The sequence below is a fragment of the Salvelinus alpinus genome, chromosome 34, assembly GCF_045679555.1.
Source record: "Salvelinus alpinus chromosome 34, SLU_Salpinus.1, whole genome shotgun sequence".
Taxonomy (NCBI): domain Eukaryota; kingdom Metazoa; phylum Chordata; class Actinopteri; order Salmoniformes; family Salmonidae; genus Salvelinus; species Salvelinus alpinus.
In genome coordinates, this window is record NC_092119.1 from 12,622,990 (window position 1) to 12,767,168 (window position 144,179).

Consider the following 144,179-nt stretch of genomic DNA (forward strand, 5'->3'; position numbering starts at 1 on the left):
TCTCTGGTAACAGTGTTCAAATTACTATATGATTATAACAATATTTTAAGTACAATGTAACAAGGACTGTCATTTCTCATTCTTACACTGTACTTAGAGCAGTAAAAACAGTCTTAAAATTATTTTGTAAAAATGACTGGGTATGTATAACGTTGCTCTTAGACAGACACACACACACACGCAGAGAAAGAGAGAAGCCTGGGCCTCTTTTTTACATTCCAGTGGATGGTTACAGTGCACCTTGAAAGGTCAGAGGTTGAGAAAAGACAAGATGACAAGTGTCCTATAAGTGTGCTGTCCTTAGCGGTTACGTAACCTATATCTGTGTCCCAAATGGCACCCTATTTCCTATATAGTGCACTACTTTTGACCAGGACTCAGTGCTCTGGTCAAAAGTAATACATTATATAGGGAACAGAGTGCCATTTGGGACACATCCAAAAGCCTTGACCCTCCTACACATTCATCTGCTGTAGTAAGGAACCTGCTCTAAGGACAGGAGGAAGATCCTGACTATGTCATGAAAGTATATGGTGTCTGGCAGCTAAGGCCAATAAACGGCTGTTGAACCCCGTAAAACCTTTATGAGTTCCTGCACCGCACGGATGGGGTGAAACAACAGGAGAATGGGAGGGAAACAACCAAGAACATGAACAAGGAGAAGGCACAGACAAACCTGAGAGGATTAGGCTTGAACAAAAAGGGATCATACATTTACTGTCAGACTGAATCGGCTGTGTCCTCAGTCTTCTCTGGGCTATTTACTGTCAGACTGAATAGGCTGTATCCTCAGTCTTCTCTGGGCTATTTACTGTCAGACTGAATAGGCTGTATCCTCAGTCTTCTCTGGGCTGTTTACTGTCAGACTGAATAGGCTGTGTCCTCAGTCTTCTCTGGGCTATTTACTGTCAGACTGAATAGGCTGTGTCCTCAGTCTTCTCTGGGCTATTTACTGTCAGACTGAATAGGCTGTGTCCTCAGTCTTCTCTGGGCTATTTACTGTCAGACTGAATAGGCTGTGTCCTCAGTCTTCTCTGGGCTATTTGGTGGATGAGTGGAGATTGAAAAGTAGGGCCCACTGACCACACAGAGAAGCTGACAGACCCAACATGGGTTTTTAGAAAGGCCTCTGACCCCTGATCTGAAAATAAGTGTTTCCATCAGTCTATATCCATGTACGCATCCCTAATGACACCCTATAACGTGCAGAAGTGCAGTAGTGCACTATATAGGGAATAGGGCTCCATTTGGTAAGCATCACGTCAAGGATCTAACCAGTTACTCTTATGAACAGTCCAAGCGAAATACTAAAACCATCGAACTTGGCAAACAACTGTCTTGGTATAAATCATGGCTTCATGAGCGTGTTAGCTGAATTAACTAATTGAAAAGAAAATGAGAAACATGCGTACAGTACAAACAAACTGAACAATCTGTCAGATTTCCAACGCTGACACCCCTGGCTTCTCCCTCCAGCCCTAATCCTGCCGTCATCCCAAATGGCATCCTATCCTCTATTATAGTGTACTACTTTTTACCAGGGCCCAAAGGGTTCCATTTGGGACGGAACCCGACTCCACACTAAATGGACGTCGGTGCCGTATGTGTATGTGAAGGGACAAGCCACAATTTAAAGCTGAGGTGTTTCTACATATTAGATTTAAAAGGTTCTGCAGTTTCCTAAAGAGCCAAGCATTAGCAAGTTATAGGCTTTGGCCCCAAAGCCAGTGGTTGCCCTGGCTTAACAGCAGAGTAATATGCTCTGTCAGGAGAATTCAGACAGGCCCCGACTTAAAGGAAGGCTCTGTTGATGCCTGTCTGTAAATGCCTGGGTCATGGCCACAGCTCCACTACAGACAACTGAGGGACTTCAAAACCTCATAAAATGAAGTATCAAGGGTATTTCTCCCACCTCTGGATTTTGTAAAAATCAAGATCTGGTTCCTACTTTTTTTTTTCTTTCTTTCCTCTCAACAGTGGTACTTTTCATGTGAGTGAGAGCAGAGCAAGGCAAGGCTCACTCAGCACGTGGTGGGGAATGACTTTGCTAAGTATTTTTTCTGCGAGGGATCCAATCAAGACCTGGCCAATGGGTCTGCTAGGGAAATGTCTTGACTAAAAGCACTACAGCCTTGGGTCTGGAAGGGAAACGTCTTGACTAAAAGCACTACAGCCTTGGGTCTGGAAGGGAAACGTCTTGACTAAAAGCACTACAGCCTTGGGTCTGGAAGGGAAACGTCTTGACTAAAAGCACTACAGCCTTGGGTCTGGAAGGGAAACGTCTTGACTAAAAGCACTACAGCCTTGAGTCTGGAAGGGAAACGTCTTGACTAAAATCACTACAGCCTTGGGTCTGGAAGGGAAACGTCTTGACTAAAAGCACTACAGCCTTGGGTCTGGAAGGGAAACGTCTTGACTAAAAGCACTACAGCCTTGGATCTGGGTCTGCCTGAGTGACTGAACTGAATGTCTTATGTAAGTGTTAATGCTAAAATGTCACACAAGTTGGCTCATTCCAGCATAGGCCACAGTATAAAATAACAGTACATAAACCTGAATGAGACTGCTCACTCTCTCACACACACACACAGAGTTTGCTTCTTCACAGATAAAAAGTACAATGTCTGTTTCAAACAGTACTTCTCATTTTACGAAAATTGAATTAGAAAAACTGTGACAAGAACTGTGGTTTCAGGGGAAAGTCGCAGGGAACAAAACTAATTTGAAAAACATGTGAAACAAGTCAAATTATTCCAGAAACCAAGAATTTCGATGAGGTATTTGGAAATAGCCATGAAGAACATGTCTACATTGATATGATTAATGCAGGAGGTTAATGATTTTCCCCTTCCAAAGCTCAGGTTCACCTAACAACAATGCATGGTTATGTCCCAAATGGCTTCCTATTCCCTATGTAGTGCACTACTTTTGACCAGAGCACCTATGGGTCAAAAGTAGTGCACTATAAAGGGAATAGGGTGTGTTTTGGGACACAGAGAGTGGGTATGATGTACTGTCCATTAGCAATAGCTTTAGCGTGTTGTAAAGCTTTACCGTTAAGAGGATAGACAAAGCCCAGAGAGAGATATCAGATATCTGTTGGGAAAACATTTATTTTTTAATGCTAAGCTTTAATTCCTGTTTTTCCATTAGGCAATGGGACTACTTTATGACTCCTGCCTTGAGTTCGCTTTATGTTCTCCTTTCTTTATTTGAGAGACAGTTTTGGTGCCAAAGGTTTTAAGTAACTTGTGATCAAGGATATAACAGAGACTGTGAAAATAAGTTGTGAGCTGAGTCAGGGTTCAATGAGATAATCCATCTAACACCTACAGTGTTGCCATTCCTACAAGTTCCCTCCATATACCTTAGGCCAGGGCTCTCCAACCCTGTTCCATCTTGTAGGTTTTTACTCCAACCCTGTTCCTGGAGAGCTACCATCCCGTAGCTTTTCACTCCAACTCTGTGCCTGGAGAGCTACCGTCCCGTAGGTTCACTCCAACTCTGTTCCATCCTGTAGGTTTTCACTCCAACCCTGTTCCTGGAGAGCTACCATCCCGTAGGTTTTCACTCCAACCCTGTTCCTGGAGAGCTACCCTCCTGTAGGTTCACTCCAACCCTGTTCCTGGAGAGCTACCCTCCTGTAGGTTCACTCCAACCCTGTTCCTGGAGAGCTACCCTCCTGTAGGTTTTCACTCCAACCCTAATCTAGCACACCAGATTCTAATTATTAGCTGGTTGATAAACTGAACCAGGTTGATTACACATATGGCAACAAAAAAAACATCTCTTTACATTACAGGACATTAATGTAGGATCCCTATTTCTGGAAGATAGAAGCTAGATAAACTATGATATACGTTAAACAGTGGTGTATTCAAGTGGAGGGTAAGGTAAGCGTACATGAACACCGGTTACCCCCTTCTTTTATTTTGGCACATGCGGTTAACCACCTATTGTGGAGAAATGCTTTGAAAATATAAAGACGGTTATTCACCACAAATGGCGATCAGCGTTTACCCAGCTATTTTTTTTAGCACTACATCACTGACTGTCATTTATTTGAGGCCGATTTTGCTAGATTATGTTTGTAATTTAACACGTCAGACACAGCAGCATCACCTTTCCAAGTGATTCTACACTAGTGGGCCTATACGTTCATCGTTCACTGTAACCACTTCCGCAGTGACACAGCCCAATCACCTGCCTGTCGACTCCAAACTTGAAACCATCCCTTTTACAAAATGGTGTTTTGTTCCTCTCAGCAGGCTGCACTGTGAAAGGACAGACACACAGGGAGACAGACACACAGGGAGATACTGTGACAGTGATGGTCAACTGAGGGGATCATTTTCAAGACTAAAATATCAAGCCCCCTGTCAGACCTGTCATCCTATACAAACACAGAAGCGAGTGCACACACACACACACACACACACACACAGAGCATGGTGGAAAGGCTCAGAGTTGCCCATGTCTCCAAGTATTCTAGAAGTTTCTGTTTTTAAATGCAGCTGTTAAAGTGGATAGGATGCTGGTCTCCTTAGCTGTTAAAGAGGATGGTGGTCTCCCTAGCTGTTAAAGGGGATAGGATGGTGGTCTCCCTAGCTGTTAAAGGGGATAGGATGGTGGTCTCCCTAGTTGTTAAAGAGGATAGGATGGTGGTCTCCTTAGCTGTTAAAGGGGATATGATGGTGGTCTCGCAAGCTGTTAAAGAGGATGGTGGTCTCCCTAGCTGTTAAAGGGGATAGGATGGTGGTCTCGCTAGCTGTTAAAGGGGATAGGATGGTGGTCTCGCTAGCTGTTAAAGGGGATAGGATGGTGGTCTCGCTAGCTGTTAAAGGGGATAGGATGGTGGTCTCCCTAGCTGTTAAAGGGGATAGGATGGTGGTCTCCCTAGCTGTTAAAGGGGATAGGATGGTGGTCTCCCTAGCTGTTAAATGGGATAGGATGGTGGTCTCCCTAGCTGTTAAAGGGGATAGGATGGTGGTCTCGCTAGCTGTTAATTGGGATATGATGGTGGTCTCCCTAGCTGTTAATTGGGATATGATGGTGGTCTCCCTAGCTTTTAAAGGGGATAGGATGTTGGTCTCAAGCGGAAAGAAAGAAAGCATTCTCTTATTCACATCTGCGACACATCAAGGAAGCAGCGGGATGCAAAGTGGACATGTCTTCACTCAGTGTCAGGTGAGGCTCGGCTGGCTGGCTGGCTGAGGGGAAGAGAGAAACGGCAGCACTTTGCTCCACTGCAAGTCATTTGGATTGCAGTTGGCACCATTTACTGACATTGATGGCGATGTGTTAAAGTCTGCATCCCAAATAGCGCCCTGTTCCCTTTTTATACAAAAGTAGTGCACTATGTAGGGAATAGGGTGTACTTTGGGATGCAAGCATTTGTGTTTGGTTAGAAAAATGTATTTGCCTCTATTTGTTTTTGCCTCTATTTCATCTTTCACTTTTTTTCTGTAAACGTGTTTGTTTTTTGGTGTCTTAACATGCTTTTGCTCAAGTCAAGAATAACCCTCTGTCACGACCATATGAAGAATATACATTTTATATACAGGGACCCAAAACATATGAATGTTACCATCAGTGGGTCATTGTAATGACTGTTAGTCTCTACCCACAACACTGAGAAGAAGCTACTGATATGTGATAACAGATTATGATTTAATGTAATACAATCAATATGGATAGGGTTGCACCAACATGGTTTATAAGAAATCAGAGATCTGTTGCACCACTTAATTTTAAACCTGAATAAATTCCTCTAAGGTTAAATCTTTAAACTAAGATTAGTGACATGTGTCATAATGAATGACCATAGCATTATCATGTGTTATAATTAATTACCAGAGCATTATCATGTATTATAATGAATTACCATAGCATTGTCATGTGTCATAATGAATTACCATAGCATTACCATGTGTCATAATGAATTACCATAGCATTATCATGTGTCATAATGAATGACCATGGCATTATCATGTGTCATAATAAATGACCGTAGCATTATCATGTGTCATAATGAATTACCATAGCATTATCGTGTGTCATAATGAATTACCATAGCATTATCGTGTGTCATAATGAATTACCATGGCATTATCGTGTGTCATACTGAATGACCGTAGCATTATCATGTGTCATAATGAATGACCATAGCATTATCATGTGTCATAATAAATAACCATAGTATTATCACGTGTCATAATGAATTACCATAGCATTTGTGTTCTAATTCTGTATACTTCTTTCTGAGGATGACCTTGGGATTTTACCAAACAAATTCACTAGTCATCCCAATAACCTATGGGCCCTGGTCAAAAGTAGTGCACTAATTGAGGAATAGAGTGCCGTTTGAAATGAGTGGCTTACTGAAAACAACACAGCTAATAATTGAATGACTTTCTCATGTGGTTTGGGTAATTCGACCATTATTAAATTTAATCAGATTACAGATTGTCTGTTTATAAAGTCACCTTCCAAAGCAGATACAGTGTGTACGCCCCAAATGGCACCCTATTCCCTAAATAGTGCACTACTTTGACCATAGAGCTCTGGTCAAAAGTAGTGCACTATAAAGGGAATATGTTGCCGTTTCGGACTATCAGTATCTGTGTACAATCCATAAAACTAGGTGTGAAGAAGGATTTAATCCAGAGTGTGTGTTGACCACAACCATATGAATCTAAGAGCAAGCTGTGATAGTTTTACAGAATACCTATTTATTTAACACGAAAAAAGGACAGATATTCATTATGAAGAAATGTTTTTTAATTTCTCATGCAAATACCAACTTTCTTTCCCCAGATGTTTTGACTGTCTCTACCAAACCGAAACAGATCTGGATTCATAATCGCTGTTGACAGACACGATGCATGCATACATTTCTACTGCTTGCAATCTTTGAGAAACATTACAGACAAACCAAAGGCCTAGTCCCAAAGTATACAGAGTAGTACTGACTGAGACTGCCTCTTATACAAGTAATGCATGCATTTCCTTATCCCTGACCTTCTCAGTCTAGTGACATATGTGTTCAGTGTGTTCAATGTTAACGCTCCCTTAAGGCTATATAGCAGTTCCACAGAGACACGCTTTATCAGGAACATATTAGTTATTCTGATTGATTTGGAGGCTTTGCTTTCCAAACATCCTCTGGTGTGACAGTGCAGGACAGCCTCATCCCAGACATGCAGACACTGTTACCCCTAAATTACATCTCCTAAGATGTCTGCAGCTGAGTTTTAGAGAGCACCATACCCTTGACTTGAATATCAATCCAACAGCTATGGAACGCAGATCCACATTGCCCCTCTTCCTCCCTCCCTCCATCCATCCGTCCGTCCATCCTTCCCTCCGTCCCCCTGCTGTTCGGCTGAAGGAATTATCCATAACCTGAGATGGGGAGATTACTTAAAATGAAAAAAATGCTGGGGCCCCCGCTCACTATATATTTACTCTGGTGCTGGGTCCCCAACTCACTATACATTTACTCTGGTGCTGGGTCCCTAACTCACTATATATTTACTCTGGTGCTGGGACCCGTACTCACTATATATTTACTCTGGTGCTGGGACCCCTACTCACTATACATTTACTCTGGTGCTGGGTACCCTACTCACTATATATTTACTCTGGTGCTGGGACCCCTACTCACTATATATTTACTCTGGTGCTGGGACCCCAACTCACTACAGTGGGGCAAAAAAGTATTTAGTCAGCCACCAATTGTGCAAGTTCTCCCACTTAAAAAGATGAGAGATGCCTGTAATTTTCATCATAGGTACACTTCAACTATGACAGACAAAATGAGAAAAAGAAATCCAGAAAATCACATTGTAGGATTTTTTATGAATTTATTTGCAAATTATGGTGGAAAATAAGTATTTGGTCAATAACAAAAGTTTATCTCAATACTTTGTTATATACCCTTTGTTGGCAATGACAGAGGTCAAACGTTTTCTGTAAGTCTTCACAAGGTTTTCACACACTGTTGCTGGTATTTTGGCCCATTCCTCCATGCAGATCTCCTCTAGAGCAGTGATGTTTTGGGGCTGTTGCTGGGCATCACGGACTTTCAACTCCCTCCAAAGATTTTCTATGGTGTTGAGATCTGGAGACTGGCTAGGGCACTCCAGGACCTTGAAATGCTTCTTACGAAGCCACTCCTTTGTTGCCCGGGTTTGGGATCATTGTCATGCTGAAAGACCCAGCCACGTTTCATCTTCAATGCCCTTGCTGATGGTAGGCTTTGTTACTTTGGTCCCAGCTCTCTGCAGGTCATTCACTAGGTCCCCCCGTGTGGTTCTGGGATTTTTGCTCACCGTTCTTGTGATCATTTTGACCCCACTGGGTGAGATCTTGCGTGGAGCCCCAGATCGAGGGAGATTATCAGTGGTCTTCTCTCACGTCACCCCGCTCCTCCGCTCTCTCCACTGGCTTCCAGTTGAAGCTCGCATCCGCTACAAGACCATGGTGCTTGCCTACGGAGCTGTGAGGGGAACGGCACCTCCGTACCTTCAGGCTCTGATCAGGCCCTACACCCAAACAAGGGCACTGCGTTCATCCACCTCTGGCCTGCTCGCCTCCCTACCTCTGAGGAAGTACAGCTCCCGCTCAGCCCAGTCAAAACTGTTCGCTGCTCTGGCACCCCAATGGTGGAACAAACTCCCCCACGACGCCAGGTCAGCGGAATCAATCACCACCTTCCGGAGACACCTGAAACCCCACCTCTTTAAGGAATACCTAGGATAGGATAAAGTAATCCTTCTAACCCCCCCCCCCCCCCCCCCCTTAGAGTTAGATGCACTATTGTAAAGTGGTTGTTCCACTGGACATCATAAGGTGAATGCACCAACTTGTAAGTCGCTCTGGATAAGAGCGTCTGCTAAATGACTTAAATGTAATGTAAATGTCTTGTATGTCTTCCATTTCCTAATAATTGCTCCCACAGTTGATTTCTTCAAACTAAGCTGCTTACCTATTGCAGATTCAGTCTTCCCAGCAAGGTGCAGGTCTACAATTTTGTTTCTGGTGTCCTTTGACAGCTCTTTGGTCTTGGCCATAGTGGAGTTTGGAGTGTGACTGTTTGAGGTTGTGGACAGGTGTCTTTTATACTGATAACAAGTTCAAACAGGTGCCATTAATACAGGTAACGAGTGGAGGACAGAAGTTACAGGTCTGTGAGAGCCAGAAATCTTGCTTGATTGTAGGTGACCAAATACTTATTTTCCACCATAATTTGCAAATAAATTCATTAAAAATCCTACAATGTGATTTTCTGTTTTTTTTTTCTCATTTTGTCTGTCATAGTTGAAGTGTACCTATGATGAAAATTACAGGCCTCTCTCATCTTTTTAAGTGGGAGAACTTGCACAATTGGTGGCTGACTAAATACTTTTTTGCCCCACTGTATATATTTACTTTGCATTTGCCCCTAATAGGGAAACACACATATCGCTGCTTCATATTTTAGGACAATTGTTACAACGGGGAGGAAATGGTGCTCGCTCCGAGCTCTTTCTCTCTTTCTCTAGACACATGAGGAGGTTGGAGCGAGGCTCCTGGGTAAAGCTTGAATAACAAATGAGTGTTGCTGTGGATTTGTCTAATCATCCCGGCGGGGCCCTGCCTGCCTAGGCTGCAGCCCCCCGCACATTTCTCGACTTATCGCAGAGCAGAGTCCGAGCACTTGAACTGCAGACCCCTGTCCCTAATTAACGACGGCCGCAAATGAAAAGCAGCTGGCTGTAATTACATAATTAAAGTGCCTTTGGGGGGGAAAGAGGCATAATTTCTGCAGCCATCGCCATAAATCTTGTGCTGTCCAAACCTATACTTTAACATGAACTTTTCCCCAGCAGGTTAATGCATTACTCATAGAAAAAAACAGTATCCCTTTGTGTTTTGGTTGGACCTGCTTAATAACAAAGAGTAGGTTGGGCAGGCTGGCGGCGGGCCGGAGAGGGAGCTCTCTTTACCCGTGAACGAATCAGAGGTTCTAACGCACGGTGCACTGACACCTTCACTTAGCTCCATGTGTGAACCTTTTTTTCTTCTGTTTTAACACAAGTCAGGTCTGCTGTCTGACTGGGTGCGCTATGTGCACCAGAGAAAACCTCACTTCTGATAATACTGAGTTGTCTGGATAAAGCATGTTCCAAAGCTGGAACATCTGAGCTTCATAAAACACACATTTTATTACATGCTAAGAAGAATTGTAGACTTTTTATATAAGAATGGAGTAATAGATAAAACATTTTAGTGTTCATTAATGTTTTTACACTTTTTATTTGATTTAGGGACAGTTCTAAATTCACTGGGGGGGGGGGGACTAGTCCAACTCGAGGTGGTATAAACCCTCCCCCAAAGTAAAAAACATTTTCACATGTTGCACACTCTCCCCCTCAGAAAATGTGCTCACAAATAATGATAACCTTGGCAACAAATAATAATAATTATAGCAGCCATGTGTTTATAAATGTGGATATCAACTTTACCACTTCAGCATGGTTTTGGTTTTGAAAATAAAGCAAAATGTACGCTCACCACGCTGCACCTTAGTCCTCATCTCTCAACAGCCGTGACACACGGACAAGCTCACTCTCCCTGCCTGTCTCATTGCACTACAATCAGAGCCGGCTGCAGACAATGATCAGCCAGGGGGAAATCAGATGTAACTATTTGGTGCTATATTTATAATTATATAAAATATGTGCAACAAATTTTCCACCAGCAGGTTTCTACACCAATACACCACACACAACCATTAAGCAACACATAACTGATAACCGATTACTGACTTCGAGCACTTATCATCATGGTTTGTGTTTGACATACTGTACTTGATGTGTTAATCTCAACAAACAGAAAATACATCCCTCCCTATTTAGTAGTGAAGGCTTGGTTTGACAATATCCGAATGTCATTAAACTTCTGAGTGTTTTGTAACAGATGTCTCTTTCCATTAATCGAATGGCGGTTGCGTAGTTTGAATGGTGGAATTACTGTATATTAGAGTGGAGAAGGTCAGCAGGTAGCCTACAGGAGACTATTGAAGGAGCCTAATCAGATTAAAACATGGTGACTAGTTGTGTTTATGCCACACATAAAAGGTAATACATTTTAAAACTTAAATGACAAATATTTAGGCTATATTGAAGCGTTAGGTTCTAGTTCGAGGAATGGCCGCTCTGATCGGAAAGGAGGCAGAATGTGTGTTAAGCTTTCCTGAATAACTGGGCCAGCTGGGAGCATAGGCCTATGTGGCCACACTACATAGGACAACTTGGGAGAATGATGATCGGCAACAGACAACGCATCAGTATCAGAAGCAAAACTACAGCCAGACTGGCCTGCTACTGTGCCTTTCTGTAATCTGTCCAGAGTACACCCACAACAGCCTAGAGTAGAATTGTAGTCAATTGTACTTACTTGAAAACGATAATGCAATTATTCATTGGATTGCTGTGTCGTAGGCTAATCTAGGTAGGATAATTGTATTGTCCCTAAAGATCCATAGGGGAGCTTTTTGAGCTGTGTGTCTTCACTGTTCTTTAATGTGTAATGACAGACCTGGACTCTCATGATTGTATGCATGATATGATTGCTAGTTAACCTATTGCAGACCTGGACAAACGATCCACCGACCACTATTGTCACTATGGATAGAGGGCAGGATAGACAGTTGACTGGTAGACTATATTGACCTGTGGTATAGTAAGTGGGTGGAAAAGCGTAGTGCATAAGGGAAGTACCAAAACACCTAGGTAGGAGAGGAGCATGCAAGCAGTTGAGGAAATGTGGCTATATGGAAGACATTATATATACTGAACAAAAATACAAAACAATTTTAAAGATTTTACCTAGTTACACTTCATAGAAGAAAATCAGTCAATTGAAATAAATCCATTAGGCCCTAATCTATTGGTTTCACATGACTTGATAGGGGTGCAGCCATGGGTGGGGGCCTTGGAGGACAGTGCATTCGGAAAGTATTCAGAGCCTTGACTTTTTCCACATTTTGTTACGTTACAGCCTTATTCTAAAGTGTATTAAAATGTTTTTTTCCCTCAATCTACACACAATACCCCATAATGAAAAACAAAAACAGTTTTTTAGAAATGTTAGCAAATTTATTAAAAACAAAAAAATATGTAATTTACATAAGTATACAGACCCTTTACTCAGTACTTTGTTGATGCACCTTTGGCAGTGATTTCAGCCTCAAGTCTTCTTGGGTATGACACTACAATCTTGGCACACCTGTATTTGGCGATTTTCTCCCATTCTTCTCTGCAGATCCTCTCAAGCTCTGTCAAGTTGGATGGGGAGCATCGCTGCACAGCTATTTTCAGGTCTCTCCGGAGATGTTTGATCGGGTTCAAGTCTGGGCTCTGGCTGGGCCACTCAAGGACATTCAGAGACTTGTCCCGAAGCAACTCCTGCGTTGTCTTGGCTGTGTGCTTATAGTTGTTGATCTGTTGGAAGGTGAACCTTCACCCCAGTCTGAGGTCCTGAGGGCTATGGAGCAGGTTTTCATCAAGGATCTCTCTGTACTTTGCTCTATTCATCTTTCCCTCGATCCTGACTAGTTTCCCAGTCCCTGCCGTTGAAAAACATCCCCGCAGCATGATGCCGCCACCACCATGCTTCACCGTAGTGATGTTGCCACCACCATGCTTCACTATAGGGATGGTGCCAGGTTTCCTCCAGACGGGACACTTGGCATTCAAGGCAAAAAGTTACATCTTGATTTCATCAGACCAGATAATCTTATTTCACATGGTCTGAGAGTCCTTTAGGTGCTTTTGGCAAACTCCAAGCAGGCGGTCATGTGTCTTTTATTGAGGAGTGGCTTCTGACTGGCCACTCTACCATAAAGGCCTGATTGGTGGAGTGCTGCAGAGATGGTTGTCCTTCTGGAAGGTTCTCCCATCTACACAGAGGAACTCTGGAGCTCTGTCAGAGTGACCATCGGGTTCTTATTCACCTCCCTGCAATTTTGAGTCTCATAGCAAAGGGTCTGAATAATCATGTAAATAAGGTATTTCTGTTTTAAATTTGTATAAATAAAAAATGTGCGCATATTTTCAAAGTGCGCATTGGAATTCAGTAAGAAGGACCACACATCGTTGCATCCTCGACTTGCATGTTCTGTTAATATGAATTACCATAATCGAAATGGGATTTCCTTCATTCTGAGCACCGATGGTGGACGCCCTAATCAGGTTACGCACCCAGTGCATATGGGTCCGGTAAATTAAAATGTCTAGTGCCACATTTTCCTAACAGAAACTCTAGTAGCTAGCTATGTTGTGCTAGCTAGCGAATATGCGTTAGCTAGCTAGCTAAACATGGTAGAATGACCGAAAGAAAAGTAAGGACCCACATTTGTAAAGAAATTGATACGACTGAAGACAGTAAGGACCCACATTTGTTATGAAATTGATACGACTGAAGGACCCAAAAATGTGCTAAAATAAAATAAAAACCTGTTTTTGTTTTGTCATTATGGGGTATTGTATGTAGATTGACGATTTAAAAAAATGTTAATCAATTTTAGAATAAGGCTGTAACGTTACAAAATATGGAAAAAGGAAAGGGGTCTGAATACTTTCCGAGTGCACTGTAAGCCCACCCACTTGGTGACCTGGCCCACCCACTGGCCCAGCCATTCAGAATGAGTTTTTGCCCACAAAAGGGCTTTATTACATACAGAAATACTCTTCAGCACCCACTCAGACAATCCCGCAGGTGAAGAAGCAGGATGTGGAGGTCTTGGGCTGGCGTGGTTACATATGGTCTGCGGTTGGAGGCCGGTTGGACGTACTGTCAAATTCTCTAAAACATTGGAGGCAGCTTATGGTAGAGAAATGAACATTCAATTCTCTGGCAACAGCTCTGGTGGACATTCCTGCATTCACCATGTCAATTGCATGCTCCCTCAAAACTTGAGACATCTGTGGCATTGTGTTGTGTGATAAAAACTGCACATTTTAAAGTGGCCTTTTATTGTCCCCAACACAAGGTGCACCTGTGTAATCACCATGCTGTTTAATAAGCTTCTTGATATGTCACACCTGTCAGGTGGATAGATTATCTTGGCAAATGAGAAATGCTCACTAACAGGGACATAAACACATTTGTGCAGAACATTTTAGAGAAGTAAACGTTTTGTGCATATGGAACATTTCGGGGATTTTCTATTTCAGCGCATGAAACAACACTTTACATGTAGCATTTTGTTCAGTGTAGTTAATCCTGCAAAATGGCAAATCAGGGAAAAAACGAACTACCCTCCCCAAAGCAAATTTGTTAGACAACTCTCCCCTATTTTGGACCATTTCTACGTTTTGGAGAAAAAAAATAAAGATTAAAAGTTTTACCTGATGACATTATCATAAGTTAACACATTTAAAAAAACAGTGATTTGAAAATTCAAAAGGCACTCGCACATCTGAGCTATCTTTTTTGCAGGTGCATGGTTACAGTTGAATAACATGAGAAAAACAGTGATTTTCAAATAATATGAGATTCACCATGACGTGGGAAGTCAAAATATCTTCCCTTGCGCTAGAAACTCGTTACATGTTTTGAAAATCACTGCTTCTCCCTGTGATGTCACGAGAGAAGCATTTTTTAAATACCTATCTTATTTTTTTTAACAACAGATCATAGAAACGCTCTGTTTTCACATACTGTATATATACACTGGTTTGGTGCTGGAAATGATGAATAAGACGTTGAAAAGTGGCGGATATTCCCTTTAAGAAATTAAGACCATTTCACAGAATACGCTATAAACCTGGAAGTGAAGTTCCGACAGCCCTAACGCACAATATTTTGTCAGCCTGTGTCCTGAATGATTAGTTACTTTTTTCTAAATTATATTTGCGACACAAATAATTTCATACAATGAGGGGCTACTATCTTGTAATGGACCCGTTACCATGATGAAAGCTTTCATTTGTTTTCGGAACACTTAAATGGTTAGAAAAGCCACTCCGCTCCCCATCATCAATCATGTGTCACTTAACAGAAGTGTTATATTATGGGCGTAATGAAAATATGCTCGACTTTAAATGGATCCAGTTGGACAGGCTTTGAATCCCTGCTTAAAGTGTTCAGTGTTAAGACAATTACAAGTAGTCCTCTGGTACATGACTTGTCCAGTCAGACATGAAGGATATTATTAGCACAACAGTTATTATGCTAGTTCTCAGACGTATGTAATTGAAAAGGACAGTGTCGTTTCAAAAAAGAAAAACTTCTGATTTATGGTGGTTCTTATAGCTTATGTTGTGATTAGCCAAGAAGTCTGAGAAGGTCCACAAATTAGACAACGCTTTTCCTCTTTTTTTATGAGTAAAAAAATCTGAAAAATCAATCTGGACAATATGTTTAAGGAGCAGAGTGGATAACATAACAAATATGCAAATATTTCTGGGAAATGGTATTCCATGGCAGAAAAATATATACAGTGGGGTGTGAAATTATTCACACCCTTTATAAAGATGAGCAAAAACGACTGTATAAAATGGTCATAATTTACACATGACAGTCATAACTTGCGGACAAGTTGTCAGAACCTGTTATAATATGGTCATAACACTGTCATGACATATATTTAGACTTGTTGTGAAATATAATTGAGTTATTTATGGCTGGTTATGACAACTACATTAGATTGTAAAACTGAAAAAAATATACCGTTTTCAATACCTCAACCTTGTCATACACGTCGATCCAGACCATCCCAAACATGCTCAATGGGTGACATGCCTGGTGAGTATGCAGGCCATCGAAGAAATGGGACATTTTCAGCTTCCAGTAATTGTGTACAGATCCTTGCGACGGGGTTGTGCATTATCATGCTGAAACATGAGGTGATGGCGGCGGATAAATGGCACGACAATGGGCCTCAGGATCTCGTCACGGTATCTCTGCGCATTCAAATTGCCATCGATAAAATGCAAGTTTGTTCGTAGCTTGTGCCTGCCCACACCATAACCCCATGGGGCACTCTGTTCACAACGTTGACATCAGCAAACCCACGTCATACACGTGGTCTGCCATCTACGACGTACAGTTGAAACCGGGATTCATCCGTGAAGAGCACACCTCCAGCATGCCAGTTAACATCGAAGGTGAGCAGAAATTATTTGGTTGTGCAAACCCAGTTTCATCAGCTGCCCGGGTGGCTCGTCTCAGACTATGTGGAGGTCCTGGGCTGGCGTGGTTAAACGTGGCCTGCGGTTGTGAGGCCGGTTGGACGCACTGCCAAATTCTGTAAAATGACATTGGAGGCGGCTTATGGTAGAGAAATTAACATTCAAACATTCCTGCAGTTAGCATGCCAATTGCATGCTCCATCAAAACTGAAAGACATCTGTGGCATTGTGTTGTGTGACAAAACTACACATTTTAGAGTGGCATTTTATTATTTTTTCCCAGCACAAGGTGTACCTGTGTAGTGATCATAATGTTTACATTTGTACATTTACATTTTAGTCATTTACAGCCACATATCACAGGCATAGGAAAGAAATTTTTCCTCAATAACGTAGCTATCAGTAGAGTCAGAATTAGATGGGGTGGAGGTCAAGTGCAAGTGCTGGTTAATTATTCTATTTTTCGGGGGGTTGAGGTGAGGAGGAAGATTATTTACTATACTGTTTGAAGGTAGGGTTTCAGATGTGTTCGGGAAAATGGGCAGGGACTCTGCTGTCCTAGCATCAGGTTGTAGCTGGTTCCACCATTGGGGTGCCAGGACAGAGAAGAGCTTGGACTGGGCTGAGCGGGAGCTTCCCTCATGTATGGGTGGGAGGGCCAAGAGACTTGAGTTGGCAGAACGGCGTGCTTGGGTTGGGGTGTAGGGTTTGAGCATAGCCTGAAGGTAGGGAGGGTCAGTTCCTCTTTATGCTCCGTAGGTAAGCACCATGGTCTTATAGAGAATATGAGCTTCGACTGGAAGCCAGTGGAGTGTGCGATGGAGCGGGGTGACATGAGAGAACTTGCGAAGTTTGAAAACCAGTCAGACTGCAGCTTTCTGGATAAGTTGCAGGGGTTTGATGGCACAAGCATGGAGCCCAGCCAACAGTGAGTTGCAGTAGTCCAGACGGGAGATGGCTTTAGCAGTCGATACAAAGGGAGAGAAGGTAGAGAGGAGGGAGTGAAAGGATGATAGGTCCTTCAGAAGTACATTTTTTTCTCCAACAGCTGCTTGCAGCCCTGTTCTGTAAGCTCGCAATGAGTCACTCAGCCACACAGCAGAAGGGGAGGGCCGAGGTGTCCGGGAGGAAAGAGGACAGTGCGAGTCATAGGATGCGGAAAGGGAGGAGAGTAGGGTCGAAGAGACATAATCAGGAGACAGGAGGGAGAAGGATTTTGCAGAAAGGAGAGATGATAGGATAGAAGAGGAGAGAGTAGTGGGAGGGTTGGAGGAAAGGGAGACAAAAAATACAAGTTGTTATCAGAGACCTGGAGGAGGGTTGCAGTTTAATCAGCTTCTTGATATGTCACGTGTCAGGTGGATCGATTATATTGGCAACGGATAAATGCTAAGTAACAGGGATTCATTATAATTCCATTTTATATTATTTCTCTCTCTACTTAAAATTTTAAGTTCTTGCAAAAACTTGCTACATGGCTCCCTTTTTAGAGGATTGTGGGTAATGTTTAGATTTTTTTTACACAATGTTGTATGCATGTTTGAAGAAAGAAAAGGTTATTTCCATACTAGTATTAAGCAGTTTGTTGTGCCAAGAGGTATAATGGATCATGATGAACGGATATCAAAATCGTCAGGCAAATTTATGTTCAATGATGATACCATCCATTCCCACCATCACCCCTGTTAATGACAGAGGCAAATGCAGCACCATGCAATACTTGCAGTTTGTCTCCAGTTACTACTGGTGGATTGAGCACTGTGCTCAACAAAGTAGGCTAAAATGGAAAATTATTAAATACATTACACAATGTCATGAAACACTAATATTTTGGCTTTAAAAAATATTTGTGTTACATCAACTCATATTTAATCATATTATCCGTAAATTCAAATAACTTATTCAAGTTTAATTTTGCTAAAAAACATAGGACATTACATCTGCTAAATAATATTGTGTGTACATTTGTTGCCTTAATTTTATTAAGTAGATTCAACACTTCCTTTTTTACAGTGTAGCGACGAACCTACCGTTTCTACTTGCAGATTCGAAATGCTTGTCAGCTGACTTTGAGCCAATCAGAGAGCATGAACCCCCAAATGGAGAGCCAACAGGAGTGACAACAAAAAAGGAACAAAGAGAGAGCATTTTCTCCGTCAATCCACGGTTAAATGTCATGTGCCAGTCACACTTCACCAACTACTTTGCAGACAGAGTTCAGTGTGTCAAATCGGAGGGCATGTTGTCCGGACCTCTGGCAGTCTCTATGGGGGTACCACAGGGTTCAATTCTCGGGCCGACTCTTTTCTCTGTATATATCAATGATGTCGCTCTTGCTGCGGGCGATTCCCTGATCCACCTCTACGCAGACGACACCATGTATACTTCTGGCCATTCCTTGGACACTGTGCTAACTAACCTCCAAACGAGCTTCAATGCCATACAACACTCCTTCCGTGGCCTCCAACTGCTCTTAAACGCTAGTTTAACCAAATGCATGCTTTTCAACCGTTCGCTGCCCGCACCCGCCCGCCCGACTAGCATCACCACCCTGGACGGTTCCGACCTAGAATATGTGGACAACTATAAATACCTAGGTGTGTGGCTAGACTGTAAACTCTCCATCCAGACTCATTAAACATCTCCAATCCAAAATCAAATCTAGAATCTGCTTTCTATTTCGCAACAAAGCCTCCTTCACTCACGCCGCCAAACTTACCCCAGTAAAACTGACTATCCTACCGATCCTCGACTTCGGCGATGTCATCTACAAAATAGCTTCCAACACTCTACTCAGCAAACTGGATGCAGTCTATCACAGTGCCATCCGTTTTGTTACCAAATCACCCACCACTGCGACCCGTATGCTCTAGTCGGCTGGCCCTCGCTACATACTCGTCGCCAGACCCACTGGCTCCAGGTCATCTATAAGTCTATGCTAGGTAAAGCTCCGCCTTATCTCAGTTCACGATAACAACACCCACCCGTAGCACACGTTCCAGCAGGTATATCTCACTGATCATCCCCAAAGCCAACACCTCATTTGGCCGCCTTTCCTTCCAGTTCTCTGCTGCCAGTGACTGGAACGAATTGCAAAAATCGCTGAAGTTGGAGACTTTTATTTCCCTCACCAACTTTAAACATCAACTATCTGAGCAGCTAACCGATCGCTGCAGCTGTACATAGTCCATCTGTAAATAGCCCACCCAATCTACCTACCTCATCCCCATACTCTTTTATTTAATTTTCTGCTCTTTTGCACAACAGTATCTCTACTTGCACATCATCATCTGCTCATTTATCACTCCAGTGTTAATCTGCTAAATTGTAATTATTTGCTCCTATGGCCTATTTATTGCCTACCTCCTCATGCCTTTTGCACACACTGTATATAGACTCTCTTTTTTCTACTGTGTCATTGACTTGTTTATTGGCTTGTTTATTGTTTACTCCATGTGTAACTCTGTGTTGTTGTCTGTGTCACACTGCTTTGCTTTATCTTGGCCAGGTCGCAGTTGCAAATGAGAACTTGTTCTCAACTAGCCTACCTGGTTAAATAAAGGTGAAAATAAAAAATAAAAACTTCATATATGCAATGATGGCTATGGGATGGTAGCTAGCTAAGTGCACAGATGCAATGATGGCCATGGGACGGTAGCTAGCTAAGTGCACAGATGCAATGATGGCCATGGGACGGTAGCTAGCTAAGTGCACAGATGCAATGATGGCCATGGGAGGGTAGCTAGCTAAGTGCACAGATGCAATGATGGCTATGGGACGGTAGCTAGCTAAGTGCACAGATGCAATGCACACAACACTAAATACTCGCTCCAAGCTAGCTAACCACTGTAGCTAGTATTGACATTATAATTAAATCACAATGGATTAGTTCCATGAAACTGCTGAATGTGTTAGATGTACTTAGCTAGCTAGCAGGGTTTCTGTTAGCCGGTAATAGCCGGCAATTGGCCGCTAATTTTTTAAAAGCCGATAAATACAATTGGCGCTGGCCAATTGTCAGAGAGAATAAGAAAAAAAATCCCATTGCGAAATAATACTTTTTAGCCTTTTCATTGACGGAAATACCAGTCGATGTAAATACATGACTGGTCAAGGTTATACATTACATTTACATTTAAGTCATTTAGCAGACGCTCTTATCCAGAGCGACTTATCAGTCTATAGGTCAATTTGCATAATTTTATGGAATTACATTTGCTCGTGTACAGTATATTCGTTATGTATCTTATTTATCACACACGTACAGCATACAGATACAGAGGCTTTGAGCGGAAAACCTGTCAGACAGCCGCTTTTCAATGAGCTGGAGGCTGTAAGCATTTTGAAAACATATACTTAATTGTTTGAAACCTGAATTTTTTACTATATATGAGATTGTCACGCCTGCTCCCGCTCTCCCTACCTGGCTCTCGAGGGTGCCAGGCTGACCTGCATTATGCACTCCTAACACCACCATTACGCACACCTGCTTCCCTCGTCACGGCATCAGCGATTCATTGCACTCACCTGGACTCAATCATCTGTCTTATTTCCTCCCCTATATCTGTATGTTCTCCAGCTCTGTTCCCGGCTTCAGCATTAATTGTCATATGTCTTTGTATTACCCAGTTCTGACGCTGTTCCATGTCTGTGTAAATTAAATGTTCACTCTCTGTACCTGCTTCTCATCTCCAGTGTCGGTTCTTACAACCATATCCTTGTGAGGCAATTATTTTATATTAACTTTCTTTCATTGTCCAGTAGCCAAAGGCACAATCCTAGCCATACTAGCAACCCATGTCCCAGAGTCTGTTTGGAATAGGCCATTTCTTTTAAAACAAGCTGACCAATAGAGTAGGTCAACTTTTCAACAATGGGGATAGTAGATTGACAAACTGTAGGGTAGTGGTTTTGTTACTCGTCTTGTTGGCTGAGAAAAAGTAAATGTGTGCAGTTATTCTAATATTTTCAAAGTGCGCATTGGAATTCGGTAAGAAGGACCACACATCGTTGCATCCTCGACTTGCATGTTCTGTTAATATGAATTACCATAATCGAAATGGGATTTCCTTCATTCTGAGCACCGTTGGTGGACGCCCTAATCAGGTTACACACCCAATGCATATGGGTCCGGTAAATTAAAATGTCTAGTGCCACATTTTTCTAACAGAAACCCTAGTAGCTAGCTATGTTGTGCTAGCTAGCGAATATGCTAACGTTAGCTAGCTAGCTAAACATGGTAGTATGACCGAAAGAAAAGTAAGGACCCACATTTGTAAAGAAATTGATACGACTGAAGAAAAGTAAGGACCCACTTGTTATGAAATTGATACGACTGAAGAAAAGTAAGGACCCACTTGTTATGAAATTGATACGACTGAAGAAAAGTAGGCTGCTTTTGAGGTGTAGTGTGGTGAGACTCCAGAATCATCCATTTCGCCATGTATTGATTTTTTCCTAATATTGAAAATGGCCCCATTAGCCATTTCTAAACACACAGATAAATAGGCTGAATATATTCAGAAGGAAAGTACATCTCTGGGAAAAGACGTGAGGTAAACGGTGTGCAGTTCAAGGGATTATGAGAATTGTAGCTGTTCAAGGTTTTAAGGTTCAAGGTTTTCATAGCTCTCATCTATGACCAAAACAAGGGCAAATGGTGGTCCCATTTTCTGCGTTCCAATTTTTTTGTAATTTAGGAGGCGATCTTATCCAGAGCGACTTACACGAGCAATTAGGGTTAAGTGCCTCGACAGATTTTTCACCTAGTCGGTTAGGGGATTCGAGCCAGCGACCTTTCAGTTACTGGGCCCAGGAATAGAGTACCTTCTGGGACAACGTCACTGATTTCCTTTGGCTCTTTGTTGAACTGTTCTCTGTGTGTTTTCTTTCCCCTCATCAGTCATACCCACAATTCTAGGTGATGTTATTTCTATTGGAAAGCAGTTCAAAAAGGTGGCTCAGTCAAGTACAATGCTATGAGGGGATCCTACATAACGATAGCCATGGTGGCAAGGGCCAAATGTGAAGCAGATTTCCACTTATTTATGTTAAGTTACTTTGTGACTTTAAACAGCGCCAGCCCAATTACAAGCCCAGTGCACGTTCTCCCGTATGGAACGGCTTGGTGCTGCGCCTGAACGCCGCCCGCTCGGGTCTCTATCTCCTGGACTGACGGCGTATTGTGAATGTGTTTTCTCTGGTTAAGGTAGAGCTGTTTTTGTAACCACGCTTGTTGACACATCAGCGTGCTGCTATGCGGAGGACCTGATTGGGACCATGAGTGTTCCATCGACGGCGGTCGTTTCAGAGGCCTGAGAGACTTCAGGGAAGATGTTCTGAATTAGATTTGAATTACAACCACTAAATGCCCCTGTCACAGCTCGTTATGGTTGACACTGCCCATGTGCATTTAGCTGACTCGGGTCTTATAGGAAGGCCCACAGCTTAAACAAATTCCTACTCCAAAGGCATAGCCCCTGAAATTGTCACTGTGTAAAAGGGGAATAGAGAGGTATTTCTCAGCTCACAATCCTAATCCTCACACAGCCTTAGTTTGGAAAATAGGCCCTACAATCCTGGTGGAACATTTTCATCGTTTTTTTTTTTAAAGATAAAAGCAAATGAAATTAGTTTGATTTTGACCAAAAAAAGTCTGTTTTGATTTTAAAGAACAGTATATAAAAAAATAATAATAATTAAACATAGAAATGTTATTTTCCATTGAATACGAGAAGGGTACTTTTCTTTTGATCTTAGTACACAAAAGAGGGGAAGAGGGGAATAACATGTCTTTAGTATAATCAAAAACATGTTAGTCGATTTAATGAAAACTACACACACAAGAAAACAAAACGGCCTTCATTTGACCGATATCAACAAAGTTAAACAATTCTTTAAATTATAGATCAAATAATAATTCAATAATAACAAAAATCAGAACCATAATTTTGCCAGACTGGGACAACTTGTCCACTTCATCTTCCTGTCCTGACGAGAAGCTACCTCTGTGACACAGAGCAACACACACAACTCTCTCAGAGCGAAGATCTTTCCAGATGGAGCTAAATCACTCTGCCTCGGCTCTACTCAGCATCTAGCTACAGATGTTTAAACTCCAGCTCCATGACAACTTCATTGACCCAGGGCTATATGCTAGGGGGGAAGAAGCAGGTATCCTTAAACAGTCAAAGTCTCCCAGAAATATGAAAGGACAAAGAAATACATTAAAATTCTAGTGTGAAATGGTGAAAATAAACAATGTGCCTGAGCAGGGATCAACAATCCCAGAGCGGACTCTGCAGAGTATCAGGCCTCTGGACTCCCAACAGAGACATAGTTTATACCCGTTCTCTCACCCTCGCACTCCTCTCTCTCTCCTCCCTCTCATACTCTCTCATATTCCCTCCATCGCTAGTGACAGCCCAGGTGTTAAAGGTTCCCCTTTGGCAAGAAGTCTTCTGCTCTCTCTCCCCCACCGCTTTTCTGTGTTGGAATGATGTGGGCGTACCCAAAGAACAGAATGGTGTGGGCGTATACTGGTCATTACAAATATTAATGTGAGTAAACCACTGATTGGCCTGCTCATCCTCCTCAGGAGGTTGACATCATCCTCTATGAGGAAATAGGAAGCATTTTTGAACTGTCAGAGTTTGAGCTGGGGTTTTTGAAGAGTTTCCCCCCCTCCAATTTATGCTTTGGCCACAAATAAGATTACAGGATGAGTCAACAACATGATTTTTATGAAGTTAACAGAATATGAACTTTTAAAAGTTAGATTTTCACTGGACAGTTACTTTAAAGTATGCCTTTTAAAGGGGGACTGCACTTCCTGATTTGGCCATGACTGATGCGAAGAGAGAGTTGTCTTGGGCTTGTGGTTTGATGTGGGTGTTACGTTCGCATATCGTACCCTGGCAGGTGCTGTTGTTTTCCCCTCTTGAGTCACCATAGCGACAACATAGCCACTTCCTCAAAATAGTAACTTCCTTAAAGTCAGAATGAATCTAAGATAAATCAAGAAATCTGTAAAAGTTTTTTGGCTGCTCGCTCAGGACTGATTTCTGAGAACAATAACGTCTACATCAGGGGTATTCAACTCCTACGCTATGAGGTCCGGAGCGTGCTGGTTTTCTGTTCTACCTGATAATTAATTGCACACACCTGGGGTCCCAGGTCTAAATCAGTCTCTGATTAGATGGGAACGATGAAAAAATGCAGGGAAACTGTCTTCAAGGTCCAGAGTTGAGTTTGAGCGGTCTATTATGTCATCATCTGCAAGCTGTCAAACTATCGTAAAACCAGCACAAGTTTATCAGTGCCCAAAATCATTTTCTAGCTAGCGGAGATCCAACTCTGTGTTTGTCAATGAAGCTAGTTAGTAGCTAGCAGGCACATTGAGCAGCCAGGGCACAATCAGCTTATCAAGTCACTGGGTGGGACACAAGATGCTTGTGAATGGGTTTTGGAATATTGACAAGTTGCAGTTGGGATACAAGTGCGCTCTGATTGACACTTTTTTAGACAAAATGAGAATTGAGACAGACTTGAGTGATTGACAGCATCAAACACACCAGTAGGTTGTCACTCCATAAAGGGCTTAGGGCCAAGGCATTGCCATAAAAAATAAAATAAATATACCGATATAGCCGCCTGAAGCGCTGGAAAAGTAGTGCACTGGGCCTTTACTACTGTCACGATCGTCAAAGGGAGAGAGAGAGGACCAAGGCGCAGCGCGTGAAAAATACATCTTCTTTAATGAAGGAAAAAACAACCACTTACAAAATGAACAAAACAAACGATCGTGAAGCTAAACTGAACTAAGTGCACACATGCAACATAGAACATACATAGACACAGGAGACAACCACCCACAAACAAACAATGTGACCCCACCTACCTTAATATGATTCTCAATCAGAGGAGATGAAAACCACCTGCCTCTAATTGAGAACCATATTAGGTACCCAAACCAACATAGAAACAGAAAACATAGACTGCCCACCCAAACTCACGTCCTGACCAGCTAACACATACAAAAACTAACAGAAAACAGGTCAGGAACATGACATAACCCCCCCCTCAAGGTGCGTACTCCGAACGCACCACCAAAAGTCTAGGGGAGGGTCTGGGTGGGCATCTGACCACGGTGGTGGCTCAGGCTCAGGGCGAGGTCCCCATAGTCAATCCCAGCTTACATCTCCCCCTTAGAATGACCACCCTCTTTTTCCACCCACCTAATATAAGGGGCAACACCAAGATAAGGGACAGCTCCGGGACAAGGTAGCTCAGGACAGCGAGGTAGGTCGAGATAGAGAGGTAGCTCAGGATAGAGAGGTAGCTCAGGATAGAGAGATAGCTCAGGATAGAGGGGCAACTCCGGACTGAAAGGCAGCTCCGGACAGAGAGACAGCTCTGGACTGAGGGGCAGTTCCGGATTACTGGCAGCTCCGGGCTGGCTGACGGCTCTGGACGCTCATGGCTGGCTGACGGCTCTGGACGCTCATGGCTGGCTGACGGCTCTGGACGCTCATGGCTGGCTGACGGCTCTGGACGCTCATGGCTCGCTGGCGGCTCTGGAAGCTCATGGCTCGCTGACGGCTCTGGACGCTCATGGCTCGCTGACGGCTCTAGACGCTCATGGCTGGCTGACGGCTCTGGCTGCTCATGGCTCACTGGCGGATCTGGCAGATCCTGTCTGGTTGGCGGCTCTGGCAGATCCTGTCTGGTTGGCGGCTCTGGCAGATCCTGTCTGGTTGGCGGCTCTGGCAGATCCTGTCTGGTTGGCGGCTCTGGCAGATCCTGTCTGGTTGGCGGCTCTGGCAGATCCTGTCTGGTTGGCGGCTCTGGCAGATCCTGTCTGGTTGGCGGCTCTGGCAGATCCTGTCTGACGAATGGCTCTAGCGGCTCCTGACTGACTATCGGCTCTGACGGCTCTGGACAGACGGGCGGCTCTAATGGCTTGGGACAGACGGATGGCTCAGACGGCGCTGGGCAGACGGATGGCTCAGACGGCGCTGGGGAGACGGATGGCTCAGATGGCGCTGGGGAGACGGATGGCTCAGATGGCGCTGGGGAGACGGATGGCTCAGATGGCGCTGGGGAGACGGATGGCTCAGATGGCGCTGGGGAGACGGATGGCTCAGATGGCGCTGGGGAGACGGATTGCTCAGATGGTGCTAGGGAGACGGATGGCTCTGGCCGGATAAGGCGCACTGTAGACCTGGTGCGTGGTGCCGGAACTGGAGGCACCGGGCTAAGGACACGCACCTTCATGCTAGTGCGGGGAGCAGGGACAGGGCACACTGGACTCTCAAAACGTACTATTTCCCTGGTGCGTGGTACCGGCACTGGTGGCACCGGGCTGAGGGCACGCACATCAGGACGAGTACGGGGAGAAGGAACAGTGTGTACAGGGCTCTGGAGACGCACAGGTGGCTTAGTGCGTGGTGCCGGAACTGGAGGCACTGGGCTGGAGACACGCACCATAGGAAGAGTGCGTGGAGGAGGAACAGGGCTCTGAAAACGCACTGGAAGCCTGGTGCGTGGTGTAGGCACTGGTGGTACTGGGCTGGGGCGGGGAGGTAGCGCCGGAAATACCGGACCGTGCAGGCGTACTGGCTCCCTTGAGCATTGAGCCTGCCCAACCTTACCTGGTTGAATGCTCCCCGTCGCCCGCCCAGTGCAGGGAGGTGGAATAACCCGCACCGGGCTATGTAGGCGAACCGGGGACACCATGCGTAAGGCAGGTGCCATGTAAGCCGGCCCGAGGAGACGCACTGGTGGCCAGATATGTAGAGCCGGCTTCATGGCACTTGGCTCAATGCCCAATCTAGCCCTACCAGTGCGGGGAGGTGGAATAACCCGCACCGGACTATGCACACGTACAGGAGACACCGTGCGCTCTACTGCGTAACACGGCGTCTGCCCGTACTCCCGCTCTCCACGGTTAGCCTGGGAAGTGGGCGCAGGTCTCCTACCTGCCCTTGGCCCACTACCTCTTAGCCCCCCCCCAAGAAATGTTTGGGGTTTCTTCACGGGCTTCCGTGCTAGCCGCGTACCTTCATAACTCCGGTCTTGCGCTTGATTCTCCGGCTTCCAGCCACGTCTCCTTGCTGCCTCCTCATATCGCTGCCTCTCTGCTTTCGCTGCCTCCAGCTCAGCTTTGGGATGGCGATATTCTCCCGGCTGTGCCCATGGACCTTTTCCGTCCAATATTTCCTCCCAACTCCAATAATCCTGTGTAGCAGGCCACTGCTCGAATTTGCGCTGCTTGGTTCTGGGAGGTGGGTAGTTCTGTCACGATTGTCAAAGGGAGAGAGAGAGGACCAAGGCGCAGCGCGTGAAAAATACATCTTCTTTAATGAAGGAAAAAACAACCACTTACAAAATGAACAAAACAAACGATCGTGAAGCTAAACTGAACTAAGTGCACACATGCAACATAGAACATACATAGACACAGGAGACAACCACCCACGACAAACAATGTGACCCCACCTACCTTAATATGATTCTCAATCAGAGGAGATGAAAACCACCTGCCTCTAATTGAGAACCATATCAGGTACCCAAACCAACATAGAAACAGAAAACATAGACTGCCCACCCAAACTCACGTCCTGACCAGCTAACACATACAAAAACTAACAGAAAACAGGTCAGGAACGTGACAACTACTCCTGTATTAGCGGACCGATACAGCCGTCAGCGAAACATTCGCAACACCCCCAAACAAGTTCCATACGGCTATGGGCCAAGGGTTATTCAACATAACACTGGCGACGTGTTGTCTTATCTAAACTAGTCTGAGGCGCTGCGTAATAGGCAGGTCTGTCTCACTGTCGGGAGGTTGTGGATACTATGATTGGATAGAGAATGTGCAGCTGATAGAACGCAATCAACACTGCTGCTTCTCTCCTGTTAGTGAGCCGGGGGAAGATCGTAATCCATACCCAACTGTCCAGTAAGTCGTGACGAACTCACTCACAAAACTCTATCAAAACTATCCCATTTACACTTTGTAGTACAATGTTTCTATCGATGCCACATAGGCTATTTAAAACCAGAGAAGTTGGTTCTAAGGAGCAGTTGACCTTTAAAGCATCTATCGTACTGGGTCACCAGCTCAGAAACAGAGGAGTTCTATACACACTAAAGGAGAGCCGATCTTACTGTAGCCAAATTACCAGTTGCGAATAAGAAGAAAAACTGCAATAACTTAATTATGTGCTTTCCTTGATTGATTGGCATTGCATGGCAAGAATACAAATAAAATGTTCCTTATCATTGCCAATAGGACAGTAAAAGTGGATATGAAATGACAGTGTATATATGCAGTTTCATAAGGCTTTATAAGAGCTATTGGGTTCCCCTAATTCAGTTTATCTGTGTTTGTAACAGCTCTCAAGAGTTCTGATGTAATTCAAGTCTAAAATACGTCTCCAACAACACCTCGTTACCTCAGGTAACCCTCCGTTTAAACTCATCTAACCCTAACCTCTAACCTCCTCTAAACCCTAACCCCCTATAACCTTAACCTCCTTTAATCCCAGCCTCCTCTTTCCCTAAACCTCACCTCCTCTAACCCTAACCTCTTCTGTCTCTAACCTCCTCTAACCTACTCTATCCCTAACCACCTCTATCCCTAACCACCTCTATCCCTAACCACCTCTATCCCTAACCTCCTCTATCACTAACCTCCTAACCATAACCTCCTCAAACCCTTACCCTAACCTCCTCTAACCCTAAACTCCTCCAACCTAACATCCTCTATCTGTAACCCTAACCTCCTCTAACCATAACCTCCTCTTACACTAACCTCTATCCCTAATCTCCTCAAACTGTAATCTCTATCCCTAAGCTCTAAATCTAACCTCCTCTATCCCTAATCTCCTCTAGACCTAACCTCCTCTAGCCCTAACCTCCTCTAGCCCTAACCTCCTCAAACCCTAACCTCCTCAAACCGTAACTTCCTCTAAACCTAACCTCCTCCTACCTTAACATTCTCTAACCCTAACCTCCTCTAACCCCAAACTCCTCTATCCCTAACCTCCTATAAAACCTAACAAGCTCTAACACTAATCTCCTCTGTCCATAACCTCCACTAACCCTATCCTCCTCTATCATTACCCTCTTCCAACCCTAACCTCCTCTAACCTTAACCTCCTTTAACCCTAATCTCCTCTAACCCTAACCTCCACTAACCCTAACCTACTCCAACCCGAATCTCCTCTAACCCTAACCTCCACTAACCCTAACCTCCTCTAACCCTAACCTGCCCTAACCCTAAACTCCTCCAACCCTAACCTCCCCTACCTGTAACACTAAACTCTTCTAACTCAAACCTCCTTTAATACGACCCTCCTCTTTACCTAAACCTAACCTCCTCTAACCCTTGCCTCCTATAATCCTAATCTCCCATATCCCTAACCTCCTCTAATCCTAACCTCCTCTAACCCTAACCTCCTATAACACTAATCTCTATCCCTAATCTCCTCAAACTGTAATCTCTATCCCTAACCTCCTCTAAATCTAACCTCCTCTATCCCTAACCTCCTCTATCCCTAACCTCCTATAACCCTAAACTCCTATAACCCTAAACTCCTATAACCCTAAACTCCTCTAAACCTAACACTAACCTCCTCTGTCCATAACTTCCTCTAACCATAATCTCCTCAAACCCTAACCTAACCTCCTATAACACGAAACTCCTCTAACACTAACCTATATGCCTAATCTCCTCAAACTGTAATCTCTATTCCTAACCTCCTCTAACCCTAACCTCTTCTAACCCTAATCTCCTCCAAACCTAACAACCTCTATCCGTAACCCTATCCTCATCTAACCCTAACCTCCTTAATCATAGCCTCCTCTATCCCAAAACCTAACCTCCTCGATCCCTATCCTCCTCTAACACTAACCTCTATCCCTAATCTCCTCAAACTGTAATCTCTATCCCAAACCTCCTCTACCCCAATCCTCCTCTACCCCTAACCTCCTCCAACCCTAACATCCTCTATTCATAACCCTATCCTCATCTAACCCTAACCTCCATAATCCTAGCCTCATCTATCCCAAAACCTAACCTCCTCTAACCCTAACCTCCTCAAACCCTTACCCTAATCTCCTCTAACACCAACCTCTATCCCTGCACTCCTCTAACAGTAACCTATATCCCTAACCTCCACTAACTCTAACCTCCTCCAAACCCAACATCCTCCAAACCTAATCTCCTCCAACCCTAACCTCCACTAACCCTTAGAGGAGGTTAGGGATAGAGGAGGTTAGATTTAGAGGAGGTTAGGGATATAAATGAGTGTTAGAGGAGGTTAGGGATAGAGGTTCGTGTTAGAGGAGGTTAGGGATAAAGGTTAGTGTTACAGGTGGTTAGGGTTAGAGGACGTTGAGGTTAGAGGAGGTTAGGGATCGAGATTACAGTTTGAGGATCTTAGGGTTATGGTTAGAGGAGGTTAGGGTTATAGAAGGTTAGGGTTAGATGAGGATAGGGTTACGGATAGAGATTGTTAGTTCTGGAGGAGTTTAGGGTTAGGGGAGGTTAGGGTTAGAGGAGGTTAGGGATAGAGATTACAGTTTGAGGAGGTTAGGGTTATGGTTTGAGGATGTTAGGGGAAGTTAGGGTTAGGGGAAGTTAGGGTTAGAGGAGGTTAGGGTTAGAGGAGGCTAGGGTTAGAGGAGGTTAGGGTTAGAGGAGGTTAGGGTTAGTGGAGGTTAGGGTTGGAGGAGATTAGGGTTGGAGGAGATTAGGGTTAGAGGAGATTAGCCTCTTCTAACTCTAACCTCCTCTAACTCTAACCTCCTCTAACCCTGACCTCCTCTAACCCTAGCCTCCTCTAACCCTAACCTCCTCTAACCCTAACTTCCCCTAACCCTAACTTCCCCTAACATCCTCAAACCATAACCCTAACCTCCTCAAACTGTAATCTCTATCCCTAACCTCCTCTAACCCTAACCTCCCCTAACCCTAAACTCCTCCAGAACTAACAATCTCTATCCGTAACCCTATCCTCATCTAACCCTAGAGACCCTAGATTAGGGTTGGAGGAGATTAGGGTTGGAGGAGATTAGGGTTAGAGGAGATTAGCCTCTTCTAACTCTAACCTCCTCTAACCCTGAGACAGCTAACTCCCTCCATTTATACGTATACATTAAATACAGCATGTGCAAATTAGATTACTCAGTAATATACACAGAGCAATGGCCTTGTTGGTTCCTCGCCAGCCCTGGTGAAACATGTTTAACCAAACAGTTACTGAATTTAACGCACAGCTGAATTATCAGGGGCAGCATTAGCCTGGGGTTGAGCCAGCCATTAATATCGCACAACTTCATTAAAACACCACAGAGGACAACACTGTACCATAACACACAGCACAAAGGACGAGACAGTCCAAGTCAAGGAAGGTGTGTGTGTGCGTGTGAAACACAGGGCTTAGTTAATGCTCTTATTCTTTATTTGGGGAGCAGTAGGTTGTAGCGAGCCATGCGCTGGTCCCAAAAAGCAGGCTATTCCCTATATTTTCATCTAATAGTGCACTATAATAAATAACAGGGTGCCATTTGGAGTGCAGGGGTGGTAGTAGGGGTGTTCAGTATGGGTGTTGTAGGGGAACCATTGAGTTTCAGGGCTGCAAAGCCATCCCATCTGAAAACACTTCATTAATGCCTCCCTGAGCCATGTCAGCTCTGCATCCCCCATTCCCCCCATGGCCGCTCCAAACAGGCATTAAACAGTTGAAGTCGTGAGCCGAGAGGCCCCAGAGTCTAGTGGGGTGAGTGAATTTGCTGAAAGTGGGTCTGATTTGGCTTGTTTGTGCCTGATCATCAACTAGTGTACTCTCAGCTTACATTGTTGTTGGTGAGCCGCGGTCGGACAAATGAGCTTTGATACAGTTTAGGAGTATTGTATCAACAACCAATTGGGAGTTTAGAGGGATTAACTGAAAAGGCCAAACGAGGCCTGCTGTTTTGAAAACTCAAAGTTGGTTTGAGCTCTGAGGATTGAAAAAACATATGATAGTTCGGGGGAAAATGCATTAAATTGGTATTATGTTTTTATTGTGGGTACAGTGTACAATATACTTTTCAAATGAATGTTTGTAAAAATGTATTTGTAAACTCGGAATAGTATCTTCTTTCATATTCAAATCCCTGCCACTGCAGGCACTTTTCAATCGCCCAAAAGCTCTATAATTATGATTATTGTACTAAACATTTCTGCTGTACTCATTCTAAGTTCTAGTAATTCTGAACTCCACCTTGATTCATCAAATTAGCAGAAATAAGGGAACAAATTCCTACCCTGAGTAATGATCTAACCTGCATAGCAACAGTCAGAGACCTCACGCAACTGCTGCACTCACCCACAGCAAATCAATCCAATATCCCAGTGTGTACGGGCCAACATGGAACACTCTACAGTAGGGAAAATGTAACTTTAATAATACTGTCATTTTATACATGGAAATATTTTTCTTTCAAATAATGCATCTGTGGTGTTAGGCTTCCCCAGTGAGGGTACTTGAATGTGTATCTGTGTCTGGCTGACACACAGACACTCCTAAATCTATCCCAGGTTGGGTTGCTCTACTCTCTCCCACAAAAATGCATGGTTGTTAAAGAGAAAAATACATAGACGAGAGGCTTGGATATCAGATTAACATCAAGTAGCACCAGATCCCCTGGTATTTTGTTATTATTGAGATTTTGGTATTAAATCGCCGCTTCAAAGTAGCTAATTACACTAAGTCCTGATTTCATGGTCACAGCTGTGTTGCATTACCAATCACAACAACTATACTTAGACAGCGGTGGTTTTCTCCCTCTGCTTGCCAGGGAGGAGATGTTGTGGCTTATCACTGTGGTATCCATGTCACTGCAGCCCAGGCTCCATCCCAAATGGTACCCTATTCCATACATAGCGTACTACTTTTCCTAAAGTAGTGCCATATTTAGGGAATAAGGTGTCATTTGGAATACAGTCCAGAAATCCAGACTAACTGATCACCCTCCCAAATGATGGACTGCCAGCTCCAGTCAAAGTCAAATAAAACAGACAAGGCAGTGCCACGTTGTTTTGTTTCATCCCTGCATGGATTGGTTTCAGAACAGGAGGATGACAATTGAAAACTGCCTTCTGGCAATTGCTTTCTATACCTCTCGAAATATTCGGAATATTATAGAGTTCCTAGGAGCGGTCGAGTGGTTGATCATACCACCCCTGCCCTTCCCTTCACACCCAGGTACCCCTCCCCCCTCTCAGATCCAGTCACAATGACTTGGGCTGTATACCAAATTGCACCCTATACACTATTTTTGACCAGAGCACTGTGTAGGGAACAGGATAACATTTGGGATGCATCCAAGATGTGTTATGAACCTCTCTTAACCACAGAGGCTTGATGTTAGGCATTAATGCTGATCCATTCCAGTGACAGTCAAGGACACAGGTTGGTAGTTCTGTGTGTGTGTGAGTGTGTGTGTATATTCTCTCAACACTGGACACTATGAGAGAGAAGGGATGGAGGACATGAAAGGATAACATCTTCAAGAAAAAAACTCCTTTCCATTCATTATTAATCTCAATTGGACTTCCTGGATTTAATAAAGGTTTAATTGTTCAGCTCTGTTCAGAACGTTGCATCTCTCTATAGACAATCTTAGCCTTCTGTGCAGTCAGTTAGATTTTCTGGCATTGGATTTTCAACTGTGGGCTGTTCAGTGTCACAAATTATCAGACTACAAGCATTAAAAAGTCTGCACTGGTTTCAAACAGTTCATTTCTCCTACACACACAAACACCTTACAAACTATTCATGTACCCAAGTGTTAGGTGTAGCCTTGTCCTTGGAGTTTCACAATATAGCATACACAGTAAGATATGTCTGAAGGGAATGCACGGTTCAAAACACACACACACACACACACACACACACACCAGTGAATATGCATGCAAATCTCCATCTCCATCAGCCAAACGGATTTCATCTTTTTAAACTGTGTTATTCACTAGCCAGTCAAATGAGAGAGACATGTCTGTGTACCTAAACACCCGTCATTACAGACTAGTCATCTGGGGGACCGAGAGCAGTGGGGGCAATTTACGGTCCGCTCAACTCAGGCCATCTAAAAACACTAACTGCAAATTAAAATAAGGCAACCAGGGGCAAAATGTGTTTATTTATTATTTTGTGCCTCTCTCTCCTTCATCTCCACTTTTCAAAAAGCCCCTTGTGTCCAAAACTTAATTTCAATATTTCTCAGATTGCATTTGTGCTTCATCAGAGATGGAATGAAAGGGGTGATGTGGAAGGATGGAAGGGGAGCGAGGAAGGGGAGCGAGGGAAGGGAAGAGGGGAGCGAGGAGGGGGGGGAAGAGGGGAGCGAGGGACGGGAACAGGGCAGCGAGGGAAGAGAAGGGGGGGAGCGAGGAGGGGGGGAAGAGGGGAGCGAGGAGGGGGGGGAAGAGGGGAGCGAGGGAAGGGAACAGGGCAGCGAGGGAAGGGAAGGGGGGGGAGCGAGGGAAGGGAAGAGGGGAGCGAGGCAAGGGAACGGGGCAGCGAGGGAAGGGAAGAGGGGATGAATGAGGGAAAGATATAAGGGGTATTGGTTGTCTTCAAACAAACCAACTGTGATACTAAACAAATCACCAGCAGCTGAGGCCTCACTAACAGACTACATTATCTCCTAAACACAGTCAGCAACCTCATTCTCTCATTTACTAACTACAGTAACAACTGCATTCTCTCATATACTAGTTACAGTAACAACCTCATTCTCTCATTTACTAGCTACAGTAACACTAATTAAGGCTTCTGTTACATTGTTTATTCTCATACCTCAGCGTTTTCTTTTCTTAGTTGATTATTATTACTGTACGCAAGTACGTACAGTCGATTAGGGATGGTTAACTCCAGTTCTCGGGGACGTGGTTTGGTATCACACTATTTCCCCATCCCTATAGCGAACACACCTGACTAAACAAATTGCATTCTAAACTGAAGGCCATGATTAGTTGATCATTTAGGTGTGTTAGCAGAGGCTGGGGCAAAAGTGTCACCGGAGTTCCAGTGACCATCCCTGACGTAGACATCCCTCCCATCCAGTCACAATCTAAAGCCACAATGATGCCCAATCTTCAAACACATTGTCTGTGTTCCAAACGACACCCTAGTGCACTGTAAAATAGGGTGCCGTTTGGAACACAACCATTGAAATGAAGACAATTCTATTTGCTGGCTTCAAGATTTTCTACAGATTGTAACTCCCCCTCCCCCAAACACAGTACACACAGCTGCCCCTGACCCCTGAACTGATTGGCCAACTAATGACATCTCATGGGCATCTTTTTAATTGAGGTTCTAACCAGTTATAAGAGCACAGTATGAAGCTGCTAAACACTCAGTTCTCCAATCCCGTGTATATCTTTACGTGTCACTCAACATGAGGTTGTCTAATGATAGATCATGCTGTTATTATAGGACAACAAACAGTGTGTTTGTTGATTGATAGGCTGATTGGATCAAAAACAAACTAAACCAATCACAGAACAGATGTTGGGATGACAGTACTGTTGAGAGGCTGATCTCTGCCTGCCCCCTGGACTGTGTGTACATGGTGTGCACCCACCCACCCACCCACCCACACACAGAGAGAGAAACACACACGTCTGGATGTGGTTAGCAGTGAGGAAGGCCAGACCTACTATAACTGAAGGGCCATCAGTAAACCTAGGAATTAACAACCCATTGCTGGTATGTGCATTGTATTTGTCAGACTGCGATTTACTGTATTCCTCCAAAGAGAGGGAAACAAAGACAGAAAAATGAGCAAGGCTGTCCTGTCTGTGTTTATTTGTATCTATTTAATGTATATGTGTACAGTGTGTATGTTGGAGCCGTTCTTGCATGCAGAACGCCTGCTACTCTCAATTTGGGTTGTCGCAGCACAACCCCAGCCTTTGACGAGTAGAGAAAAACAAGATGCCGGGGTCGGGAGGGCAAGTTGTGCAAGCGCGTGCTCGCTGAGTGACAGACAGTTCAGCACTAGCAAGGGGCCCGCGTTGCAGAGGTCAGAGCAAGGTTTTGGCAAAGGAACGAGCGTAGAAACAATGCACCCCCAAAACCCCCCCTGCATATTTATTTCTCATCTCTGTTTTTACAGCGTAAAGTATAAAAATGGGTCAGATGACACGGCGAGAGCCTGCACATTGTCAACACAGGTAATAAGTCACTATAACCCTCTCATTCCCACACACAGCCCCTTCAACAAATCACACTGCTCTCGGATAACACCACAGAGTAGACTGCAGCATAGAGGCGTAGCCTATTGTGAGTCTTAAATGACACCCATAGGGCTCTGGTCAAATGTAGTGCACTATATAGGGAATAGGGTGCAATTTGGGACTTATTCCTGACACAGAAAATTAACAACATATACACTCCAAAAGGACAAGTATGGATGTTAAATCCACAGCAGTATTTCAGACATTTAAAAAATCTGTGCTCCAATTCCCCTTCCAACGAACCAGGACACCCAAACGTACCTGACGAGTCTCCTCGCGCATTCCATCAACAGAGGCATATTATTCGTTCTTCCTTTCCTTTCCTCTGCCTGGTACTTCGTTCTGCAATACACTCCCTTCAGGCTTCTGCAGAGATCAGTGAATGAGTCTCAAATGGCACCCTATTCCCTATGAGCCCTGGTTAAAAGTAGAGCACTATACAGGGAGTAAGGTGCAATTTGAGACTCATTCAGTACCTTGTGGCCTCTGCCTTCCACCTCTGCTCCAAGGTTTAGGGCTGTAGTAAATAGTGTCAGCAGGCACCTCAGCTAGGCCTCACGGCCCAGGGAGGGTAGACTGTACAATATACAGGGTGCTAGTGACGAGCCTCAGGCCGGTGTGAGAGAGTGACGTCAGCACATCAAGCACGCCGGAGGGAAGGAGAGGGAAGGGTAGAGGAGGGAGGACAGGATAAAGAGGGCCCTTTAAAACGAGGCAATCTGGGATTGGTACATACATTTTTAGCAGTTAGAATGCTTTTTTGTTTGAAAAACCAGATTGTCCCTTTAATCTGCTGTAAACGTAGAGCATCAAGGTTAGGTGAACGAGGTCTGGATTCTGTCCTGCATAATTGCATCATGCCTCAAATAGAAGACCCTCAATAGGGAGACACAGGAAATGGTGTGCTTAGAAAAGTATCTAGTTCCTTCAGAAAGTATTCATACCCCTTGATTTATTCCACATCTTGTTTTGTTACAGCCTGAATGCAAAATTGGTTATCTACACACAATACCACATAATGACAAAGTCAAAAAAATGTTTGACATTTTTGCAAATGTATTGAAAATGAAATACAGAAATCTGATTTACATAAGTATTCACACCCGAGTCAACACTTTGTAGAAGCACCTTTAGTGGTGATTATAGCTGTGTCTACACCTGGATTGTACAATATTTGCACATTATTCTTTTAAAAATGATTCAAGCTCTATCAAGTTGATTATTGATAATTGCTAGACAGACATTTACAAGTCTTGCCGTAGATTTTCAAGCCAATTTAAGTCAAAACTGTAGGCCTCTAAGGAACATTCAATGTCATCTCGGTAAGCAACTCCAATGTAAATTTGGCCTTGTGTTTAGAATATTGTCATGCTGAAAGCTGAGTCTCCCAGTGTGTTAGAAAGCAGACAACCAGGTTTTTCTCCAGGATTTTGCCCGTGCCTATAGCTGTATTCTGTTTCTTTTTATCCCTCCCCCCAAAAATAAAACTCTAGTCCTTGCCAATGACAAGCATACCCATAACATGATGCAGCCACCACTGTGCTTTAAAATATTTTGAGTGGTACTCAGTGAAGTGTTGGATTTGCCCTAAACATAACGATTTGTATTCAGGACAAAAAGTAAATGACACATTTTTGCAATATTGCTTAATTAACTGCCTTGTTGCAAATAAGATACATGTTTTGGAATATTTTTTTTTTGTACAGGTTTCCTTCTTTTCACTGTCATTTAGGTCAGTATTGTGGCGTAACTACAATGTTGTTGATCCATCCTCAGTTTTTTCCTACCACAGCCATTAAACTCTAACTGTTTTAAAGTCACCATTGGCCTCATGGTGAAATCCCTGAGCACTTTCATTCCTCTCCGGCAAATGAGTTAGGAAGGATGCCTGTATCTTTGTAGTGACTGGGTGTATTGACACACTATCCAAAGCCTAATTAATAACTTTGCCATGCTCAAAGCGATATTGAGCGCCTTTTTTAAAAACACATCTACCAATTGGTGCCCTTCTTCGCGGGGCATTGAAAAACATCCCTGGACTTTGTGGTTGAATCTGTGCTTGAAATTCACTACTCGATTGAGGAACCTTAGAAATAATTGTATGTGTTGGGTACAGAGATTGGGTAGTCATTCAAAAATTATGTTAACCACTATTACTCAACACGGAATGACTCCATGCAACTTATGTGATTTATTAAGCACATTTTTACTCCTGAACTTATTTAGGTTTGCCATAGCAAAATGGTATAATATTGACAAGACATTTCAGCCTTTCATTTATTATTCATTTCTAATATCTTCTACAAACAAAATTCCACTTTGACTTTATGGGGTATTGTGTGTAGATCAGTGACACTTACATTTTAAATTCAGGCTGTAACACAATAAAATGTGGAAAACATCAAGGAGTGTGAATATTTTCTAAAGGCACTGCCTTGAAATGGGAGATCTGGCTCCTCTATGCATCTGATGTGACGTTAGGCATCTGATGTGACGTTAGGCATCTGATGTGACGTTAAGCATCTGATGTGACGTTAAGCATCTGATGTGACGTTAGGCATCTGATGTGACGTTAAGCATCTGATGTGACGTTAAGCATCTGATGTGACGTTAAGCATCTGATGTGACGTTAAGCATCTGATGTGACGTTAAGCATCTGATGTGACGTTAAGCATCTGATGTGACGTTAAGCATCTGATGTGACGTTAGGCATCTGATGTGACGTTAAGCATCTGATGTGACGTTAAGCATTTGATGTGACGTTAAGCATTTGATGTGACGTTAAGCATCTGATGTGACGTTAGGCATCTGATGTGATGTTAGGCATCTGATGTGACGTTACGCATCTGATGTGACGTTAGGCATCTGATGTGACGTTAAGCATCTGATGTGACGTTAGGCATCTGATGTTACGTTAAGCATCTGATGTGACGTTAAGCATCTGATGTGACGTTAAGCATCTGATGTGACGTTAGGCATCTGATGTGACGTTAGGCATCTGATGTGACGTTAAGCATCTGATGTGACGTTAAGCATCTGATGTGACGTTAAGCATCTGATGTGACGTTAAGCATCTGATGTGACGTTAAGCATCTGATGTTACGTTAAGCATCTGATGTGACGTTAAGCATCTGATGTGACGTTAAGCATCTGATGTGACGTTAAGCATCTGATGTTACGTTAAGCATCTGATGTGACGTTAAGCATCTGATGTTACGTTAAGCATCTGATGTGACGTTAAGCATCTGATGTGACGTTAGGCATCTGATGTGACGTTAAGCATCTGATGTGACGTTAGGCATCTGATGTGACGTTAGGCATCTGATGTGACGTTAAGCATCTGATGTGACGTTAGGCATCTGATGTGACGTTAGGCATCTGATGTGACGTTAAGCATCTGATGTGACGTTAAGCATCTGATGTGACGTTAAGCATCTGATGTGACGTTAAGCATCTGATGTGACGTTAGGCATCTGATGTTACGTTAAGCATCTGATGTGACGTTAAGCATCTGATGTGACGTTAGGCATCTGATGTGACGTTAAGCATCTGATGTGACGTTAAGCATCTGATGTGACGTTAGGCATCTGATGTGACGTTAAGCATCTGATGTGACGTTAAGCATCTGATGTGACGTTAAGCATCTGATGTGACGTTAAGCATCTGATGTGACGTTAAGCATCTGATGTTACGTTAAGCATCTGATGTGACGTTAAGCATCTGATGTGACGTTAAGCATCTGATGTGACGTTAAGCATCTGATGTGACGTTAAGCATCTGATGTTACGTTAAGCATCTGATGTGACGTTAAGCATCTGATGTGACGTTAGGCATCTGATGTGACGTTAAGCATCTGATGTGACGTTAGGCATCTGATGTGACGTTAGGCATCTGATGTGACGTTAAGCATCTGATGTGACGTTAGGCATCTGATGTGACGTTAGGCATCTGATGTGACGTTAAGCATCTGATGTGACGTTAAGCATCTGATGTGACGTTAAGCATCTGATGTGACGTTAAGCATCTGATGTGACGTTAAGCATCTGATGTGACGTTAAGCATCTGATGTGACGTTAGGCATCTGATGTTACGTTAAGCATCTGATGTGACGTTAAGCATCTGATGTGACGTTAGGCATCTGATGTTACGTTAAGCATCTGATGTGACGTTAAGCATCTGATGTGACGTTAAGCATCTGATGTGACGTTAAGCATCTGATGTGACGTTAAGCAAAAAGTGCATTGAGAAAGTAACTCCAAAGCTATAACCGCTCAGTTAAAAATAATACAAATACAATTCTGAGAGTAAACGTAAGATGCACATCTTGGATTAACACTGTGCAGGTGCAATAAAGTGTTTATCAAAATGTCTGGTGAGATGTCTGTACATGAGGTCATTTCTCTCCTCACCAAGCAGGAAAAACACTTTTTTCCCGAGCTTGGCAAGCAGGATCACATTGTAAGCACAAACTGAACACACAACCCCATAAAGAGGCCAGAGAAAGTGTAAAAGTAAACAGAGACTCACTAGCCTGTTTATTAGGTACACCACCCCATTCACGAAAATGGATCGCTCCTACAGTGAGTCACATGGCCGTGGCTTGCTACATAAAGCAGGGAGAGGTGTTCGATTGAACGTTAGAAAGGGCAAAACGAGTGACCTGAGCAACTTTGAGGGTGGTATGATCGTCGGTGACAGGCGCGCCAGATCCAGTATCACAGAAACAGCCGCCATCCTGGGCTTTTTACACACAAGTGTCTAAGGTTTACCGATAATGACGCAACAAATAAAAAACATCCAATCAGTGGCAGTCCTGTGGTTGAAAACAGCTTGTTGAAGGAGAATGACAAGAATCGTGCAAGCTAACAGGCGGGCTGCAGACAGACAAATAACAGTGCAGTACAACAGTGGTGTGCAGAACGGGCAATTGCAGCAGACGACCACACCGGGTTCCACTCCTATCAGCTAAAAACAAGACGACGAGGCTTCAGTGGGCACACGGTCACCAACACTAGACAACTGAGGAGTGGAAAAACATTGCCTGGAACATGACAGTGAACTCAGTTGACTTGACCGGCCTGGTCAGTCCCCAGACCTGGTCAGTCCCCAGACCTGGTCAGTCTCCAGACCTGGTCAGTCCCCAGACCTGGTCAGTCCCCAGACCTCAACCCAATAGAGCATGTTTGGGATGAGATGGAACAGGCTGTTCACAGCATGAATGTACCGCCGTCCAATCTGCAACAACTGCGTGATGCCATCGCGTCAGCATGGACCAACATCCCTGTGGAACGTTTCCGACTCCTTATAGAACGCCTTGAATAATGCAGGCTGTTCTGGAGGTAAAGGGGGGTCCAACCCAGTGCGAGATGGGTGTACCCAATCAACTGTCCGGTGAGTGTATAGTTAATAGCTACTTAATCTATTCCATAGGCCCTGATGTGATAAACTGGGGAAGGTGGGGGGTTTGGGAGCGGGCCTGACTGAAGCCTTACAGCATCCATAAAGAGTGGACAGAACAGTTCCCAGAGCCAGGTTGTAGTACTGAGGTCAGCTGCACACACTAACACACAAACACAGAGCAACACGCACACATACAGTCACCTGGAATGCATTTCAATTAACAGGCGCGCCTTGTTAAAAGTTAACTTGTGGAATTTCTTTCCTTCTTAATGCGTTTGAGCCAATCAGTTATGTTGAGCCAATCAGGTATGCAGAAGATAGCCCAACTTGGTAAAAGACCAAGTCCATATTATGGCAAGAACAGCTCAAATAAGCAAAGAGAAATGACAGTCCATCATTACTTTAAGACATGAAGGTCAGTCAATCTGGAAAATGTCAAGAACTTTGAAAGTTTCTTAAAGTGCAGTTGCAAAAACATTAAGCGCTATGATGAAACTGGCTCTCATGAGGACCGCCACAGGAAAGGAAGACCCAGAGTTACCTCTGCTGCAGAGTATACGTTGTTTAGTTACCAGCCTCAGAAATTGCAGCCCAAATAAATGCTTCATGTGTCTGTTGATGTGTTGATAACTGTTCACTACGTGAATCAGGCCTACATGGTTGAATTTCTGCAAAGAAACCACTACTAAAGGACACCAACAAGAACAAGAGACTTGCTTGGGCCAAGAAACAAGAGGAATAGACATTAGACCGGTGGAAATGTATCCTTTGATCTAATGAGTCCATATGTGAGATTTTTAGTTCCAACCGCTGTGTCTTTGTGAGATTCAGAGTAGGTGAAGAGATGATTCCCGGCTGTGTGGTTCCCACCGTAACGCATGGAGGGTGTGTGACGGTGCTTTGCTGGTGACACTGTCTGATTTATTTAGAATTCAAGGCACACTTAACCAGCATGGCTACCACAGCATTCTGCAGCGATACGCCATCCCATCTGGTTTGCGCTTAGTTGGACTATCATTTATTTTCTAAAAGGACAATAACCTAACACACCTCCAGGCTATGTAAGGCCTATTTGATCAAGATGGAGAGTGATGGAGTGCTGCATCAGATGATCTGGCCTCCACAATCACCTAACCTCAACCCAATTGAGATGGTTTGGGATGAGTTGGGCCACAGAGTTAAGGAAAAGCAGCCAACATGTGCTCAGCATTTGTGGGAACTCCTTCAAGACTGTTGGAAAAGCATTCCAGGTGAAGCTGGTTGAGAGAATGCCAAGAGTGTGCAAAGCTGTCATCAAGACAAAGGGTGGCTACTTTGAAGAATCTAAAATATATTTTGATTTGTTTAACACTTTTTGGTTACTACATGATTCCATGTGTTATTCGATGTCTTCACAATTTTTGTAAAATGTAGAAAATAGTTAAAATTAAAATAAAAACTTATAGGTGTGGCCAAACTTGACTGGTACTGTACATATATATTTATTTACATTTCGGACTCTGACATTGCGTGTTCTTATGTCTTAATTTCTTGTTATTTTTCAAAAAACTTTTGGATTAGGTGTGTGTTATTGTATTGCTGCATTGTTGGAGCTAGAAACAAGCATTTCGCTGCACCGACGATAACATCTGCAAAACTGTGTACGCAACCAAGAAACTTATTTCATCTGAATCATGAAACTGACTTGACTTAAAGGGAAACGCCACAACTTTTTCATTAGTCCAGTGTTGATAAAATCCACAAATATTTTGCATGTCAGCAGTTAACTTTTCAAGATATTGGACTTTCAAGAAGCAAAGTGTCACCGGCAACATCATCATGATGCAAAATAAACGGGACAAAATATATCATGCAAAATACACGGGACAAAATACATCATGCAAAATACAACAAATATTTAAAGCATCAGAGGGAAACTCACTAATAACAAAAATAAAAACTGAATTAACGACCATACCATAACTTTATTGTAGATAAACTCAGCTACAATTATTACAAAAGAGAACCAAAACAAAAAATGAATATTAAAGGTAATTGTGATCCATAAGGTGCAGACCTCAAACCACTGCAGCATGATATTACAGCATGAGTGAGAAGTTTTTATTCTTTTCGATGTCCCTTAAAATTCCGCTGCAGTTCGTAATGGCCCATATTTCCCCATACTGAAATCAGTGCATCAACAATGTTCCACTCCATTCCGTTCCATTCTGCTGGTGTTCCGCTGTTTGGTGACAATGACATTCTCACAAGTTCATTCCTAAAAGTCCCTGTCGGTCCAGACTACCCACCAGCTTCGCTACCCACCAGCAAACAACTTGCGGCTATAAAGAGTGCATTTGATTTATTTCATTTAATGTACATTTTGTTATCCAAGAAGTTAAATCATTTTTTCATTTACAAAAAACAACAACACTTTACTCCTTGTCCAATATACCAGCCCTTGTTAAAAATGTATAGGGTCTGGAAAATGTTAGTTTTTTTTATTTTTGAGATTGAAATCATAATAGTACATTAAGCAAAATAACAAATGTGGAGTAGGGGTACCTCTCTATTGGACATGCACTACTCCAGGTGGATCTAGTCAAACATAATCTAGCTAAAGGGGGTGGGGATAGTGGACTAAACATAATTCAAGTCAGGCTTATCAGAGGACATGGTAGTTTATGGGTTACATTACAATTCAATATTCAAATAATTACATTTAAGGTATACACAACACATACATTTTAGCCCCTGATCTATTGCAGATATCTTTTACTACAGTGCTTTCATCAGATGGTATCCTGCTGTAGGCACATTGTATATTTCTCATCCATTGCCTCTTAAATACAATGTAAAATACCAGCAATTGAAACAACAGCAAAGCCTAAACCACATGTTATCCCTCCTCGTCACACAACCATGATATATAACTTACACTTTTCATTTTTTCAACTCTTTCTCTGACATGAGGTAAAGTATGGCGCCCAAGTGCAATGCTCAATTGTGCTACATGTACAAAAAGAAAAAGAAAACAAAAAATGATTATCCGTTGCCAGTTCGCAATTGATTGAGGCCTATTTTATAACTACACTTCCATAAAACACCTTTACATAAAACACCTTTACTAAGACTCAGGTTGGAGGCAATGCATCATGCTGCAACATTTAGCTTGAATTAGCACTTCTTAAGGGTCTAAATTCATCATTGACAAAAACAAAGCGGTGTGGTTGTGGCATCATATGAGTGATTTCACATTCTTGTTAAGTAATCTCCCCCACATGAAACATTGTGTGCGCGCTTTGAAATTCCACATTTTGGGAACACATTTTTATAAACTAAAAATATACATAAAATAATAATAATTAAAAAAAAGATATATTAAAAAAAAGATATATATGTTACATTTGCTGTTGTAGTTCGGGGTCACACAACTGTTGCTTGAGAGCGTGAATCCAGATTGCACTCTATACGATGTCAAACTATATGATATAAAACAAAAACTGTCAGAATATCTACCACTGTAGTTTTAGTAAAGCCTCCCCCTTTTAGTCACACATGAGTGGAATGATGTTGTCAATAAAGTATACATTTAGCAAGTATAGTATATTTTCACATATTTACAAGGCTACACCAAAGTTCAGAAACCAAATGATGTATGGCACCAGGTTAATAGTGATGCATACATACACATACCCACTAAGAACAAACAGTGCTTGGCTCGTTGCAGCTACTGTAGGCAAGTTTTCTGAACCTTCGAGAGAATAGTTGCAGTATTCGCTTGATTAGGATACGATAAGTTGAAAGGCACCGTTTTAGTTTGCGTTATTTGTCTGTCAAAAATATACGTCATCAAATAGATACAAGTAACTCTGAGGGAATGTTGTATATCAGTGCAAATAATTACGATCGATATATATATATATATATATCGAACACACACACTATGTTCAAATGTTTGGGGTTGTTTTTTAAAGAAAAGCACATTTTCTGTCCTTTCAAATAACATCAAATTGATCAGAAATACAGTGTAGACATTGTTATTAATGTTGTAAATGACTATTGTAGCTGTAAACATTTTATGGAATATCTACATCGGCGTACAGAGGCCCATTATCAGCAACCATCACTCCTGTGTACCAATGGCACGTTGTGTTAGTTAATCCAAGTTTATAATTTTATGTTAGCACAGCTGAAAACTGTTGTGCTAATTAAAGAAGCAATAAAACTAGCCTTCTTTAGACTAGTTGAGTGAAGAGATGACTCCGGGATGATGGCCTTCTAGGTAGAGTTTCTCTGTCCAATGTCTGTGGTCTTTTGCCCATCTTAATCTTTTCTTTTTATTGGCCAGTCTGAGACATGGCATTTTCTTTGCAACTCTGCCTAGAAGGCCAGCATCCCGGAGTCGCATCTTCACTGTTGACGTTGAGACTGGTGTTTTGCGGGTACTATTTATTGAAGCTGCCAGTTGAGGACATATGAAGCATCTGTTTCTCAAACTAGACACTCTAATGTACTTGTCCTCTTGCTCAGTTGCGCACTGGGGCCTCCCACTCCTCTTTCTATTTTAGTTAGAGCCAGTTTGCGCTGTTCTGTGAAGGGAGTAGTACACAGCGTTGTACGAGATCTTCAGTTTCTTGGCAATTTCTCACATGGAATAGCCTTCATTTCTCAGAACAAGAATAGCTTGATGAGTTTCAGCTGAAAGGTCTTTGTTTCTGGCCATTTTGAGCCTGTAATTGAACCCACAAATGCTGATGCTCCAGATACTCAACTAGTCTAAAGAAGGCCAGTTGTATTGTTTCTTTAATCAATACAACAGTTTTCAGCTGTGCTAACATAATTGCAAAAACGGTTTTCTAATGATCAATTAGTCTTTTAAAATGACAAACTTGGATTAGCTAACACAAAGTGCCATTGGAACACAGGAGTGAAGGTTGCTGAAAATGGACCTCTGTACGCCGATGTAGATATTCCATTACAAATCTGCTGTTTCCAGCTACAATAGTCATTTACAACATTAACTATGTCTACACTGTAGACACTGATCAATTTGATGTTATTTGAAAGGGCAAAAAAAAAAACGCTTTTCTTTCAAAACGAGGACATTTCTAAGTGATCCCAAATTTTTGAACGCTAGTGTATATCAGATTGTTCAAAGTACAGATGTCACAGTAAAACGACTTCAGCATATATGTCACTGCCATAGATATTTGTCAAATTGCAGTCTTGTCCAGTCTACACCGAAAAATTGTTTATTTGTACTGATATATATTTAAATAAGACATAGGGCCTGGCAATGAGCAGAGTGCAGTGTCTTCTGAGGTAGTTTACCTATGGTAGGATTTTATGAGTTGCCATACTGACGGAAAGCCTCAGAGGCATACATGAGATGTACAGTTAAAGTCGGAAGTTCACATATACCCTGTCTAAGGTCAGTTAGTGTCACCACTTTATTTTAAGAATGTGAAATGTCATAATAATAGTCGAGAGAATGATTCATTTCAGCTTTATTTATTTCATCACATTCTCAGTGGGTCAGAAGTTTACATACACTCAATTAGTTTTTGGTAGCATTGTCTTTAAATTGTTAAACTTGGGTCAAAACATTTCGGTTAGCCTTCCCACAATAAGTTGGGCGAATTTTGGCCCATTCCTCTTGACAGAGCTGGTGTAACTGAGTCAGGTTTGTAGGCCTCCTTGCTCACACACGCTTTTTCAGTTCTGCCCACACATTTTTCTATCGGATTGAAGTCAGGGCTTTGTGATGGCCACTGCAATACCTTGACTTTGTTGTCCTTAAGCCATTTTGCCACAACTTTGGAAGTATGCTTGGGGTCATTGTCCATTTGGAAGACCCATTTGCGACCAAGCTTTAACTTCCTGACTGATGTCTTGAGATGTTGCTTCAATATATTCACATAATTTTCCATCCTCATGATGCCATCCATTTTGTGAAGTGCACCAGTCCCTCCTGCAGCAAAGCACCCCCACAACATGATGATGCCACCCCCGTGCTTCACGGTTGGGATGGTGTTCTTCGGCTTGCAAGCATCCCCCTTTTTCCTAACAATGGTCATTATGGCCAAACAGTCCAATTTTGGTTCATCAGACCGGAGGACATTTCTCCAAAAAGCACAATCTTTGTCCCCATGTGCAGTTGCAAACCGTAGTCTGCTTGTTTATGGCGGTTTTGGAGCAGTGGCTTCTTCCTTGCTGAGCGGCGTTTCAGGTTATGTCGATATAGGACTCGTTTTACTGTGGATATAGATACTTTTGTACCCGTTTCCTCAAGCATCTTCACAACGTCCTTTGCTGTTCTTCTGGGATTGATTTGCACTTTTCGCACCAATGTACGTTCATCTCTAGGAGACAGAACGCGTCTCCTTCCTGAGTGGTATGACGGCTGCATGGTCCCATGGTGTTTATACTTGCGTACTATTGTTTGTACAGATGAACGTGGTACCTTCAGGCGTTTGGAAATTGCTCCCTAGGATGAACCAGACATGTGGAGGTCTCCCAATTTTTTTTTGTGTCATGCACAAAGTAGATGTCCTAACCGACTTGCCAAAACTATAGTTTGTTAAAAATAAATTTGTGGAGTGGTTGAAAAACGAGTTTTAATGACTCCAACCTAAGTGTATGTAAACTTCTGACTTCAACTGTATATCTATTAAATATAACACCATACAATCCTCTTCAAACCTCCTAATTCATTCATCAACTTTGGGAACCATTAATTATTTAATTACATTTCTTGCACACCCACTGTTTTAGGACAACACAGGTTTACAGGTTAAATAATGAAACATCTGTGAGGAACGCCATTTTCGAGTGAGAAATAATCTTAGAATCTGGAATCTTAAGCCACCCCACAGACTGTACAAATTCAGCCATTTTATGCCACAATTTTGCTGTTCCAGACATTTTCACATCGCGGGCAAATTTGCAGGTCGTAAACGATTGTCCGACGGCTTGGCTCGTTCAGTGTGACAGGTCTGCCGATTAAGTACCGCCACGTGCTGTCGGTCGTAGGCTCCGTGTAGAGTGGCTGGTGTTACGAGGTGATCCCGGTGACTGACCAATAGGAACACGGCCGGCACTGAGTATGCACACAATAATACGATTATTGTAAATAGTCAGATTACTATAACAGTTCCATTTAAACATTTACATGCTGTGCAAGAAGAATGATTTCCTTAATATTCTTGTTTACATGACACAGCTGAAATCGGGCTACCTGATGGGATTTTGATAAATGCACCAAATCGCCAATCAAAATAAACGTTCTACCACAGCGACCACGCTATTTTGGGGAAGCAGATTTGATTGAGTGGAAACATATAAAGGTTGCTTGTGAAAACTATGCATACTTTCAGTTTTTACACTGCTGTAGTTGACGTAGCCTATATCGGCTGACGTAGCCTCAAGCCAAATCGCAGAATGTGACGAGAGAACTGAATAAAATCTTACAATCTGACAAGGTTGATATCAAGATTTTAATTTGGTAACATCGCACAGTGTGACATGTGACAATCGTAAAAGGCTGAATCTGACGTAGTCTTGCAAAGGCCTTCGACATACACTAAGACTGCGCTGGCCACACACGGTGAGAGATATAGAGTGCAATCGGTTTACTTCAACAAGCTACAGTACAGGAGGCCCCCTCCATCTGATCATGGCCAATTCATGTCTTCTTCCTTTGAAGAGGACTGATGCTCAACAGAGACTGAAGACATTAGTTTAGGCTTATGTATGTGCAGAATGAGAATACCCTCTGGTTTTACCCGACCAAATCATCAAGCATTAAATCAATTGGGCAGGGAGAGAAGAAGAACAAAGAAAACACCGATGCAACTGAACCGCTACAGCTTGAAGGCTGCTAGAACAGGACAACCAACCCAACTGACAGATTTCATAAAGGTCAAAGAAAGAGGTATTATAGTTACAGTGCAAAAAGGATGAGAAATTCAAGCTTAATACAACAAAAAACATAGCACCAAAAACAAATGCATGCAATCAACTGAGGTATTCAAGTGAAGAGGGCTTATTGATACTATTGAGAGAAAATAAAAGACATTTAGTCTAAGAGGCTATGTAGTCACATAACGTGGACGCTATGTCACAATGTGTTTGTAGTAAATAATGAAACAAAAAGGCTGGTATGCATATCCCTAGGAACTGACTTCACATGTGCAACCCTGTAGCGTCACAACTCTATTAGCTTTGGTAAAGTGAAGGGATGTGTGAACCACGATTCTGTTGAAAAAGAAGAACAACCTGTGTCCTAAAGACTGTACTCAAAAGGTGCTCTGAGTCTTACAAAATGACCAACAAAATAAAGATGATCAATCTTGGTATCAAAAGACATTACTTGAGACTAAAGTTGTCGACTTATGTCATAATAATAAACATTTAATATCTCTTTCCCTCTAGATATATTGATAGATTTATAAATGTTTATATAAGCCATCCAGTTGCCATGGTTATTAATACATAAGCTACACAAACATGCATCCTCGAGTGCTGTTTAAAAACTATTTTTAAATTTACAGTAAGCGGGAATGTTGAATTCCTATTCTTTTTTTCAGGATACGAGGGAGGGCCTTAGTATGTAAGGCAAATAATATTTATATTTCATCATAAATGTATATATATATTTTTGTTACATATAGGATTTTGTTGTCCAATCCGACCACACAATTCTGAACATAACAGACCCTAATGGAATAAGTGCAATAATGATTGAGGGTACGTCCCAAATGGCACCCTATTCCCTATATAGTCCACTACTTTTGACCAGAGCCATAGGGTTCCTATATAGGGGATAGGGTGCCATTTTAGACCCATCCTAAGAATACCATCTCAAGACAGAGTTCAGAGAGAGGTGGGCCACACTGGTCGTCTTCACTGGTGGTCTGGCCTCTGCTTGCCATTTCCTTAGCAATAGCATTTTAAAAACCGCTTTAAAACTGGCACTAGTGCACAGACTGAGGAGTATAGCGTTTTTAGATTTACACCTTTGATTTGAACTATGTACAAATCTAATACTACTCATAATACGCATACGCCTAACATCTCACTGACACAAAGCAAAGGTTAAACAAACAAAAAAAACTAAAAAAGAAAGTGAGAAATTAACAAAGCAACACCTGACCTTTTTTTTCTCTTTTTAACACTTTGCTATACGTTAATAAAGCACTCTTGTGATTACACAAAGCAGAGAACAGAAGAAAAGTAAAGATTGTGTTTGCAAAAAAATTCAAATAAAATGTGAAATCCGTTACAACTAGATCAGCTCTCGTTGTGACTTCCCCATGTCTCCACAGAACGTTCCCTGGCTGCCTTGGTTGTGCCATTGAGGGCTGAAGATACAGGACTAATGCTGCACTGTGTTGGTAGCTAGCATCAGTTGCTAGCACTGGTAGCTACTGGTTAGCGTCAGTAGTTAGCATCAGTGGCGACTAGCTAACATCAGTAGCAAGCTAGCATCAGTGGCTACTGGCTAGCGACAGTTGTAGGTAGATAGCGTCAGTGGCTAGCATCAGTAGCTAGCTAGTTAGCGTGTGAAGCTCAGTTGTTTGGGACCTGAGGTTGGTTGGCTTTGAGGCTGCGCAGGGCCCGGCGCGCGGCGGCAGACTTGGCGATCCGGTAGCTGCGGCCCACGCCTTTGAACTTGCCCTTGCCCACGACCTCCACTGTCACACGGACCTTCCCGTCGTACGTCCGCTCCGCAGGGCTGAGGAAGGGGGTATTGAAATACATATAGGACAACAGTACATTGGCATCCTAGCAACATGGTCAGGAAAGCTTTCATTCTAGAAACTAATTAAATATTGTACAAGGCATATAGATTCTATAATATGTGAATTATAGAATCTATATGGGGTAGGGGGTGAGTTAATGGAAAATAGAATATAAAAATTGCAATCAAGTAAGTAAGCAAGCAAGCTAAAACTGTTAAAAATATACACAGTAACAGTCAAAAGTTTGGACACCTACTCATTCAATGATTTTTCTTTATTTTTTACAAATTTTCCACATTGTAGAATAATAGTGAAGACATCAAAACTATGAAATAAAACATAAGGAATCATGTAGTAACCAAAAATAGCAACCCTTTGCCTTGATGACAGCTTTGCACACTCTTGGCATTCTCTTAACCAGCTTCATGTGGTAGTCACATGGAATGCATTTCAAATAACAGGTGTGCCTTGTTAAAAGTTAATTTGTGGAATTTCTTTCCTTCTTAATGTGTTTGAGCCAATCAGTTGTGTTGTGACAAGGTAGAGGTGGTATACAGAAGATAGCCCTATTTGGTAAAAGACCAAGTCCATATTATGGCAAGAACAGCTCAAATACCCAAAGAGAAACGACAGTCCATCATTACCTTAGGTCATGAAGGTCAGTCAATGCGGAAAATGTCAAGAATTTGAAAGTTTCTTCAAGTGTTGTTGCAAAAACCATCAAGCGCTAAGGTGAAACTGGCTCTCATGGGGACCGCCACAGGAAAGGAAGACCCAGAGTTACCTCTGCTGCAGGATACTATGAGGAGACTATGTGGAGACTATGTGAATTAGGCCTTCATGGTCAAATTTCTGCAAAGACACCACTACTAAAGGACACCAATAAGAAGTAGACTTGCTTGGGCCAAGAAACACGAGCAATGGGCATTAGACCGGTGGAAATCTGTCCTTTGTTCTGATGAGTCCAAATATGAGATTTTTCGTTCCAACCGTGTGTTTTTGAGGAGCAGAGTAGGTGAACGGATGATCTTCGCATGTGTGGTTCCCACCGTGAAGCATGGGGGAGGTGGTGTGATGGTGCTTTGCTGGTGACACTGTCAGTCATTTAATTAGAATTCAAGGCACACTTAACCAGCATGGCTACCACAGTATTCTGCAGCAATACACCATCCAATCTGGTTTGCGCTTAGCAGGATTATCATTTGTTTTTCAACAGGACAATGACCCAACACACCTCCAGGCTGTGTAAGGGTTATTTGACCAAGAAGGAGAGCGATGGAGTGTTGCATCAGATGACTTGGTCTCAACAATAACCCGACCTTGACCCAAATGAGATGGTTTGGGATGAGTTGGACCGCAGAGTGAAGGAAGCAGCCAACAAGTACTCAGCATATGTGGGAACTCCTTCAAAACGTTTGGAAAAACATTCCAGGTGAAGCTGGTTGAGAGAATGCCAAGAGTGTACAAAGCTGTCATCAAGGCAAAGGGTGGCTACTTTGAAGAATATAAAATATATTAGGATTTGTTTAACACTTTTTTGGTTACTACATGATCCCATATGTGTTATTTCATAATTTTGATGTCTTTACTATTATTCTACAATGTAGAAAATAGTAAAAATAAAGAAAAACCATTGAATGAGTATGTGTGAAATCTTTTGACTGGTACTACGCACGCACGCACGCACGCACGCACGCACGCACGCACGCACGCACACACACACACACTGCATTCGGAAAGTATTCAGATCCTTCCACATTTTGATACTTTATAGCCTTATTCATTTGGAATCACCAAGACTCTTCCTAGAGCTGAGCAATCTGGGGAGAAGGGCCTTGTTCAAGGAGATGATCAAGAACCCAATGGTCACTCTGACAGAGCTCCAAAGTTCCTCTGTGGAGACGGGAGAACCTTCCAGAAGGACAACCATCTCTGTAGCACTCCACCAATCAGGCCTTTACGGTAGAGTGCCAGACAGAAGCCACTCCTCAGTAAAATGCATATGACAAACCACTTGGAGTTTGCCAAAAGGCACCTTAAAGGACTCTCAGACCATGAGAAACAAGATACTCTGGTCTGAAGAAACCAAGATTCAACTCTTTGGCCTGAATGCCAAGCGTCACGTCTGGAGGAAACATGGCACCATCTCTACGGTGAAGCATGGTGGTGGCAGGATCATGCTGTGAGGATGTTTTTCAGCGACAGGGACTGGGAGGTTAGACAGGATCGAGGGAAAGATGAACAAAGCAAAGTACAGAGAGATCCTTGATGAAAACCTCCTCTAGAGCACTCAGGACCTCAGACTGGGACGAAGGTTCACCTTCCAACAAGACAACGACCCTAAGCACACAGCTAAGACAGCGCAGGGAGAATGGGAGAAGCTCCCCAAATACAGGTGACAAGCTTGTAGCCTCATACCCAAGAAGACTCGAGGCTGTAATCGCTGCCTAAAGTGCTTCAACAAAGTACTGAGTAAAGGGTCAGAATACTTATTTAAATATTTTATCAGTTTTTTATTTTATTTTGATCAATTTGCAAAAAATTCTAAAAACCTGTTTTGCATTGTCATTATGGGTATTGTGTGTAGAAAATTAACAATTTAATCAATTTTAGACTAAGGCTGTAACGTAACAAAATGTGGAAAAAGCCAAGGGGTCTGAATACTTCCCAAATGCACTGTATACACACACAACACACATAAACAGAAATCCTCCTACCTGAACTTGGCTGTCTCAGGCTCCATCTCCAACAGCTCCCGCACCGGAGAGCGAGGGACATTAGCCGAGAATTTCTCTGCGGGGGAAAAGAAAAACGTTATAACATGAACCCCCATCTTTTTAACTCCTCAATATGATGATCACTGGGACAGACATAGGAGAACATTCATATTTAGTAAATCATTGAAACTAAAAGCCTCCCTGCATGAACTGCCAACCAATCAGAAAAGAGAAAATCTAAATGTGGAAGAAGTAGTTTCTCGCTCTCCTCCTTACCTATAAGTGGCCTCATCATTGGATAATACACTTGCCACACTGTCTCCAGTGACATTCTGCTATCCATGTAAATTGCTCCGGCTAGTGACTCAAATATGTCTCCCATTGCCTTGGGGACCTCAATGTCCTCCTCTTTCGCCTCGTCTTCCTCTGAGCGCCGAAGCTGAAGGAAAGGGGGAATAACAGAGATGCTGTAAAAGTAGTTTTTGTTAAGGTGAGAAAAAAAAATGTTATCACGAGTGGATTGAATGTTGTTTTTTTTGGTCTGTGCTCTAGTACGGCATCTTTCTAATAACTCGGACTGAACATTGTCTCCCATGTGATATATTCATATCTACTAACAAATGTGCTAAGAAAAAAGTAAATGTTTACTATAGAGTGAATTGAGCATTTTCCTTTGGAAAATGAATATCTGAGAACTTTTCGAGATATCCAATTGGTAGTTACAGTCCCCCGAAGAAGCCACACTGCTTCTTGACACACTGCTCGCTTAACCAGACGCACCAATGTGTCGGAGGAGAAACAGTCCAACTGACGACCGTGTCAGTGTGCATGCGCCCGGCCCGCCACAGGATGTATATTACACACAGGCAAATCACATTTTTTACTGCACTGTGCCTTTAAAGTTATTACTGTATTAAGTTTAATAGCAAATACAAAGTCAGCTGTACCCTCACACACACTGGAGACCCAGAGACCCCGCCGTACAGTTGAGCTATTAAGGGGAAATATTTACACATTATCCAAAATTAGTTTTTCTTCTTTAAAATGTTTTAATGTTATCCCTTTGGCATAAAACAAGCTCTGCTCAAATGAGATCCGATTCACTGCCAAGATAGGCACTTAAAAATAAATTAAATCCAACTGGATTTAATTTAAATATAATTTTATACTGAAAATTCCAAAATCTAAATCTAAAACAGATTCATATGAACTGACAGCCTATGTTTTCGGACTTTTATGTTAGGGGCAGAAAAAACATGAGTATGTCCCACAAAACATGTTTAAATGTTAGTAATTATCAACAAGGCCAAAAGCTATCATTAGGTCTCTGCAAAGATTTATTGGTGGAAATATACACTGGGGTATGCTGGGAAAATTTGGAACAATAGAACAAGAGCACAACAGATGTACGCCCACAACAACAACAAACACCCCAGAACACACGTAACTTTTGTTCCACATCCATAAAGTACAAGTAAATACACTACCACAACAAAACACCACACTTCTTCACCAAGGATGCATTCCAAATGGCACCCTGTTCCCTATATAGTGCACCACTTACAGGGAGCCATTCGAGATGCAATCAAACTTTACAATCGTGGGGATGGGACCACCCTAAACCCACCTCAGAGTCCATGCCTTGCATTTCGTTCTTCTCCAGCTGGAATTGCACAAAGTCGTCGATGACATAAAACAGCTCCGGCGACACAGCCTTGAAGTACTTGTGGAAGTCGTACTGGACGGCCAGGGAGGCGAAGATGGTGTTGTTGACCAACGCCGAGCGCAGGTCTGTGAGCACGCCGGGAGAGTGTTGGCGCGGGTCTTCATAAAGGTGCTTCGTTATGAGGTAGTCTAAAATTGCATCGCCAAGAAACTCTAGTCGCTGGTAACAATCTGGGAAAGAGAGAAAATGAGGGAGGGAGGATGGAGAGGAAGTATGAGGGAGAAGAAGTGTCAATCATTCTATAATGGAACAAAATTATATTAAAGGCACACTACAGAACGTGCTGGAATTATTACAAAGTTTTAGAAACAATGCAATCTTAGGCAATATGTGCGTTCCTTCATTAGGATTCATCCATTTTGAAATAGATTCCGTAGGAAACTCATGCTTACCTGTAATGGTGTTGTAATGGTAGGAGGCGTGTGTGAAAGCTTGCAGCAGATAGGCCTTGTTCTGGAAGGTGTAGCTGATCTTCCTCTCAAAGTTCTCAAAGCCAGAGATGAGGTGGTTGAGGGTGAGCTCGGCGTCCGGGTGGTCAAAGATGCAGCGGGGTGGGATCTTCAGCCAGCCATACTGGAGGTCAAGGTTCACGACCTCTATGACCCCGCCCTTCTCCTTCAGCCTCCTCCTCTCAACCGGTAACACCTGTTTCATGATAGTGATAGGTTGTATTATTAAGTCATGCTTTATGTGATGGCTCAGGGATGTAACTTGTACATTTGATTTCCCCATAGGTCACATAGTTGCTTTGGATAAAAGCATCTGCTATTTATAATAATAAACATTATCACAGGCATCAATTACCTTGAGGAACATTATAACTAGAGTGACATTAACACAATAGTAGAGGTAGTTTGATATATTAGAGTCTACATTAACACAACAGCAGAGGTAGTTTAATATATTAGAGTCTACATTAACACAACAGTAACAGCAGAGGTAGACGAAACAGAGAGGTGGTGTATCTAAGGCCATACCTTGAGTCCCAGTGAGCAGAGGAACATCTGAGCAGCCCTCTCCCCACAGCTGGTGAGGTAGCAGCCCAGCAATGCCTCCACACAGTCAGCGATGCTCTTGTCAGCGATGCATTGCTCTGTGTGCAGGTCATAGGAGATAGACTGTTTCCCCAACTCCGCCCCACAGTTCTCCTCTGACGGGTTCCAGAAACCCACCACGAAATCATCCTCGTCCCCTGCCTTGCTAGGGTCCAGGTAACACATGGCATCCCACGAGCTGGAATAATTCACAATCATTTGATATGTCTACTTATTAAGTGGTATGCCAAATCAGTCATTAATGCACTGTCCATACATTTAGGTAGAATGTACAGTACCAGTCAAAAGTTTGAACACACCTACTCATTCAAGGTTTTTTATTTATTTCTACTATTTTATACAGTGTAGAATAATTGTGAAAACAACAAAACTATGAAATAACACATATGGAATCATGTAGTAATCAACAGTGTTAAATAAAGATTCTTCAAAGTAGCCACCCCTGTGGAATTTCTTTCCTTCTTAATGCGTTTGAGTCAATCAGTTGTGATGTGACAAGGTAGGGGTGGTATACAGAAGATAGCCCTATTTGGTAAAAGACCAAGTCCATAGCATGGCAAGAACAGCTCAAATAAGCAAAGAGAAACGACAGTCCATCATTACTTTAAGACATGAAGGTCAGTCAATCTGGAAAATTTGTGCGGTCTCAAAAAATATCAAGCGCTATGATGAAACTGGCTCTCATGAGGACCGCCACAGGAAAGGAAGACCCAGAGTTACCTCTGCTGCCATCCCATCGGGTTTGCGCTTAGTGGGGCTATAATTTGTTTTTCAACAGGACAATGACCCAACACACACCTCCAGGCTGTGTAAGGGATATTTGACCAAGAAGGAGAGTGATGGAGTGCTGCATCAGATGACCTGGCCTCCACAATCAACCGACCTCAACCCAATTGAGATGGTTTGGGATGAGTTGGACCGCAGTGAAGGAAAAGCAGCCAACAAGTGCTCAGCAAACGTGGGAACTCCTTCAAGACTGTTGGAAAAGCATTCCTCATGAAGCTGGTTGAGAGAATGCCAAGAGTGTGAAAAGTTGTCATCAAGGCAAAGAGTGGCTACTTTGAAGAATCTCAAATATATTTGGATTTGTTTAACACCTTTTTGGTTACTACATGATTCCATGTGTTATTTCATAGCGTTGATGTCTTCACAATTATTGTAAAATGTAGAAAATAGTTAAAATAAAGAAAAAACGTTGAAAGTGTAGATGTGTCCAAACTTGACTGGTACTGTATATTTTTTCCTCTGTTTTATATATTGTATGACATATCATTTTATGTATGATTCTGCATATGTAGAGTTGATCAAGTTGATCAAATAAACAATCGATTGTATTATAATAGTTCGAGCCCTGAATGCTGATTTGCTGAAAGCCGTGGTATATCAGACCGTATACCACGGGTATGACAAAACATTTATTTTTACTGCTATAATTGCGGTGGTAATCTATGCATAGTCACCTTACATCTAGCTACATGTACAAATGACCTCGACTAACCTGTTTCCCCGCACACTGACTCGGTACCAGTACCCCCTGAATAGAGCCTTGTTATTTAGAGTTAGAGTCAACGTGCGGTGGCACCGGTTAGTTGAGGTAATATGTACATGTAGGTAGAGTTATTAAAGTGACAATGTATAGATGATAACAACAGAGAGTAGAAGCGGTGTAAAAGGGGGGGTGGGGCAATGCAAATAGTCTGGCTAGCCATTTGATTAGATGTTCAGGACTATTATGGCTTGGGGGTAGAAGCTGTTTAGAAGCGTCTTGGACCTAGACTTGGCGCTCCGGTACCGCTTGCCGTGCGGTAGCAAAGAGAACAGTCTATGACGAGGGTGGCTGGAGTCTTTGACCATTTGTAGGGCCTTCCTCTGACACCGCCTGGTATAGAGGTCCTGGATGGCAAGAAGCTTGCCATCAATGATGTACTGGGCCGTTCGAACTACCCTCTGTAGTGCCTTGCGGTCGGAGGCCGAGCAGCTGCCATACCAGGCAGTGAGGCAACCAGTCAGGATGTTCTCGATGGTGCAGCTGTAGAACCTTTTGAGGATCTGAGGACCCATGCAAAAGGTTAGGTTTTGTCGTGCCCTCTTCACGACTGTCTTGGTGTGCTTGGACCATGTAAGTTTGTTGGTGATGTGGACAAGGAACTTCAAGCTCTCAACCTGCTCCACTACAGCCTCGTCGATGCTCGGTCCTCTTTTTCCTGTAGTCCACAATCATATCCTTTATCTTGATCACGTTAAGGGAGAGGTTGTTGTCCTGGCACCACACGGCCAGGTCTCTGACCTCCTCCCTATAGGCTGTCTCGTCGTTGTCGGTGATCAGGCCTACCACTATTGTGTCATCGGCAAACTTAATGGTGTTGGAGTCGTGCCTGGCCGTGCAGTCATGAGTGAACAGGGAGTACAGTAGGGGACTGAGCACACACACGAGTACAGGAGGAGACTAAGTACACACCCCTGAGGGGCCCCTGTGTTGAGGATCAGCGTGGCGGATGTGTTGTTACCTACCCTTACCACCTGGGGGCAGCCCATCAGGAAGTCCAGGATCCAGCTGCAGAGGGAGGTGTTTAGTCCCAGGGTCCTTAGCTCATTGATGAGCTTTGAGGACACTATGGTGTTGAACGCTGATCTGTAGTCAATGGATAACATTCTCACATAGGTGTTCCTTTTGTCCAGGTGGGAAAGGGCAGTGTAGAGTGCAATAGAGATTGCATCATCTGTGGATCTGTTGGGGGCGGTATGCAAATTGGAGTGGGTCTAGGGTTTCTGGGATAATGGTGTTGATGTGAGCCATGACCAGCCTTTCAAAGAACTTCATGGCTACAGATGTGAGTGCTACGGGTCGGTAGTCATTTAGGCAGGTTACCTTAGTGTTCTTGGGCACAGGCACTATGGTGGTCTGCTTAAAACATGTTGGTATTACAGACTCGGACAGGGAGAAGTTGAAATGTCAGTAAAGACACATGCCAGTTGGTCAGCGCATGCTCGCAGTACATATCCTGGTAATCCATCTGGCCCTGCTGCCTTGTGAATGTTGACCTGTTTAAAGGTCTTACTCACATCGGCTGCGGAGAGCATGATCACACAGTCGTCCAGAACAGCTGGTGCTCTCATGCATGTTTCAGTGTTATTTGCCTCGAAGCGAGCATAAAAGTAGTTCAGCTCGTCTTCTAGGCTCGTGTCACTGGGCAGCTCTTGGCTGTGCTTCCCTTTGTAGTCTGTAATGGTTTGCAAGCCCTGCCACATCCGACGAGGGTCAGAGCCGGTGTAGTACGATTTGATCTTAGTCCTGTATTGACACTTTGCCTGTTTGATGGTTCGTCGGAGGTCATAGCGGGATTTCTTATAAACTTCCGGGTTGAAAGCGGCAGCTCTAGCCTTTAGCTCAGTGTGGATGCTGCCTGTAATCCATGGTTTCTGGTTGGGATATGTACGTACAGTCACTGTGGGGATGACGTCATCGATGCACTTATTGATGAAGCCCATGACTGATGTGGTGTACTCCTCAATGCCATCGGAGGAATCCCAGAACATATTCCAGTCTGTGCTAGCAAAACAGTTCTGTAGCTTAGCATCTGCTTCATCTAACCAATTTTTTTTATTGATCTAGTCACTGGTGCTTCCTGCTTTCATTTTTGCTTCTAAGCAGGAATCAGGAGGATAGAATTATGGTCAGATTTGCCAAATGGAGGGCGAGGGAGATTTTTGTATGCGTCTCGGTGTGTTGAGTAAAGGTGGTCCAGAGTTTTTTTCCCCTCTGGTTGCACATTTAACATACGGATAGAAATTTGGTAAAACGAATTTAAGTTTCCCTGCATTAAAGTCCCCGGCTACTAGGAGCACCCCCTCTGGGTGAGCGTTTTCTTGTTTGCTTATGGGGGAATAAACCTCATTCAGTGCTGCCTTAGTGCCAGCATCAGTCTGTGGTGGTATGTAAACAGCTACGAAAAATACAGATGAAAACTCTCTGGGTAGATAGTGGGGTCTACAGCTTATCATGAGATACTCTACCTCAGGCGAGCAATAGCTGGAGACTTCCTTAGATATCGTGCACCAGCTGTTATTTACAAAAATACATAGACCGCCGCCCCTTGTCTTACCAGACGCCGCTGTTCTATCCTGCCGGTACAACGTATAACCAGCCAGCTGTATGTTGATAGTGTTGTTATTCAGGCACAACTCCGTTAAGCATAAGACATTACAGTTTTGAATGTCCCGTTGGTAGTTTAATCTTCCACGTAGGTTATCGATTTTATTTTCCAATGATTACACGTTTGCTAGCAGAATGGAAGGAAGTGGGGGTTTATTCGATCGCCTACGAATTCTCAGAAGGCAGCCGGTGGGGCCCCTTTTTCTCCTCTTCACGCAAATCAAGGGAATCTGGGCCTCCCGAGAAAGCAGTATATCATTTGCGTCGGACTCGTCAGACTCGTTAAAGGAGAAAATGGAGTCTGCCAGTCTGTGGTGAGTAATCACAGTCCTGATGTCCAGAAGTTATTTTTGGTCATAAGAGACGGTAGTGGCAACATTATGTACAAAATAAGTTAAAAAATAAGTTACAAAATAAGTTACAAACAACGCAAAAAAACTATCGGTTGGGGACACGTAGAACGTCAGCCTTCTTCTCCGGCGCCATTTTACTACTAAAACAGCCCTTAGCCATGGTATATTGGCTAAGGGCTCGTTTGGCCGGGGTAGGCTGTCATTGTAAATAAGAATTTGTTCTTAACTGACTTGCCTAGTTAAATAAAGGTTAAATAAAAAAAAAAAAAAATACCACACCCCGTCGGGCCTTATTGCTCAAATATAGCGCTTTGCCTCCTAGGTGCTCAGGTACAACTTCACATGGGATTGGGGGAAACTCACCTGTAGTCAAACTCATCTGCTGAGCCGCCACCACTAGGCTCTGAGGGGTAGTGGGGGGTGGGGACCGGGCCAGGTTTCTTGGGGGGTTTCCACTCCCCGCAGCTGGGCTCGGCTGCAGGGGAGGAGGAGCGGGCGGAGGGGCTGGGACTTGGGCCAGGGGTGGCGGGGGCAGGGGGGAAGGTACCGAGGGAAATCTTCTTGCCGAAGGCACCGGAGCCAATGAGCATGTTGTCGATGAACTTGATGTGCTCCTGGTAGTAGGAGTGAGTTAATCAATTAGTCGATCGAGGACATTCTTATCGATTAGAAATTAACACATTTAAATACATTTTCCATAGCTGAAAATAAAAATGTGTTTAAATAAACTACATTGTGTTTTGATACAGCTTTTCCCACTGTAATTGATAAGTAAGCATGTGTCTGGTATGCAAGCATTCATACCTCTTACTATATAGAGTGCCTTCGGAAAGTATTCAGACCCCTCGACTTTTTCCACATTTTGTTATGTTACAGCCTTATTCTAAAATGGATTAAATAAAACAATTTCCTCAGCAATCTACACACAATACCCCATAATGACAAAGCGAAAACAGGTTGAGACATTTTTGCAAATTTATTAAAAAGAAAAAACAAGGATACCTTATTTACATAAGTATTCATACCCTTTATTATGAGACGCGAAATTGAGCTCAGGTGTATCTCGTTTCCATTGATCATCCTTGAGATGTTTCTACAACTTGATTGGAGTCCACCTGCGGTAAATTCAAATGAGTGGACATGATTTGGAAAGGCACACACCTGTCTCACAGTTAACAGTGCATGTCAGAGCAAAAACCAAGCCATGAGGTTGAAGGAATTGTCCGTAGAGCTCCAAGACAGGATTGTGTTGAGGCACAGATCTGGGGAAGGGTACCAAAACATTTCTGCAGCATTTAAGGTCCTCTTCCTAGAGCTGGCCGCCCGACCAAACTGAGCAATCGGGGGAGAAGGGCCTTGGTCAGGGAGGTGACCAAGAACCCGATGGTCACTCTGACAGAGCTCTAGAGTTCCTCTGTGGAGATAGGAGAACCTTCCAGAAGGACAACCATCTCTGCAGCACTCCACCAATTAGGCCTTTATGGTAGAGTGGCCAGGCGGAAGCCACTCCTCAGTAAAAGGCACATGACAGCCCGCTTGGAGTAAAAGGCACCCAAAGTCTCTGAGAAACAAGATTCTCTGGTCTGATGAAACCAAGATTGAACTCTTTGGCCTGAATGCCAAGGGTCACGTCTGGAGGAAACCTGGCAACATCCCTAAGGTGAAGCATGGTGGTGGCAGCATCATGCTGAGGGGATGTATTTCAGCGGCAGGGACTTTGAGACTAGTCAGGATCAAGGCAAAGATGAACAGAGCAAAGTAAAGAGAGATCCTTGATGAAAACCTGCTCTAGAGGGCTCAGGACCTCAGACTGCGGCGAAGGTTCACCTTTCCAACAGGACAACGACACTAAGCACACAGGCTTCAGCACAAGTCTCTGAATGTCCTTGAGTGGCCCAGCCAGAGCCCGTACTCCATCTAACATGTTTGGAGAGACCTGAAAATAGCTGTGCAGCGACGCTTCTCATCCAACCTGACAAAGCTTGAGAGGATCTGCAGAGAAGAATGGGAAATCTCCAGAAATACAGGTGTGCCAACCCTGTAGCGTCATTCATACCCAAGAAGACTCAAGGCTGTAATCGCTGCCAAAGGTTCTCAAACAAAGTACTGCGTAATGGGTCTGAATACTTATGTAAATGTGATATTTTTCAAATATAAATTAGCAAAAGAAAAATTGTCATTATGGGGTATTGTGTATAGATTGATAGTGAAAATAACTATTTTATAAAATTTAGAATAAGGCTGTAACCTAACAGAATGTGGAAAAATCCCAATCCCAGCGCTCTACGAGCCCAGGTCAAAAGTAGTGCACTATATAGGAAATAGGGTGCTATTTGTGATCGTCTTGAACTCCTCCCTACCTGGTAGTACTCCAGGTCGTCCTCCACGTTGACCTCGTCTTTAGGCTCCTTCCACATCAGATCTTCATCCTCCTCCAGAACCTCCTCCCCTAGTTCCTCAACACACAACTCCTCTCCAGCACTACCGTTGGCCAGGAGCTCCTCTTTGGCCTGAGAGAGAGCAAGCGAGAGGATGACAAGAGAAAGAAAGCCAAGGGAGAGGTTAGGAGGAGAGACAAAGAGGGAAAGGAGAAAAAGTGGATGGATTACTATGTGAATTGTTTTAATGTCTTATTATCCAATGTCTCTTTAATCCAGTAGTGCCTCCAGGCCTGTAGTTGACACATGGAGCTGTGGTTAAATCCCACAATGGGATTAATACAGATTATAGTCTCAAAGTTTTACTCTCAACGCAGCATTAGATCAGCTTTGGATGTGAGACGGGAGGCAGCCCTGTCCAACTCAATGACTTACAGACCAGCTTCGTCCTGAATAGTACATTTATAAATCATTAATAACCCATGAAGTTTACCATGTGGGAAGTTCTCTGATGCATATTCATTAAATGCTAATTGTCTGACATGTAACATTGTAATAATAGTCAGACCATGATGCTGAAAATGGCCCTGAGCACACACCACTCACTCTCTTATGCACACACCACTCACTCTCTGTTGCACGCACGCACACACACAGCAAATGCAGACTTGACAAACTTAGAAAACCCAACAATGGTTGACTTCAGACACACAACTCACTGACTCCAGTCTCTGGCTAACTGGCCAGTCTCCAACTATACCCACATCACCCTGCACCGTTTCCTACCCTGTTGTTGGTGTTATACTTAGCCTAACTCATGCTGCATTTGATTCATGCTGCATTTGTACAGCACTTCGAGATATTAGCTGATGTACGAAGGGCTATATAAAAAAAATAAAAAAAAATAAAATAAATTGAATTGAATTCATGACAAACTTAGAAAACCCAACAATGGTTGACTTCAGACACACAACTCACTGACTCCAGTCTCTGGCTAACTGGCCAGTCTCCAACTATACCCACATCACCCTGCACCGTTTCCTACCCTGTTGTTGGTGTTATACTTAGCCTAACTCATGCTGCATTTGATTCATGAATACAACTCATTTTTAGCTACAGTCACTTTCGGCTACAGTCCCCTTCAGCTACAGTCCCCTTCAGCTACAGTCCCCTTCAGCTACAGTCCCCTTCAGCTACAGTCCCCTTCAGCTACAGTCCCCTTCAGCTACAGTCCCCTTCAGCTACAGTCCCCTTCAGCTACAGTCCCCTTCAGCTACAGTCAGCTACAGTCCCCTTCAGCTACAGTCCCCTTCAGCTACAGTCCCCTTCAGCTACAGTCCCCTTCAGCTACAGTCCCCTTCCGCTACCTTCAGCTACAGTCACCTTCAGCTACAGTCCCCTTCAGCTACAGTCCCCTTCAGCTACAGTCCCCTTCAGCTACAGTCCCCTTCAGCTACAGTCCCCTTCAACTAGAGTCACCTTGAGCTACAGTCCCCTTCAGCTACAGTCCCCTTCAGCTACAGTCCCCTTCAGCTACAGTCCCCTTCAACTAGAGTCCCCTTCAGCTACAGTCCCCTTCAGCTACAGTCCCCTTCAGCTACAGTCCCCTTCAGCTACAGTCCTCTTCAACTAGAGTCCCCTTCAGCTACAGTCCCCTTCAGCTACAGTCCCCTTCAACTAGAGTCCCCTTCAACTAGAGTCCCCTTCAGCTACAGTCCCCTTCAGCTACAGTCCCCTTCAGCTACAGTCCCCTTCAGCTACAGTCCCCTTCAGCTACAGTCCCCTTCAGCTACAGTCCCCTTCAGCTACAGTCCCCTTCAGCTACAGTCCCCTTCAGCTACAGTCCCCTTCAACTAGAGTCCCCTTCAACTAGAGTCCCCTTCAGCTACAGTCCCCTTCAGCTACAGTCCCCTTCAACTAGAGTCCCCTTCAGCTACAGTCCCCTTCAGCTACAGTCCCCTTCAGCTACAGTCCCCTTCAGCTACAGTCCCCTTCAGCTACAGTCCCCTTCAGCTACAGTCCCCTTCAGCTACAGTCCCCTTCAGCAACAGTCCCCTTCAGCAACAGTCCCCTTCAGCTACAGTCCCCTTCAGCTACAGTCCCCTTCAACTAGAGTCCACTTCAACTAGAGTCCCCTTCAGCTACAGTCACCTTGAGCTACAGTCCCCTTCAGCTACAGTCCCCTTCAGCTACAGTCCCCTTCAACTAGAGTCCCCTTCAGCTACAGTCCCCTTCAGCTACAGTCCCCTTCAGCTACAGTCCCCTTCAGCTACAGTCCCCTTCAACTAGAGTCCCCTTCAGCTACAGTCCCCTTCAGCTACAGTCCCCTTCAGCTACAGTCCCCTTCAGCTACAGTCCCCTTCAACTAGAGTCCCCTTCAGCTACAGTCCCCTTCAGCTACAGTCCCCTTCAGCTACAGTCCCCTTCAGCTACAGTCCCCTTCAGCTACAGTCCCCTTCAGCTACAGTCCCCTTCAACTAGAGTCCCCTTCAGCTACAGTCCCCTTCAGCTACAGTCCCCTTCAGCTACAGTCCCCTTCAGCTACAGTCCCCTTCAGCTACAGTCCCCTTCAGCTACAGTCCCCTTCAGCTACAGTCCCCTTCAGCTACAGTCCCCTTCAGCTACAGTCCCCTTCAGCTACAGTCAGCTACAGTCCCCTTCAGCTACAGTCAGCTACAGTCCCCTTCAGCTACAGTCCCCTTCAGCTACAGTCCCCTTCAGCTACAGTCCCCTTCAGCTACAGTCCCCTTCAGCTACAGTCCCCTTCAGCTACAGTCCCCTTCAACTAGAGTCCCCTTCAGCTACAGTCCCCTTCAGCTACAGTCCCCTTCAGCTACAGTCCCCTTCAGCTACAGTCCCCTTCAGCTACAGTCCCCTTCCGCTACAGTCCCCTTCCGCTACCTTCAGCTACAGTCACCTTCAGCTACAGTCACCTTCAGCTACAGTCACCTTCAGCGGTCATTCGGAGAATCTATAAGAATGTGTACATGTTCACTAAGAGAGAGCAAGCTGCCATAAGAGATTAGATGAGTAATTAATGTACTGTTTATCTAGCATACCCACATGCATTTATTGACAATCTCCTTCAGTATCATATCGAGGAAATGCTGCCTACCAGTTGATGTCTACCAGTAATGTATACCAGTAATGTATAGGTCTACCAGTAATGTATAGGTCTACCAGTAATGTATAGGTCTACCAGTAATGTATACCAGTAATGTATAGGTCTACCAGTAATGTATAGGTCTTCCAGTAATGTATACCAGTAATGTATAGGTCTACCAGTAATGTATACCAGTAATGTATACCAGTAATGTATAGGTCTACCAGTAATGTATACCAGTAATGTATAGGTCTACCAGTAATGTATACCAGTAATGTATAGGTCTACCAGTAATGTATACCAGAAATGTATAGGTCTACCAGTAATGTATACCAGCAATGTATACCTGTAATGTATTGGCCTACCAGTTGATAGGCCTACCAGTAATGTATAGGTCTACCAGTAATGTATAGGTCTACCAGTAAGGTATAGGCCTACCAGTTGATGTAAACCAGTAATGTATAGGCCTACCAGTAATGTATAGGTCTACCAGTAATGTATAGGCCTACCAGTAATGTATAGGTCTACCAGTTGATGTAAACCAGTAATGTATAGGCCTACCAGTTGATGTAAACCAGTAATGTATAGGCCTACCAGTTGATGTAAACCAGTAATGTATAGGTCTACCAGTTGATGTAAACCAGTAATGTATAGGCCTACCAGTTGATGTAAACCAGTAATGTATAGGCCTACCAGTTGATGTAAACCAGTAATGTATAGGCCTACCAGTTGATGTAAACCAGTAATGTATAGGCCTACCAGTAATGTACAGGCCTACCAGTAATGTATAGGTCTACCAGTAATGTATAGGTCTACCAGTAATGTATAGGTCTACCAGTAATGTATAGGTCTACCAGTAATGTATAGGTCTACCAGTAATGTATAGGCCTACCAGTTGATGTAAACCAGTAATGTATAGGCCTACCAGTAATGCATAGGCCTACCAGTAATGTATAGGTCTACCAGTAATGTATAGGCCTACCAGTTGATGTAAACCAGTAATGTATAGGCCTACCAGTAATGTATAGGCCTACCAGTAATGTATAGGTCTACCAGTAATGTATAGGCCTACCAGTTGATGTAAACCAGTAATGTATAGGCCTACCAGTAATGTATAGGCCTACCAGTAATGTATAGGTCTACCAGTAATGTATAGGCCTACCAGTTGATGTAAACCAGTAATGTATAGGCCTACCAGTAATGTATAGGCCTACCAGTAATGTATAGGTCTACCAGTAATGTATAGGCCTACCAGTAATGTATAGGTCTACCAGTAATGTATAGGCCTACCAGTTGATGTAAACCAGTAATGTATAGGTCTACCAGTAATGTATAGGCCTACCAGTAATGTATAGGTCTACCAGTAATGTATAGGCCTACCAGTTGATGTAAACCAGTAATGTATAGGCCTACCAGTTGATGTAAACCAGTAATGTATAGGTCTACCAGTTGATGTAAACCAGTAATGTATAGGCCTACCAGTTGATGTAAACCAGTAATGTATAGGCCTACCAGTTGATGTAAACCAGTAATGTATAGGCCTACCAGTTGATGTAAACCAGTAATGTATAGGCCTACCAGTAATGTACAGGCCTACCAGTAATGTATAGGTCTACCAGTAATGTATAGGTCTACCAGTAATGTATAGGTCTACCAGTAATGTATAGGTCTACCAGTAATGTATAGGCCTACCAGTTGATGTAAACCAGTAATGTATAGGCCTACCAGTAATGTATAGGCCTACCAGTAATGTATAGGTCTACCAGTAATGTATAGGCCTACCAGTTGATGTAAACCAGTAATGTATAGGCCTACCAGTAATGTATAGGCCTACCAGTAATGTATAGGTCTACCAGTAATGTATAGGCCTACCAGTTGATGTAAACCAGTAATGTATAGGCCTACCAGTAATGTATAGGCCTACCAGTAATGTATAGGTCTACCAGTAATGTATAGGCCTACCAGTTGATGTAAACCAGTAATGTATAGGCCTACCAGTAATGTATAGGCCTACCAGTAATGTATAGGTCTACCAGTAATGTATAGGCCTACCAGTAATGTATAGGTCTACCAGTAATGTATAGGCCTACCAGTTGATGTAAACCAGTAATGTATAGGTCTACCAGTAATGTATAGGCCTACCAGTAATGTATAGGTCTACCAGTAATGTATAGGCCTACCAGTTGATGTATACCAGTAATGTATAGGTCTACTAGTAATGTATAGGCCTACCAGTTGATGTAAACCAGTAATGTATAGGTCTACCAGTAATGTATAGGCCTACCAGTAATGTATAGGTCTACCAGTAATGTATAGGCCTACCAGTTGATTTATACCAGTAATGTATAGGTCTACCAGTAATGTATAGGCCTACCAGTAATGTATAGGTCTACCAGTAATGTATAGGCCTACCAGTTGATGTATACCAGTAATGTATAGGTCTACCAGTAATGTATAGGTCTACCAGTAATGTATAGGCCTACCAGTTGATGTATACCAGTAATGTATAGGTCTACCAGTAATGTATAGGTCTACCAGTAATGTATAGGCCTACCAGTTGATGTATACCAGTAATGTATAGGTATACCAGTAATGTATAGGCCTACCAGTTGATGTATACCAGTAATGTATAGGTCTACCAGTAATGTATAGGCCTACCAGTAATGTATAGGTCTACCAGTTGATGTATACCAGTAAGGCAGGTATTCCCAAAAACGGGTACGCCAAATAAAAATGTGATTCAATTTTTTTTTCAAACAGTACATTTATATTTTCCAACGGGGCTTTGCATATGGGTGAGGTTTTTTCTCACGTGAGTAGCCTCGTTTCACTGCCAAAAATACAATTAAACCATCTAGTATTCAGCGAAATAACAACACAATGTCAAATACAGGTAGCCTCGACAAATAATTAATATCCAATCACATTAACTGTTACTGTCTCGCGGGATTTCCACTAACGGTCAGTATGTAGCCAAACGTAGCTGCTGCTCATTGCGTTTGCTCGAAAATTGATAAATGGTTAAAAAAAAGGCCCGGGTCCATCGACAAATACCAGCTACTACCAGCAGTACTACACCTGTCAAAGACAAGTTGTTCTGCTTCCACGAACACATCCAATGCTAGCATCAGTAATTCTACATTTGTTGTTAGCCCAGCTAGCATAGAAACTGACAGTAGTGAATCTGATGCAGCCGAAGAGCTACTGCCCCCTTACCTGGGAAAGCAACGAACAACAGACAGGGAAGTTAGATCATCGAAGAAGCGCAAATATGGTGACATTGATTTGGGGTTCACTTATATTGGGAGTAGTCCCTTTCCTCAGCAACAGTATGTTATATGTGCAAAAGTACTCACTTTGGCACAAAGTATCTCACAACTCGATGAATTAAAACGTGCCAATTTGAAAAATAAGCCACGGGAGTTTGAGCAAGAATTAAGATGACTTTAGTATAAGACATGTATAAAAGCAACATATACCATTAATAAGAAGGGGCTAGAAGTCTTATATGGTGAGCTACCGAGTGGCTAGGACAGGCAAGCCCCATACTATTGTGGAGAACTTAATACCTCCTGCTGCGGCGGATATGGCTGGGACAATGCTGGGGGAAAAGGCCCAAAAAACCTTTCCCGACAATGCCTTCATCAAACAACACTGTTTCACGACGCATCAGTGACATGGCAGGAGATGTTTTGAAACAATTACTGCTTCGCATAAAAGCCAGTGAATTATATGCGTTACAGCTGGATGAGTCAACAGACGTGGCGGGCCTGGCACAGCTCCTGGTGTGTGACATAGTGGAGTGGTAACGCGTGCAAGCAGTTTCTCCCGACGCCACTTGGGTAGACTGCAGCATCCACCGAGGCTCTTGTTGCCAAAATAATGCCTGACAGCTTGAAAGACATTTTGGACACTACAGTGAAAATGGTTAACTTTGTTAAAGCAAGGCCCCTGAACTCTCGTGTATTTTCTGCACTATGCAATGATATGGGCAGCGACCATGTAACGATTTTACAACATACAGAAGAGCGCTGGATATCAAGGGGCAAAATATTGACACGTTTTCAAAAAATTGAGAAACGAGCTTAAAGTTTTTACTGACCATAGTTTTCACTTGTCTGACCGCTTGCATGAGGACGAGTTTCTCACACGACTGGCCTATCTGGGTGATGTTTTTTTTCGCCTGAATGATCTGAATCTAGGATTACAGGGACTCTCCACAACTATATTCAATGTGAGGGACAAAATTGAGGCTATGATTAAGAAGTTGGAGCTCTTTTCTGTCTGCATTAACAAGGACAACACACAGGTCTTTCCATCATTGTATGACTTTTTGTGTGCAAATGAACTCAAGCTTACAGACAATGTCAAATGTGATATAGCGAAGCACCTGAGTGAGTTGGGTGCGCAATTACGCAGGTACTTTCCCGAAATGGATGACAACTGGATTCGTTAGACGGGCTGGGAGAATGCAGATGCTCTGGACATGATGACTGTGTACAGTGTTATACCTCAGGACGACGTGGCAAGAAGAGCGTCTGGAATTTCTGGATGAGAAGGAACTTCTGCAGCAGCTCCTCCAACATTTCATGCCCTGCCTCCAGTCCACTTACCAATATCTGAACAAGAGAGCCTCATCGAAATTGCAACAAGCGGTTCTGTGAAAACGTCATTTAATTTAATCAGAAGCCACTGCCAGATTTCTGGATTGGGCTGAGCTCAGAGTATCCTGGCTTGGCAAATCGCGCTGTTAAGACACTGATGCCCTTTGCAACCACGTACCTATGTGAGAATGGATTCTCGGCCCTCACTAGCACGAAAACTAAATACAGGCACAGACTGTGTGTGGAAAATTATTTAAGACTGAGACTCTCTCCAATACAACCCAACATTGCAGAGTTATGTGTTTTTACCCCCAAGCCATAAGACTATTGAACAGGTAATCAAATGGCTACCCGGACTATTTACATTGTGTGTGTTAAGTTCATGTTTTAAGTATCCCTATATTTCTGTTATTACGGGGCTATCACTCAGTCAAGAGTGCGCATGCGCAGGAAGCCTTGAGTGTAATGGCTACTTGTAGTGTGTTCATATAGTATAGTAAACTTTGTTAAAGTGGAACCTTGTCGTTGTGTCATTTCGAGTTAACATTGGTAGCAGAGGATGGTTTCTAACTACAATGTGCCACCTCGCTTCGACGAGAAGAGGTCGTACGAAAGTTGGAAAAATGAACTTGGAATCTGGACACGCGTTACTAATCTGGACGCGAAAAAGCAAGCACTTGCGGTGGTATTATCGCTCGAGGGAAGAGCGAGAGATACAGCACTGGAAATATCCGTTGAGGATTTGAACAAGGATGACGGTATGGGAACTTTGATCACAGCACTGGATTCTGTATTTCTTAAAGAAGAGAAAGGCCGTGCCTACGAGGCATATTCAAACTTTGACAGTGTTACGAGAGATATTTCGGTTGCAATGACGGACTACATCATTGATTTCGAACAGAGGTACAATAGAATGCGCAAGTACGACATGGTTCTCCCGGATGCAGTGTTAGCGTTCAAGTTGCTAGACACTGCCTGTCTAGATGGTAGGGAGAAACAGTTGGCTTTGACTGCTTGTACTGTGCTGACTTTTGCATCTATGAAGTCGGCACTAAAAATAATATTTGGTGAAAAGACGTCTGTCGCGCCAATAACAGATGGAATGCAAGTGAGTGACGCAGCATATTACACGGAGCAGCAGAGAAAAGGCACCAACAAGTCACGTTCTCAAGACAACCAGAAGAGGGTGCCATTTCCCGGCACAAATCCTTTGGACAAATATGGAAGGAGATCGAAATGTGCTATTTGTCAAAGCACTTACCATTGGGTTAAAGACTGTCCTCATGAAAATGAACAAGTTAAACTAACAGAGGAAAATGTACAGAGATAGAGCAGTGTAACATTACACTGTTTTCAAATGAATCTGATACTGAGATTTTTATAGTTGAATCCTTAGGATCTGCTGTGATTGATACTGCATGTACACGGACAGTGTGTGGTGCAAAATGGCTTGATAGCTATGTCAGTGAACTAAATATGAAAGAAGTACAAAATATGATTGACACACCAAGCAACAGAGCTTTCAAATTTGGAGATGGGAGAATTGTCCATTCTACCAAGAGAGTTAAGATACCAGCAAAAATTGGTCAGACTAAGTGTCACATTGAAACAGAGGTGGTCCCTACAGATATCCCCTTACTATTAAGCAAAGCTTCCCTCAAGAAGGCAGAGGCTGTACTAGACATAAAAAATGACACGGCAGTGATGTTTAAACAACCAGTGACTCTTGAACTTACTACCTCAGGCCACTATTGTGTAAACATTTTAGACAAAGACATCTCACAGAGTCCATGCAAAAGTGAGATTCTGACTGACACAGAGCACATGGAGATTCTGACAGTCACAGAGAACATGAGCACTAAAGAAAAACACAAAGTATTGCAAAAGCTTTACAAACAGTTTGGACATGATACAGTTGACAGACTTCAGAAGTTACTCAGCAGTTCAGGGAATAATGATGATGAGAAGCACGAAACTGGAAACAAAGTGTACTACAAACGAGTTGACTGTCAGGAGTGGAAAGGACCGGGAGTAGTCATTGGTCAAGATGGTGTGGTGATATTTGTGAGGCACGAAGGCATGATTGTCAGGGTGCATCACTCAAGATTGCGGAAAGTAAATGATCAACAAGATAGAGGGGCTGTAGCTGAGAATCAGTCTCCTAATGAAAATGACAAAAAGGACACAGTAACAGACACAAACCTACCAGATGTCACATCCAATGATATGGACACTGAAACTGACACAGGAAATTGAGCAGAGACCTTTAACCATGCCACAGGTAATACTATTGAGCGTTCAAATGAGGAAAACATTCAACAACAGCCATATGTGTTAAGAGAACATGGTTGTTCCAATCTGAAAACAGGACAAACTGTTAAATACATGGACAGAGAAAGTGGTATTCCACATACAGCAACCGTCATTGGACGAGCAGGAAAAGTAAAACACAAGAACTGGTACAACTTGCAGTACTCTGAACCAGCTACACTTTCTGGTACAACAGGGTCAGCTGACCTGTCACTTGTAGATAATATCAGAAATGAACCAATGGAAAATCGAGAAAAACAGAATGACATTCAAAATGATGATGTACTTGAAACAAAGGATGTGTCATTTGACTCAGCTAAGCTAGATGAGCTCAGTAATTGGAGAAAAAAATTGAGTGTTTGAGGAAGTCAAAGACATTGGCCAAAAGTGCGTCTCAACAAGGTGGGTGTGTACCCTTAAAGAATCCTTAACTGGAATAGTGCCCAAAGCACATCTAGTGGCTAGAGGTTTTGAGGAGCTGGCTGCTAAAGAACTCCCAAAAGACTCACCGACATGCGCCTCAGAGTCACTCAGATTGCTGATGTCAGTGATCTGCCAGAAAAAATGGAAACTTAATTCCATAGACATCAAATCTGGATTTTTGCAGGGAACAGAGCTGTCAAGGGACATTCACATCCGACCTCCGCCCGAAGCTAAAAGCGAAGGAACACTGTGGAAACTAAAAAAGTGTGTGTATGGACTGGCAGAAGGATCACTCTACTGGTACAACAAAGTCAAGGCAACAATGCTGAATACAGGTGGAAAAATGTCACAAGTGGATCCGGCAGTCTTCTATTGGCTTGATCAAGACTGCAATGTGACTGGAGTACTTGCCTGTCATGTTGATGACTTTATCTGGGGTGGCTCACAGACCTTTGCTACAACTGTGATTCCACACCTCAAAGCTGTTTTCTAGGTTGGCCGTGAGGAGCATGATCATTTTTGTTATGTTGGCATAGAGTTTATTACAGTTGATGGAAAAATACTGATGCAACAGGAGAGCTATATCAAGAATCTTCAACCCATCCACATGGATTCTTCAAGAGCCAGACAAAGGAATTCCCCTCTATGTGGAATTGAAGCTGGTCAATTGAGGTCAAAGATAGGACAAATTTTATGGGCTGCGAGACAGAGTAGACCTGGTGTGTAGGTTGCAACTTGGCATCTAACACAAAACACGCCACTGTACAAACCATTCATGAGGCAAACAAAGTTGTTCGTAAACTGAAATCACAACAAGTGACTTTAAAGTTTCAGCATGTTGGAAAAGATGACTCTTTGAAACTAGTTGTCTTCAGTGATGCTTCGCTAGGTTATCACTGGTGGGACAAAACCGCACTTCCTACCTGTAGTTTGTGTCACTGACAACTACTCATTAGTTGATGCTGTGAAGTCAACCAAGTCTGTCACAGAGAAAAGACTTTGAGATTAGCAGCATCAAGGAACTTATTCAAGCACAGAGAATCCAGTGGATTCTGTGGTCAACCACAAAGGAACAGCTTGCTGACTGTCTGACTAAAAAAGGAGCATCCGGTCTTGTGCTCCTACAGGCTCTCGCTCCTACTCAGTAATGGAAAGTGGCAGCTTGAGTAATACAAATAAAAACTGTCACACAACCCATTTGTAATGGGGATCTTGAATAATACTTGGACATTTAATTATGTTGTTGATGTTTTATTTGTCTTTAAAGAAAAGGGGGAGATTGTTAAGTTCATGTTTTAAGTATCCCTATATTTATGTTATTACGGGGCTATCACTCAGTCAAGAGTGCGCATGCGCAGGAAGTCTAGTCGTTGTTGGACCTAGCCTTGAGTGTAATGGCTACTTGTAGTGTGTTCATATAGTATAGTAAACTTTGTTAAATTGGAACCTTGTCGTTGTGTCATTTCGAGTTAACAGTGTGCCCCCCCCAAACCCCTCTTTTTACGCTGCTGCTACTCTCTGTTTATCATAAAATGCATAGTCACTTTAACTATACATTCATGTACATAGTACCTCAATTGGGTAGACCAAACAGTGCTCCCGCACATCGGTTAACCGGGCAATCTGCATTGTGTCCCACCCACTATCCGCCACTATCCGCCAACCCCTCTTTTACGCTACTGCTTCTCTCTGTTCATGATATATATATATATATATATATATATATATATATATATATATATATATATATAGTCACTTTAACCATATCTACATGTACATACTACCTCAATCAGCCTGACTAACCGGTGTCTGTATGTAGCCTCGTGTTACGTTCCCCAGTTTCTGTGTTCTGGTTTGTATTTGAGTGTGTGTGTTTCAGGAGATGGCTTCCAGAAGTACTCCCCAACCAGCTGATTGGTCGACTCAATGGCTAATTGATGATTGGAGAGCTGACCCCGCCCCCTCGTCAAGAAGCAGCTGACTCTAATCAGCTAATAGCCACCTGAAGATATAAAAGCCAGTGTTCTGTTTAAGAGAAAGGGGAAATTATTAGAGATTAGAGAGAGATCATTGTAGGCTAGAGATTGAATATTTTGGAGAGATCATGAGAAGAGATTAGAGGGAGAATGAATGTTTTGGAGAAAGATTAGAGAGAGAATTGAATATTTTAGAGAAGAGATTAGAGGGAGAATTGAATATTTTGGAGAGATCATTAGTGATTAGAGAGAGATCATTGTAGGTTGACATTGAATGTTATATAGAGCATTGCTGAGGGTTAAAGCATATTGGTCGTGAGTATGTACTATGTTAGTTGTTGTTGGTAGCAGCTTTGCTATGTCCTGTGTTTCTGAGTGTGTGTGAAATTGTTAATAATTATTCTGTTTCATTTGTTCCCAGGGGGGAAGGGGAAGGCACTTTGGGAGTGCTTAGGCAAGAGGCCCGCGGGCATACATATACCTGTAGTATATTCACTGTCTAGGCACACTAGGTAAGACCTGGGCGGACCACCCCCTGTATTTTGGTTAGGGCACCAGGTGGTGCTTAGTTAGGTAAGTTAAGTGGGTAGGCAGGTTAGATAGGAGAGGGGGAGCTTTGATATTTACTTTCTTTCCTTTGGTTCCGTCCAGCCCCTTTTCCCCATATTACCGTGTAGGAAATAAATCCTAGTAAACGGTAAATTCTGCCTTTGTCGTCCTTTCTCGCACCTACAGTCCATACCTCTTGCACTTCACAGAGAGTTGAGTTGTAGCAGGGAGTTGCGTTCCCTCTTCTCAGAGGCGTGCGTAACACCTCGCTACTTTTATAGCCTCGCTACTGTATATAGCCTGTCTTATTTACTGTTGTTTTTATTTCTTATCTTACCTATTGTTCACCTAATACCTTTTTTTGCACTATTGGTTAGAGCCTGTAAGTAAGCATTTCACTGTAAGGTCTACACTTGTTGTATTCAGCGCACGTGACAAATAAACGTTGATTTGATGCGCATCCTTTCAAGCTCACCATTAACCTGTGGTGAGTTATTCACAATTTTTGATGAACAAATAAAGTTTTATATGTAAGATGGCTAAATAAAGAGCAAAATTATAGATTCTTTTTATATTATTATTTGTGCCCTGGTCCTATAAGAGCTCTTTGTCACTTCCCACGAGCCAGGTTGTGACAAAAACTCACACTCATTCTTATGTTTAATAAATATATCGTATAGTGTGTGTGTGGCAGGCTTACAATGATGGCAAAAAACAACATTTGAGAGTGCGCTTACCCTGGTGCTAGAGGGGGAATGTTTGAAGGGGTACAGGACTATAAAAAGTTTGGGAACCACTGCAGTAAGGTATAGGCCTGCCCTCTAGTGGCCAAGTCAGGAGAGGAGCAGAGAAAATTATACAAGTGAGTGATGAACAGGCTAAGAAGGCTCATGTAAGACAAACTTCACAAGGCAAATTAACAAACACGAGCACGTGCACAAACACACACAGCATCACGTACCTCATCCTCGTCCCATTTGTCTTCGCTGCTCTTGTCCTGGTTGACCACGTAGCCAGGAGGCAGCCAGTTGACTGGTGGGTCAAAGATGGACACCACCATCCTGCAAGGAAGACCTTTCTTCTTTCCCAGACGATACAGGTTACAGTTGCTCACCTGTTAAACACAAAATAACTATTAAATTTACACCATTCCACACATACATCATATGTATACTTTCTAAGAATACATTAGGTGAAATGTAGGCCTATGTGACAAAATGTACAGTAAAACAAAGAACCAAAAACAAACTCTCATACAAATAGGCAAACAAAGCATTCAACTGACAAACATTCAACCCCAACCCCCGGGATGCATACCAAATGGCACCCTATTCCCTATATAGTGCACCACTTTCAACCAGAGCCCTAATGTAGGCCCTGATCAAAAGTAGTGCACTATAAAGGCTATAGGGTACAGTTTGGGACGTAAACAAAAAGTCAGTCGCTCCCCTCACCCCTCCCCTAGGCTCACCTTCTTGCTCCTCATGTAGGAGAGTCGTCCCTCGTGTGCATCGGGGTAGGTACAGAACAGGTAGGTGGTGATGGCGTGCTTCAGGAAGGAGTCTCCCAGCATCTCCAGACGCTCCAGGTTGAAGCCGTCACTGGCGTTGGACAGGGTCAGGGCCTGCAGAAACAAACATTTTTGACTGAATCACTTTTTGTTGAGGGCTTGAAGGTAGGAATCAAACATTGAAAACACATGTAAGTGATATTTTTAATTGCTGAACAGAGATTTAAGTTAAATAAACAAGATTATGTGTTGATTCTAAATATTTGTGGCTTTTCTCCCCCACAACAGACAAGTAAGTATATGTCTAGTATGCATGTGAATATCTAAGTATATTTTGATAGGAAATCTGATATTTATTAGTTAAAACAATCAAAACTTCAATTAATCGACACAAGCAACCATCAACTAACTCTGAAAACCTTGTTGAACCATACCTGAAGGATGAGCCCAGGGTTGGGCCCCAGGGTCTTGGGGCAGGGGCCAAGGGTATCCCCCACTACAGAGCTGCTGGTGGTGATCTCCTGGCTCTCTAGGGCCTCTGAGGGGTCAGGTAAAGGTGTTGTGGTGATGGGAGCTGTGCCGGCGGGCCCCGTCATCGTTGCTGGGCTGCAGCAGTCTGAGGTAGCTTGATTCACGTGGTGTCCGTCGCCCTCACGGAGCTCTGAGGTCCTCCCTGGTCTACATTCATCGCTAGGCTGGGGCTGAGGGGGTGGAGGCTGGGTCCCTGGCTGGGGCTGAGGGGGTGGAGGCTGGATCCCTGGCTGGGGCTGAGGGGGTGGAGGCTGGGTCCCTGGCTGGGGGTGAGGGGGTGGAGGCTGGGTCTGAGGGGATGGAGGCTGGGTCCCTGGCTGGGGCTGAGGGGATGGAGGCTGGGTCCCTGGTTGGGGCTGAGGGGATGGAGGCTGGGTCCCTGGCTGAGGCTGAGGGGGTGGAGGCTGGGTCCCTGGCTGGGGGTGAGGGGGTAGAGGCTGGGTCTGAGGGGATGGAGGCTGGGTCTGAGGGGATGGAGGCTGGGTCCCTGGCTGGGGCTGAGGGGATAGAGGCTGGGTCCCTGGCTGGGGCTGAGGGGGTGGAGGCTGGGTCCCTGGCTGGGGCTGAGGGGGTGGAGGCTGGGTCCCTGGCTGGGGGTGAGGGGGTGAAGGCTGGGTCCCTGGCTGGGGGTGAGGGGGTAGAGGCTGGGTCTGAGGGGATGGAGGCTGGGTCTGAGGGGATGGAGGCTGGGTCCCTGGCTGGGGCTGAGGGGATAGAGGCTGGGTCCCTGGCTGGGGCTGAGGGGGTGGAGGCTGGGTCCCTGGCTGGGGCTGAGGGGGTGGAGGCTGGGTCCCTGGCTGGGTCCCTGGCTGGGGGTGAGGGGGTGGAGGCTGGGTCCCTGGCTGGGGGTGAGGGGGTGGAGGCTGGGTCTGAGGGGATGGAGGCTGGGTCCCTGGCTGGGGCTGCGGGGGTGGAGGCTGGGTCCCTGGCTGGGGCTGAGGGGGTGTTGGGGTTAGATTCTGGTTCTCGATGCTAAGAGAGGGCTGCACAGGAAGAACTGAGGTAGTGGTTTGTGTTGTTGATAGTTCTTTTTCCTTCTCTAGTGGCAAACCAGAACCAGCCGGGAGACATTGGCAGTTGTCACGTCCGTCGTGAAGGTGTGCGTGGTCACCGTTGTCATTGGCAATGAGGGCAGTGCCGTTAGCGAGGATGCTAGTGCGGGAGGCCGAGTCTGGCTGCTGGGGCTCCTCGTCCTCTGGTCTGTCATCTTCGGGGCGTTGGCCGATGTCGCACCCCTCAGGCAGCGAAGAGACATGACAGTCACTACAGGGATGCTGGGAAACAGCAGCAGCAAGTCCAGGGTCGGGGGCTACAGTCTGGCCCTGCTGTTTACAGTTATCGTCACCGCTGTCCTCTTCCTCCTCCTCCTCCTCATCCTCATCACGCAGACAGATGAATGACTTGCTGTCGATGGACTTCTTCCATCCAAAGTCCAGGTTTGGATACCTATAAAGACCGATACCGTGTGAGATTTAGGGGCATTATGTAGTGTTCCAGATAAACGAGGGTATAGGAGCAAGCACTGCGTGAGTATAATGCGTGCCAAACAGTTGCTGTTAGATTACAATATTATTATTTTTACTGACCATTTGGAACAGTGAACACTACATAAATTTTGCCGTTATGCACATACAGTTGAAGTCAAAAGTTTACATACACCTTAGCCAAATACATTAAAACTCAGTTTTTCACAATTCCTGACATGCCAGCAGGTATATCTCAATGGTCACCCCCAAAGCCAATTCCTCCTTTGGTCACCTTTCCTTCCAGTTCTCCGCTGCCAATGACTGGAACGAACTGCAAAAATCACTGAAGCTGGAGACTCATATCTCCCTCACTAGCTTTAAGCACCAGCTGTCAGAGCAGCTCACAGATCACTGCATCTGTACATAGCCCATTTGTAAATAGCCCATCTATCTACCTCATTCCCATACTGTATTTATTTATTTTTCTTAGTCCTTTGAACCCCAATATCTCTACTTGAACATTCATCTTCTGCATATCTACCATTCTCGTGTTTAATTGCAATATTGTAATTACTTCACCACCATGGCCTATTGATTGCCTTAACTCCCTTATCTTACCTCATTTGCACTCACTGTATATTGACTTTTTGTTTTCTTTATTCTACTGTATTATTGACTGTATGTTTTGTTTATTCCATGTGTAACTCTGTGTTGTTGTATGTGTCGAATTGCTATGCTTTTGGGGTAGCCTTCCACAAGCTTCCCACAATAAGTTGGGTGAATTTTGGTCCATTCCTCCTGACAGAGCTGGTGTAACTGAGTCAGGTTTGTAGGCCTCCTTGCTCGCACACGCTTTTCCATTCTGCCCACAAATCTTCTATAGGATTGAGGTCAGGCCTTCGTGATGGCCACTCCAATACCTTGACTTTGTTGTCTGTAAGCCGTTTTCCCACAACTTTGGAAGTATGCTTGGGGTCATTGTCCATTTGGAAGACCCATTTGCGACCAAGCTTTAACGTCCTTCCTGCACCAGTCCCTCCTGCAGGGAGGGACTGGTGCAAAGCACCCCCACAACATGATGCTGCCACCCCCGTGCTTCATGGTTACGATGGTGTTCTTCGGCTTGCAAGCCTCCCCCTTTTTCCTCCAAACATAACGATGGTCATTATGGCCAAACAGTTCTATTTTTGTTTCATCAGACCAGAGGACATTTCTCCAAAAAGTACGATCTTTGTCCCCATGTGCAGTTGCAATCCGTAGTCTGGCTATTTTATGGTGGTTTTGGAGCAGTGGCTTCTTCCTTGCTGAGCGGCCTTTCAGGTTATGTCGATATAGGACTCGTTTTACTGTGGATATAGATACTTTTATACCTGTTTCCTCCAGCATCTTCACAAGGTCCTTTGCTGTTCTTCTGGGATTGATTTGCACTTTTCACACCAAAGTACGTTCATCTCTAGGAGACAGAAAGCGTCTCCTTCCTGAGTGGTATGACGGCTGCGTGGTCCCATGGTGTTTATACTTGCGTACTATTGTTTGTACAGATGAATGTGGTACCTTCAGGCGTTTGGAAATTGCTCCCAAGGATGAACCAGACTTGTGGAGGTCTACAATTTCAGAGTTCTTGGCTGATTTCTTTTGATTTTCCCATGATGTCAAGCAAAGAGGCACTGAGTTTGAAGGTAGGCCTTGAAATACATCCACAGGTACACCTCCAATTGACTCAAATTATGTCAATTATCCTATCAGAAGCTTCTAAAGCCATGACATAATTTCATGGAATTTTCCAAGCTGTTTAAAGGGACAGTCAACTTAGGGTATGTAAACTTCTGACCCACTGGAATTGTGATACAGTGAATTATAAGTGAAATAATCTGTCTGTAACAATTGTTGGAAAAATTACTTGTCATGCACAAAGTAGATGTCCTAACCGACTTTCCAAAACCTATAGTTTGTTAAGAAGAAATTTGTGGAGTGGTTGAAAAAATAGTTTTAATGACTCCAACCTAAGTGTATTTAAACTTCTGACTTCAACTGTATATCTATTACATATATCACCATACAATCCTCTTCAAACCTCCTAATTCATTCATCAACTTTGGGAACCATTAATTATTTAATTACGTTTCTTGCACACCCACTGTTTTAGGACAACACAGGTGTACAGGTTAAATAATGAAACATCTGTGAGGAATGCCATTTTTGAGTGAGAAAATCTTTGAATCTAGAATCTTAACTTAACTGGATGAAAAGTGTGCCAAGAGTAAACTGCCTCCTACTCAATCCCAGATGCTAATATATGCATATTATTATTAGTATTGGATAGAAAACACTCTGAAGTTTCTAAAACTGTTTGAATCATGTCTGTGACTATAACATAACTTATTTGGCAGGGAAAACCCTGAGGACAAACCATTCGGGTTTTTTGTTGTTGTTGAGGTCACTCTCTTTTCAATGGGGTTTCATTGGGAATCCAGATTTCTAAGGGACCTTTCTGCAGTTCCTATCGCTTCCACTGGATGTCAACAAGTCTTTAGAAATTGGTTGAGGGTTTTCCTTTGAGAAATGAAGAAGTAGCCATGTTCAGAATGAGGCTCCATTGAAGTGTACTGTTTGTTAGAGGCGCGTAACCAGAAAGCATGCTACATATTGTTTTCCTCCGGTATTGAACACAGATCATCCCGTCTTCAATTTTATCGATTATTTACATAAAAAAATACCTAAAGTTGTATTACAAAAGTAGTTTGAAATGTTTGGACAAAGCTTACAGGTAACTTTTGAGATATTTTGTAGTCACGTTGTGCAAGTTGGAACCGGTGTTTTTCTGGATCAAACGCGCCAAATAAATGGACATTTTGGATATATATCGACGGAATTAATCGAACAAAAGGACCATTTGTGATGTTTATGGGACATATTGGAGTGCCAACAGAAGAAGCTCGTCAAAGGTAAGGCATGAATTATATCTTTATTTCTGCGTTTTGTGTCGCGCCGGGAGGGTTGAAATATGATGGTCTGTGATTGTTAGCTGGGGTGCTATCCTCAGATAATAGCATTGTTTTAAATCTGACACGTTGGCTGGATTCACAACAAGTGTAGCTTTAATTTGGTATATTGAATGTGTGATTTCATGAAAGTTAAATTTTTATAGTAATTTATTTGAATTTGGCGCTCTGCATTTTCACTGGATGTTGGCCAGGTGGGACGCCACCGTCCCACATATCCCAGAGAGGTTTTAAGCCCCCGACAACTGAAGCAACACAGGGAAAGGTGCCAATTCTACGGCACACTGAAGATTATGTTTCAGGACAGCGACCATATCCAACGAGGGAGAAAGCGCACTTATTATAAAATATTAGATTACTCATTATTTTTTAAATAATATAATCATATACAATGTCAGTATCACATGTCTTAGAGTGATGGACTGTGCCATTCCTGGCCTCCACAATGGATCAGTACACTGAGACAGGCACCAATCAGACAGGTGTCTTATGCACCATGAACCCCAAAAATGTTTTGGTGACTGATCGACAACATCTGACCAGCCTATCGACTAAATGGGGTCAGCCCTAGATAGTTCATCCAAGTCCAGTCAGGTTTATTTCACACGGGGAGCCACCACACACTTTATTTAGACCATTTTTAAAAAAGGAGTGAAATATAGGAAAATGGAGATGAGACATACCTGAAGTCAGAGGGCAGGGTCTGGGCTCCTACCCCAGCGTCGCTGGCTGTCTGGGCCCTCAGCTCCTCGGCTGTGAGCAGGCAGTGAAGGCGATACAGTATGCTGGGGAGACACACAGCCTTCCTCCACAGAGAGGCTGGGATGGGGTGGATGGCACATAGCTCTGGGACCAGGATCTGGAGGGGAGGAGAGTGAGGAAAGTTAGACATTGGTTAAGTCCCAAATGAGACCCTTTCCCCCATACAGTGCACTATGTTTGACCAGGGCCCTAGGAGTACAGCTGTTCTCCAACATATTCTAATCTAGTTCATTTTCAGAGCTCATCTTCAGCCATAAACCGGTATAGAGCCATGGCTCTGTGTGTACACTAGATCACCTGTTTGTTCTGTAGACTCTCCCACTTGGCCTTCCTCTTCTCTGCACTGCTGAGCGGCAGGGCTTTCCCCTTCTGGTTCAGGTGGCGAGGGGTTAACAGGTTCAGGCTACAGGGAGATGTCAGAGGTCAAACACTGGATGAGTTGAACAGACAAAGGGTTCTCCCCATATCTTTACTCATGTTGATGTTGGTCATGCTCCCCACACTAGCCATGGAGAGACAGAGGTCATCCTTATGATGACAGAGTTGATTAAGATACATTTTCTTCTCCCTCCCTCTCGTCCTCTCCCCCTCTCATCCTCGCTACCCCTCTCATCCTCGCTACCCCTCTCCCTCTCGTCCTCTCTCCCTCCCTCTCCCCCTCTCATCCTCGCTACCCCTCTCCCTCTCGTCCTCTCCCCCCTCACTCTCCCTCTCTCTCTCGTCCTCCCCCCTCTCTTGTCCTCTCCCCCCAACTCTCCCTCTCGTCCTCCCCCCTCTCTTGTCCTCTCGTCCTCTCCCCCTTCTCTCGCCCTCTAAGTCCTCTCGTCCTTTCTCGTCCACTCCCCCTCTCTCTCGTACTCTTCCTCTCTCCCGTACTCTCCCCCCTCTCTCGTCCTCTCTCTCTCGCGCCCTCTCTCTTGTCCTCTCCCTCGTCCTCTCCCTCTCTAGTCATCTCTCCGCTCTCTCTCTCGTCCGCTCCCTCTCCCTTTTCCCGTCCTCTCCTGCCCTCTCCCCATCTCCTGTCCTCTCTCCCTCTCGCCCTCTCTCTCTTCTGCGTCCTCTCCCTCTCTCGTCCTCGCTCCACTCTCGTCCTCTCCTTCATGTGCTCCCTCTCTCATCCTCCTCCTCTCGTCCTCTCCCTTTCTTGTCCTCTCTCGTCCTCTATCTCTCTCCCATCCTCCCTCTCGTCATCCCTGTCTCTCCCTCTCTCGTCCTCTCCCTCTCTCGTCCTCTCCCTCTCTCGTCCTCTCCCTCTCTCGTCCTCTCCCGCTCTCGTCCTCTCCCTCTCTCGTCCTCTCCCTCTCTCGTCCCTCTCTCGTCCTCTCCTTCTCTCGTCCTCTCCCTCTCGTCCTCTCCCTCTCGTCCTCTCCCTCTCGTCCTCTCCCTCTCTCGTCCTCTCTCTCTCATCCTCTCTCTCTCGTCCTCTCTCTCTCGTCCTCTCTCTCTCGTCCTCTCTCTCTCGTCCTCTCTCTCTCGTCCTCTCTCTCTCGTCCTCTCACCGTGAGGAGGTATGGTCTACATCCAGTAGTGGCTGGTTTACGTTGGACAGGTCCAGGTTGTACTTGGTTTTGTAGTACTCAGCAAACGTCTGGTACTCAGGTGACGGGAACCTGCTGAGAGGTGTGAGGTCTGTGTAAACGTCAGCCACGTAGAAACGGTGAGGCTGATCAAAGTTACGATACCTGAGAGAGAGAGAGAGAGAGAGAGAGAGGGTTTAGAGGTCAAGGTTTGGCATAATGGAACAGTGAAGATGTACTTTAAATCCGGCACTCAAAAATTGCGAGATGTTTACATCCAAATCTGCACCATTGTAGTTTCAGTTTTTGAAATAATCTTATTATCGTGTGGGTCATGTGAAGATGTGTCTCAAATGGCATCCTAGTCAAAAGAAGTGCACTATATAGGGAATAGGGTGTTATTTGGAACTTAACCTAAAACTCCATTGGCTCCTCCGTCAGAGAGGGGTATGTAGTGAAGTGAGCAGCGTACCGTGGAATGATGACAGCGTCCTGGTAGTCTTCCAGTTTGAAAGTGAAGGGATTCTGCTTGGTGTACTGGGTGGTAGGAATGCCAACACGAGCCTCGGACTTCTCTATGTCCTCCATGAATTTAAAATCCAAATCTAGAGTGTTGGAATCCTCAACTGAAAGAGGAGACAGTGTGTTAGTGATCTTATATGACGAGGGAATCATTAGTTACGGCATGAAGGACAAAACACGCCATGCCGACGAAAGGTAAAGAACAGTGGGTAGCAGTACTATCGACTGACAACATGGGCTGACAATTTTTGTTCATTTCCCAACAAATCTACATATTGAATCACCACCGTTGCAGTGTGTTTTGTCCTTAAAAAACAGGGCCTACAGTATTATGTGTAATGTTGGGGTCTCACTGACCCACCTTGAGAGGTAGAATGCAGTAGGCTAACTCACCAACATTGAGAGGTAGACCGCAGTAGGCTAACCCACCAACATTGAGAGGTAGACCGCAGTAGGCTAACTCACCAACATTGAGAGGTAGACCGCAGTAGGCTAACTCACCAACATTGAGAGGTAGACCGTAGTAGGCTAACTCACCAACATTGAGAGGTAGACCGCAGTAGGCTAACTCACCAACATTGAGAGGTAGAACGCAGTAGGCTAACCAACTCACCAACATGGAGAGTTAGGGAGCCTACTGCGTTCTAACTCACCAACATTGCAGTATAGCACAGTAGGCAAACTAACTCACCAACATTGAGAGTTAGAGCGCAGTAGGTTAACTAACTCACCAACATTGAGAGGTAGAACGCAGTAGGTTAACTAACTCACCAACATTGAGAGGTAGAACGCAGTAGACTACCTAACTAACTCACCAACATTGAGAGGTAGAACGCAGTAGACTACCTAACTAACTCACCAACATTGAGAGGTAGAACGCAGTAGGTTAACTAACTAACTCACCAACATTGAGAGGTAGAACGCAGTAGACTACCTAACTAACTCACCAACATTGAGAGGTAGAACGCAGTAGGTTAACTAACTCACCAACATTGAGAGGTAGAACGCAGTAGACTACCTAACTAACTCACCAACATTGAGAGGTAGAACGCAGTAGGTTAACTAACTCACCAACATTGAGAGGTAGAATGCTGTAGGCTAACTCACCCAACAACATTAAGGTAGAGCACAGTAGGCTAACTCACCAACATTGAGAGGTAGAACGCAGTAGGTTAACTAACTCACCAACATTGAGAGGTAGAACGCAGTAGGCCGAGTCGGCCTGCGTGGGATTGAACTCCAAAGCAGGTTTCTCCAGGCGGAGGATGTGAGAGAAAATGTACTGGTGTAGTCTGGTGATCAGGTCCAGCTGGACAGCACTCAGAGTGAACCCAGCCTTCTGGAGCTCCATGGAGATGGTCACCTCACCAGACCGCGTGTACACAGGAAAGTGGGGGATCTGGGGAGAGGGAGGAGGACGGGGTTAGGTGAGTATCACAGTAAACTTAAATAAAAGGGCATACTAACTGTGGAGAAGCAAGGTGGGCCCTGCTGTCTAGCTGTTGCCTCCTAGAAAAAAATATGTTCTCTATCAGTTTCAATTGAAATGGAATTGCTTGTTTGCATCCCTAAATATTTGATTTGTTTCCTGGCAGGTCCTCAATGGGAAACTGAAATAGGTGTGTTCCTTACCCGAGGTATAGGTTTGGCAGTCAGAATGCCGAAGCACCTGGTAGTGTCCTCTGGAGGGTAGAGCTTCCTGCGGCGGAAGTTGAGCTCATCAGGCAGAGGGGTGGTGAGGACCATGCCAATCACATACAGGTAGTAAGACTGCTCCGGTACAGGGTAACTGTCCCGAAGACACTCTGGTATCTGGACAGGAGAGAGAGACAGAGATCATCTAGCTGTTGGATGCTCCAGAAGGAACAGTCAGATCTGACGGCCCATAGGGCTCTGGTCAAAGTAGTCCACTGTTGTATCAAAGTAATCGGGTGCCATTAGGGAAGCATCCAGTGTAGAGATATCTCACGGCTTTAGGGTAGCATCCAGTTTAGAGATATCTCACAGCTTTAGGGAAGCATCCAGTGTAGAGCTATCTCACAGCTTTAGGGTAGCATCCAGTGTAGAGATATCTCACGGCTTTAGGGTAGCATCCAGTGTAGAGATATCTCACGGCTTTAGGGTAGCATCCAGTTTAGAGATATCTCACAGCTTTAGGGTAGCATCCAGTGTAGAGATATCTCACAGCTTTAGGGTAGCATCCAGTGTAGAGATATCTCACAGCTTTAGGGAAGCATCCAGTGTAGAGATATCTCACAGCTTTAGGGTAGCATCCAGTGTAGAGATATCTCACAGCTTTAGGGTAGCATCCAGTGTAGAGATATCTCACAGCTTTAGGGTAGCATCCAGTGTGGAGATATCTCACAGCTTTAGGGTAGCATCCAGTGTGGAGATATCTCACAGCTTTAGGGAAGCATCCAGTGTGGAGATATCTCACAGCTTTAGGGTAGCATCCAGTGTAGAGATATCTCACAGCTTTAGGGTAGCATCCAGTGTAGAGATATCTCACAGCTTTAGGGTAGCATCCAGTGTGGAGATATCTCACAGCTTTAGGGTAGCATCCAGTGTGGAGATATCTCACAGCTTTAGGGAAGCATCCAGTGTGGTGACAACTCACAGCTTTAGGGTAGCATCCAGTGTGGTGACAACTCACAGCTTTAGGGTAGCATCCAGTGTGGTGACAACTCACAGCTTTAGGGTAGCATCCAGTGTGGTGACAACTCACAGCTTTAGGGTAGCACTGCCTCCTCTTGGTGGATCCTGGTCTGCCTGGAACACTGGTCTCCTCCTCGTCATGGAGATCCAGCTCCTCCTCGTACTTCACTGTCTCTTTCCCCACAGGCATCAAGTGGTCATCCAACTCACCTGGAGAAGAGAACGGCAGAACCATTTAACTACCGTAGAAGTATAGCAAAATAGAATGCCCAAAAAGTTAAATATGTCACTGCACAGCAGTTAATACCAGGTCCCCCTCCTCTCCCAGGACAAACTGAACCCCCCCTCACACCCCAGCAAATTCAGTTACATTCCCACAAGCTTGAAGAGAGAGAGAGGGAGATTTGAGGGAGGGTGACAGAAAGAGAAATGGGGAGGGAGAGATACAATCAGGGACTAGCTGCAGAGAGTACTGCATGATGAAGGATATTCTAACAAATAGTTGAATTTTATTGACCTTTTTTGTGAAGATTTTCACAACAAAGTAGCGCCACTGCCTTCTCTGCCAGTCGTGCACAGTTCATGATTGGCCCCTGCAATGACAAAGAAAGTTTACATTGGTCTCAAAGACATCCAGAAAACACACTGAATCTTGACGTCTCAAATGGAAAAAGTGGATGCTACACATTGGTGGTGGATGAGTTGAGTTTCGCCCCCATGTAGCCTACTACAGCCATCTGTGCACCTGGAAGCACTGTATAAGTGTCCCAAAAGTCACCCTTTTCCCTATATTAGTGCACTACTTTTGACCAGAGCTGGAATATATAGGCAATACGGCCATTTGTGAATCAGACCTACAAATCAAATCAATCAGACCAACACATCAAATCAATGAGGAAAGCCTGAGACTCACAGCGACGGGCACCCGTAGAGGGGAATTGATGGGCAAGTAGAGGGTTGACTGGTAGCGCCCATCCTTCAGCTCCTTGGTCTTACACTTAGGTGCCAGGTGGGTAAACGGGTCACTGGGCAGACGGGCACAGTATCTAGAGAGAGGGTCATTAGCACACCAGACCATCCACAGCCAAATTAAAACAAAATCAAACATATTTTGTTCTCAGTCCATTTAGAGCCTTGTTTCCAAGAACCCTTTAAAAACGGTATAAATCTTTCACAGATTCAAAGCAGCGCTGGCGGTTCTCCCTTTACCTGTTGATGTGTCCGATAGCTGTGTTGATGGTGACGCGGGGCCCTCCTTCCTCAGAGCGGAGCACGTAGGGAGGCAGGATGTTGTCATCATCCTGCACCGGTTCCACCTCAAAGTCACCGACCCCCGCTGCCTTGGAACACTTGTTTCTCAGGATCTGAAGACGTCAAGAAAAGACCTCCAGTCATCAGTATTAGGGTTGTCACAATACTAGCAGAGAAACACCAAGGACCTCTCATATCATCCAAGGACGGGCCTTGTGGACACACACAAATCAATTAAACAGACAGATAGTTCCCTATACAGTACAGTGCACTACGCTATAGGGGGCCACTTGGGATGCATCCTTAACCAAATCTCTGAGAATCCCTGTGTTCCTCAGACAGACACAATGGGGCCTTGAGGACAGGCTCTGAAAAGCACACCTTCTCTATGGCCTTGTAGGTCTTCAGGTCTTCCTCGAAGGTCTTGGTCCTCTCACTTTCAGCCAGCATGACGTAGTTGGAGACAGGGGCTCTGGCTCTGCCTTTAGACTGAACGTAGGACCTACAGTCAAGTCAAAGTTTATTGAAAGGTCATTTTCCAGGGGTCACAACACACTTTATATGCTTAAGAGGAACATGTAGAACGGGAACAATATCAACAGTATAAAACAGAACAAAAACAGAAGCCAATAGTCCATTGAGCAAGAAGCAACAAGGTAGTGGATGGACAAGCAGTGCTGTACCTGTACTCAGTGGGCAGGTCAAACCTCACCACCAGGTTACACTTGGGAATATCTACCCCTTCCTCCACGATGCTGGTCGCTATGAGCAGGTTGGTCTCGTGGGCACGGAACTTACGCAGAACCTGAGAGATAATGAGGAAATATGGTTAGGTCTGAATGGAAGGAGGGGAGAGAGAGGCAGAAAGAGAGAGAGAGGCAGAGAGAGAGAGAGAGGCAGAGAGAGAGAGAGAGAGGCAGAGAGAGAGAGAGAGAGGCAGAGAAAGAGAGAGAGAGGCAGAGAAAGAGAGAGAAGCAGAGAGCGAGAGAGAGAAGCAGAGAGCGAGAGAGAGAAGCAGAGAGCGAGAAGCAGAGAGCGAGAAAGAGGCAGAGAGCGAGAAAGAGGCAGAGAGCGAGAAAGAGGCAGAGAGCGAGAAAGAGGCAGAGAGCGAGAGAGGCAGAGAGCGAGAGAGGCAGAGAGCGAGAGAGGCAGAGAGCGAGAGAGGCAGAGAGCGAGAGAAAGGCAGAGAGCGAGAGAAAGGCAGAGAGCGAGAGAGAGGCAGAGAGCGAGAGAGAGGCAGAGAGCGAGAGAGAGGCAGAGAGCGAGAGAGAGGCAGAGAGCGAGAGAGAGGCAGAGAGCGAGAGAGAGACAGACAAACAGACAGACAGAGAGGGAGAGGCAGAGAGAGCGATAGAGAAGCAGAGAGGGAGAGAGAGAGAGACAGAGAGAGAAAGATAGGCAGAGACACACTAATGTAGGGGTAGGTCAATTTCAATGTAAACAGATGGGATAATGTCACAATCCAAGATGTTGTGTTCCCACCTCTTCCTGTTTCCTGAACTCCACCTCCATCTGCTTGTTGCGTGGCTGGTTCTTTCCGATGCTGTGTCCTGTGATGAAGTTACTGCTGATGTAGGCCAGCTCCGGGTCCTGTTTCCCTGCCTCCTTTATTAACCTGACACAGAGGGACAGTAATCATGGAAATGGTATTAAGACAAACAAAATCCTCCCCCCAAAATATACTGCTAAATCACAAAGTTAACTCAATACAATTCCTTCCATTCTTCTAGTCTTTTGAGCAGTGTACAAGAAACAATCCAAGGAGACAGTGTAGCAGAGGTATCACACATTTGAGCCAAAATGGCATTGAACGCCAGATGCGTACCGGTTGAGGACGACGGCCGTGTAGCGCCTCTCAACGAAGATGATCCCACACAGGATGTTGGTGAACGGCGAGGGGAAGTTAGCCTCGGGTTTCTCCTTCACCTCCACCTCCTCATCCTCGTCTTCGTCTTCCGAGTCACTCCACGACACGTAGTTGTCCTCGTTGCGGTTGTTGTACCACTCCACACTCTCAAACTGTTGCCTCTCAAAGGGCTTGTACTCATGGAGGATCTCCAGGAGACGGATGACCTTCGGGGTCACAAACTTCAGGTCCAGAGAGGCCGGGGAGAAGAGTTCCTCACACAGGGCGTGGACCTAGGACACCAGGAAGAAATAACTTCATAATAAACCCTGTGGACCTATCCTGTACCAAGAGGGGAAACTCACTTGCCCTTGTGTACACACACACACACACACACACACACACACACACACACACACACACACACACACACACACACACACACACACACACACACACACACACACACACACACACACACACACACACACACACACACGATTGTACAGCAACACAAAATACTAAAAGCAATCAATACCATGTATGTCATGTAGCCAAATCAAATCAAACTTTGTCACATGCGCCGGTATACAACAAGTGTAGACCTTACCGTGAAATGCTTCCTTACAAGCCCTTAACCAACAGTGCATTTCGAGTTACGAAAATATTTACTAAATAAACTAAAGTCAAAAATATTCAAAAGTAACACAATAATGAGGCTACCGGTATATACAGGGGGTACCGGTACCGAGTCAGTGTGCGGGGGTACAGGTTAGTCAAGGTAATTTGTACATGTAGGTAGGGGTAAAGGGACTATGCATAGATAATAAACAGCGAGTAGCATCAGTGTACAAAACAAATGGAGGGGGGGGTCAATCTAAATAGTCCGGTGGCCATTTGATTAATTGTCTTATGGCTTGGGGGTAGAAGCTGTTAAGGAGCCTTTTGGTCCTAGACTTGGCACTCCCGGTACCGCTTGCCGTGCGGTAGCACAGAAAACAGTCTATGACTTGGGTGACTGGAGTCTCTGACAATTTTATGGGCTTTCCTCTGACACCGTCTGGTATAGAGGTCCTGGATGGCAGGAAGCTTGGCCCCAGTGATGTACTGGGCCGTACGCACTACCCTCTGTAGCGCCTTATGGTCAGATGCCGAGCAGTTGCCATACCAGGCAGTGATGCAACCGGTCAGGATGCTCTCGATGGTGCAGCTGTAGAACTTTTTGAGGATCTGGGGACCCATGCCAAATATTTTCAGTCTCCAGAGGGGGGGAAGTTTTTGTCATGCCCTCTTCACGACTGTCGTGGTGTGTTTAGACCATGATAGTTTGTTGGTGATGTGGACACCAAGGAACTTGAAACGCTCGACCCGCTACACTACAGCCCCGTAGATGTGAATGGGTTCCTGTTCGGTCCGCCTTTTCCTGTAGTCCACGATCAGCTCCTTTGTCTTGATCACGTTGAGGGAGAGGTTGTTGTCCTGGCACCACACTGTCAGGTCTCTGACCTCCTCCCTATAGGCTGTCTCATCGTTGTCGGTGATCAAGCCTACCACTGTCGTCAGCAAACTTAATGATGGTGTTGGAGTCGTGGGTGAACAGGGAGTACAGGAGGAGACTAAGTACACACCCCTGAGGGGCCCCAGTGTTGAGGATCAGCGTGCCGGATGTGTTGTTGCCTACCCTTACCACCTGGGGGCGGCCCGTCAGGAAGTCCAGGATCCAGTTGCAGAGGGAGGTGTTTAGTTCCAGGGACCTTAGCTTAGTGATGAGCTTTGAGGGCACTATGGTGTTGAACACTGAGCTGTAGTCAATGAAAAGCATTCTGACATAGGTGTTCCTTTTGTCCAGGTGGGAAAGGGCAGTTTGGAGTGCGATTGAGACATCTGTGGATCTGTTGGGGCAGTATGCGAATTGGAGTGGGTCTAGGGTGTCTGGGAGGATGCTGTTGATGTGAGCCATGACCAGCCTTTCAAAGCACTTCATGGCTACAGACGTGAGTGCTACGGGGTGGTAATCATTTAGGCAGGTTACCTTCGCTTCCTTGAGCACAGGGACTATGGTGGTCTGCTTATAACATGTAGGTACAACAATGGATGTCACGCAAGCGCTTTACAGAACTCAGCTAGGCCTACATAGCAACACAGGATACCAAACGCAACGGGAATCACACAAAGAACATACACAAGAGTAAGTCGTTACACACATACCTTCCTCAGGATGGTGTCGGTGAAGAGAAGGAACTTCCTGTTGATCTCTTCCTGTTCGTGTTTGATGTACTTCTGCAGCTCCCTCACCATGATGCCAGCCACCTTGTCGGCACACCACGGCCCCAGCACCAGCAGCACCGCCCGGCAGTCACTCAGCACCTGGGGAAGGAGATCAATGAGGATCTTTGAGAAAGTTTTAATCCTAGAAAGCATGTGTGTAGTAGCCTACATGTTGTTTGAGGTACAGTAGGCCAACATAGCTCCTTTAATAGGTCAAAGCTGTATGCCAGAAAACATTTGTAGTGCATGGGTGAAGTTAGGCCTTGTGGTGCTCATGTGAATTTCCTTTCTTTTTTTAAGCTTCAGACCAGACTCACTTCTCCCTTAAAACATACTTTTGCTATTCAATACTCTCTTTTGTAGATTAGGACTATGCACACATTCTCATTAGCAGACCTGTTTGGATATGAAGGTGGGGTCAGACCTGTTTGGATATGAAGGTGGGGTCAGACCTGTTTGGATATGAAGGTGGGGTCAGACCTATGAAGGTGGGGTCAGACCTGTTTGGATATGAAGGTGGGGTCAGACCTGTTTGGATATGAAGGTGGGGTCAGACCTGTTTGGATATGAAGGTGGGGTCAGACCTGTTTGGATATGAAGGTGGGGTCAGACCTATGAAGGTGGGGTCAGACCTGTTTGGATATGAAGGTGGGGTCAGACCTATGAAGGTGGGGTCAGACCTGTTTGGATATGAAGGTGGGGTCAGACCTGTTTGGATATGAAGGTGGGGTCAGACCTGTTTGGATATGAAGGTGGGGTCAGACCTGTTTGGATATGAAGGTGGGGTCAGACCTGTTTGGATATGAAGGTGGGGTCTCTGTCCTCTCGAGGCACAGGTATGTTGCAGTCGTTGAGGAAGTGGAGAGCCCCGTCCAGCTCGCTCAGTAGATGCTCTGAAAGGCCGCTCTTGTCCAGGTAGGGTCCACAGTCCAGTACCACCTCTCTGGGCTGGGAGGCATATCTGAGACACACACAACACACAGTTAAATGTTCCATTTTCGATCATAATAAGTAAGGGCTCGACTCAATCGGGACCCAGAAGTTCAGTGCGATTTAAATGTAAAGGCAATGTTCCCGCGTTAGCCAAGATTGCTTTCATGGTAAACGCTGCATATGTCGGCTCAATCGGAAATTACCTTAACATTTCAATCGTGCTATACAACTGAACTTACACGATACGGATTGAATCGAGCCCTTAGATTATGTGCACAGGAGGTACCTGATCCTAGATCAGCAGTCCCACTCTGAGACGCTTTCTGAATACAGGCCATGATGTGTAGAATTACCTGTCAAGGACAACGAGGTCAGTAGCTGTCTCTGCATTGCTCCGTAGGATCCGCTCCAAGTTCTGGATCTTCTGTTCCAGTTCAGACGGGTCACATTTACCATTCAAAATGGATGCAGTGAGGCCCAGGATCCGAGGGCTGCACGGACAGCCCTCACATAGCTGAAACAGGAGATAGACACAGCAAACACATTACTGAAACAGAGGAGAGATAGACGAAACAGAGATGAAGAGACAGCAATCACATCGCTGGAAACAAAGAAATGGGAGACAGGAAGACTGAGCCAGCCTAACACAAGGAAACTCCAAAAACATTGACCAGCCTCCAATGGGGTCCAATAATGAAGGCTGACTGACCACACTTCTCTCATCTACAAAATGGGGAACAATATAATGAATAATCTCCAATCTCCATAAGGCCTTGGCTTTCGCCATACAGGGAAGAAAGAGTATGTGCTTGGCTTTCAGGCGACAGTTGAATGCATAGCTACGTAGAACAGATAGTAAATGTACCTTCATTATATCCCGGTAGGGATGGTCCGTGATTGCCAGGTGACACTCATCAAACACCACCAGGTTGAGTTTCCATAGTGGCAACACTCCACTCTTCAGCACATGCAGGAAGATATGGCACGTCATAACGAGCACCTAGAACAGAAATGATGGATAGAGTGAGTGGAGGATGGCATATTGCCTCGAAGAATAGATAACAGTTGTGTGACAGTATTCTGTGATGGACACAATCAATAACTTCTCCCCTTATGGACAAAACATTGAAGGTAATCAGTGTTCTTTTTCAAAGTTGTTGAAATTGAGGGGAGAAAACTTTGGTAATGTTTTATTTTGTAGAATTACCGTTGGTATTTATCATGAAAGAACTCTAACAATTGGTAGTTTATTCTGGCAATTGCTTAGAATTATATGAAAATTGATAACAATTGTTCAATGAACGGCACCTGATTCTCAATCATTTCTTGGCTCCACTTTTCCCTGGACCATGATGAGGTCTTCTCCACACACATGTATTCTCCAACCTGGAGATCAGAGTGGGTCCTAACACTAGCTGCTTGCTGAATCACAGACGATGCTTTATTTACCATGGAATAGAAGAGGGGAAAACAGAAGAAGCATGGTCTCAATCATATTGATGTCCACTTATTAGAAGTTCATATTTATAAAAAGGCTGCATTGTGACTCTCCACCCTTCTCAATCCTTCCCCTGAAAGTGTGCACTTCCACTCTGCCTGAAATGTATTTAACAATGTTGAAACTCCATCCAACCAATGCTTACACCAATCTAATGCTTTTAAATCCATGACAGGAAGTGCACGTACACACTTTGGGAAAAGTGTGAAGAAATGGGATGCACCAAATAGTACATTTATCTGCGTCTTTAAATGTAGCTACCTGCATTCACCAGGAAAACTGTCCTCTTCCCCTGTTCGACTAAGTCTCCCCGGATTTGGTGGGAGAGCTCTTTAGTTAGGAGTACTGCAATAAAGGTCTTCCCTGAGCCAGTATTTAAGCAGACAATAGTATTGTGTTCAAGAGCTGCTTCAAGAAGTTCAACCTGGCAGGGCAGATGAGGTCACAGTCATTAGTTTCAAACGTTATGCACTATAACTGGTTACAAATAAATAAACTCGTGAAATAAAAGATAGATGCTGCACACTGACGAATGTTCGCAGTTTATTGAGCGAAAGATCAATGGTGATGAAAGTACCAATGTCTACATACAACGCAATGCACTCTCCTAGTGTATAGTCAACTGTCAGTTTAAACCGTCAGTTCAGCTCAAATGTCAACTGTTAGTTGGACTACTTGCTCATTCCTCACCTGATATTTCCTAGGCGTGTAGATGTTGTCGTGGATGGCCTCCTGTTGCCACGGGAGACCAAAGAAAGGGCCCATGGGATTGGAGGCGGGGGTGACCAGCTGGAGTCCTGCCATGCTGCTTTTGGGGGATGCTGGGGGGTGCGGTCCTCCACTCTTCCACTTTATTTTTTATCTAATTTCATCATTCCCCTCTAAAGCTTACTGGTTCAGACATAAACGGACAGCATGCAGACATGATGTTACTAATAATACAAGATTTGCTAATATTATTGAATGACATGATCAATAATAATTATTTGAATCAATCTCCTCCTCTAAAGCTAACTGGTTCAGGAAGAAACAGACAGCATGCAGGCATGATGTTGCTAATTATGGGCAATTCCACAGTAACAGAGTGATGCAGACTCAGTGCAGATGCAAACTTCATTAACAGAATGACGGTTGGTGCTGTTTGTGACATCATTCTGTTAGCAAACTTTGCATCTGCACTGTTCTTCAAGTAAACGTGTTTTTGTAAAAATGTCAGTGGAAATGGTTAAAAGTAGTCTTTGTGCATAGAGTTGTATAGTTTGTTAAACTTTGAAATAAATGTTTTTTGTTTGACATACATGAGTCTCAGCATCACTGTCACCGTGGAATTGCCCTAATACAATAATTGCTAATATTATTGAATGACATGACCAATAATAAATCATTGAATCTTTCTCCTCCTCTAAAGCTAACTGGTTCAGGAAGCAACAGACAGCATGATGTTACCAGTAATACAATATTTACTAATATTGACAAGACATGATCAATAATAAACATGATATTCACACAAGTGAAATGTATACTTACAGGTAGCGGCATAGACTCTGTGATGGGCCAGGCAGGACTTCTTCTAGGCTTCATCTCAACTAGAGGAGCTGTACTGAGAAACACACAACCCGCTTAACATTAAAACCATTGACAGACCTATCGCACAAAAGCAAATGAAACTGTTGTTTCCTAGATTAAGGCTAACTATCATATGTCAGGCTTATGGTAAAATGTATTTTACCTCTATGCAGTTGACTGGCTGTAATGGCAGGGCTTGAGAAGCTGAAGATTCTTCCTTCCTAAACAGAAATGACAGACAGAAAGGGAAAATACATGAGAGCACAGACATCTTGGGAGGAAATGGGAGAGTTCTGGTGTGGGCCGGAGGGGAGTGGAGGAGGGAGGGCGGTGGAATGGGGGGGGGTCATCTAAATTCTGGATGGTCACTAGCTTTTCAACACATTGTTGCCGCCCTAAAATCAAGACCCCACGTCTGCCCTGACTACCGCTGCTCAACACAGCTGCAACCAATACCAGCAGTCATTTCAGCTCAGCCAGCACAAGCCCTCATTTTTATTGAGTGATCACATTTGCTGCTGGTTAAAAGGCGGTTGGCTCCCTCTCGCTGGCTGCATCCCAAATGGCACTCTATTCCATATATAGTGCACTACTTTTGACCAGAGCCCCCATGGGCCCTGGTCAAAGGTAGTACACTACTTAGGGAATGGTGTGCCAGTCTCTCTGACGCCATGCGAGAGAGAACATACAAGCATATATAAATAAAATACAAACGATTATTTTAGGCCTAACCACAATTAGTCTACTGGTCGATTGTTTGGTAGATTGGCTGTTGGTCGATCAAGATCTTTTTAGTCGAGCAGTAGCATATTTATATATATATATTTGCACCCATCTCAGTGAATTAATCTGAAAAGGGTTATGGTAATTTATGTTAATGCTTTCAATATATTATTATTCCAGTCTTATTCTCGAAATTGACACATTGTTCGCAGAGCGCACAACCTATGCTAAACCTGTGAGAAACAAGTTTTTGTTTATTTCAGTCCATTTCTGAGTTTTGTCAATTCAATTCAATTTAGTCATTGTCTTTTGTTTGGAGCGCTCCTGTCAATGTTGAGTAAGGACACGCACCTGATTACGCATAAGTACACTACCGGTCAAAAGTTTTAGAACACCTACTCATTCAAGAGTTTTTCTTTATTTTTACTATTTTATACATTGTAGAATAGTGAAGACATCAAAAACTATGAAATAACACATATGGAATCATGTAGTAACCAAAAAAAGTGTTAAACAAATCAAAATATATTTTATATTTGAGATTCATCAAAGTAGCCACCCTTTGCCTTGGATGAGACCTTTGTCAATTTGGGTATCTGATAGTATTTTGGATTGGCCAGTGGAAACGTAATAAAACAGGCCTACCTGATTCCTTCTTATCAGTGCTTGACTTGGGTGCTGGTACTGTTTATATATAGGTACAGGAGCTCCACAATACTTGTGTGATAATATTCTATAAAAAGAACAGGAGCTCAAACGGTAGAACATTTGAGATGCTCCACTCTGCTGAGCTCTTGCCAAAGTCAAGCTCTGCTTCTTATCCCTTGCGCAAATAGCCTACAGCTGTGTCTGTCCCGAGCTCACTGGAGCAGGAAACTCTGAGGGCCCAGGAAACTTTATATGATGTTGCAAGTTTGCTAGTGCAAGCATGAGGCAGACTGAAATTAATAGTTGATACAATGTTTCAAGTTCCTTGCAGACAGGCCATGTGTAGCCAATGTGATTTATAGGATTTTTAAAAAGTAATAACTATCAGGATATTTTCTACAATGTTTTTATTTGTTGCCTTTTTGTAGGCTATTTTTACATATTTACTTTTTAGGTTGATCATTTTCATTTAGATTTGGAGAGAAATTTGATTAAGCACGTGACATTGATTTTGAGATAAGACGTTATTATAAATGAAATGAAACTGTTCCACGAAAATGTGCATATGAAAACCAGAACTGGCACGCAGATCGGTAGAAATGTTCATATAAATTGGCATTCCACATGACAAAGGTTGCCGACTCCCCGTATAGACTTTTACCGGCAACTTCAGGAGAGTAATGGCAGAATCTGCGAAAGCCAGCAGGAGAATGGTTGGGTCAGGGTACGTTATTTTTTCTTTCTTCTGGTTATCTCGATCTCTGGCTCCCTCGAGTCATGTATGTTATTTCATCAAACAGTAAGCTGATAGAACCAGGCATCCTGTGCCGTACTGCATCAGCATCGATTAGCCCCCGCGATATACAACTTTCAGGGATGTCAGGAACCAATATACGCAGTTAGTTAGGAAAGCCAAGGCTAGCTTTTTCAAACAGAAATGTGCATCCTGCAGCACTGATTCCAAAAGGTTTTGGGACACTGTAAAGTCCATGGAGAATAAGAGCACCTCCTCCCAGCTGCCCACTGCACTGAGGCTAGGAAACACTGTCACCACCGATAAATCTAAGATAATCGAGAATTTCAAAAAGCATTTTTCTACGGCCGGCCATGCTTTCCACCTGGCTACCCCTATCCCGGCCAACAGCTTTGCACCCCCCACAGCAACCTGCCCAAGCCCCCCCCCCGCTTCTCCATCACCCAAATCCAGATAGCTGATGTTCTGAAAGAGCTGCAAAATCTGGACCCCTACAAATCAGCTATGAGGCTTTATTAGGCCTACTTACAATTGGTCAAAAATGTAGCATCCTACATAAAAATATTTTCAAGAAAAAATAGCCTGCACATCCGACCTAAACAATGTAACTAATAATTAAAATCACTCTAGTGTTTAATTAGTATATTGCAATTACTTCGCCACCATGGCCTATATATAGCCATACCTCCCTTACCTCATTTGCACACACTGTATATAGATTTTTTTCTACAGTATTATTGACTGTATGTCAGTTTATTCCATGTGTAACTCTGTGTTGTTGTATGTGTCGAACTGCTTTGCTTTATTCTTGGCCAGGTCGCAGTTGTAAATGAGAACATGTTCTCAACTAGACTACCTGGTTAAATAAAGGTGAAATAAAAAAATAAAAAAGCGCACATTTGTAAATGCCAAACTCTAAAAGTAATTGGAAAGGTAGATACAAATTATGTGACACACAATAAAGAATGTAAACAAGATGTTTTTATTTACAGTAGTGATGGACAACCGGAGGCATTTGGAAAACAGGTTAGCAAACACTTGTTTTCACAACTGTAGCAGGTGTAGCCCATCATGCAAATGTTTCCTATTAGCAGGACATTAGACTTTTTGTATAATCCGGCTACTGTTGTGAAAATCCCTCAACTAGCAATGTATGATGCTTAAGTCCTCTACAGTGTTACATTTCTAACTCATAACAGCAGTACAGAATTTATTCAGCAACATCTTTATGCTTTAGTTAATAAAATAAACAAGAAAAGGACATTGAAATGCAGATGTTTATATAAACTACATTTTAGTTGCACTTCCACCCAGCTCCACGACCACAGGTAAAACCTTGCTGAGATGATCAATGTATTTGTTGCATTGTTGTATCGTCAATTTCTCTAGCCAAAACATCTTGATGGCCTTGACCAGTTCATCTTTGCTTGTCGGCTTGGCAGAGTTACGGATGAATGTTTTCAGTTGATGCCAAACAAGTTTGATCGGGTTTAAAAATCAGGAGACCTACATGTAGAGATTAAAAATATATTTTTTAGATATACTGTAGGCCTACCGAAGGTGTTGTAGGTCTTATTTTAAATGTTTTATTTAACCATTATTTTACTACATAAAGGTCTACTTACTCTGCTGGCGTCTTGACCCAGTTTATGCCCTTATTTAAAATGCAAACCCAAGCGGCAGTGTGTTTTGGGTCGTCTGCATTTGGAGAAGAAAAAAAGACAGGCCTAACAGCCCAAATTAGGTACAATAATATAAATATACATGTAAATAGGCCTAAATGTAAATAAATATTGCTATAATCCTACCTTGAAAGAAACGATGTCGTCCCAGAAAAACCTCTCCGACATAGGGTCCAGCATATCTCCTAAGGATGTCTTCCTCAAAGAAATCTCAAGCCATGATACCTGAAAAAGGAGGCAAGGTGAATTATTGTGGAACACTTAAAATATTGTAGGCTTCAACTCAGACTGTTATGTACCTTTTGCTTTGTCAATAGCCAAACTCACCATTAAAAACCGAATATGGGCCTGGTCCCCGGAGAGAAATTGCCCCCCACACATGGAGCAGATGCTTGATCTTCCTTTTTTTGTAGCAATTTCTTTTAAAACATTTTTTCAAATTATCATAACATTAACCATGTGTGTTCGCTTGTTTTGTACTGTTCTGTAGTTTCGACCCAATGATTCGTCTGACAAAGAACTTCGCGTTCTGCAGGCCCAGGCATGGATCAAAGCTGGCGAGACGTTCAATAATGTCATCTTCACAGACTAATCAACTGTGGCCCTTCAGCAATTTGCTCAAAATTGCTACAAAAAAAAAGGAAGATCAAGCAACCGAGTCCCAAGCATCCGCTCAAACTCCATGTGTGGGGGGCAATTTCTCGCCAGGGACCAGGCACATATTTGATTTTTAAATGGTGAGTTTGGCTATTTACAAAGCAAAAGGTACATCAAATATTGTAGGCTACAACTCACAGACTGTGAGTCTGTGTAAATATATATATAATTTCTTACCAAGCCTTTCCGTAAGTCCACCCAAGTTTCTTCAACTGTCTTCTTACTGTAATTAGAGCGATGTTGATGTCGTGCCGTGATGCCAGCAGATTACAGATTGCCGATTGCGCATTCATCAGTGAGTCGATGGCTTGAATAGTCTCGCTGGAAATTAAATTCAATGTGAAAATGTGCAGCATATAGTAAAGACCAGCAGTCGATTTATTTAAGCATTATTTTTAGCATTATTAGGCCTACATTAAAAGTATGGTAGTCTACTGTAGCTGTTAATTTTCCGGGGATTTCGAGATCGGCGTAAAACAGGCATCTGATGAGTGTTTGCGAATAGCATTGTCCGTGACCAAAATCCCCAAGTCTACCAGTATTTTTGAAATGTCTCCAGTAGATTTTCCGTTCCTGCTGAAAGCCCTGACAACAGAACTTGACCAACTGCTCACCAGGCACAGCAAGGGCCGCCCGGACCGTTATGCTGTTCTGCTATTCCAAGGATGTGTAACCGAAGAGTGATACCACGACTGGGATACAAACGGATGGATCCCGAGACAAATGTGGCTTACCAGCGAACCTCCGGGTGATCATCATTAATATTGTGTCTCAGAAGTTTCCGTCCATGACTGATGCAACCCGAAAAAGCATTAAAAGACAGAGTTAATGAGTACTTGAGGTCACCGAGAAAGTCTGGACATGGCCTGCTCTCCCTTATGTAAGGAATTAGGCACTTTCCCATGTTTACTACAGTATGTACTGTATTCTATGTATATTTGTCAGACTGCACAGTAGCCTAAAAAAGAAATGCAGGTGGCTTATATCTTCAAAATGCTTTATTATCCATATGTTAAAGCATATACTGTACAGTATTGTATTTCTTCATCAGCAACTTTATGCTTTCGTAAATAAAATGATAAAAATACTCTTTCAAAATGCTGATGTTTATTTAATTACTTGTTCAAATATGCCATATTCTTGAGATATGTGACTGAATAGATGCCTTTTTCTTGCTCACTCTTGGTTAAATGAAAACGAACTCTCCAAAATATCGTTACCTTTTAAACAAAGTGATTATTATAAATTAATTTAGAATGATATAAAAGACACTTAGATATTGTCAGATATTCTCACAGATCCTAAGGGAAAATTCCCCTTAGATATTAATATAGAGTCCTCCAATCCTCTAAATGTAATTATTGGTGGAGAGTCGCGGCATTGAATTCTTTTTTTTCAATATACTGTAGGCCTACCATAGGCGTAATGAGTCTCACTAGTGTTGATTAATGTCTAATGTATAATTCTGTAGTTGACATCACAACTATGTTGTGAAGACATCACAACAATGAAATAACACATATAGAATCATATTGTACAGCGCCATATTTTCCGTTCCATTCTAACAGAAACCCAGAGGGTTTTTGTTTATTCATGGACTATAAACACCATAATATTAATCTAATTAATTAAGCAAGTACCAGTCAAAAGTTCGGACTCACCTACACATTCCAGGATTTTTCTTTATTTTTACTATTTTCTACATTGCAGAATAATAGTGAAGACATCACAACTATGAAATAGGCCTGCTCTCCCTTATGTAAGGAATTAGGCACTTTCCCATGTTAACTACAGAATTTATTGTCGACTGCACAGTAGCCTAATAAACAAAAACACATTTCGTTAATAAAATAATGATTCAAAAAATACTCTCAAAATGCAGATGTTGATTTAGTTATGGATCCATTCCATAACGAATTACTATGGGAATAAATATCACTGATTTACAAAAATATTGAAACAAAGTTGGCTAATGAAGGCAAACAATGTAGAATCCTCCGATCATGTAGCCTACTCCTGACGTCACGTTGTACAGCGCCATAGAAACCGCGAGGGTTTCGTTTTTCCTTTATCTCTGAATAGAAACATTATAATATTAATCAAATGAATTAAGCCAAATTTCTTAAAATCAATCCCATATACTATGTTATTACAAAAAAGGTTTAAAATTCTCTGGTAATGCCAATAGGGAATACTATCAAATGCTTCTCAAAAATGCCCTCTGGTGGTCAAACTAGCAATAACAGAAAAAAATGGCTGAGAATTAAACGACGTGCCACAGAATGCCAAGGCAGCACGCAAGGTGAGCCACAGTATGACAACTTTTAAAAGGAGGAACCACTGTAACTAGGTGTCTGGATGGACTGTAAACTCTCCTTTCAGACTCACATTAAGCATCTCCAATCCAAAATTAAATCTAGAACCGGCTTCCTATTTCGCAACAAAGCCTCCTTCACTTATGCTGCCAAACATACCCTCGTAAAACTGATTATCCTACCAATCCTTGACTTCGGCGATGTCATTTACAAAATAGCCTCCAACACCCTACTCAGAAAATTGTATGTAGTCTATCATAGTGCCATCCGTCTTGTCACTAAAGCACCATATACTACCCACCACTGCGACCTGTATGCTCTCGTTGGCTGGCCCTCGCTACATATCCGTCGCCAAACCCACTGGCTCCAGGTCATCTATAAGTCTTTGCTAGGTAAAGCCCTGCCTTATCTCAGCTCACTGGTCACCATAGCAACACCCACCCGTAGCACACACTCCTGGTATATTTCACTGGTCATCCCAAAGCCAACACCTCCTTCGGCCGCCTTTCCTTCCAGTTCTCTGCTGCCAATGACTGAAACGAATTGCAAAAGTCACTGAAGCTGGAGACATATCTCCCTCACTAACTATAAGCATCAGCTGTCAGAGCAGCTTACCGATCACTGCACCTGTACACAGCCCACCTGTAAATAGCCCACCCAACTATTTCATCCCAATATTGTTCTTTTTTTTATACCCCAGTACCTTTACTTGCACATCATGCTTAGGGTCATTGTCCTGCTGGAAGGAAAACCTCCGTCCCAGTCTCAAATCTCTGGAAGACTGAAAGAGGTTTCCCTCAAGAATTTCCCTGTATTTAGCGCCATCCATCATTCCTTCAATTCTGACCAGTTTCCCAGTCCCTGCCGAAGAAAAATATCCCCACAGCATGGTGGTGGCAGCATGGATGGTGTTCTCGGGATGATGGAGGTGTTGGGTTTGCGCCATACATAACATTTTCCTTGATGGCCAAAAAGCTAAATTTTAGTCTCATCTGACCAAAGAGAGAGAAGCATATTTCAACCCTGCAGGAACGACACAAAACGCAGAAATAAAAAAATTATTAATGCCTTAAGTTTGACGAGCTTCTGTTGGCACTCCAATATGTCGCATAAACATCACAAATGGTCCTTTTGTTCGATTAATTCCGTCGATATATATCCAAAATGTCAATTTATTTAGCGCGTTTGATCCAGAAAAACACCGGTTCCAACTTGTGAAACGTGACTACAAAATCTCAAATGTTACCTGTAAACTTTGCCAAAACATTTCAAACTACTTTTGTAATACAACTTTAGGTATTTTTTTACGTAAATAAATCAATAAAATTGAAGACGGAATGATCTGTGTTCAATACAGGATTAAAACAAACTGTAGCTAGCTTTCTGGTCACACGCCTCTAACAAACAGGACACTTCGAGTGACCCTCGTTCAAGATGGCCATACTTCTTCATTACACAAAGGAATAACCTCAACCAATTTCAAAAACTGTTGACATCCAATGGAGCAGGTAGGAACTGCAAGAAGGTCCCTTAGAAATCTGGATTCCCAATGAAACTCCATTGAAAAGAGAGTGACCTCACAAAAAAAAAAATATGGTTTGTCCTCGGGGTTTCGCCTGCTAAATAAGTTATGTTATACTCAGACATGATTCAAACAGTTTTAGAAACTTCAGAGTGTTTTCTATCCAAATCGACTAATAATATGCATATATTATCTTCTGAGGATGAGTAGCTGGCAGTTTAATTTGGGCATGCTTTTCATCCAAAATTCCGAATGCTGCCCCCTACCCTAGAGAAGTTAATGCCCTCCTTGCCTGGTCCGTGAGTTTTGGTGGGTGGCCCTCTCTTGGCAGGCTTATTGTGGTGCCATATTCTTAACATTTTTTTATAATGGATTTAATGGTGCTCCGTGGGATGTTCAAAGTTTCAGACATTTTTTTTTATAACCCAACACTGATCTGTACTTCTCCACAACTTTGTCCCTGACCTGTTTGGAGAGCTCCTAGGTCTTCATGGTACTGCTTGCTTGGCGGTGCCCCTTGCTTAGTGGTGTTGCAGACTCTGGGGCCTTTCAGAACTGGTGTATATATATACTGAGATAATGTGACAGATTGCACACAGGTGGACTTTATTAAACTAATTATGTAACTTCTGAAGGTAATTGGTTGCACCAGATCTTATTTAGGGCCTTCATAGCAAAGGGGGCGAGAACATATCTCTGGTAGGGAAGAGTGGGGGGAATTGTTTGAAAGTTGCGCGCTTACTATTAGTAAGGGGAGACGGGGTGGAATTGTTTGAAAGTTGCGCGCTCACTATTAGTAAGGGGAGACGGGGGGGTTGTTTGAAAGTTGCGCGCTCACTATTAGTAAGGGGAGACGGGGGGGTTGTTTGAAAGTTGCGCGCTTACTATTAGTAAGGGGAGACGGGGTGGAATTGTTTGAAAGTTGCGCGCTCACTATTAGTAAGGGGAGACGGGGGGGTTGTTTGAAAGTTGCGCGCTCACTATTAGTAAGGGGAGACGGGAGGGTTGTTTGAAAGTTGCGCACTCACTATTAGTAAGGGGAGACGGGGGGTTGTTTGAAAGTTGCGCGCTCACTATTAGTAAGGGGAGACAGGGGGGTTGTTTGAAAGTTGCGCGCTCACTATTAGTAAGGGGAGACGGGGGGGTTGGTAAGGTAAGGGGGGATTGGTAAGGGGGGACGGGGACGGGATTATAACAGTCTTTATATCTATTATAGACATGTTTGCTCAGTGGTGAACCGTGGCCTTCAGTGGGCGGAAAACATCTTCCAACACGTTGTACCAAACTCAAAAATAACAAATATAAAGGGCTCGACATCAGTGCTTGTCCACTTGACCAGGGAAATTTTGTATTAATTCTCGGACAACAAAAATATAAATATAAGTTGTTAGAATCACGCAAAAATCCCAATATCAAACAATTAGGCTACTCCGATCCGAATTGGATCAGTGTCCTCCGGATGTAATGTGTTGCACACGGTCCTCCCAATCTCTGCAGAGCGCATGGAGTAGAATTATTGTAGGCCTGCATTGACCGGCACAAGCGATCTTCCAATCATGCAGTTGCTAGACACGTTTTTGAGATCAAAGCCTCATTTGTTGATATTCATTACTAACAGATCCACAGATGATGCAATCTCTATTGCACTCCACACTGCCCTTTTCCACCTGGACAAAAGGAACACCTATGTGAGAATGCTATTCATTGACTACAACTCAGCGTTCAACACCATAGTACCTTCAAAGCTCATCACTAAGCTAAGGAACCTGGGACTAAACACCCCCCTCTGCAACTGGATCCTGGACTTCCTGACGGGTCGCCCCCAGGTGGTGAGGGTAGGTAGCAACACATCTGCAACACTGATCCTTAACACTGGAGCTCCCCAGGGGTGCGTGCTCAGTCCCCTCCTGTACTCCCTGTTCACCCACGACCGCATGGCCAGGCACGAGTCCAACACCATCATTAAGTTTGCAGACGACACAACAGTGGTAGGCCTGATCACCGACAACGACGAGACAGCCTATAGGGAGGAGGTCAGAGACCTGGCCGGGTGGTGCAACAATAACAACCTATCCCTCAACATAACCAAAACTAAGGAGATGATTGTGGACTACAGGAAATGGAGCACCGAGCACATCCCCATTCTCATCGACGGGGCTGTAGTGGAGCAGGTTGAGAACTTCAAATTCCTTGGTGTCCACATCAACAACAAACTAGAATGGTCCAAACACACCAAGACAGTCGTGAAGATGGCACGACAAAAAGATTTGGCATGGGTCCTGATATCTTCAAAAGGTTCTACAGCTGCAACATCGAGAGCATCCTGACCGGTTGCATCACTGTCTGGTACGGCAATTGCTCGGACTCTGACCGCAAGGCACTACAGAGGGTAGTGCGTACGGCCCAATACATCACTGGGGCAAAGCTGCCTTCCATCCAGGACCTCTACACCAGGCGGTGTCAGAGGAAGGCCCTAAAAATTGTCAAAGACCCCAGCCACCCCAGTCATTGACTGTTCTCTCTACTACCGCATGGCAAACGGTACCGGAGTGCAAAGTCTAGGACAAAAAGGCTTCTCAACAGTTTTTACCCCCAAGCCATAAGACTTCTGAACAGGTAACCAATGGTTACCCGGACTATTTACATTGTGTGCCCCCCCCAACCCCTCTTTTACGCTGCTGCTACTCTCTGTTTATCTTATATGCATAGTCACTTTAACCATATATCCATGTACATACTACCTCAATTGGCCTGACCAACCGGTGTCTGTATATAGCCTTGCTACTCATATTTTCAAATGTATTTTTACTGTTGTTTTATTTCTTTACTTACCTACACACACACCTTTTTTTCCGCACTATTGGTTAGAGCCTGTAAGTAAGCATTTCACTGTAAGGTCTACCTGTTGTATTCGGCGCACGTGACAAATAAACTTTGATTTGATTCATAGCTTGTTCTCCATCTTTTTAAATGGGTTTGATTCTTTACTTTGATCATGAGTAAATTCATGAAGTGTATTATGTTTTCTTGCAGTTTTGAAACAAACTTGACAATTGTCCAATGGTGTGACTGTCTGAGGTAAAGGTGTGGAACTTTGAACTTAAGTAAATTAATGACAAAATGAATAACACTTCCCTTCATCTATGCTTTTAGTTAATACACAGAAGTTTATTTCAAGAAACAATAGTCCCCAAGTCTATTCATGACATTTCCAAATAGTTTTGATTGATTACATTTTGTCCCTAAAGCAAAGTCCACTTGGTGTGACAATTATGGGATTAGATAACGACCCAGCATTTGGAAACCATTGCGCTGGGGAGGGTTCTCTTGCAATGAGGAAGTACAGAAGACATGGCTGGAGCACATGGTCTGAACAGATTATATCTGAAACATGTATCAAAATATTGCACTTTTCTGCCATTGCCATAAAAGGTGTCAATTTCTTAGTCCTTTGGTGTGATGCTTTTTGAATGTATATATGAAAACAATATTTGTTGACAATTCAAGTATAAAAAGCAACAAAAACATGTGGTGAAATCATACTGAAGGCCTACTGTTAACAATAAGGCCCAAACTGGATCATACACCCTGAGATTTCCAACAGTGTGACAGCTTTATTTCCCTTGGTGTGACATGAAGACCGTGTCACACCAGAGGAAATACAAGACACCTGTCCGATTCTTGCCTGTCTGAGTGGACTCTGTCCAATGTGGAGGCCGTGGGGATGACACTGTCCATCACTCTAAAACATGTGCTTCTGAAATTGCATATGGTTATATTACATAACAATGGTGCAACACTAATAAAAATAATATAACAAACGCACTTTCTCCGACGTTGGTTAGTGGTCGCTGTCCGAGGTTCTGAAACACATCAGTGCGCTGTTGAATTGACGCCTTTTCCTAGACCATGTCGCTATGTGCATAATAGCAAAGTTAACCAGCATATTGATGAGAACAATGCGGCGGAGGCAGCAACAGAATGAGGAGACCTTGTGTTATTGTCTAAGAAATGTGGGGAGAGATTTTTTTTTTTAAATATATATACTGTATATATATATAGTTGAAGTCTGAAGTTTACATACACTTAGGTTGGAGTCATTAAAAATCGTTTTTCAACCACTCCACAAATTTCTTGTTAACAAACTATAGTTTTGGCAAGTCGGTTAGGACATCTACTTTGTGCATGACAAATCATTTTTCCAACAATTGTTTACAGACAGATTATTTAACTTATAATTCACTGTATCACAATTCCAGTGGGTCAGAAGTTTACATACACTAAGTTGACTGTGGCTTTAAACAGCTTAGAAAATTCCAGAAAATGATGTCATGGCTTTAGAAGCTTCTGATAGGCTAATTGACATCATTTGAGTCAGTTGGAGGTGTACCTGTGGATGTATTTCAAGGCCTACCTTCAAACTCAGTGTCTCTTTGCTTGACATCAGGTGGAAATCAAAAGAAATCAGCCAAGACCGCAGAAAATAAATTGTTGACCTCCACAAGTCTGGTTCATCCTTGGGAGCAATTTCCATACGCCTGAAGGTACCACATTCATCTGTACAAACAATAGTACGCAAGTATAAACACCATGGGACCACGCAGCCAGCATACCGCTCAGGAAGGAGACGTGTTCTGTCTCCTAGAAATGAACGTACATTGGTGCGAAAAGTGCAAATCAATCCCAGAACAGCAAAGGACCTTGTGAAGATGATGGAGGAAACAGGTACAAAAGTATCTATATCCAGGGTACAACAAGTCCTATCTCGGCATAACCTGAAAGGCCGCTCAGCAAGGAAGAAGCTACTGCTCCAAAACCACCATAAAAAAAGCCAGACTACGGTTTGCAACTGCACATGGGGACAAAGACTGTGCTTTTTGGAGAAATGTCCTCTGGTCTGATGAAACAAAAATAGAACTGTTTGGCCATAATGACCCACCGTTATGTTTGGAGGAAAAAGGGGGATGCTTGCAAGCCGAAGAACACCATCCCACCCGTGAAGCACGGGGGTGGCAGCATCATGTTGTGGGGGTGCTTTGCTGCAGGAGGGACTGGTGCACTTCACAAAGTAGATGGCATCATGAGGGAGGAAAATTATGTTGCTAAATTGAAGCAACATCTCAAGACATCGGTCAGGAAGTTAAAGCTTGGTCGCAAATGGGTCTTCCAAATGGATAATGACCCCTAGCATACTTCCAAAGTTGTGGCAAAATGGCTTAAGGACAACAAAGTCAAGGTATTGCAGTGGCCATCACAAAGCCCTGACCTCAATCCTATAGAAAAATGTGTGGGCAGAACTGAAAAAGCGTGTGCGAGCAAGGAGGCCTACAAACCTGACTCAGTTACACCAGCTCTGTCAGGAGGAATGTGTCACAATTCACCCAACTTATTCTGGGAAGCTTGTGGAAGGCTAACCGAAACATTTGACCCAAGTTAAACAATTTAAAGGCAATGCTACCAAATACTGATTGAGTGTATGTAAACTTCTGACCCACTGAGAATGTGATTAAAGAAATAAAAGCTGAAATGAATCACTATCTCTACTATTATTCTGACATTTCACATTCTTAAAATAAAGTGGTGATCCTACCTGACCTAAAACAGGGAATTTTTACTTGGATTAAATGTCAGGAATTGTGAAAAACTGAGTTTAAATGTATTTGGCTGAGGTGTATGTAAACTTCCGACTTAAACTGTATATACACACAGACATAAGACAGATCCCGCTTCTGTGGCCTGTTTGAGTGTGTGTTTAATAGCCTACTGATTCAGTGTAATTTAAACTGTTCAAAATGGTCTGAAATTATATTTATAATAATAACCCTCCTTTTTATTGCTCTACTTACTGTTATTATTACACAAATTATTTTGTTCATTATAATAATACATGTCATTAATCGGCTTAGTATAGCAGCCTAGTATAACCACCATTGAGCTATAGGCCTAAGAGTGCATCCTGCTAAGTCTTAATACTGTAACTTAGGTCTATATTTCAATACTTATATAGGCTACTGTATCAATCATTCGTTTATGTAATCACACAGCCTAATAGTCATTCATGATTTGAAATGCAATCAAGCATTTTATGTTTTAAAATAAAATAAAGCGAGCCTTGAATAATTAGCTTACACAATAAATAAACCGTTCCATTACGTAATTCCATTCACGAATGAATGCGACTGTTTTTAGTCTTTGTTGTAATGTTTTTTTGTTAAGCCTTTATTACAACAGACTCTCTGGTACGCTTATAATTGATTTAGTGTTACTTACATTGTCCCAAACGGTCAGAAAAATTATATTGTAATCTAACAGCACCTGTTTCGATTGGTCGAAAGAATAGAAGAGCTGAATATTTTTTTTTTCTGGGCCATGCCTAAATTGGAATGAGTACACTTCAAATGATTTAATGAGGATCCATTACTGATGTTTAGAACTGATGGTTAGAAGCATTTTTACAGTGGTCAGAAACTTCTGAAAGTGTCATGAATTATTGTTAAGCATGAGGCAGGTAACATAATACACAAGTATGATAATTGCTTTTTATCTAGGTTAGTTTAATGCCTGTGAATCTTAGCCAGAATGTAATTGTGAGACACTTGGTTATCATCATTAATAGCCAAAGAAATGTGTTTTTCATTTTAAATGCAAGAATATGATTAATGATATAAAAGACATAACTAAATAATGTGTAAAAATATTTCTCTCATCTATTTGGGAATCATTAAAACTTGATATTAACAATTGTAGTGATCTAGGCTCTAATGCATGAAATGGTTCATTAAAATTGATATAAATTCTAAATTGAAGGTGGCCATGTAACATTTTGAATTGTTTAGACAGTTTGTGACTAAATGTAGTTTTATTTATTTTTTACTTTAATTTTAGAGGAAATTATTTTTTCACTTTTGTTTTGGCCATATGGCAACTACCAACATATGGTATTGGTACCTAAGTACCCTGGGAAAGCTCATCCCTACCCAATGGGGCCTGGTCAAAAGTTGTGCACTACATAGTAGGGAATAAAGTGCCATTCGGGATGACAAAATAAAAATAGATCAAAATAATGTATTAATGCTTACTTTGCCGAAACTCACATTTGGGGTTAGTGACAGAGAGAACAGTTTTGTGTGAAGAAATATTTGCTAAGCACATGTGGGGAAATGGTGACATGACAACCCCCTCCACCTCAAAACCCATGCTTTCACATTCGGGAACATGGGCTAATATTGAAACTGAGCAGGGGTGGGTATAGGCCTGTGGTATATAAAATTGATTTTAAAAAACAAGTCAAATTGACATGAGCAACTGAACTCTTTGATCAGACACTGAAACCAAATATACTGGTAACTAGCTCCTATCTGTGGTGAAACGACTTGATTCGGTGTTACTCAATGCCACAACCGGCAATATGACTGGGGACATTTTTTTCAATGAATGAGCCATCATAACCAGTTCGCTGATTTTCCAAAAGTTAACTGATCAACATAAGTAAGTGTACATAGCACATCGTTAATTGTGCATAAATGTAGCTAACTATCTCAACAGTCTCATCACCAGCAACTGACAACTTTCGTTAAGAATCATCAACCAACACATTCTAAACTACGACTAGAAATTAGGGAAATAATTTTGGAAAACACTAGCGAACTAGCTATTCTAAATTAGGCCTCAAGGCGACCTTGGCCTTTCATTGAAAGGAAATAGCTAACTGGCGAGTGAATGATAACATAACTGTCTGTTGCAGTAGCATTTAGCAAGTTAGCTAAACACAGGTGGCTACTGGCTAACTAGCTATCTACAACAAGCTGGTGGCAAACAACCACGTCCACGAGAACACGTGTATACCTTGGGAAATGTCTAAATACATGACAAATCATACAATAGGTTTATTATTTGATCGTTTGATAACGAGTAAACGAGTTGATAGCTGATGCAATGGCGTTCTAGTCAAACAAAACGTAAAAATCCCACGCGTGCAGCTAGCTAACTTAGCTACCGAACTTGACACAGGCTAGCGAAGTAGCTAGTGACTGGCTGATTGACTAGATAGAATCAATATAAATACAGTACAGATAAATGTGTATACAATTGTTTTGTTTGAGACGTCTATTGGAGATGGCTACATGCAAAGCTACAATAATCATGTGGAAACAAAGTTAGCCATGCTAACTAGCTAGTTTGCTAACATTATTGACTAGCTTAGCTTGCTAGTTAACATAGTTATATTATGGATGTGACAAGGCATGCACATAGCCACCAGTAAGGAATAGCATGCATTCAGGGTGTTTCGGTTAAACTTCCTCACCTATAAAATATTTTTTATTGGGCCGTCTTGATAGGAAATTGTCCTGTTATTTCGTCTGATACCCCTTTCCACCATTCCCTCCTGCTGCTGCTGTCAGGAACTAATCCACCACGGTCAAGACTTCCTTCCACCTGGGCCTTCGAAATGCAACACTTTTGCGTAAAGTAGCTAGCTACGTAAAAAGTGTATTTTTCATAGCCTGGATGAAATGCTAGTGGTGGTCGAGAATACAAATCCCCTCAAAACCAAAGAGTAACTACGCAAATAAAACGATCCCACCCACTCCCAACATTGGCCTCTAATGTTAAAGTAAGAAAATGTCAAATTCTGAATTGTGCATAACAAAGAAACAGGGAAAATAGCTATAATATTGACTCAAACTGTAAGAGCTGTCCAACTTTATTCGTGTTATTTTGTTTCCACAACTTTGTAGCCTGCTTGAAAAAAATGTTTTTAAGCGAAAGGGCAACAGCAGTGTTCCACCTAGGGACATTCGGAGATTCAGTGTTTAATAGTCACATGTACAGGGTTGCAGTTGTGATTGCAGGGTACAGTGAAAATCATGCAGGACTAAGTGAAATAAAATCATGAAAATTGTAATAAAAAAATAACAATATACATATAAATAGCACTATATACATTATAACTGTATCAGTGGTTTGACAAGATGAGATGTGTGTGACCATCAAGGCCTGAAGAGGAACTGACTTATTTCTTAAACAATTTAAATATTACCTCCATCAACTGAGTATCACATAAATCCTAACTTATTTTTGCATGCTTTTTTTTTTTTTACACATATACTGTATGAGTATGCCAGTCCCTGAAATAGGTAGTGTAACAGGGTAAAGGTGCCTCTATTAATTGAATTATATTATGGTAACCATGCGGTTGTACAATGTGAGCTGATTGGTCCATTTGAATTAATAGTTTTTCTTCTCTGATTGGTTCCAGGTGTCACTCTGGAGAATGCACCACACATCTACCTGTTTCCACTGCCATGGTGGTCAATTTTCCAGCCAGGAGATGGAGAGACAGGACAGAGCTCCTCCTGTCTCCATAGTCCCACACCAATAGCAGTGTGCTTTCACAGTTATCTATCAAGTCTGTGTTGTGTTAAGGTGTTGATTGTAGGCAGGAGTGCAACTTTGGTATTAGAAGCAGAGGGGGCTTTTCCCTTTTTTCCCCGGACAAACACTCCAAACAGCCTACCCGAACGCTCGGAGGCATCCACATGATCCTAAAGCACACCGTTGCCTCTTTTTGTATCACATTCCAAGTATAAAACTGACAAACATCTCATTTCAGAATGTGGGGTTTCCCCACCCACCCACAGTGAAAGTTGCACCACTGATTGTAGGTATCCTGAGTACAACCACAGCCTCCTGTGTGGTCCACCTCTCAAAAGCAGAAGGTCCAATGCACATTTAATACATTTTCATTGAGTGGTGGGATTGATAAATCTGGTCTTCTTGTCCCATTACTCAGCATACTGCGACTGGCGTATTGAAACACAGACAGGTGCTTGATTTTTAAAATGTAATTATTTAAAATATTTAGTTTTTGTTCACCAAGTATTCACCAGGTTGTTGTTTTCACTTACAGAAACTCACAATAATTACCATTTAGTAACTGTTCTTACCTGATTAATATGCTCATTGTTATTTTACCATTTACTGTGTATCACAGGAGATAGGTGGCATCTTAATGGTGGAAGACGGGCTTGTGATAATGGGTGGAGCGGAATGGTATCAAATACGTCAAACATACGGTTTCCATGTGTTTGCAATTCCATTCGCTCCAGCCATTATTATGAGCTGTCCTCCCCTCAAAAGCCTCTACTGCTGTGTTTCTGTATGCACACTGCATGTTGAAGGTGACTCTGTTGCTGATGGCCCGTAAATCCCAACATGGCAAACAGTATGCCCAGGTAACTCAGACCCTTACATGTCCTGATAATAAAAAAGTTAAGATGGAAACAGTATTAAGATCAGTGGTGGGTAATGTAGGTGCTTCTCCTGATGACACCACCTGTCTTAGTCTGAGGAAACCCACTTTAGGACTATGTTAGGAACAAAACATTTGAACACTCTGGTTTCTTTATTGCGTCTATAACACTAGTTGGGTTTTGGTGGGCAACTGTAGGTCTACTTACCACCTGCATACCAAATGGCACCCTATTGTAACATGTATGCTAAGAATCGGGAAGCAAGTACAGGGAGTGAATTTAATAAATAAGGGAACATTAAAGAAAATAACACGAGTAGCGTACAGACATGAAGCACAGAAACAGACTAACACCTGGGGGAAGAATCGAAGAGACTGACAGATTTAGGGGATGTAATCAGGAAGGGGATGGAGTCCAGGTGAGTCATGACGCACAGGTGCAAGTAACGACGATGGCAGGTGTGCATAATAATGAATAAACTGATAACGGCGAGCGCCGGGGAGGGGGAGTAGACCTGACACCTAAGGCAATACTTTTGACTAGAACCCTATGAGTCCTGGTCAAAAGTTGTGCACTAAATGGGGAATATGGTGCCATTTGGGAGATAAAGTAGGAACTTTACTACTAGGTTATGATCCAGTAGAGAGCCCCAGCAGGATGGTCTGGGAGTACGACATGCGTTCCATCGACCAACAACCTGGAGGAAGCACCCTGAGAATAAACCATCTTGACATGGTATGTCCTGTAACCATGGTTATGGTAACTTATTTTCTTTGTCATGCTCTACGTTTGACCGGAGCCTTAGTCAAAAGTAGGGCACTAAATAGGATACCATTTGTGATGCAATTTACAGTACCAGTTAAGTTAACAGCTACTCATTCCAGGGTTTCTTTAATGTACAATAGTGAAGACATCAAAGCTATGAAATATCACATATGGAATCATGTAGTAAGTGTTAACTTATTATGGCTGCAGGGGCAGTATTGAGTAGCTTGGATGAAAGGTGCCCATAGTAAACTGCCTGCTCCTCAGTCGCTAATATATGCATATTATTATTCGTATTGAATAGAAAACACTGAAGTTTCTAAAACTGTTTGAATTATGTCTGAGTATAACAGAACTCATATGGCAGGCAAAAACCTGAGAAGTTCCACTTCCTGTTTGAATTTTTTCTGAGGTGGCAGATTTTCAACCAAGCTCTCATTGAAATTACAGTGAGATATTGATGAGTTTTCACTTCCTACGGCTTCCACTAGATGTCAAGTCAATAGAACTTTGTCTGACTAATGTGAAGGGGGGGGGGGCCGAAGGAGACAGGAATGAGTAATCACTGCCACGAGCTGACCATGCGCCTTACATGAGGACCTCCGTTCCACCGCTCATCTGAAGTCAATCTAATTCTCCGGTTGGAACGTTATTCAAGATGTATGTTAACAACATTCTAACGTTTGACTGTTACGGAACTTTTGGACATTTCGCCACGTTATAGTGGACGCGCTTTGTGACTTCGGAATTGTTTACCAAAGGCGCTAACCAAAGTAGCTAATTGGACAAATATAACAGACATTATCGAACAAATCAAGCATTTATTGTGGACCTAGGATTCCTAGGACTCCATTCTGATGAAATTCAAAGGTAAGGAAACATTTGTCATGTATTTTCTGGTTTCTGTTGACCCCAACATGGCGGCAAATTTGGCTATTGTGCTGAGCTCCGTCTCAGATTATTGCATGATTTGCTTTTTCCGTAAAGCGTTTTTGAAATCTGACAGCGGTTGCATTAAGGAGAGGTATATTTTTAATTCCATGTGTAGAACTTGTATTATCTACATTTATGATGAGTATTTCTGTTGAAACGATGTGGCTATGCAAAAATCACTTGATGTTTTTGGAACTAGTGAATGTAACGCGCCAATGTAAACTCAGATGTTATAAATATGAACTTATCAAACAAAACATGCATGTATTGTGTAACATGAAGTCCTATGAGTGTCATCTGATGAACATAATCAAAGGTTAGTGATTAATTTTATCCATGTCTGCTTTTTGTGAAAGCTATCTTTCGCTGTGCTTGTCGTTTGGTGGTGACCTAACATAGTTTGTAGTGCTTTCGCTGAAAAGCATATTTGAAATTGGACACTTTGGTGGGATTAACAACAAGATTACCTTTAAAATGATATAAAACACATGTATGTTTAAGGAGATTTCTGTTTGAATTTGGCGCCCTGCACTTTCACTGGCTGTTGTCATATCGATCCCGGTAGCGGGATGCAGCCATAAGTTAACCAAATAAATTAGATTCTTCAAAGTTGCCACCTTTTGCCTTGACATGCTTTCAACCAGCTTCATGAGGTAGTCACCTGGAATGCATTTCAATTAACAGGTGTGCCTTGAAGGAAAGAAATTCAACAAATTATCCATTTAACCAATCAGTTATGACAAGGTAGGGGTGGTAGAGAAAATAGCCCTATTTAGTAAAAGACCAAGTCCATATTAAATGGCAAGAACAGCTCAAAAGCAAAGAGAAACAGCATTCCATCACTACTTTAAGACATGAAGGTCAGTCAATTTGGAAAATTAAGAAATTTGAAAGTTTCTTCAAGTGCAGTCACAGAAACCAAGTGCTATGATGAAACTGGCTCTCATGAGGAGCTCTACAAGAAAGGAAGACCCAGAGTTACCTCTGCAGAGGATAAATTAGAGTTACCAACATCAAATTGCAGCCCAAATAAATGCCTCAGTACTACTTACCTATTACTACCTGGCGCGCCAACCAAAATACAGGGGGTGGTCCGCCCAGGTCTTACCTAGTGTGCATAGACAGAGTACGTACTACGGGTATATGTATGCCCGCATGCCTCTTACCTAAGCACTCCCAAGGTGCCTTCCCCCCTGGGAACAAAAACAGAATAATTACTAACATAAAATGAACAATCTCAATAATCAAAAACAGTCATTTTGAAATAAACATACCTCTGCAGGACCGGCTACAAAATACTTTACAACAAATTATACAAACCAACACACAAAGAAGCTCTCTCCTAACAAAGGAACACTGGCTTTTCAAGCTGCAGAAGGAGTCGGTAATTGCAGACAGCTGTATCCCCTGACGAGAGGGCGGGGTCAGAGCTCCAATCTGCAATGAGACAAACCAATGAGCTGTTTAGAATCCAAGAAGCCATTTCCTGAAATGCACACATACAAACCCAAAACAACACAGAAACTGGGGAACGTAACATCAAGTAACAGACACATCTCAACATCAACTGTTCAGAGGAGACTGCGTGAATCCGGCCCTCATGGTCGAATTGCTGCTAAAAAAAACACTATTAAAAGACACCTATAAGAAGAAAAGACTTGCTTGGGCCAAAAAACACGAAAAATTGACATTAGACTGGTGGAAATCTGTCTAAGTCTAAATTTGAGATTTTTGGTTCCAACTGCCGTGTCATTGAGAGACACAGAGTAGGTGAACGGATGATCTTCCCACCGTGAAGCATGGAGGAGGAGGTGTGATGGTGTGGGGGAGCCTTGCTGGTGACACTGTCTGTGATTTTAGTTAGATTTCAAGGCACACTTAACCAGCATGGCTACCACAGCATTCTGCAGCGATACTAAAATCCAATCTGATTTGCGCTTAGTGGGACTATCATTTTGTTTTTCAACAGGACAATGGCCTAACACACCTCCAGGCTGTGTAAGGGCTATTTGACCAAGAAGGAGAGTGATGGAGTGCTGCATCAGATGACCTGTCCTCCACAATCACCCGACCTCAACCCAATTGAGATGGTTTGGGATGAGTTGGACCGCAGTGAAGGAAAAGCAGCCAACAAGTGCTAAGCATTTTTGGGATCTCCTTCAAGACTGTTGGAAAAGCATTCCAGGTGAATCTGGTTAAGAGAATGCTAAGAGTGTGCAAAGCTGTCATCAAGGCAAAGGGTGGCAACTGAAGACTTTTTTGGTTACTACATGATTTCATAGTTTTGATGTCTTCACTATTATTCTACAATGTAGAAAATAGTAAAAATAAAGAAAAACCCTTGAATGAGTAGGTGTGTCCAAACTTGACTGGTACTGTATGTACCTAGGTTGTTACACTGTAAGTACTGCATTGATTACCATGTAAATACTCAGATATGACATGTATTAGTGCCACAATTTAGAGTTGGACTTATTTGAAATTATTACATAATTGGAAGCGATATTACAAACAGGCTCCTGCAAAAAAAGCATTGAAAAGATGTGTGATTGGATAATTGTATAGTTATTCTTTGATAGTACTTTGTTTTCTCTCCCACACATTTAGACACACAGAGTACAATGCCATGCTGCCTGTTGTGGCTGAGGATCAGTGCGGCTTTGAGGAGATCCCCCTCTGAGTGGAACACGACTGCCAAAGTCACATCATCATGAGACTGGCGTACACACAGATATGTGACAAACATGAAGAACTAGGTTAGAAGAACACATATTTTCTTCATCTCATCTTCACGGACTCACAATACTTCCTTTATATATCTTATAAAGGTAACCTTCCAAGACTCCATCCCCTTTATTTGCTCGAGCTTTAAAGATGAGAGGGAATCGAAGATTGACACATGCACTACAAAATGTGGTCATCCACTGTGTGTGCCTCAACCCCCCCCCACGCTTGTTCACGTGTATGCGGGTGCATCAAACTATTGTTTAATTGCTTAGTGAGATTTCAATTCTTTATCCTGTGCTTTAAGGAAAGCGTGGCTCCACTAATACATTTGCTGCCATTGGGCCCCTGAGGGACAAGTGTTCAGCAAGACCGGCAAGCTGAGGTCCCTGAGTACAAAGAACCTGTAGAACTGTACCAAGCCGCTGGGTTTCACTGTATTCCTGGACCATTTGAGTCATTTAGCAATTACGGGAAAAGTTGTTCAAGGGCACATTGGCAGATTTTTCTGCTCGGGAGTCGAACCAGCAACTTCTTGGTTACTGGCCCAACGCTCCTAACCGCTAGGCTACCTGCTGCCCAATTTTAGTGACACTTGTTCTTCACTATCATGTCGGAGACAGGATATCCTTACTCCCCCAAGGTAAGGTGTCAGACAAGCTACACAGTGGGTCATTGTGTCGTAGTCCATTATCACAGGAACTTCCTTGACGAACTTTACTCTTTTATTTTTTTTTAGGAGGAGAGATGCAGATACAAAAACATGATCTTCAATTTCCGCGTCAAAGGGTACCGGAGATTTACTGTTGACAACGAAAGAGGGTCTAGTCGCCATGTACGAGAAATTCAAGCTCTAGGACCTTCCAGTTGGCTCATTCTCAATTCATCTTTCTTTTATTCCTCTCATCCTCCTCAAAACGTATTTGAGAAGGTCTGAGGGGAAGGACCTTGCTGGACTGTCTCAATGTTATTGAGTAGGAGGCGAGGAATCATGAGATACGAATTGATATAGACCCTGAGTGTCATTATTCCTGTACCAATTATTTGCAGCCCTAACAGTTCAGCATTATATGCATACAGACAATGTTGATATAGTTTGTTGGTTTTACATTTCAATGCATTGCAGAATTATGACACAAGTGTATTAAAACATCATGATCAGTCATCTTAGGAATTCTCTATGACCCAGCGTACATTAAAATAAATGTATAGTCATAAGGTGTTGGGTATGGCAGACGCAACATGGACGGACCACTGCATTGTGAAGAACACGGCAGTCACCAAAATGTCATAAAACATTTCATGCAAATTATATACACGTTTTGTCATGTTGTCAGTGTGAAGTTTGTTGTCATGACATTAGTATCAGAGACAGGTATAGCATAATGGAAATGTTATGTTAAATATGTGTTTTATTTTTTTACAAGAAATTCCATGAAATATAATCAGTGACAAACAAATACTATTCAGCTGATTATCGGGTAGCTTCATTGTGTTGTAATTGAAGTCTGTTTTGTTATCTCCTCATTGCTAGAGGGTACACCCAGTGTGGAATCGCAGGTCGTTCCATCTACCCTCTCATGTGAAAAACTTTCCTCTGCAGAGTTGGTGTCAATCCCATTTCTATTCCAAACAGTTGGAGGCAAGGTTTTTCACCATAAAAATACAATTACATGTCTGAAAAAAATGGAAATGAACCTGGCACCAACTCTTTTAAGGTGTTCATTAGTAAAACCTATTCAACTGGTTGCATATTGACTACTTCAAAGATAGCCTACCATTGCTAATTCCTGTGGTGTTGCTGATAATGGAAGGTTGTCACCAATACAATACAAAAGGCTCTGGAGCAACGAACCGCCCTTGCTGTCTCTGCGTGGCCGGTTCCCCTCTCTCCACTGGGATTCTCTACCTCTAACCCTATTACAGGGGCTGAGTCACTGGCTTACTGGTGCTCTTTCATGCCGTCCCTAGGAGGGGTGCGTTACTTGAGTGGGTAGAGTCACTGACGTGATCTTCCTGTCTGGGTTGGAGCCCCCCCTTGGGTTGTGCCGTGGCGGAGATCTTTGTGGGCTATACTCGGCCTTGTCTCAGGATGGTAAGTTGGTGGTTGACGATATCCCTCTAGTGGTGTGGGGGCTGTGCTTTGGCAAAGTGGGTGGGGTTATATCCTTCCTGTTTGGCCCTGTCCGGGGGTATCATTGGATGGGGCCACAGTGTCTCCTGACCCCTCCTGTCTCAGCCTCCAGTATTTATGCTGCAGTAGTTTATCTGTCGGGGGGCTAGGGTCAGTTTGTTATATCTGGAGTACTTCTGTCTTATCCGGTGTCCTGTGTGAATTTAAGTATGCTCTCTCTAATTCTCTCTTTCTCTCTCTCGGAGGACCTGAGCCCTAGGACCATGCCTCAGAACGACCTGGCATGATGACTCCTTGCTGTCCCCAGTCCACTTGGCCGTGCTGCTGCTCCAGTTTCAACTGTTCTGCCTGCGGCTATGGAACCCTGACCTGTTCACCGGACGTGCTACCTGTCCCAGACCTGCTGTTTTCAACTCTCTAGAGACCGCAGGAGCGGTAGAGATACTCTTAATGATCGGCTATGAAAAGCCAACTGACATTTACTCCTGAGGTGCTGACCTGTTGCACCCTCTACAACCACTGTGATTATTATTATTTGACCGTGCTGGTCATTTATGAACATTTGAACATCTTGGCCATGTTCTGTTATAATCTCCACCCGGCACAGCCAGAAGAGGACTGGCCACCCCTCATAGCCTGGTTCCTCTCTAGGTTTTGGCCTTTCTAGGGAGTTTTTCCTAGCCACCGTGCTTCTACACCTGCATTGCTTGCTGTTTGGGGTTTTAGGCTGGGTTTCTGTATAGCACTTTGAGATATCAGCTGATGTACGAAGGGATATATAAATAAATTTGATTTGGATTAAATAGGACTTAGAAGACAAAAAATAGACAAAGCATTTGATTGAAACTTTGATTATTATAATATACTTTATAATTTAGAAAATATGTCCCCCTTTCACTAAGATTGTGACCAGTGGACCACCCTGTTTTTTCTCTTGTGACAGTGTGGATTGACAATATGTTATCTGTTTAGCCTGAGAGAGTTCATTTTGACATTGACTATGCCACCATCCACTGGGCACAATGTGTGAAGTGTTAGTCTGTCATCAGAGACATTGAATTCCTTGCATTCTTCTTTATATTTCAATAAAGCATCATTCAAAGACTTTTGTGTGGACCCCAGGAAGACTAGCTGCGGCTTTCGTAACAGCTAATGGAGATCCTAATAAAATACCACATTTGTGACTCCTGTCCTGTCTACCTTTCTGATGGTTTCAGAACGTACATTCTGATGCATCTATGCAATACAAATTTATATTTTCTGTACCATCATCTTTGAAATGCAAGAGAAAGGCCATAATGTATTATTCCAGCATAGGAGCAAATTCGATTTTGGCCACTAGATGGCAGCAGTGTATGCAACGTTTTAGGCTGATCCAATGAACCATTGCATTTCTGTTCAAAATGTTGTATCAAGACTACTCAAATGTGCCTAATTGGTTTATTAATAACTTTTTCAAGTTCATAACTATGCACTCTCCTCATACAATAGCATGGTATTCATTCACTGTAATAGCTACTGTAAATTGGACAGTGTAGTTAGATTAACAAGAATTTAAGCTTTCTGCCAATATCAGATATGTCTATGTCCTGGGAAATGTTCTTGTTACTTACAACCTCATGCTAATCGCATTAGCCTACGTTAGGTCAACCGTCCCATGGGGGAACCCACCGATCCTGTCAGTCTGTCTTTCCATGACGTAGACTGACCAGGTGAAAGCTATGATCCCTTATTGATGTCACTTGTTAAATCCACTTCAATCACTGTAGACAATTGAGACATGGATTGTGTATGTGTGGCATTCAGAGGGTGCATGGTCAAGACAAAATATTTAAGTGCCTTTGAACAGGGTATGGTAGTAAGTTCTGGGCGCACCGGTTTGTGTCAAGAACTACAATGCTGCCCGGTTTTTGAAGAATGGTCCACCACCCAAAGGACATCCATCCAACATGACACAACTGTGGGAAGCATTGCAGTCAACATGGGCCAGCATCCCTGTGGACACCTTGTACGGGTGCAAGGTGTTCCTAATGTTTGGTACACTCAGTGTATATTCTATTCTTATTTACAATAATAGTGACTCCAAAATGACACAATACATTATTTACTATTCATTTCTATTAGGCAGAAAATAATCTGAAACACAACCAAAACAAACTGCAAATGCATCCAACAAGTTTGTAGAGTCACAAGCTTGATGTAGTTATTTTGTGCTAGGAATATAGGACCAAATACTAAACTTTTGACTACTTTAGTACACATATAAGTGAAATTGTCCAAATACTTTTGGTTCCCTAAAATGAGGGGACTATATATAAAAAGTTATGTAATTTCTAAACGGTTCACCCGAAATGGATGAAAATACCCTCAAATTAAACCACCAATCCAAAGTGCTGGAACACAGAACCAAAACAACAAAAAATGTGTCAGTGTGAAATTACTTTTGGATCTCACTGTACATGTACACCAAAAATAATACTGTAGAAAAATGTAGGATTAGTGAAATGCGTTCTGTTTGTGTCAAGTCATCTGATTATGCTGTCCTCTAGATGGCAGAATACACAAGGTTACTGAGGCCAGGGGCCGTATGAATCAAGCATCTCAGAGTAGGAGTACTGATCTGGGATAATCCTATTCATTGTGATCTAAAAGGCTAAACTGATCATAAATCAGCAGTCCTACTATGAGACATGTGATACACACGGCCCAAGATAAATTGCCATCGGTTGCAGGAAATTGTTATTACATTAGTATAAACCGAAAATTATTGACACCTCATCCTAGATTTACTCTGATTATATTGAATTACAAAAAGGACTTATCTGACAGCAGGACATTTCCAATCGGCTTCAAGGGAAGGCAAAAGGCACTGTAGGGCTTTTTAAGTTCAGGAGCAGTGACTATAATGTTCCCAAACATACTTCCAGAGTATATCTGAACATGGGAATACATGCCATAAGCTACAATGAAATACTGTGAGCTGTGACTTGTACTCATGCGTTACGCATTAAAAACATCTTGATCAAATAAATCACACAACAGACGTCCTTTAAGGGCAAGACGTCCTTTATTGCACTTGACAGATGTTTTTGAACACACTGGGATCCGATACAAAAGCACGATGCCCTCTCTGAGGCCTTCCCAGGTCACTTCATTCACAAGGAAGTATGTATTGTGTCTCTTGATCATGCAGACCTCCACACAACCCATCTAGATCTCACTAAGACATGCAATGTCTGTATAGGCAACCTATTTAATCAAAATTCACATGGACGGCTGTTAAAATTCCCTTTTGTACAGGAAGTCATATATGTACTGTATGGCTTTTACACATAGCCTACACACATTTTATAAATTCACCCTTCTGTTGGTGAAAGTGTTCCTACACACTCACACAACTACACTGACACTCCAACACACACACACACACACACACACACACACACACACACACACACACACACACACACACACACACACACACACACACACACACACACACACACACACACACACACACACACACACACACACACACACACACACACATTTTGACACTGCACACACACACACACACTCACACATACACACTTTCACACTCTTTGCATACGTTGCTGCTACTCTGTTTATTATCTCTCCTGATTGCCTTGTCACTTTTACCCTTACTTACATGTGCATAATTACCTCAACTACCTCGTATCCCTGCATATTGAATCGGTACCAGTAGTCCTTGTTTATAGTCTCGTTATTGTTATTTTATTGTGTTACTATTTCCTTTTTTTATTTAGCACATTTATTGTACTTTTTAACTGCATTGTTGAGAAAGGGCTCGTAAGTAAGCATTTCATGGTATAGTCTACACCTGTTGTATTCGGCGCATGTGACAAATACAATCTTATTTCATAGGAATTTTGTTGGAGGAATTATTTTGAAGATTCAGGTGGCTGTAAAATCAAAAGCAGATTTAAATAAAATGTTTATCATTACTTATCATTACTTAATTACAGACATTGTTAAAAAAAGAATCTAAAGAAACATTTCATCATAAAGCATTCTCTTTTTATTATACAAGCTCAAGCACAGTTGAATCAATCACAGCAGTTTAAAAAAACAACCCACAGGCATACAAACATAACTATTTAACGGAATTAATCATTAAACTTAAAAAATGCCATAATATACTGTACTTCCAACGTATCCTTAGACATTACAAAGATTGATATGCTTCAGCATTCTTAAAATCCTTAAAATATAAGACCAACATATTATTAGTAAACCAATATTGTCACTTCATAACTACTTCCTCTGTGTGTTAACTTATAGTGGTGAGTTGATTATTTTATATTGAGCATTCCAAACACTGTATCTTTGGCAGTTCACACACTGTGTTTCAAAAAGTTCAACTGGCACACTCCACGCCTCACAACTGACATCCTCCAAGCCTCACAACTGACACCCTCCAAGCCTCACAACTGACACCCTCCAAGCCTCACAACTGACACCTTCCAAGTGTAACAGTATAACTTTAGTACGTCCCCTCGCCCCGACACGTGCGCGAACCAGGGACCCTCTGCACACATCAACAACTGACACCCACGAAGCGTCGTTACCCATCGCTCCACAAAAGCCGCGGCCCTTGCAGAGCAAGGGGAAACCCTACTTAAGTCTCAGAGCAAGTGACGTAACTGATTGAAACGCTACTAGCGCGTACCCGCTAACTAGCTAGCCATTTCACATCCGTTACACTCACCCCCCTTTCAACCTCCTCCTTTTCCGCAGCAACCAGTGATCCGGGTCAACAGCATCAATGTAACAGTATAACTTTAAACCGTCCCCTCGCCCCGAAACGGGCGCGAACCAGGGACCCTCTGCACACATCAACAACGGTCGCCCACGAAGCATCGTTACCCATCGCTCCACAAAGGCCACGGCCCTTGCAGAGCAAGGGGAAACCCTACTTAAGTCTCAGAGCAAGTGACGTAACTGATTGAAACGCTACTAGCGCGTACCCGCTAACTAGCTAGCCATTTCACATCCGTTACACAAGCCTCACAACTGACATCCTCCAAGCCTCACAACGGACACCCTCCAAGCCTCACAACTGACATCCTCCAAGCCTCACAACTGACACCCTCCAAGCCTCACAACTGACATCCTCCAAGCCTCACAACTGACACCCTCCAAGCCTCACAACTGACATCCTCCAAGCCTCACAACTGACACCTTCCAAGCCTCACAACTGACACCCTCCCAAGCCTCACAACGGACACCTTCCCAAGCCTCTCAAATGACACCCTCCAAACCTCTCAACTGACACCCTCCCAAGTTCATCACCCAATGAAATTTGTGCATTATCTCAAATGTGTAAATACAGTGAGCTCCAAAAGTATTGGGACACTGACATTTTGTGTTGTTGTTTTGGCTCTGTACTACAGCACTTTGGATTTGAAATGATACAATGACTATGAGATTAAGGTGCAGACTGTCAGCTTTAATTTGAGCATTTTTATCCATACTGGGTGAACGTTTAGAAATTACAGCACTTTTTTTTTTACATAGTACCCCCATTTTAGGGGACCAAAAGTATTGGGACAAATTTACTTATATGTGTATTAAAGTAGTCAAAAGTTTAGTATTTGGTCCCATATTCCTAGCACACAGTGATTACATCAAGCATTTTCTGTTTGTTTTGGTTGTGTTTCAGATTACTTTGCGCCCAATAGAAATGAATGGTAAATAATGTGTTGTGTCATTTGGAGTCACTTTTATTGTAAATAATTACAGAATATGTTTCTAAACACTTCCACATTAATGTGGATGCTACCATGATTACAGATAGTCCTGAATGAATTGTGAATAATGATGAGTGAGAAAGTTACAGACGCACAAATATCATACCCCCCAGAAAATGCTAACTTACCTTGCTATTGTAATGGTGAGAGGTTAGCATGTCTTGGAGGTGATATTTGTGCATCTGTGAAATACCACACATTTTCTTACTTTTTCTTATCAAACGGTGTGTAAATTCTAAAACGACATAAAGGGATGAATCTGAAACATACATGTTTTTTCACAACATTTACATAAATGGGCCCACTGCAAAGCTTCATAAACTGTATTCATAAACTCTTTGCAGAAAACAAAACATTGAAAATAATGTGTTCTGTACAATCCTACAGACGCTTACAAGACTTCTCTCTTTGTGCATCAATAAACTCAGAGAAACATACAGAGTTATAGCTTAGTCTTTACAATGTAAGCATATCAATTCAAGCCAAATTAAAAGCCAAAGAGCAGAATCTTTAAAAACCTTTAAATTAGTCTGGAATAAAAAAAAGTCTCCATTTGCTGTCGATATGAAATGTGTTGAAAGGAAAAGGGTAAGGGCCAATATGAATGAGGGACAATGTTGACTGGAGAAGATAGCAAAGAGTATGTGTGTGTGTGTGTGTGTGTGTGTGTGTGCATGCCTGTGAGAATGAGTGTGTGTATGTGTGTACGTGCATGCGTATGTGTCGTGTGTGTGACATGTACATGACGTGTGTATCAGTATGTACGTGTATGGCAGTGTGTGTGTGTGTGTGTGTGTGTGTGTGTGTGTGTGTGTGTGTGTGTGTGTGTGTGTGTGTGTGTGTGTGTGTGTGTGTGTGTGTGTGTGTGTGTGTGTGTGTGTGTGTGTGTGTGTGTTCATTCGTCCAGGTTGAGCAGAAGACGTGGCAGGTCTCTGTAGTGGATCTGTGGCAAAACCAACAGACAGTAGAGGACCAGCCACAGCAGCAGGAGAACGTAGTACTCTGTCAATGATGTTGGAATCCGTATCTCCCTCCAGCTACACACACACACACACACACACACACACACACAGAACAGGGTTTAGCAGGAGGTCAACAGAACTAAACAGACTTGAGAGATTATCTCTTTATGTCAACATCAACAGCAGAGCTACTATTCATGGTAGTAAAAGGGGTCAGAGGTTAAATAAAAAGGATTTAAAATATAAAAAGCTGTTCGGCTTCTTTAATGATACCAAAACAAAAGCCCAGGATGGATTTAATTTATCCAGCCCATAGAACAGCCGTCCGTAACATTTTCCTTGAAGTGTTGTTCATGTTACCCAGCTATCTGATATTAATAATATAAATTTGTCCGGATGTTTTGATATGACTAGGAAAAAGTATGGGGCCTAGTTATAAACTACATAGCTATAACTAGGACCTGATGGTTTCTATAGTCAGGTCACATATTAAGGAAAAACTCCTGGGTCCTCCTAATAACAACTAAGATAACACCTTTGTTCCTGAACACCAGATACCAGATACCTCTATAGCTGAATCCTAAATGGAACCCTATTCCCTATGCTGAGGCCTATGGGCCTTGTTCAAAAGTAGAGCACTACAAAAGGAATAGGGTGCCATTTGGGATGCAACCTGTCTGGCATCTCCCTCCCCAGAGGACTGTAGATGATTTCATTATGTAAACGTTTCACACTATTACAACAGGAGGGATGATATCAGTCGAATATCACAGTGTTTTCACACCTTTTTTTTGTGCAGTGTGAACACTCCAAAGGAACTCAGACCCCTCAAAAGTGCCCCTAAAGTGAACCGCTGAGACCATCTCGAGAGGAGATCTGAGCTAGGTTCGCTTGAATTCTGCGGTCTGGTTCCATTTTTAGGGCAATGTGAACACAAAGCTCCCCAGGATCCCTTGTCAATTTTCCTGCACCTCACACTAGACTACTGCAACACCGTTTCCCCTGCTATAACCCCTCACACTAGACAACTGCAACACCGTTTCCCCTGCCATAAACCCTCACACTAGACAACTGCAACACCGTTTCCCCTGCCATAAACCCTCACACTAGACTACTGCAACACCGTTTCCCCTGCCATAAACCCTCACACTAGACTACTGCAACACCATTTCCCCTGTCATAAACCCTCACACTAGACTACTGCAACACCGTTTCCCCTGCTATAACCCCTCACACTAGACTACTGCAACACCATTTCCCCTGTCATAAACCCTCACACTAGACTACTGCAACACCGTTTCCCCTGCCATAAACCCTCACATTAGACTACTGCAACACCGTTTCCCCTGCCATAAACCCTCACACTAGACTACTGCAACACTGTTTCCCCTGCTATAACCCCTCACACTAGACTACTGCAACACCGTTTCCCCTGCCATAAACCCTCACACTAGACTACTGCAACACCGTTTCCCCTGCTATAACCACTCACACTAGACTACTGCAACACCGTTTCCCCTACCATAAACCCTCACACTAGACTACTGCAACACCGTTTCCCCTGCCATAAACCCTCACACTAGACTACTGCAACACCATTTCCCCTGCCATAAACCCTCACACTAGACTACTGCAACACCGTTTCCCCTGCCATAAACCCTCATACTAGACTACTGCAACACCGTTTCCCCTGCCATAAACTCTCACACTAGACTACTGCAACACCGTTTCCCTTGCCATAACCCCTCACACTAGACTACTGCAACACCGTTTCCCCTGCCATAAACCCTCATACTAGACTACTGCAACACCGTTTCCCCTGCCATAAACTCTCACACTAGACTACTGCAACACCGTTTCCCTTGCCATAACCCCTCACACTAGACTACTGCAACACCATTTCCCCTGCCATAAACCCTCACACTAGACTACTGCAACACCGTTTCCCCTGCCATAAACCCTCACACTAGACTACTGCAACACCGTTTCCCCTGTCATAAACCCTCACACTAGACTACTGCAACACCGTTTCCCCTGCCATAAACCCTCACACTAGACTACTGCAACACCGTTTCCCCTGCCATAAACCCTCACACTAGACTACTGCAACACCGTTTCCCCTGTCATAAACCCTCACACTAGACTACTGCAACACCGTTTCCCCTGCCATAAACCCTCACACTAGACAACTGCAACACCGTTTCCCCTGTCATAAACCCTCACACTAGACTACTGCAACACCGTTTCCCCTGCCATAAACCCTCACATTAGACTACTGCAACACCGTTTCCCCTGCCATAAACCCTCACACTAGACTACTGCTACACCGTTTCCCCTGTCATAAACCCTCATACTAGACTACTGCAACACCGTTTCCCCTGCCATAAACCCTCACACTAGACTACTGCAACACCGTTTCCCCTGCCATAAACCCTCACACTAGACTACTGCTACACCGTTTCCCCTGCCATAAACCCTCACACTAGACTACTGCAACACTGTTTCCCCTGCTATAACCCCTCACACTAGACTACTGCAACACCGTTTCCCCTGCCATAAACCCTCACACTAGACTACTGCAACACCGTTTCCCCTGCCATAAACCCTCACACTAGACTACTGCAACACCGTTTCCCCTGTCATAAACCCTCACACTAGACTACTGCAACACCGTTTCCCCTGCCATAAACCCTCACACTAGACTACTGCAACACCGTTTCCCCTGCCATAAACCCTCACACTAGACTACTGCAACACCGTTTCCCCTGCCATAAACCCTCACACTAGACTACTGCAACACCGTTTCCCCTGTCATAAACCCTCACACTAGACTACTGCAACACCGTTTCCCCTGTCATAAACCCTCACACTAGACTACTGCAACACCGTTTCCCCTGCCATAAACCCTCACACTAGACTACTGCAACACTGTTTCCCCTGCTATAACCCCTCACACTAGACTACTGCAACACCGTTTCCCCTGCCATAAACCCTCACACTAGACTACTGCAACACCGTTTCCCCTGCTATAACCCCTCACACTAGACTACTGCAACACCGTTTCCCCTGCCATAAACCCTCATACTAGACTACTGCAACACCGTTTCCCCTGCCATAAACCCTCATACTAGACTACTGCAACACCGTTTCCCCTGCCATAAACCCTCACACTAGACTACTGCAACACCGTTTCCCCTGCCATAAACCCTCACACTAGACTACTGCAACACCGTTTCCCCTGTCATAAACCCTCACACTAGACTACTGCAACACCGTTTCCCCTGCCATAAACCTTCACACTAGACTACTGCAACACCGTTTCCCCTGCCATAAACCCTCACACTAGACTACTGCAACACCGTTTCCCCTGCCATAAACCCTCACATTAGACTACTGCAACACCGTTTCCCCTGCCATAAACCCTCACACTAGACTACTGCAACACCATTTCCCCTGCCATAAACCCTCACACTAGACTACTGCAACACCGTTTCCCCTGCCATAAACCCTCATACTAGACTACTGCAACACCGTTTCCCCTGCCATACACTCTCACACTAGACTACTGCAACACCGTTTCCCCTGCCATAAACCCTCACACTAGACTACTGCAACACCGTTTCCCCTGTCATAAACCCTCACACTAGACTACTGCAACACCGTTTCCCCTGCCATAAACCCTCACACTAGACTACTGCAACACCGTTTCCCCTGTCATAAACCCTCACACTAGACTACTGCAACACCGTTTCCCCTGCCATAAACCCTCACACTAGACTACTGCAACACCGTTTCCCCTGTCATAAACCCTCACACTAGACTACTGCAACACCGTTTCCCCTGTCATAAACCCTCACACTAGACTACTGCAACACCGTTTCCCCTGCCATAAACCCTCACACTAGACTACTGCAACACCGTTTCCCCTGCTATAAACCCTCACACTAGACTACTGCAACACCGTTTCCCCTGCCATAAACCCTCACACTAGACTACTGCAACACCGTTTCCCCTGTCATAAACCCTCACACTAGACTACTGCAACACCGTTTCCCCTGCTATAAACCCTCACACTAGACTACTGCTACACAATATATCTAGTGAGAACCACAACATAGGGTACAACATCTATTCTAGCTCTTAAAGAGCCAGTAGCCTAAATTGGGTGTACAATTGTCAATTACAGAATTATTTAATCTGCAGTTAATTCTTCTTATTTATTCTGTAACCAATAATATTTACATGTTAATAGTATCTTCTGATTACAATTATTGTCTCCTATTTTAACTAAACATAATCTATCAGCTTCCAAAATGTAAGTAGGTACACTACATGACCAAAAGTATGTGGACACCCAGCCGCCGCTTGGCATTGCGCATGTGATCTTAGGCTTGTGTGCGGCTGCTCGGCCATGGAAACCCATTTCATGAAGCTCCCGACAAACAGTTATTGTGCTGACCTTGCTTCCAGAGGCAGTTTGGAAGTCGATAGTAAGTGTTGCAACCGAGGACAGACGATTTTTATACTCTTCAGCCCTCGGCAGTCCCGTTCTGTGAGCTTGTGTGGCTTTACACTTTGCGACTGAGCCGTTGTTGCTCTTAGACGTTTCCACGTCAGAATAACAGCCCTTACAGTTGACTGGGGCAGCTGGTGTGGCTGAAATAGCCAAATCCACTAATATGAAGGGATGTCCACATACATTTGTATATATAGTGTATATCTAGCTGTCTGATAACACATTCTGATGGAATGGCTTGTCCTGCACATGGTAAAAATCCAGAGTGCACTGAGTGAATGTTGGGAAAAGATCTTGTTTCCTTTCTAAACATAGCAATGTGATTGCAAAGAGGACTCGGATCACAAAGGGGACTCGGATCACAAAGAGGACTCGGATCACAAAATAGGTGAAGTGAACTGGCAAAAGAGTTGAGTCCTCAAGGGCAGTGTGAATACAAAGAGAACTGAGTTCTTTCTTTTTTTTTACCCCAGAGTTCACTTTAAAGAGGACTATATGTGAAAACACCCCCAGACTCCTGTGATGCCTCAACACTCACACAAGAGGGTTGTCATGGCAACAACTAGATGATGAGCCACACCCCACCCAGTGACAAATGAGGAAGAGAGCAACGGTTCGTGCAACAAACCGCTGTTTTGCAGTGAAGAGCCTATAACTGCCATGCACCACCCAGCCCTTCAGGGCAGGAGACCTACTGACTTATTCATACCTGGTGTCAAACTTGGTACAGTGAGTTCGGCTGGATGCCAAACCTTTCTGATTGTCCTTCTATGGAACAGAGGGTTGAGTATTACAATCCATAACACATGAGTAATGATGATAAAATATGGTAAAATAACTCCTCATATGGTAAAAATATGGTAAAATAATTATACAGGTAAGAATTCTATTTCCTTACAAAATATCTGAGATGTTTTGCAACAAACCTCATTAGAGCCATTGTTCTTCCTCTTGTGGAGAGGAGTAAAACACATAGAACACTGATCATCTAGGGTTCCATCACTGTCAGTGTTCCTTCTGTTCAGAAAGAGTGAAAGAGAGAGAGAGTGACAGAGAGAGAGAGTGAAAGAGAGAGAGAGTGACAGAGAGAGTGTGACAGAGAGTTTATTCTATGTTTATGTTTCTTCTAGATTAAAAATGTATGAACGCTCTCATTCAGAACAAAGACAACATCATGTTTCTACAGCTATTGTTTGCGCAATGACATGCAGTAAGTAACATACAGTACATTTCCCTCATTAAAGCCAAGAGGAAAAAGACCCTTGAGTATTATTATAAAACATTTCAGAATCAGTCATTGCTTGAATTGCTTGGAGCCTCTACTAATTTCTATGACCAGCCAGAGTACTTTTAAGGCAATTTGCTCTAACAGTCATGTCCTTCACTGCTGTAATTTTGTTGAGTTTCTCAGGCTGTGTCCCAAATGAAACCTACTGTATTTTTATCATAGTGCACTAATTTTGTGCAGAGCCTTGGTCAAAAGTAGTGCACTATAAGAGGGAATAGGGTGCCATTTGGGACAAAGCCTCTTCTGAACCAGGGGGGCTAAGAATAGCCTCCTACCTCACGGTCTCGTTGCTTTCTCTGGCAGCAGCAGCAGCAGAGCCAGGCCTCTCCTTGTCAGTCATGGTGAGATCACTGCTCTCAGCAGGCCCATGGTGGGTCTCCACCTCCACCACAGCACCGTCTCCCGCTGGATGGTGTTGGGATAAAGGAGCCTTGTAGAGTAGCATAAACATTTCACTAATTCTCTAACACCTAACTACTCTATAAGTCGTTAACTCATTGATCACGTTCTAATGATTGATTCACTGGCCCAAGCGTACAAAATGACTGATAAATATATGAGCTTGGTATGCAGACGGTGTGATCTAGATTCAGAGGGTTTATCACGGCGCAGCGCTCTCTAAATACACCATCTATCTTCCTCTGCTCCTCTGGCCTATCAATCATTCATGGTGGTTGACATCTGGGTCAGAACATACAGCAACAAACACTACATACATTATCAAACTCCCAGAAAAACTAGATGATGTGGTAATAACGATAATAAGTGCAGACACAGGGATGCATCCCAAATGGCATCCAGTTCCTTTTATAGTGGACTACTTTTGACCCGGGCCCCATACGTCATAATCTTTCTGCGTCTCAGATGGAAGTAGTTCACCATATAGGGAATCTGAGACAGATTATCACAATGGAATTACATGGAGACAGTGACCTGACCTTCTGTGTATGTGAGAAATGTCACGTCGTTTTGATGTTGCTTGGATCACCATGTACACACACAAGGTCAGGTCACTACACACACACACACACACACACACACACACACACACACACACACACACACACACACACACACACACACACACACACACACACACACACACACACACACACACACACACACACACACACACACACACACGCATGCCCAGACACACACACACAGATCTGTCCTTGCCTTCCATAAACACTGGATTACCTTATCCTGCTCCTGTGTGGTTGACACCTCACAGAGTTCCTCTTGATACAGCGTGTTGTGTGTGTGTGTCTCTGGCAGTGGTTCTGGTTCTGAGGACGGTGCTGGTTTTAGAGCTGCCACACTGAAGGTTGAGGGCCAGGTCTCTACTGACTTGCTGAAGGAGGAGGACCACGGCGAGGTCTCCACGTCGTTCTCTGGTTCCTCTACAGGGCCACAATCATCTGTATCCGGGTAGAACAGATCCATTGGCTCCAGAGTGTCGCTCACTGTCATTGGCTCCTCAACGGCCGATCTAGAACTCTCGTCAGCATCACTGTCTGTATAGAACAAGTCCATTGGTTCACTTTCAGACTCCAAAGCACTCCTCCTCTCAGTGTCTGTGTGGGTCATATTCACAGGCTTGGTTTCACTCTGTTCTGTGTCGGCCATTTTGTCCCTTGTCTCTTCAACAGCAGAGGTCTCTGTCTCACTATGACCGCCATCAGTATGATCCCCTGTGTCCTTCTCTGAGTCTCTCTCCTCCTGGCTATGCAGTATAGCCTGGCTCTGGGTGTTTGTGTCAAAGAGAGGAGCCTGAGGAACCAGCCCAGTGAGGACCGATCCAGGGTTAGGCGCAACATAGTGGGGGTAGTACACCATGTCAAGGGGTATAATGGAAACTGGCTTGTACTGATGGGGCACCTCCACTACTGTCTCTGTGTTGTCTGTGGTCCCAGACCCATCCACCCAGTCATGTTCCTTTTCTGTGACTCTCTTCTCCTCAGGAGCTACTACATTCACGTCAGCATCTCCAACACAAGAGGCTCTCTCACACTTTCCAGCCCTCTCAACCAAGCCACCTCCAGGGGGCCCACACAGGTCTTCATCCCCAGCCTCCGCTTCTATCTCTGGGCTCAGGGTCCATTCCTTACCGGCCTCTGTTAGGAGTGTGGAACTCTGCCCACCATCTGTGCAGGCAGGAGTTGTCCCAGTATGGCTCTGCTCCACCGGGTCCAGACATTGTTCTGAGGTGCCCCCCAGGATGGTCCGACTCTGGTCCATCTCCATATACGGTTGTGGATGCGTCGACTCTGTGACATCATCAACCTGTGTCGTAGTGTTCTCCTGTGACTCTACATGGCCGCTCTGAAAATCTGTTATCTTCTCTTGTGTTTCAGACTCTTCTGTGACCTGCTTGTGCCTTTCCTCTGACCCCTCCAGGGACCACTTCCCATCTCTGTCCCTCTCTGACAGAGAAGTAGTCTGTCTGTGTTCCGTCTCCACTCTGTCAGTCACATCACTTTGACCCTCTGCTTTATCAGAACGTTCCTTAGCTAACTCTTCCTCAGGGTTTCCAGCCTTCCTGGAATCTCTAGATGGTTCCGCTGTTTCCTTCTTGGCACATTCTGTTGTCCTGTCTGTTGTCTCCGGGACACTGTCCCGTTGATTGGGCTCTTCATGCAGGTCGGGGGTCACCTGATGTGTGATGTCAGAGCCCTGCTTTGATTGGCTGATTTTCTCACGTTGTGGAGAAAACACAGCTCCTCCTCTCTCACCCTCACACACACTCTCAACCTCACACACACTCTCACCCTCACACACACTCTCCCCCTTCTGGTCAGAGTCAGTTTCCTGAGGCTCGTCAGAGAGCTCTAAAGATGGCCATCCCTGCTCCTTGTTAACGCTGTTACTCTGACCTGTACTTGACCTGTACTTATTATTATTTCCTTCTCTTTGATCAGGCTCCTGCTTGGCTGCCTTGTCCTCACTCAGGTCCAGAATGTAGTTATACTCCTCCTCCTCTTTCTCCCCCCCGTCCTCCTCTTTCTCCCCCCCGTCCTCCTCTTTCTCTGGGTGTGTTCTGGATCTGTCCTGTGTGCTCACCAACGAGTTTAGAGAGTAGTTTCCCTCGTCAACAAACAGCTCCAGAATCACTTCCTGTACCTCATCCTGGGGTTTCCCTGTCAGCCCCGTAACTGAGGGCAACGGCTCCTCCAGGTCGGGCGTGACCCCGTGGGGGGTAGAGGGAGGGATGCTCATGTCCCAGGATAGCCCGCTGTCGCATAGCGACCCATCGCTACGGCTCTCCACGAACCTGTCTGGAGTCACTGCCTCGTTTGGATGGCCCTCCCAACAGGAGTCTGGTGAACCGATGACAGAGTCATTGATTGGTGAGTCGCAAGACACAGAGCCGATGACCGAGTCGAGGAAGGAGGGCTGCGGGGAGCTGGAGGTGGAGACAGTGAAGACAGGGCTGGGGGTGGACCCAACCGACGAGCCCTCGTTGACCCAGGAGCGCTCCACCGCGACCGGGGAAGTGGGAGACTTGAGCTCCTCGGAGACGGAGGAGATTAAGATTTTGGGCGGGGGCCGGACCCAGTCTCTCCGGACCACGTAGGGCCTCTCTCTGTCCCGGCTCCGGTGGACGCCGTTCCTCAGGTCGTGGGAGGAATCGTTGACACGACAGCTGAGTCTGCCTGACGACACACTCCTCTGTATCACATCAGATGCATTTTCCTGGGGCTGAGAGAGCGAGAGAGAACGAGCGAGAGAGGGACAGAGAGGGGGAGAGAGAGAGAGAGAGAGAGAGAGAGAGAGAGAGAGAGAGAGAGAGAGAGAGAGAGAGAGAGAGAGAGAGAGAGAGAGAGAGAGAGAGAGAGAGAGAGAGAGAGCAAGAGAGGGAGAGACAGAGAGAGGGAGAGAGAGGGAGAGAGACAGAGAGAGAGTCATCTGTAGTTTGTTTATACTACATATCCCTATATGGTGCACTACTTTTGGCCAGACCCCTAGGCACTCTATGCAGCCTCTCTCACCTCCTCCATCCCAGGAAAGTGCTCGAGGAACTGGGACACATAGGTCATGATGGACTGCTCGTCTGGAGGATTGATGGTCACGTCTATGCAAATATTAAAGTGAGAATTATAACAGAAGGACAACAGACTAGTGGAAAATGTACACTGCTTGTCCAGCATAATTGTAGCCCGGATCCAGATCTGCTTGTGCTGTCTTGTCAACTGCTATCTATGACCACTGTCATGTCAAACAGTTTGGCATGACAACAGCCATAGGAGTTGGCTATACAGCACAAACTGATCTGAGACCAGGCTAGTATATTTGCCTGGTCTCAGATCAGGCAATGAATAAATGAATAACGTCTTATTTAATTGAACTGAGTTGGAATTGAATTGAATAGTTTACCCTCTGGATCCAGTAGTCTGGGTATGCCCAGGCTGTAGTGGGCTGTCCTGAAGGCCTCCTCTAGGTTCTCCCTGGCTGTCCTCAGCAGAGCTCTCCTCATGTCCACCAGGCTGGGGTCTATAGACTTAATGACAGCCAGGAAGGCCAGCCCACTGGTCCAGCTCTTCCCAAAGTCCTGCACCGCCACACCGTACCTGACACACGCACGCACGCACGCACGCACGCACGCACGTACGCAGACAGACAGACAGACAGACAGACAGACAGACAGACAGACAGACAGACAGACAGACAGACAGACAGACAGACAGACAGACAGACAGACAGACAGACAGACAGACAGACAGACAGACAGGACTCTGCAAGTCAGCAACAACTGACAACACTTAAACGATGTCTGGCAAAACTGCATTGCAATCAAACTTTCAAACTTGTGTGTATGTATATTACTGTATTTACTGTTGCCTGTACTGGTTTTTCAGGCTAATCCAATTTGTGAGATCATCTTATGAATTTGATATATGATTGCTGTCCAATCACCACTCACTTCCTGGTTCGTCTCTGGACCCACTGCAGGAGCGTCTTGATGGGCTTCCCATGATCCCTCATGGCGATGGAGCGCGGTCTCTCGAAGGAGGGCGTGCTGGAGTGGGAGGTGTCGGAGTCTGAGCTGGTGGGGAGCGAGGAGAGGCTAGAGGACGAGGGGAACTGACTCTTAATGTTCCCTGTCAGCTCCTTGATCTGAGAGACAGAGGAGGAGGAGGCCCTTATTTTATGATTTGAATATCTTCTAGAGTGAGAGCGAGAGAGCGAGCAGTGGAAAGACAGAGGTAAGACGAGCAAGAGAAAGAGAAGGAAAGAGAGAGTGAGAGTTTACCTGGAAAAACAGGATGATATTCCAGATGAGTCCAAGAACGATGGAAGAGTTGCCATCGGCAACATCTGCAGCGTCAATACTGACCAGCTTCACCTGTGCAGGTAAACACACCCAGGTAAACAATCCAACCAATCAACAGGAGGTTTAGACAGTTGTGGTATGCTAGTCAGTCCTTTCAGGATTTCGCAATTCTGCGATTGCACATTTTTGGGGAAAATCAACAATTCCCGCATATTATGCGAGGGCCGGCAAATTTTACCTATCACCGCACTGTTTCTGCATAAAAAAGTAAAATCATCACAATATTATCGCATAGAATTAACCCATCACCGCCGAAACCTTTTAACTCGTCAGCGCATTTTCGCGACAAATTGGACAAAACCATTTCATATTGCCATGCAAAATGTCAGAATTGCCGCAGCAATATCAAGCATTATTGCCCACAAATATCACAAAAAATCTCTGTGAAATCCTGGTGGGACTGGCTAGTGCCTTAAGCAAGATTTCAAAAATTTACTTGTGATATTCATAGGTGATTGGCTGCGATATTCATAGGTGATTGGCTGTGATACTCACATTTCTCTCCTCCAGGAAGGTAAGGACCTTAGCGATGTTGTTCAGTCTGAAGATACGATGTGAGGACTGCTTCCATCCATGAAGCTGGTGGAGGACATTAACCATACAATGATCAACAGGTGTGTTCTTAGTTAGCTACGGATAACAAACTCAAACACAATCTTTAACACATGACTTCTCCACATCTAGCATATCCATGGCTTGCCTCACAAATGGCACCCTATTCCCTATATAGTGCACTACTTTTAACCAGGGCCCATAGGGCTTTGGTCAAAAGTAGTGTACTACATAGGTAATAGGGTGCCATTTGTGACACAACCCCAGTCATTAATCAGCACTACCTCCCTACATAGTGCCCATAGGGAATAGGGTGCAATTTGGAACGCATACACATGAATCAACAAACCACCACTAACATTTGAATACACTGTGGATGGTGTAATATTGTTTAAAAGGGAAATCTCACCAGCTTGCATCCAGACAGTTCCTCAAGCAGAGCCATGAGTATCCTTCCATCCTGGATATCTCTGAACAGGTCATTCACCTCCATCGGAGGAGTGCACTGAGGAGAGGAGAGGAGAGTTCATCTTTCAACAGCCCTGATGATGTAAAAATGTAAACACATTTCAGTCTTCCTTTGATGATGCACCACAGCTAAAGTGAGTTTGTCTGATGTCTGATGTCTGATGGCTGATGTCTAATATATGATGACTGATGTCTGATGGCTGATGTCTAATATATGATGACTGATGTCTGATGTCTGATGTCTGATGGCTGATGTCGAATATATGATGACTGATGTCTGATGGCTGATGTCTGATGGCTGATGTCTAATATATGATGACTGATGTCTGATGGCTGATGTCTGATGGCTGATGTCTGATGGCTGATGTCTGATGACTGATGTCTGATGACTGATGTATGATGACTGATGTCTGATGACTGATGACTAATGTCTGACGTCTGATTTATGATGACTGATGTCTGATGACTGATGTCTGATGACTGATGACTAATGTCTGACGTCTGATTTATGATGACTGATGTCTGATGACTGATGTCTGATGAGTGATGACTAATGTCTGACGTCTGATTTATGATGACTGATGTCTGATGACTGATGTCTGATGAGTGATGACTAATGTCTGACGTCTGATTTATGATGACTGATGTCTGACGTCTGATGTATGATGAGTGATGTCTGATGTATGATGACTGATGTATGATGACTGATGTATGATGACTGATGTCTGACGTCTGATGTATGATGACTGATGTCTGATGACTGATGTATGATGACTGATGTATGATGACTGATGTCTGATGACTGATGTATGATGACTGATGTATGATGACTGATGTCTGATGTGTGATGTCTGATGACTGATGTCTGACGTCTGATGTATGATGAGTGATGTCTGATGACTGATGTCTGATGACTGATGTATGATGACTGATGTCTGATGTATGATGTCTGATGTATGATGTCTGATGACTGATGTCTGACGTCTGATGTATGATGACTGATGTCTGATGACTGATGACTGATGTATGATGACTGATGTATGATGACTGATGACTGATGTCTGATGACTGATGTATGATGACTGATGTATGATGACTGATGTCTGATGACTGATGTCTGATGACTGATGTATGATGACTGATGTCTGATGACTGATGTATGATGACTGATGTATGATGACTGATGTCTGATGACTGATGTCTGATGACTGATGTATGATGACTGATGTCTGATGACTGATGTATGATGACTGATGTCTGACGTCTGATGTATGATGACTGATGTCTGATGACTGATGTATGATGACTGATGTCTGATGACTGATGTATGATGACTGATGTATGATGACTGATGTCTGATGTATGATGTCTGATGACTGATGTCTGTGGCACCCTATTCCCTTTATATTGCCCTACTTTTGACCAGAGCCCTATGGGGCCCTACATAAGGAAAAGGCTGCCATTTTGAGATGCAGCCACAGTACCACCTGTACAGCATTAGGGGGAAGTAAATCCACTCTATTACAGACAGATAGCATCTACACGTTCTATCAGATTAGCATTTACTGACTAATTAATTTGTTATGTTGTCTCTCTCTGCACTATCAGTTCCTCTGCATCCATCTATCATTTATACGGCAGAGGGAGAGGCAACAACTATTTGTTTGTGTGAGGGATAGACTCAAAGTGTTGTCAGAGAGAAGGCAGGAAAATACAAATGAGCTGCTTCTGACACCTTAAATAACCCTAGGTTCAGGAAATAGTCTGCGTACTCCAGTTTGTGGTGAGATATACTTCATTCTAGGGATTTTGTTGTTGTTGAAAGAGAAATCCCTAAAATGAAGCTGATCTCACCACAAACCGGAGTACGCAGA

General features: G+C 43.5%; 2 protein-coding genes across 5 annotated transcripts in view; both read right to left on the reverse strand.

Annotated features, from left to right (window-relative positions):
* Window positions 1-43,827: 43,827 nt before the first annotated feature.
* On the reverse strand, window positions 43,828-115,028 carry LOC139563834 (endoribonuclease Dicer-like). Of its 3 annotated transcripts, none has more exons than XM_071382764.1 (35): window positions 114,889-115,028; window positions 98,446-98,503; window positions 98,244-98,311; window positions 97,407-97,607; window positions 96,978-97,140; window positions 96,527-96,657; window positions 96,084-96,218; window positions 95,572-95,732; window positions 95,078-95,246; window positions 94,226-94,384; window positions 91,997-92,310; window positions 91,654-91,786; window positions 90,855-90,976; window positions 90,553-90,673; window positions 90,130-90,284; window positions 89,834-89,966; window positions 89,438-89,513; window positions 88,991-89,130; window positions 87,898-88,077; window positions 87,451-87,664; window positions 86,216-86,369; window positions 85,726-85,908; window positions 84,524-84,629; window positions 84,148-84,323; window positions 78,900-80,442; window positions 78,427-78,579; window positions 77,917-78,069; window positions 63,973-64,122; window positions 61,976-62,226; window positions 57,029-57,284; window positions 56,444-56,696; window positions 55,953-56,221; window positions 54,602-54,764; window positions 54,326-54,401; window positions 43,828-51,601 (listed from the first exon to the last, which is right to left on the reverse strand). In XM_071382764.1, the coding sequence occupies exons 4-35, from the start codon at window positions 97,518-97,520 to the stop codon at window positions 51,436-51,438; spliced, it is 6,672 nt and encodes a 2,223-aa protein (XP_071238865.1). In that variant the 5' UTR covers window positions 97,521-97,607; window positions 98,244-98,311; window positions 98,446-98,503; window positions 114,889-115,028; the 3' UTR covers window positions 43,828-51,435. The 3 variants fall into 3 exon arrangements, with proteins under 3 accessions (XP_071238865.1, XP_071238864.1, XP_071238866.1); XM_071382763.1 differs by having other exon boundaries at window positions 98,244-98,316; XM_071382765.1 differs by lacking the exons at window positions 95,078-95,246; window positions 95,572-95,732; window positions 96,084-96,218; ... (4 more) ...; window positions 98,446-98,503; window positions 114,889-115,028 and adding an exon at window positions 94,682-94,715.
* Window positions 115,029-127,429: 12,401 nt separating this feature from the next.
* Window positions 127,430-144,179, reverse strand: part of LOC139563459 (uncharacterized) — a 40,925-nt gene continuing 24,175 nt past the window's right edge. For both annotated transcript variants that reach the window (XM_071382146.1, XM_071382147.1), the window contains exons 3-12: window positions 142,247-142,342; window positions 141,781-141,864; window positions 141,205-141,297; window positions 140,875-141,068; window positions 140,328-140,521; window positions 139,943-140,025; window positions 136,226-139,652; window positions 135,589-135,679; window positions 135,372-135,430; window positions 127,430-130,221 (exon numbers count right to left, since the gene is read on the reverse strand). In XM_071382146.1, coding sequence (XP_071238247.1) covers window positions 136,956-139,652; window positions 139,943-140,025; window positions 140,328-140,521; window positions 140,875-141,068; window positions 141,205-141,297; window positions 141,781-141,864; window positions 142,247-142,342 — 3,441 coding nt within the window. In that variant the 3' untranslated portion in view covers window positions 127,430-130,221; window positions 135,372-135,430; window positions 135,589-135,679; window positions 136,226-136,955. The remainder of the gene's footprint in view (window positions 130,222-135,371; window positions 135,431-135,588; window positions 135,680-136,225; window positions 139,653-139,942; window positions 140,026-140,327; window positions 140,522-140,874; window positions 141,069-141,204; window positions 141,298-141,780; window positions 141,865-142,246; window positions 142,343-144,179) is intronic.

What these genes read in the sequence shown, in the direction of transcription:
- LOC139563834 (XM_071382764.1), bottom strand. Translation starts at nt 97,520, where the DNA reads ATGGCAGGACTCCAGCTGGTCACCCCCGCCTCCAATCCCATGGGCCCT. An exon ending in ACCCTGCCCTCTGACTTCAG is followed by an intron (nt 80,443 to 84,147) that starts GTATGTCTCATC and finishes CGGTCTTTATAG; the next exon opens with GTATCCAAACCTGGACTTTG. An exon ending in GCAGATGAGTTTGACTACAG is followed by an intron (nt 57,285 to 61,975) that starts GTGAGTTTCCCC and finishes GAATTATTCCAG; the next exon opens with CTCGTGGGATGCCATGTGTT.